The sequence below is a fragment of the Staurois parvus genome, unplaced genomic scaffold, assembly GCF_062004578.1.
Source record: "Staurois parvus isolate SC_StPar_1 unplaced genomic scaffold, SC_StPar_1.0 ptg001499l, whole genome shotgun sequence".
Lineage (NCBI taxonomy): Eukaryota > Metazoa > Chordata > Amphibia > Anura > Ranidae > Staurois > Staurois parvus.
The window spans coordinates 33,153-177,331 of NW_028319295.1; the positions used below are offsets into that span (position 1 = coordinate 33,153).

The following is a 144,179-nucleotide window of genomic DNA, read 5'->3' on the forward strand; positions in this document are numbered from 1 at the left end:
GGGTCTTCCAGCAGGACAATGACCCCAAACATACGTCAAAAAGCACTCAGAAATGGATGGCAAAGAAGCGCTGGAGAGTTCTGAAGTGGCCAGCAATGAGCCCAGATCTAAATCCCATTGAACACCTGTGGAGAGATCTTAAAATTGCTGTTGGGAAAAGGTGTCCTTCCAATAAGAGAGACCTGGAGCTGTTTGCAAAGGAAGAGTGGTCCAAAATTCCGGGTGAGAGGTGTCAGAAGCTTATTGATGGTTATAGGAAGCGACTGATTTCAGTTATGTTTTCCAAAGGGTGTGCAACCAAATATTAAGTTAAGGGTGCCAATACTTTTGTCCAGCCCATTTTTGGGGTTTTGTGTGACATTATGTCATATTTGCTTTTCTGCCTCTGTTTTATATTTGTTCCAATACATACAAAGGGAATAAACATGTGTATAGCAAAACATGTGTTAATGCAATACCTTTTTTGTGTGAAATACTTGATTTTCAGGAAAAATATCAAGGGTGCCAACAATTTCGGCCATGACTGTATATGACGAATCGTAATTCTTTAATGAAGGAATGCATCCAAAACAAAATGAACATTTCAGGCATGTACATGTCTAATTATGCATGCTACACATGTTAATCTAGGGGGGAGGGGAGTGTTAGATGGACTAGCAGCCTTAGATACACTAACAGATTGTAGATGAACTCCAGCTCACATTTTATAATCAGTTTCAACAATTTTATTTTTTTCTTTTGGGATAAAGTACAGAAGAGAAGATAGCGTGTTCAGTTCAGCTGAAAAACACAAGAACAAACAAACAAAAAATCAAACAAGAAAAACAACAGACTTTCTGGTAGGATCACCAGGTGAAGATAAAGGAAAGAGCCAAAAAAGGAAAACGAGTGCAGCCATCACATCTAAAAATTGGTAAGCTGTAATATAATAAAGGATTGCTTTTGGGTTTAATATCACTTTAATTGAAGAACACAGGGCATGTGTGGTGCATAGTATCCTTTTGGACCGCTTCCACTCCCACCCCCTTCAACTTGCTGGCAATTCCTGGCTGTCAAACCAACAACAAACCAAATGTCTAAATAAAGTATCTTATAGTTGTTGTCAGCTGTAGGCTACCTTCTGTAATGGACCTCTGACACAGCGTTAATAAACACTGTTCAGATGTTACTGTTCTATTTACTCTGTTCCATTCATCTTCAGATCAAATGGATGATTTTTGATCTGCATATGCTTGTCAGTTAAAGCAACATGACAAGTAAAAATATTTTTTAATGAAATTTAATTCTATCTAACCTCTGATAAATTTTTAGTTTACCTTTATCAGCACTCTTCAAAGCAGAGCTATATTCATGTCAGCTTCAGCAATGCAGTGTCCAAGAGCTCCCTCATTGGTCGCTGACATCTTTGGATGGTCTTCCTGAAGGTTTCAGTCTTCAGCCATTTTTATTGACCAAGCCGAGTTGATATTACTCCCAGGCATGCACTGGAGTTCATTCTAGGCAAATACTGCATGTTGCAGTATTCGCATGTGCACAGTGTACAGTGTAGGCAGGCAGGGGGAATACTTTAACACAGAAGAGACAGTTTGTCTTTTCTGTATTATAAAGTCTATCTATGCACAAATGTATTTATTTATTTATTTATTTTTTAGTAAAGTTCCACTTTAAATCCTTTTTCCATTTCACCCAAGCTTATTTTTTCCAGATGATTTTTGTTTTTTACTTTTTTTTTTATTTGATTACATCCATATTTCTGTGCTCAAAGCGGTACATTTTTTTGCATGGAAATATGTATTTTTTTTATTGTTGGCCTGTAATTTTTAGGAATAACTCACTGAAATCTGTCCGAACAAGAGTCTAGTAAACATCCCGGGTATGTTACAATTTGAAACACGAAATTATAAATTATAATTTAATAAATAGTCATATAAAATAATAATATAATAATAATAAATTTAGTTCAATTTATATAATATAGCGCCAAGTTTGCACATCACTGAGCAAAGTCGCAAAATCGTTTTCAGTGTCTGATGACGAATTTCGCCACGAATCATTATCACTCAATTCTGCAAGTGATTCTAATTTACTATCGCTGTTCTCTAGCTGGTCTAAAACTGCTTTTGACCTGAAGGGACGCTTTTTGGATGCCATGGACAGTCTTTGACAGGTTCTTTATTAAAAGAAGGAAAATAAAAGAATGTCCCCAGAAGTATATCTGACGGCAATCATGATGCCCGCCGCCGCCACCCGCAAAAATTTATAAAAACTCCCAACACTGGCTCCCAGCCATCTGACTGCTCCGCGGGCATTGTGATTGACGTCGGATCTACTTCGGGGGACATTCTTTTAATAAAGGACTTGTCAAAGATTGTCTCCTGTCTTTTCACACTACATTTTTTTGTGTGAATGAGTAGCATTACCATGTACCCCATACTCATTCACATGGGGGGGTGGATCTGGGGGCCTCTTGCTAAAGGGGGCTTCCAGATTCCGATAAGTCCCCCACTCGCAGACGTCCACAACCACAGCCCATGGTTGTGGGGAAGAGGCTCTTGTCCCCATCAACATGGAGACCAGGTGCTTTGGGGGGCAGCCATTTTGAGGGCATGTGGCCTGGTATGGTTAAGGAGGGGGGGTGCTCACTCGTCCCCTCCCCTTTCCTGACCTGCCAGGCTGCATGCTCAGATAAGGGTCTGGTATGGATTTTGGGGGGGACCCCACAACATTATTTTAAAATTTTGGCATGGGGGTTCCCCTCAAAATCCATACCAGACCCGAAGGGCTTGGTATGGATGGAGGGGGGACACCATGCCACTTTTTAAATTGCCGGTAATTCTTTCTTTTACATTCAGCTGTCAGTGGGGAACCCCATGACTTGATAAAATAACTTGTGGTATTTTAGTAGTGTTTAGTGAATTCAAACTTTTTTTTTTTAAATGCTGTGCAGTTTCCTACTGCATACTCAGATGCAGTAAGATACCACTTAGTGAATTGTGCCCATAATCACCAAAAGAAAGCCTTGTTTGTCCTAATATTTTCCAACATTTAGTATGAACTCAGAATATTATATTATACCATATTTGTGTATGGCTTCCTATAATCTAAGCATTGGAAGACATATGTAATAAAATATTAGGGTATATGTAACCCAAAAAGAAAAAATTATTATAAATCTGCCTACCAGTTGTAGTGGCTGCGTTAGTTTACTTTTTAGGCAAGGAGCATTTATCCCTCTGTTATGGAGATGAGAAGAAGGATTGGTGTTCTGTAGTCCACAGATAGAGCTGGAAACAACACTAGCTGATAACAGTCAGTAGAGGCAGGGAACACAAGAAGTTATCAGCTCACTGGATTGTTGGGGAATCAATAGGTGTTTTTGTACTTATCAAACAAATATAACACATTCATTTTAATGGTATTTTTAACAGGTCAAACGGAGAAATTAAAAGAGTTTATGTACACTTTAATATGTGTTTTGCACAAAATTGTGTTATGTGGATTGTCCAATGTTTGGTATAAGTTAACACTAATAAGGCATGCCATTCAAGCTGGATTTTAGTTTCATTTTTCACAATAAAATATAATATTGTATTCTGATATATAAATGCAGCTGACACATGTAATGCTAGCATTCAACACATACAATATATTCCTTCTTTCATTTCAAAGTTTCCTCTGCATTCACATGCAGACCCAACTGTCTAGAAAACTTGACAGGGGTGGGACAACCTATAACAGTGCCAGTAGTGCTTCGGCACTAACCCATAATCCATAAATATGGTAATTGTTGCAAGCACCCATGACAGTGTTAAAGGTTTGTCCCAAACCCTGCCACTTCTCTTTAGCTGGACAGCTTGGTTTAAATGTGGAAGAACATGAAAAAGACATGATAAATAAAAAAGGAATTCATACATTGAGTGCTATTTTTATATGGACCAACCACATACTTTTTTCAGTATAAAATACTGTATTTGTGGTCCTTTTCATTTCCCAGTAGAAGACAACTTATCATATTCTTCTCTAACATAGACAAAGCATCACAAACTAGAATTCACATTTTTATTTCCAAATATTCTGACCACACAATGACTTCATAGGAACACAATTTATACTCAAATGAACATCAGTGGGTTTGGTTTGGATTTTTTTAAATATCTTTATCTAACAGTAATTATTTAATACAGTAAATGCCATGCACAGTATGAACAGAATTCATGAGCCTGCTCCATCATAAAAGGGACTGTTTAGTAACAAAGTAGTGAAGAACTTGTAGACAAATTTCTAAGGCATTACCAGCACACCAGAGGGCTCTTCAAAAGAAATATTTTGAAATGAAATGACAGGTTGAGGCATGGTTTCACATAAAAATTATTTTTAAATAAAGACATCAGCATGATGTCACATTGAAATCATATTGAAAACCCCTTTAACATGCTGGCAACGCCTTAGAGATTTTAGTTCATGTACAACAACGCTATCGGTGAGACTTTATGGGGAGGATTTACTTAAACTGGAGCACACAGAATCTGGTGCAGCTGTGCATAGCAACCAATCAACTTCTAACTTCAGCTTGTTAAATTAAGGTTTGACAATAATACCTGGAAGCCGATTGGTTACTATGTAAAGCTGCATCAAATTCTGTATGCGCCAGTTTTAGTAAATCTTCCTCTTTGTCTTTAGTGTGCATTGTGCACTCTATAAGAATTCAGAAGATGCACACAAAAGGCATACACGCTTTACAACTGTCCTTCAGGTTCATCAAGAAAAATAGCTGTACTGTTGTTCTCAGTGCTCCTTGTTTCAATATTAGCACTGCTGATTAATTCTTCCTGATTATCAGTGGATTCACATGCACAGCAGCTGTCTTCCATTTTTGCTTTTTTATCAGTATTTTCAAAAGAAGACTGGAAGTCTATCAACAATACAATAAGACGATAAAGTTGTAAAATGACTACCAGGGAATTTTTGGCAGCAAAAAATACCAGCATTTGGTTAACCACACTGAAATAGGCCATAAGGATGATGCGGCATATGAGAAAAGGACCATCTTGAATCAGTAGACTAATTCCAATGTTCCAAAGATCTGCACTGTATCTACAGAACAGTAAACACAGGCCCCTCTTGGAGGTTGATCCTTGATGGCATCCAATATTTTGTACTATAAAGAAAAGATAAGTTGACCCAAATTAGAAAATATTAATAACAGAATAATGCTAGATGAACAGATGAACATCAATCAATATTACTCTACTACTAATATGATTCAACTATTTGCTACCAGCAAGCAGCATACGTTTCAGTTTGATAGGCTAGAGATCTCAAACAAAATCAAAAAGTGCATCAGAGTCAGTTGTTATACTCAGTACAAGTAGTATAGTTTACCTTAAAAACCTTAATGCCATATAAGTCAAGGTAAACAACTAAAAAACTGTTAGCACTTCTGCCTTCCAAGATTCAAATCTTACCTGGGACATCATCTGTATAGAGTTTGCATTTTCTTCCTTTCTTAGTCTAGGTTTCTTCTGGGTGTTCTGGTTTCCTCCCGAATTCAGAGATATGTTTGCAGGCTAAATTATTTTATACTAAATTGTCCTTTCAGCATATTTCTAAATTCTTTATTCAAGAAAGAGGACCAATCCAAGATGTAGACATGTAGAACATACCGTTACAGAGTAAGCCATATGTAACACAAATATATACATCCTTCCACTCAAGTTACCTTTTTTTTTCTTTTTAATTAATTGAAAGGTCCAGAAATTATCTTAAAAGAAAGAGTGAAGCTGAAGTGGGGAGAAAACAGGATAAGGGATGAGAGGGCAATAGACAAAGGGCTAGTAGAATTCCACAGAGAGGGAGTGGTTCTGGCTGGCGAGAGGGGGGGGGGGAGAGAACAGATGGGAAGAGGCTCGTCCAGACACCCCCGTGCCCTCTAATTGTCCAAGCAGCCAGCTCAATGTGTACTGGGAAATACTAGGGCTGTGGCAAGGTTAATGGGTTTGGTGTCTGTTAATGAACCAAGGTCTCCAAGTTTTCCATGATTTCTATTCTTGCTCCCTCAGAGTCATGGTGAGCTGCTCCAATTGTTGAATTTCTAAGATCCAAGCTTGCCATTGTGCAATGGTGGGGGGAGAGCTTTGCTTCTACGTTGTTGGGATGCAGGCCTTAGGAGGTGTTTGAGCAATGGGCCTTTATATTTCTCAATACAAAGAGAAGTAGCATGCAATAGGTAAGCTTCCCAGGTTCTTTCTAAAGGCACATTTGTAAGGGTCTTTATGATAAGTTCTACAGAATCCCAGAATTCCCTGAGCCTGGGGCATTCCCAAAAGATATGCAGGAGGGTTCCTTCTGCCTCTAAGCACCTCCAACAACAGTTGGACACGTATGGGTACTTCCAATGGAGTTATTAATTTGTAGCTATTTTCTCGATATTTACAAACTATAGAGGCTTTGTGCCTGACAAGAACTATGCTGTCCTTTTGAACTTGGGAGAATACAATTCCCCAGTCTTCTTTCCAGCACTTTAGGAACCGTAGTTTACTTCTGACCTTGCTATCAGGAAAGAATAAAAGAGTGATAGTATATTATGGGAATTTTGTCAAGGCACAGTTTTTTTTAACTGTGTGAAGGTGCGTACTGTTTTATGAGACTCAGGGAGGTCATTTAAGAAGCTGCTCAGCCAGCCATAGAAAATTAAATTCAGGAGTGAATGTTATTTCCAACTTGTGATCAAAGGGCGATTGCCTGATGAGAAATTAAAGAGGCAAAAAATTCCCTACTTCATAAGGACATTAAATTGTGGGTTGGAGCAGGCATGTCTAGAAGTTCCAGATCCTAAAATAGGGAGCATAGGGCTAGGCAAGGGTGCTAGAAATGTAGAGAGAAGCATTCCCTTGAGGGTTTAAAGGGTTGCAGTTACTAGTGGATTTTTGTAAGTTGTGTGGTTCGAGGTTTTGGAAAGTCATGGAAGAACCACTAATGGGGTATCAATTGGGGATTGTTTCAATTTAACCCACAGCTTATGGTCATTATGGGTACACCAGCTAAGGAGTCTAGTTAAGTGTTTTGCTTCATGATACTTTTCTGGGTCCAAAAAACCCATGTCCCCCCTCATGCTTTGGTAAACTGGAGCGCCTAATACATGTGGGCTTGCCTCCTCATACAAAGTGAAGGAACTTGAAATTTAAAAGTGCTTTGAAAAGGAAGAAATCTCCAATCTAGTGTCTGGAAGTTGTGGGCAACCAGCAGGGTGTGTGTCCAGGTCCACACAACCTTTATAATGATGGGCTGGTGAGAGCAGAGGCAGGTGGAGTTGGTGTTGCACTTGTTGCAGCCGGGAGGGAGGTGTGCTCCTGTCTAGAGACCAAGGCAAACCGCTCAGCACTTCACGTTGGAGAGGTTTCAGGTCAGTGGACTGAGAGAGTTGGGTCAGCTGAGAGAGTCTAGGAGACTGTGAGAGTCTGGGAGAGTAAATGCTGAGACAAATGGGAGAGAGTCTAGGGGACCAGAAGAAACCATTAGTCTTGGAGGAGTGAAGGGGCCTGGGGTGTCAGGAGAACCCCTACTTAGAGGCTAGGACTGGGCCTATGCAGCAAGATACTGCCACCAAAGCTGAGTGAGCCTTAAGAGCCAGGTGGCTTGGTATTTTTCTGTTGAGTTTGCTGAAGCTGAATCCTCATGCATTGTAAGTCGTGCATTGCAAAGTTTTTGTTTCTTTCTCTCTTAATAAAAGTCGGCTATGAGGCCCTTACATTTAGTTCCTATATATATATATATATATATATATATATACACTGTATATTGTCATTGCACTGACTGGGACACTCAGAATGTATACCAGATGACTGTAGGAAGCATTCAGTTCCCTCCCCCATTCGAACACTGTGACAGGGAGCTGCAGTTGTGGTTTACAGCTGTGATTGCTGTAATTGGTGGTCACAGCGATCACATGGTCCAGGACCAGTTTTATTGGCTCCGTACCCAGTCATGTCATCCACTGTGTCCAAGGGACACAGCAATCTCTGGACTTGCCAGTTTGTACTCTATGGGCCACACATGAGTCTGTGATGTGTAAGTTTGTACATCTATATCTACATGTACATGGGCCAGACAGAATACGGTTAGAGAAGCAACAATGCTGCAACATGGCTAACTTGTGCTGCCTGTAAGTTTCTATGTTAGTTATTATTTATATTGATCTTTGTGTCCCGGTAGGATCCTGGGTATACAGTACATGCAGTCTTGACTGCATAAAATGTCACCTAATCACAAATTGGATGTGGGGAATGCTCTTTCCTTTTGCAAATCAAAGCAGGTGGTACCCTGTTAGGCATAAGAAAAGTTCTTAGTTTAAAGTGGCCATAAGTCATATAAAAAATCCATTTCTAATGTCTAGGTTGGAGTTAGGATTTCAGACACCAGTGAATATTCCAGAACACAGCAAGTTCAAACTCAGCATGACTGCCATGAGCAGTGTCAATATGACTGTTTAGTTGGCCCCTAGGTGGTTCTATAAAGCCAGGACGTGACATTTTGTTTCCCCGTGCAACTCATAGCTCATATAAGAAGGAATAACTTTCATTTCCCCCAACTACGGTCTAATGAAAGATGAAATATATTCCCCTTTGACCATTGTAGAATGAGTGATAATTGCAGACAGTGTGATGTCGAGCAGTTGCAGGGTCTGAAAGGATTCTTTGATGCCCCTCTTCCCCCCATCCCCAGTGAGGTGACATTTGGATACATTTTTCTATAGCCACAAATCGTGTCCCTTATCAGGGAGATTGAGGGCATATCCTTGTCAAAAGACTTTATAGCAGCTAGGCCACTTTTGTCCACACACCATTAAACACAGGAGAGGCCTGCCAGTATTTCCATAATTGTTGGCTTGTATGGCAAAAGGGTCTGCAGACTCTTGTCCCATATGAAGGACACCTCATAATAGATGAAGAGCAGCTGGGATAGATACCATTCCCTGAAAGTTTATGAACTAGTTGAGCATCTGATGCAAGGTACAATTTAATCACTCACACAGCCCAGGGGTCTGCAGGTGATAAAGTGGGCCATGATGTGCTCTACCTGCATCTTCCTACAAATGCATTACACCAGGCAAGACATAAATTGTGTGCTGTGATCAGTAAGCATCTCTCTTGCAAAGCCAACTCATGTGAAACTGCTCACCAAATCCACAACCTTGTCTGCCTGAGCCTTAGGGAGAACCTAAGTCATAAGACTCTTAGGTGATGGCCTCTCTTTATAGTCTCCCTAATCTCAGTACACTCTCATTCTGCCACCCCCCTCAGGCAGTTTGTGTGCCTGACCTCTGAGTTCTTCCAAGCTGCCATCAAGGGAAATGACAGACTGAAGAGACTTCAGGCTCCTTATGGCAGGTTTAGAAGAGCAGGGGACTGACCGGGTTTCACAGGCTGTTCACCCCACTGACCTCCAGAGTTTCCCATGTCCCAAACAGTATCCTAAATTGACTCTAAGCAATATCCCTTTTCTCCAAAAAATAATCCATATATATCAACTGTTTAATAACCCTTTTCTATTTTCCATTAAATAGTTTCTTACTGTGTTTTTCTGCCTCCTTGTATAAGCTCCCAAACCTCTCCCATTTCCTCTAATTTCCATTCATTTGGAATTAGCAGTGCACATTAGTTGCTGTCAACTCCCATAGTCAATAGTTCCTAATGAATCTCAAGCATGAGCAAAAGTGGGTGGCTACATACAGTGGGACCATGAAGAATGAACTTGGCCATCTCTTACTAAGTAGGAAGTGGGATCTCAGTAGCAAAAACATTAATATGGAGAATTTGAGGAGGCCAAGAGAAGTATAAAGTACTTTTTTGAGTTTTGACTATACACGTAATTAGGTTCTTTTTCTACACCAGATTTTAATGTCACTTTATGTGAGTCCAGGACTTCAGTTGGAGATGTACAGGGAGATTGAACTTGGTTTATATTGAGCTACCAACTTCCCCAGACCAATACCCAATAACACAATAGTGGGGATAATGTCTTTTAGTACCACCTCTCATAGAGGAAATAGTATTTCCCCCTTTCTATATGCCTGTGAATTACATAACTGACAAAATCAGCTGTTTTTTTTAAAAAAGATGCATAAAATTTGCCACTGCTCCTTGCATAAATAAATCTATGCCAAAATGAGACGACTAAAGGATATGGTGACACTTTGCCAGCTCTGTAAATGCAGAAAAAGCTGCCCCTTTCACAATGCAGTGGGAATCATCTGTCATTTTGCTAGTCTTAGGGATCTGCATACTTATAAAACATGGAAAAGTAGAATAAAATGAAAGGAAGTTGAAAAACAAATTGGAAGCAGAACCAGGTAATATGACTTGTCAAAGTCACATGACTAGTGTTAGACAAGGTGGCAAATGGAGATGCAAGTGTCCAATTCTAACCAAGAGTAATTGTACCAAGCATAGCCCGTTGATGTCTGTAATAGCAATCAGCTTGCTACAAAAGGTTGTATTCTAAAAATTCACACATTGGGGTCATTAGGATCAATGCCCAAATGACTGTGTCAGTTCATTAGATAACTGCAGTGAGTAGGGAGGTCAAGTGGTATTTGACAAGCTTAATTCAAAAGAATCAACAGATACTCTGTAGCAGTGAGTAATTTCATTATGATCTAATTACAATTTTGCTTGCAAATAGTACTCACCAGCTAGATCAAGTGGGAACTGCAACATGCTCCATGTCCAAATACCAAGGATTGAGTAAACCAATATGATGTTTTCTCTGGAAATAAAACACACATAATTAAAATAATACACTTTTATTATGTCAGAGCATTGAAAATAATTACTGTAGGTATTAAAGACAAACATTAAACATTACGGTTGGTTTACTATAAGAAGATGTCCGCGTGTCAAAATGAAAGGTCACTTCATCAAAATACATGATAAATTTGCAAAGTAAATACTCACTGAGCTTAGTAAATAAGGTGAAGTTTTACTTATTTTAAACAATCTTGTATCAGCAAATATCCATTTTTTTTTTATTTTTCTGCATGTGATTGGGCATTCAAAGTCTACACTGGTTCATCCTATTTACTGACATTTACTTTGAATAGTAAATATGCACTAAGGCTGGTTCGCACATATGCGGCTTGGGAAATGCGTGCTAATCGCACAACTTTCCTGACCTGCAGGCAAACATGCTACTCTTTAGCAGAAGCATGAGGGTGCCATTTATTCTTAATGGCACCCCCAAGCATTGAAAAATGCAGCGCTTTTTGGGGTATATAAAATCACATGGTACAGCAGCATGTGGTTTCATTCGACTGTGGTTTTAAAAAAGGTTCAGGGACTTTTTTCCTCATGTTTAACACAGGTACAGCAGCCCACTCAAATGAATGGGCTGTAGTCCCCCACCAACTCGTCTGCACAGAGCCGCAAAGATGTGAACCTAGACTTAGTGAACACTCTGAGTTTTGCCTATAGTAAATCCGGGTTGATATCCAATATGTTCTGCAAAAGGTAGCTCTGTTTCATTTTACATCTATATCAGATGTTAAAGTAATAATGGGTGTCACTGAAAAATGGATAGGATTGTGTGATTTAAATAGGATTTGTGAAAGTTAGACAATGCTTGTTTTTTTTTTCAATCTAACATTTGGGAGGTATGTTGCAAATTACATATTAAAAAGGAGTTGCAGTTTATTCCATGCTTCAACAATACAAAAGTGACAAAATCACCACTTTGAAAAGGATAAATAAAAGTTGTATCAAAATACGGGATAAGTTACACAACAGGGAACTGCTTGTTATTGCTATGCATGTTAACCTGCTTTGTCTCACTCAGCCACTACACTCATGCCAGAATTACAGGCTCTTAAACCTTAAAGGTCACTTCACAATGATTTATTACAGGCCTGTGAGACACAGACCTGTTATTAGTAAAAACAAAGAAGGAAAGGCGTCCTAAACTCAAGCTCCCTTTCTGTCACTATGAAAAAATGTGATTAGATTAATTTAGAGCAGGCAGTCCTTGGAGCTATGCAAAATAAGACTTTTTTAATTCTCAAGAGATTGGTGATGGGATTAAGAATTCCATGCTTAAAGTAGAAAGCACCTTTAAAGCGTATCTATATGTTTTTGAATGTTAAGATACATACCTACAACTCTCTGTGATTGCAGTGCACATTATATTAAATGTTGGACAAAGATTATACATATAATATTTGTCTAGCATAAAAAGTTTAATAAAGGGTGCACACATGTCAAAGAATTCTCAGAGCATCATAGGTTTTCTAAAGACAACATGGCAGCATTGGTTGTCTCTCAAAAACCCCTTCTCTGAATAAATCTTTATATAAAGATGTTTGAAGGGAGGCAGAGAATGGGGGAAGTCATTTATCTGACTTAGTCTCATGTACATGAAAGTTTCACTTAAGCTACTGAGCTCTGCAAACCTCAATTTTTTCTTTTAAATTTTTTATTTATAGATTAGAATGAGATTACAGAGAAGTGTCATACAATACTAACAACATTTCTGAGAAGGCCACAGATTTTGAGCAGGCAAAGAGACTTGGAAAGCTTACAGATAGCTTTCAGTTATATGATTTGGTACAATGAAAGCACAGCCTCTATTACTATACAATACTGCACAAAGGGTAGCAATGAAAAGTTGTTGTGCTAATCTGGGACAATCTCGTCAAATCATAAAACTTTTACTCAAGTAGAAAAATAGAAGGAAGAACTGGGGGATACTACACAAAAAAGGGGTAGGGAAAAAGGGGGGTGAATAAATAATAAGGGGGAGGAGGGCACCAGGAATCTGGAGAATAAAGTGGAGGGAACCCTAACAAGGTTCATCCCAGGTACAACTTCTTCACTCCACTCTGGCCATCAACCTTTTTCCTTCCATTGAGAGTATAAACATATGCCAGTGCCACCAGGTTCCAGTCCTGCTAAAGCCAAATTTGGATTGAGGGTGGAGACCCTGTCTTTCAGCAGGTGGGGATGCAGGCCTTAGCAGAGTTAAGTAGTTGTACTAAAATAGATTTACAGTACATTTTTATAGACACTGAGTTATAATAGAGGGAAAAAAGCTGGGTAAAATGAAGTTCGTAAATTGTTGAGATATTCTTTGCACACTGTCCCAGAAAACTGTAGAGCTTGGGGAAGTTCCAGAAAATATTGAATAAGGTTCCTTAATCAGCTCTGCATCTCCAACAGTGATCTATGATAGAGAACATGCATTTATGAAGTAGCGATTGGCTCCTATACCACCTAGTAATTATTTTGTAGTTGCATTCTTGGATTTTGGTGCAGATCGATGAATTAAACATGAAAATATATACTTTCTGGAGTAGGTCCATAGAGAGGGTAATATTGAGATCACATTCCTATGCAGTAATGAAAGAAGAACATTAATTAGGGTTTGACATGGCCATGGAGAAGTAAATGCATGATTAAAAGTCCCTAAGTGTACCTTCCTCAGCACACATCATTTAAAATTCACTGAGACCACGGCTCAATTTGGCGGGGGGCAGTAGAGAAATCAAAACATGACACAATTGGAAAGCTGTCCAAAGGGAAAGGTAGAATCTGCCCATAGAGGACATAAAATGAAACAGCTTAGGCCATTCTGAATCTACCAGGAAATGAGAGGAGGTTAGTGTCGACTTCCCTAAAAGTTTGAAAAGAAAGGTTGGAAAGGCCAGGGGGAACTCAGGATTCCCCAGTATGAGAAGAAGAGAAGATGGATATAGAGCAAACCCAAATTTCATCATATCCTTCCTACAAACTAACAGGGTTGGGTCAATGAAAGGGTGAGACTTCAGGTCCATTGGAATGAATGGCTTCCACCACGATATGATTTTCAAAGGGACACTACATTGGGCCTGCTGCAGGAAAGCCCAGATCTTAATATGTGCCTATTCTAGTCTATCAAGTGTACATGGAGACAAATGGTGCAATATATTGGGTCGAATCGGGCATTGCAATTCCGCAATGGGATTTTAGGAATTTAAGTACTCACTGGTTTATACTGTACAAGAACGTCTATTGGTCCCCCAAAAAATTAGTGAAGGGTTTGGAGGTGGAATTAAAAAAATAAAAGGGGGGGATATAAATTAGTAAAAAAAATTAAGTAAATACAAACATTTTGGTAAAATTTTCATCTTCAAAAAAATGCAGAGGCCTGAAACAAGAGTGTAGTCCTGTGTGTCACTTGTTAAGTAAGGTTTGGACATTCCTTAAAAGGGGTAGAATTTTGTTTTTATGTGTCTAGGAGTCTGCATGGGATCATAATGCACAGTTATTTAGGTGCAGAAGGGGCTTATTTAAATTTAAAATGAAAATGTAGTCTAGATAGGGATGCAAGGGGAACCACTATATGCAATTCCTCTGATTTTTGAAAATTAATTTTCAAATTAAATAGTGCACCATCTTTGTGAAATTCTTGAAGAAGGCAGGGGAGGGAAAAGGGCTCCAGAGAAAGTACAAAAATTATCAGGGAGACAAGTGCCATCACAGATTTGTTTTAACAGAGGAGTCAACATGTACACTTTGTAAAAAACGAGTAACTCTGACGCACAGGAGTAAAGTAGTGTAAGGGTGAAAAGGATAAAAATTCTAAAATTTATAAAGTAAAAGATGATAATGGCAATATTGGCATATAAGTACTTAAAACAGGGTATGTAAATGCATAGGTGCACAATAAGTCCTTATAAGAGTCTCTCAGGCAATTTGCCTGGAAGCTTTTTAGCACAAAAAGACGGCAGCCATCCTCGGAGCAAGCCAGCTCTGTATGCAGGGACAGAAGAAAAGAGACAGGAGGCGCCCGTCTGAGTGTAGTAATAACACTGTATTTAATAGCAAAGGATTAAAAACACTCACAAAGGAAGTAATAAAACAAGCTCATCTGTGTATATGAGAGATGACCATTCCTCAAAATGTCCTGCAGGCACCACTGGTGGTTAGTGCAATAGCAGCTGGGCTGATGGAGATGGTAAGAGACACTGTAGTGGTCAATCCTACAGAGTAGTGGTGTTGTGCAGGAAGGAGCCTAGTAACCAGCACTGTACACTTCGGCATGTGACATCACAGGAAGAGGGTCAGTGGGGAGGAAGAGCACAGATGTGGGAAAGTCAGGCTATGCACTCTGAGCCTCTAGCTCCTTCTATTGGCCTCTAGAAGGAGCTAGAGGCTCCGAGTGCGTAGCCTGACCGCCGGAGTGTTCCATGCTGGTTTCTAGGCTCCTTCCTGCACAAACGCTGCTGGATCGGCTCTACAACACCACCACTCTGTAGGATTGACCACTACAGTGTCTCTTACCATCTCCATCAGCCCAGCTGCTCCTGCACTAACCACCAGTGGTGCCTGCAGGACGTTTTGAGGAATGGTCATCTCTCATATACACAGATGAGTTTGTTTTATTACTTCCTTTGTGAGTGTTTTTAATCCTTTGCTATTAAACATGTACACTTGATGGCTGCCTATGGAAATCCATATTATTAGATTATGTGTATTTCCCTTTTTCGAAAATATATTTTTACTTTAATCTTTAAACCTAATCTTAAAAAAAAAGAAAAATTATGTAAAACCTTGTGCTAAATGTAAAAGGTATTTAAGTACAAATAAACTTTTAGTGTAACTTGGTTAAGTACATAATTGTTGAATCAAAACAAAAGGTGTTGAAAGTCTTAGGCCTTGTCCACACCATGTGCAGAAATTTGCTTTTTTATGCACCTGTATCTGTAGGGGTACAACAAAAACAATTGGTTAATATGTGCCTTGTTTACACCACAACACTAGTATCATGTGCAATTGTTTTCTTTGTGTCCTTGCAGAGACCCACATTTGAGAACCACATGTCTCTGCCCATGGTGTGAACAAGCTCAAAATATTCTATGAAAACCATATCTGCTTGATTTTTTTATCACTTTATATGGTGTGAATGAGGCCTTGTGCATTTAAATGAACTGATTTGGTGGTCACAATATGTCTCATGGCACATACAAGGCACAAGAGTTGATTTACTAAAACTGGAGAGTGCAAAATCTGGTGCAGCTCTGCATAGAAAGCAAACAGCTTAACTGAACAAGCTGAAGTTAGAAGCTGATTGGCTACAAAGCACAGCTGTACCAGATTTTACACCCTCCATTTTTAGCAAATCAACCCCACAATGACTCCGGCAGTCATTGTTGGCATACTTTTGGACATTCCAAATTCTGAGGTCCAAGTTCTGAATTCCAGATTCCAAGTTCCAAATTCTGAGTCCTGAATTCCAAATTCTGAGTTTCAAATTTTAAAATTCCGAGTTCTGAATTCCAAGTCCTGAATTCCAAAATTCTGAGTTCCTAATTACAAGTTCTGAGTACCAAATTTCAGATTCCAAGTTCTGAGTTGCCAGTTCTAAATTGCAAGTTTCAAATTTCACATTCCAAGTTCCAAGTCCTGAATTCTGAATTTCAAATTCTAAGTACAAAATTTCAAATTCCAAGTTCTGAATTCCAAAATTCTAAGTTCCAAGTTCCATATTCTGAGTTCCAATGTCACTACCAGAGGATAAGATCACCTGGGACTGTAACCTCAAGATCTAGCGGGCCAGTGGAAACAACTAAACAGGTGTATCCGTGTAACGATCCTTGTAAGTGCAGGAGCAGTGTGACCACATACAAACAGTGGTGTGTCAGGATCGTAGGATCTAAGGAGCCACCCGGTCTTCACCAGAGCCACTGAAGGTGGGGATGTTGTACTGCATGGTAGCCCCCAGGTTGCAGCTCTCTTACACACCTGTGTGGGCACAGCGCAACCAAATAGCACACTAGAAGGATACGGGGTAAGCACAGGCTACTAGGAACCAAGGTAACCTATTGCAACAAGCAAGGAGGGATGCCAGGGAAGAGGACACAGGGAACAAGTGTAAAGCACAGGAGAGTGAGAGATGCTGAGCAATGGTGCAGAGAGAGAGACTCAGCAAGCTGGAAAGGGCTGCAGGGCAAACAACAACAGGAAGCAATGCTGAGAAGGACAGAGCGAAAACATTGAGAACAAAGACATGATCAAACAGCACATGATGAAGCAGCGGTGAATAGCACAGGAACCAGAGGGGTCCGGCTTCCAAATGAAGACACATTGCTCAAACACTAACACACGGATGAAAAAGCTTAATAATATCCCGGGCAGGAATCCGAACAACTCGGACAGGAGGCAAAACCCGGCATCAGATCGATGTGCACTAAAGCGTGACATCCAAGTTCTAAATTTGGAGTTCCGAATTCTAAGCGCGGAGTTCTAAATTCTAAACTCTGAATATCAAAATTCTGAGTTCCAAATTTCAAATTCTGAGTTCTAAATTTCAAATTCTGAGTTTCAAATTTCACATTCCACGTTCCAAGTTCTGAATTCCAGATTCTGAGTACCAAATTCCAAGTTTCAATTTCCAAATTCTGAAATTCAAGTTCTGAGTTTCATATTTCAGTTTTGGAATTCCAAATTCTTAGTAAACAGTAAATGGATTCAAACATGCTTGGGACAAATATAGATCAGACAAAAAAGACTCAATGGGCCACTTGGTCTTTTTTTCTGCCATCACTCTTCTATCTTTCTATGAGTTCTGTGAATTCTAAATTCTAAGTTCCAAAATCCAAATTACAAGTTCAAAATTAAAAATTCTGGCTCCAAGCAGCATTTCCCTATGTTTTAGGTTTGTAGTCTTTTCAATAAACTGGTCTTTAATCATTTTATCCTTTAAGGGTCCAAATCTGTAGGGTGCTCTCAGCTGATAGTGGAAAATAAATTCTCCCTCGCCCTTACAGCATCTGTAAAATCAACTCTGGCCACTAAGGCATTTTGGCTTGTATAAAATACGTTTCCAGGTATTGTATTGTTCTGAACCTAATAAGTTATGGTACTTGCATTGGGGTACTGCTGTATGAATGTTAGATTCCTAGTGGAAAATACTGACTACAACTCAAGAATGGGCAGTAGATTAAATGAGTGTTTTTTCCTGTTTTTGTGCATACGCATGTAAAAACTCTTCTATCAATTGTTGGGACGTGTCATACGCACCTATGCACTTGTTTGTGCATACGTATGTAAAATACTGTTCAGAAATGCTTTTTTACTAACCTAAAAGCAGTACATGTTTACGGGTCTGTATGTAGGCACATAAAAACAATGGGCTACATTTACATCAGTAAATTACAACAAAAAAAATGCTTGTATGCCTAAAAAGATTGTGCAAGAGGCTTTACGCAGCAATGCCCTCTGTCTATTAGGTGAGCCCCATACAGGCCAGATGATAGTAAGTAGAATGAAAATTGTTCAAACCAGGGATACCAGGGCACTGCAGGCTCTGCAGGATGCTGTAAAATATATACCGTATTTGCCAGGGTATAAGATGACTTTTTATACTTAAAAACATACCCCAAAAATCAGGGGTCGTCTTATATGTGGGGCATACAATGTGAACCTTTAGTTTGTTTGGGCCAAGCTGGCTCAAAACGAACGTCCCTAATCTGTCAGCCCGCTGGATGTGCGGTAATACTGTATGTATGGTAGCTTTGGCTACATACAGTATACTCCACTGAACCAATCACGGCGAGCGATGTATTCTATTATTGAATACAAAGCCTGCTCAGATTGGCAGAGATTGTGACATCATCAGCCCGCCTCCCTGACTCAGCCAATCCAAGCAGGCTTTGTATTCATTAATAGAATACATCGCTCCCCGTGATTGGCTCAGCACAGTATACTGTATGTATACTGTATGTAGCCAAAGCTACCGTACATACAGTATTACCACACATCCAGCGGGCTGACAAATTAGGGGGTGTATTTAAACAGAATGGCTGGTAGACAAGACCCCATCATGGCTCCAGCAAGAAGAAGGAAATATGAAGCCACTTTCAAACTGAAAGTTGTAAACTTTGCCAAGGAACATAATTGTGCTGCTGCAAGACAATATGGAGTAAAATAAAAGATGGTCCGACACTGGAAAGCAAATGTGTATGCATTAAAGAGTATGCCAAGGATTAAATGTGCATTAAGAAAAGGCACCCCACATTGGGAGAACTCGAAAATCATGTAGCAGACATGGTGCATGAACATCGTCAAAATGGTTATGTAGTGACACGAAACAACAAACATATGTCTGCAGTGGGCCAAATCTAACCCTGATCTAGTTTGGTGGCGTGCGGTGTGGTCTGCCAGAGAGCAGCACAGTGATGATGCACTGATCTCGGTGCATCACACTGTTTATTTTTTTTTTTTAACAAACTTTATTGAGATGTTATATAGACATCTCATAAAACTCAATTGCTGACCAAATGGTGGGAGGCAGTGGATTGCCTCGCAATGGACTGTGCTGAAAAAAGTACTGCATGCAGTACTTTTTCTAAGCGCACACTGCCCACACATCTTTGCAACACGGTGGTGTAAACCAGGCAGATAGGGAGACAAGGCATTTTGCATTATTAGACAGTAGGACTGCACTGGAATAGCAGCTCAACTCAGTTCTGCATCTGGTGTGAACCTAGCCTTATAATGGCTCAACAAATGCACAAAAAACACAGCACAAAATATTAATAATATTAAATAAAATATAATAATAATAAAATAAATTGTGTGAATATTCACTTCAGTTATTTATTAATGTGAAAAATAAATTATTGTTTACTTTTTTCATTTGTATATGATTGGTTGATCAAAGTGAAGAGAATTTTTTTCACATGATTCGATAATGGATGTGAATATTATTACAAATTATTGCGTGAAGATTCTCAACTTCTTTATTAAATATTGGTCATTAAAGTGGCATTTGTACACATCCCTACCACCATATCACATGTTTTATTTTTTATTTGTGTTACAAATAAGGTTTTTACTGGAAGTCATAATAAAGAAATAATCCAATGATAAATGGCTTAAGAGTTTTATTTGGGTAACGCTATTTGAGTGCTTTGCCAAATTCCAAACTGAACACGTTATCTCCATCTCCTGGCTTTTGTATTGATTCTTTCTCAAGAACAAAACACTTTTAGCACATAAACCCTGTAAGCAAATAATGAAAAACAACCTGTTTACCTAACATTAAAGAACAGACACCACTGAACCTAAAATGTAAAAGTCATTTTTCCTTAACATTTATTGGTATATTTTGTAAAATAAATAGGATGTCTCTAATCTCCCTATTTTAGTTAAATTTAATCAAGTGTAATATTGATGACTTGCTGGTAGACTGCATTTGGAATATGAAGTCTGCATTTGGATTATATTCTTTATTGTCTGGGGCAGTATTGTTATAAAATATAAACAGTAACAGCGCCTCTGTCTTTGTGAATTTAATGTATTTGACTTCTCCCAAGCTATCATCCCTTTATTTTCAAAAGATCAGAATGTAAGATGAAGACAAACAGCAAGAACAGGTTATTATTAAATGGACTTTTTCCACAGCAAGAAATAGGTAAACAATGTAATCTTATGAAATCTAGTGCCTGGCCAAATAAATAGTGTGGATTATTGTTAGTATTTTTAAAACTATTACTGGCTACCCTTTTAGTAGGGATGGCAGTCTTTTGAAGCTGCATATTTTAATGACATACAGTACATTACAGTATGTGCAAATTATTTTTTTTCTGTTTCTGCAACATTTGCTGTTGGTAATTCTGTGATATAAACACAATCAGAATCTAAACATTGCTTGCAAAAGTTCTGAATGCCTGAAGGCTTGCTCCACAATGACTGCAAACCTGGTTGATCCCAGGTAAATCAATCATTTAAATATAGATGAGCATTTTCATTTAATATTAATTGATGCAATATTCCCCATCATAAAAGTGGTCCTAAGTACAAAGCACAGGTACTCACTGACAGTTTGTTCACCTGTTTGCTAAATGTCTACAGTGATTTCCTGGCTTTTATAAGTAATTACTAGTGATAATCCAAACTGCTCTTTGTTTGGTTCAAGCAGGGTTCGGAGAACCTGAACCCTATTGAAATCACATTAAAAACCATGCAGGGCAAAGTGACAGTGTTTCTGCAAAGGGTTCCCCATCCCCCATATACCCACCTCATCTATGCTCATTTGTTGCTTCTTCCTCTGTCAAAGCTGGCTACACTACCCAACGGGGGGAGATAGTGATATGCTCCTCTGTGACAGAGCAAGGGCCTAGCTACCAATTGCTAGTACCAATCACTGTCACAATGCCAAGAAAGCTACACCATTGCTTCCACTGGTCACTGACATTGCTGATTTTAGCTGTGACTGAGATGGAGGAAGAGGATTTGAGGTAGGGCAGGTGGCGTGAACGTGAACTTTAAGATCGGACAATTTGGTTTGTTGCAAGTTGGCTGGTAAGTGAACTGGGAATTTTTCTTTGTTGTTGTTTGACATGAGTTGCCCTTCCATGTGCTCCTTGCTGCGATGGCCAGTTATAGGTTGGGGCAGTTGCCAATTGTTTATACTATTGGTAAATTGGTGAGGGGGCGTACTGGACACCTTTGCTGCCATTGTGCTATATGCTGCAGTGCCCCTCTTTGCCTTTAAGGAGGGGTGAGCTCCCTCCAGGCATGCCTGCCCTCAATCTATCAATTATTATACATGTTCTCCTAATATGGAGGCTCTCAAAATTTATAGACCTAGGACTGCAGATAATACTGGGATGCCATGATGTGGCCTCTGCAGCTTACACATGCATTTGCAAATGTGTGCAAATGAAACCCCTGTTTTTAATGTGAACTGTTAGACAGGACAAGTTGATTTGTTGCAGGCTGGTTGGTAAGTTGAGCTGGGAATTTTTCTTTGTTGTTGTTTGGCATGTGTTGTCATTCCGTGTGCTGCATGCTGCAAAGGCCATTTATAGGTTGAGGCAGTTTTCATTTATTTCTACAGGTCGGGTGAATATATGGGGGTTGAGAAATGTTCTTTACAAAGACACTGTGGTTGCTTTTCTAAAAGTAAATAGGCTGTTTACTTTTCATGTTAATTTACCCCACAGCTTAGTGAATAGGGTGACATTTCACTTTTCAAAGAATACCAAATCACATGGAAGGAAAAAAACATTTTCTTGCATGTGATTGGATGATAGAGGTCAGCAGAGTTTCAACTCGTTCAGAACTGGGGAAAATTCCATAATTTCTTTGCAAAGCGCAGCTTCTCTTGCAAAGTGAAATGCCTATTTGCCTTTAGTAAATCAAGCCAACTGCCCCCTAGTGGCGAGGTGACAGGGTCCCTTTAGAAGATACTAATTACCTGGCTATAACACTGACCATAGGCTTCTAAATCACTGACCCGGGACAAGTTTAGACAACAGGAAAGTCAGAGTAAAGCCAGAAGTTCTTATCTGCATGCTTGTTCTGTGTTATTGACAAAACATGATCTTCATTAAAGCCAGGCAACTGGAATTTTCAGAATGAGAAGTAAGCACTGAAAGCTTCCATGTTCCTCCGTGGAAAACTTTCATTTAGGCAGAAGCACAGTGACATGGTCCCAGAATTTAAGAGCCTAAAGACCCTAAGGTAAATCTGCCCAGATTTTAGTTTGCTTCTGACCAATAAAAAAAAAAACCATACAATGTACCTTACGACAACTACTTCCATTGTCTCGCTAGTGAATTCCAAAATATCTGCAGCAGTGCCCACAAACATCAGGAGAAGTTGAGAAAGCTGATCACGAGTTATTCCCACTCCGATTGGCAGGAACCATCTTCCAATAATCAAAAGCAGAAGAAACGTCTGGTGTAATCCTAGTGTCCAGGCTGATTGACAGATTGATGAAATTAATGTATTGGCCTGTAATAAAAAAGAAAACATACTTTGTTGTTTCTGCACAGATTAGGATTTGTAGAAACATCACGTTTAAAGCTGGCCTCCAGCTTTCAGTGAAATGTAATAGTTCAACAAATAAGTTGTATCAAATCGTCAAACAATAAGTATCATAAGAGCATGCTCATGCCCATGAAAGTCTAGGTCATGCTTCAAATATTACACAATTTTGAACCAAAAAATGTCCATGAAAATCTTTCAAGTGTGAAGTGAATTGTCAGGTAAGTGTTCTCATCACGTGTCCTCCACCATAACTTACACAGCTTCTTGCTGGATCCTCATGATCTCTAGTTTAGGCAAAGATCATACAGCACTTGTATAGTAAATCACTGGAAGGGCAGCCCAGGTGCTATTTACCAGGGGGCCATCAGTCCACACAGACAGACCGAGAACCACCAGTTCACTACAATTAAACTCAAATAAATCTTCAATGGGGGTACAGAGACAAGCAGTCAGTTGGCAGGTGTGATGATGTCACAGAAAAAGCACCACCCAATGCATTTTGTTACCAAAGAACCTAGTCAGGGAATTGGAACGATGTTCTTTGGTAGCGAAACACATTGGGTGGGGCTTAATCAGTGATCTCATCACACCCGCCAACTGACGGATGCATGGCGTTTCTTGCTTGTCTCTGTACCCACATTAAGGATTATTTGAGTCCCATTGTGCTGAGGTGGTGGTTCTCTGTGTGGACCGAGGAACCCCTGGTGAATATTACCTACCGAGGTGGGCTGCCCTTCCAGTGATCTACTATACAAGTGCTGTATGATCAATGCTTAAACTAGAGATCATGGGGATCCAGTAAGAGGCTATGCAACTTGTGGTGGAGGACACATTATGAGAACACTTACCTGAAGATTAACTTCACAGTTGGAGAATTTGCATGGATATTTTTGGTTTACAAATCATGTAATATTTAAAGCACAACCTGGACTTTCAGTGGCATGAGCATGCTCTTATGACACTTGTTGTTTGCTGATTTGATACAATTTTTTTTGTTGACATATTTTTAATCACCATTTATTGATTTTAAAGAATTACACCTACATGCATATACAGATATATATTTCTTTGGTAATCAGATAACATAGTGTGCAACATCCGATATTGTGGGATACATTAAGCACAGAAAATAATTCTTCTTCTATACAAATGTAATAGTTTGGTAAATCAAACTATTTAAACTTCACTAATAGCTGGGGGTCAGCTTTAATAAGATGTACAAGGAGAGGCTAACTGTTTGTCTGGATTCTATAAAATAGACAGTTCTGCTACTTATAATTTAAACACAGAATGAGGAAATACATTTCCTGATGGTAATTCAGGGATGAGAATACAAGGAACAGGCATAGAAACTCTGGCTGCAGTTATTAGTAGATTGTAAGCTCTAATGAGCAGGGCCCTCTGTTTCCTCTTGTACCAAATTGTATTGCAAACTGTAATGTCTACCTTCATTTTGTAAAGCGCTACGCAAAGTGTTGGCGCTATATAAATCCTGTATAATAATAATAAGTAGTGTATAGCACTCATAATATTGTAGTACCTCCTTTTTTTATTATGTCCTATATAGAAGGGCTGCCAGAGGGGTTTAAAGAATGTTACCCAACATTTCAGATTCCTGATTTGTGTCTGTTGCACCATGTGCTTGTCTTAAAAAGTATCCTGTTCTCTTTGTATTTCTTCCTTTTTTGTGAAATCCCCGGTGAACCTAACAGTTCCCCTGCTTTCCTATTTCAAACTGACCATGCTAGGCACAGAAGCACATCCATCCAAGTGGAAGAAAAGCCTGCCAGTCCTACAATGATCAGACGTGCTGAAAAGCCCCCTTAAACAGCCATATTTATACAAATGATTTCCCTTTCATTTCTATTATAAACTGAATGGGTTTTTTCACAAGGTAAGGATTCACATATACTTTAAATCCACCTACACATCATGCTGATGACTTCCTAACATATTCCTATGTACAATAAATTGTTTCAGTCCTTGACATGCCAGCTAGTGCCACCCAGCCTGGTCCTCATTGTTGTACAGTCTGTGTATTTTTGTTGGTAGAATAGTGCGCTGCATACTTGCAGCTGGTCTGTACAAGTAAGGCCTCATGTACACTGATTGTTAAAAATGCTGCTTTTAGTGGCTTTTAGTGGCATCTGGAATTTTTTTCTGTCTCTTAATGCTCCCGAACTCCCCATGTTAGCCTTGTTAGACAGGAGTGTTTAGAGGCAGAAATAAAACATCACTTGCTCGTTCTGGAGAGGATAATTTTAGCAGAAAGAAAACACTTGATGCATGACAACAGGTTAACGGTAGGTGCGTCAAGAGCTTGGCTGTTAATTCATTTCAATGGCCAGATTTAAATTATTATGAAATTAATTAATGCCCAAATCCATGGCACGCCTAAACATATCTAGACGCGTTTACATGCACCAAGCAGTTTTTCTGCCATAATGCTGCTGCAAGGTTCAAATGCATTTAGCAGCATGGGCAATTACACTCTGTGCATGAGACCTTAAGCTTAATTGCTAGCAGGGACGGGAGAGTTTGTTTAACTATTTTAGTTAATTTTAGTAACTACTTTTATGTTGGTTCTACATGTACTGATGCAGAGAGGGCATATTGTCTGCTTCAGCATCAGCATGCCTTATTTGGCTATAATTGATCTTGTTAGTGTAACTTTTAGGCTAGCCAATAACTGGGGTAGAAGAGGGGACTGCAAAAGACAGCTAGCCTAGGATGGTAGGAAATAATAAATGTGGCCTTGAAACATGGCTTCTTAAAGTTATTGTAAAGGCTGAAGGTTTTTTTACCTGCATGCATTCTGTGCATGAAGGTAATAAAACCTTCACTATGCAGCTCCCTCCCCAGCCACCCTAATACTTACCCAAGCTTGATCCCGAACCAATGATGTGCACAAGAGCAGCTGCTGTCCCAGCTCTCTGCCTCCTCATTGGCTCAGAGACATTGGCACCCACGGCTGTCAATTACAGCCAGTGAGGAGGGATCGAAGGGGTGGGGCAAAGCCCCGCTGGCTGTGTCTATAGACACAGCCAGTGGGGCTCAGAGGTGAGCCTGCCCAAGTACCCCCCTAGCAAGCAGCTTGCTAGGGGAGGTACATGAAGTGTGGAGTAGCCTGGAGTGCTGGCAGGGACCCAAGGAGAGGTGGATTGGGGCTGTTCTGTGCAAAACCATTGCACAGAGCAGGTTAGTATACCATATTTAAATAGAGCTTTTAGAATCACTTTAAAACTTCAAATAATTCAGTTTATTTGCTCTTCAAATGAACCCATCTTATCTAATTTAGAAGGTGGGAAATGATCAGGTTGAGATGATCAGGGAATATTTGTATTTCAACTGGGGTTCTAAAGAAAAAAAATAGTTTAATATACTGTACCTCCAGCCATCATCATCCAAAGCAACATTAAGAGTTTAGAGTGGAGACATTTTTTATTTCATCTGAACTCATTATGGTAAGGGATATTTCTATTTTATCTAAAGGCAGCCATACATACAATAATGACTGAACACTCACTGGCAAGCTTTGTAGATGTATAGATGTGTAGATGCGCTATATAAATACTGTATAATAGATGTGTTTTTCACCTCTCTGCTTTTATTACTCTGCATTCCATCTGAATGTTTTATTCACATTTGGCCATACTGTATGTAGAGAGTGTAGAGTCAACTCTGCTGCTACCACCGTTGAAGGAAACATGCACCATTTTACGCTCCTTTATTCCTACCAGTAGTGAAAAAGAAGCAGTCCCTATTTTCCACACAGCACAAGAATGACAGAATGACTTCCTTTGTGGAATCCCAAGACTAAGGAGAACTAAGATTTTCAAAGATGACTCCAGAAATGTTGAATTACCGCCAGCTCACGTTTCTACTAGGGAAAAATATGCAGGTCAGGTGGTAGCACAAAAAAATTCCAAAAACAGGTCTCATGAGGAAGGTGAAATGCCACATGGTGATTTAAGCAGCTGCAATTTGTATATGCTACTAACATTTCAATTTCATGGTATTCAAATAAAAAATGTTGCACTTCTATGTGATTTCTAATTCCTGGAACCTACAATGCTTGAGGTGATTGTAGCCATATTAGTGCATTTGCAACAGAAACAATTGAGTACTGTCCGTGATACTTTTTTTATTTGCACTAACATACAATTTTAAAGACAAGCTTTCAGGGAGTGTCCCCTTCTTCAAGGTCCAAGCAGTACTGCTTGGACCTTGAAGAAGGGGACACTCCTTGAAAGCTTGGCCTCAAAATTGTATGTTAGTGCAAATAAAAAAAGTATCACGGACAGTACTCAATTGTTTCTGGAACCTACAATGAAATACATACAGTTAGCCAATAGAAAAAAAAATGCCATTTGAGAAAGGAGTAATGATGACACTGTATCAAGTCAGACAGAATTTTCACAGCTGCAATCCAGGGACTGCCAGAGAGATATGAGAGGAAAGGAAGTAATAAATAGCATACAACATCCTTTCTGTGCAGGCACTGTTAGTAGTAACAACATAAGTCTTTATGTCATACAATATAAAATAGACCTACCTGGCTTAATATGTCATTGATGGCTGTTCCATTAGTATGCATCGATTTGTTACTGTTAACACATTCCTTAAAAAGCAAATGCAAAAGAATAATTGGTTTTCAATCAAATACAACATTGAAGGTTTTGGTTGACTAACTGGCTGTCCTTTTACAGGTATAACATTTTCAAAATAAAGGGTCACTATTGATAAAGCTCCAGGAAGATATTAAAAGTACCATTTAACCAGCATTTTATATATATATATATATATATAAATATACACACACACACTATATTGCCAAAAGTATTGTGACACCCCTCCAAATCATTGGATTCAGGTGTTCCAATCACCTCCATGGCCACCTAGGCATGTAGGCTGCAAACATTTGCGAAAGAATGGGACACTCTCAGGGGTTCAGTGAATTCCAGCATGGTACCGTGATAGGTTGCCAGCTGTGCAATAAATGAAATTTCCTTGCTACTAAATCTTCCACAGTCAACTGTTAGTGGTATTATAACAAAGTGGAAGCAACTGGGAACAGTAGCAACTCAGCTATGAAGTGGTAGGCCACGTAAAATGACAGAGTGGGGTCAGTGTATGCTGAAGCGCACAGTGCTAAGAAGTTGCCAATGGTCTGCAGAGTCAATAGCTAAAGACTTCCAAACTTTGTGTGGGTTTCCATGGCCAAGCAGCTGCATCCAAGCCTTACATCACCAAGTGGAATACAAATGTTGGCTGCGGTGGTGTAAAGCACGCTGCCACTGGGCTCTAGAGCAGTGGAGACGTGTTCTCTGGAGTGACAAATCATGCTTCTCTGTCTGGCAATCCAATGGACATGTCTGCGTTTTGCGGCTGCCTGGAGAACGGTACTTGCCTGACTGCATTGTGCCAAGTGTAAAATTTGGTGGAGGCAGAATTATGGTGTGCAGCTGCTTTTCAGGGGTTGGGCTTGGCCCCTTAGTTCCAGTGAGGGGAACTCTTAAGGTGTCAGCATATCAAGACATTTTGGACAATTTCATGCTCCCAACTTTGTGGGAACAGTTTGGGGATGGCTCTTTCCTGTTCCAACATGTCTGCGCACCAGTGCACAATGCAAGGTCCATAAAGACATGGAAGAGTGAGTTTGGGGTGGAAGAACTTGACTGGCCTGTACAGAATCCTGACCTCAACCCGATAGAACATCTTTGGGATGAATTAGAGGGGAGACTGTGAGCCAGACCTTCTAGTCTGACATCAATGCCTGGCCTCACAAATGTGCTTCTGGAAGAATGGTCAAACATTTCCATAGACACACTCCTAAAACTTGTGGACAGCCTTCCCAGAAGAAGCTGTTATAGCTGCAAAGGGCGGGTCAACTCAATATTGAACCCTATGGACTGGGATGCTATTAAAGTTCATGTGCGTGTAAAGGCAGGCGTCCCCATACATTTGGCAATATAGTGTATATATATATATATATATATACACACACACACATATATAAACATACCTAAATATAGTTTTATATAAGATAAGCTTAAATACCTGATATTAGCCCCCCAAATTTTCCTGGACTCACAAGGAACCTCATCAATCTAGGGGGGGTTTAGTGAGATGCAACCAATGAGCATGTGACCAAAAACCCTTGGTAGGAGTTGGACAGATGCAGTTCCACCACTGTGTGGATATATGCTGGTGGTTGCTGATGCTTATTCAGCCAATTTGTGTTATACTTCTGCTGATTGCAAGAAGTGGTAAACTGCTGACTTGAAAGTGGATACGTTATGCTGCTAGCACATAAAAGCCAATAACTCTAACTATTGAAACATCATGCATCTTTACAATACATACTGTATGTCACTAATTTGTATTGCTCTAAACCAGGCTCAGTGGCATCCAGGGGCAGACTGACAACTCATGGGGCCCCCGGGCAATAGGGGATCATGGGGCCCCTATGTCCTTGCCCACACTAAAAAAAGGCCTATAAAATGTACCAGGGGCATCTCATGGGGCCCCCTACTGACCCTGGGCCCTCAGGCAGTGCCCGAGTGCTCGAATGGTCAGTCTGCCCCTGGTGGCATCTCACCCTTTAAAGAAGTCAGCAATTAGGCGGGTTGTCACAACATCAGACTAGCCACATTTTTGTGTAATGCACTAGGTGTTTGCGCCCCCTGTATGTTCTTTTGCAGTATATGGTTGTATTCCCCATCAGAGGAGGGCTGCACTGCTAGAGCATTGTTCTAGAGGAAATATAGACTCCACACAGTATCCCGATCTGGGAACTGTCCTTTTGAACACTGAAGTCATTGTCTTGAGGTTTTTTTTGGCCTGGAAGTGCAGGATGGCCTGAAAGTGATGTAATACGCCATCCTGAAAGTGACACAATGACAGCGGCATTTGGAAGGGCCCTGTGAGACACCGTGAGCCAGCACACTGATGGGTGGCGTTGTTGCAGTTGCTGTTTGTTTACTTGCTTATGTGAGAATTTTAACCAAAGCTGAATACATTTTACGTTGTTTTATGGTATTTACACTATTGCAGCCTTTCTTCATATGTTTAACATTTTAGGGACCACCTTATGAGCCAGACTGGGGGCAAAAAAATGAATGGTGGCGAAGAGGCCATATTGATTCAAAGTGCTTTATGCCAATCATATTTTATGAGATGCATAGTGGTCCGATGAGTGAGACTAAGTACTGGGAGTGGTGAATCACGAATCAGGGGTGGAATAAAGTCTGATTTCTGTACCAGCTGGGTGTATATTGTGGGATATTGATTTCTTAAGCAAAATAAGAGCACTGCGTATTGTGGTGGACTGTTTTGGATTTTTTTTTGTACTTTATTATAATATTCTGTGATTTTTAGTTTTTATGTGCGTACTAATATATTTGAAGCACGTTTTATAGGGAACACTTAGCACCTCCTGAAGTTATATATATTTGTGTGGATTTTTGTACATATCTAAATAATTGTTAAGGAGGCTGCAGTGATCCATATGGGGTTATTGTAATTATGATTATATGTATTTTGTTGCTCATTTACTTTTTTGTTTGTAGATTCACTTTGAGTACCGGGTGGTTGAACACCCCCTCTGTGGTGTGGTAGTGATTGATTGTTTAGTAAAATTAGTTTACAATTATCATTATGAAAGAATGTTGCATAAGGTTCTTTAAAGATTTGGAAAGGAAGAACAAATACACATTTCATTTTTCACAACTTATTTTAGAATGAATGAATATTGCTTTCAAAGAGAAATAACATTTCGTCATTATTTGGTGATGTTACAAGTCTTTGCCTCCATTATTAAGAGCTTTCCAGATACACTTACTATGTACTACTATTTACTGCAGTGTTTCCTATAGTATATATAGTAAGGAGAGAAGCAGACAGCTAAATGGAATGTAGCAGTTAAAATATGTCAGCATGTCCTTTCCTGAATGGGGTAAGGGAATGCTGTGTCTGGAGCGCTCTGACATCACTTCAAGAGTCATAATAAGACCCTGTTTCCTCCTCATGTCAAAACTGAGTTTACTGTTCCTGTACTGGGTTGTAAATTGAGGAAAGCATTTTTTCCTCAGACTTTCAGAATGTGTTTTTGAGTGCCTCAGTAAGTCATTTTAACCACACATGAAGATGAATCATCAATGTAGAAAAGAGAAATGCTTAAAGCAGGGGTGGACTGACCATTTGGAAACTTGGCACTGCCTGAGGGCCCAGGGTCAATAGGGGGCCCCATGAGATGCCCCTGGTACCTTTTTCATAGGCTTTTTTGAGTTTGGGCAAGGACACAGGGGCCCCATGATCCCCTATTGCCCAGGGGGCCCATGAGTTGTCAGTCCGCTCCTGGCTTTAAAGTGTATCTGAACTCAAAAAGTTAATGCTTGCTATTGCATATTACTGTAAATTGTGTCAAAGCAGAACCCCTTCCTGTGCCCTTTTCCTGCCATTCTTCTTGCAAAAGAGCAGTGCACTCATTGTCCCTAGGCACCCCTGATCATTGAATCTCATGGCTGTACATCTGCAAAGTGAAATCATTGAAGGCACTATGGGGTTAATCCAATCATGTACAAAAAAATAAAAATAACAGCATCTTTGCTTGCTCATAATTGGATTATAGAATTCAGCAGAGCTGCACCTCATTCTCCTTGCTGGAGCAGACGATGTACCCGAGGACCCCCAGACAAGCATCTGTAACATATGTTCAGTCATTCCTGTCATCCTAGCCTGGCCAATGACTCAAGAACCTGGAATAAGATGGGGAGAAGATGGAAGCTCCAGCACTGGAGAGAGGTTGCAGGTATTGCAGCTCTGTAGGAGGATACTTTAATTGGTAAGTGTGCCATAATGTGCACACATGCTGCACACTTTTGCACTCTATAGCAAAAGTCCATAAGTGGCCAAAAGGTGAGGCCAAACACTTGGATTCTGATTTAGGTTTTGGATAGAGTAGGAAAGCTTCAGATTGTTACTGCTGTCTGTGGCCCTGCTGGGGTGAATTTTCTCATTTTCTGTCCTGATGTCCACACACAGACATTAAGAAGGATTTCCCCAACAGAGACACACACAGCAATAGATACCCAGAAGAGGTCCAAACCCTTCTCCAAACTGAATAGAAAGGGCTTTTATTGCCTCATCTGTCCTCATGAAATAAAGCTCTTAATTTCTTATCTTGGAACCCATACAGAAAGTGAAGGAATATCTTACCTGTGATAACTTAATTTCTGCTAATACAATGTGTTGAAATACAAGGAAAAGCTGATACTTTGTCTTTGCTTCCCACAGGCATGGGCCAACAACAGAAACCTTTCCTTTTCCAATCCCACTGCCGGAACTGCTTGCAAACCCATGGTTTTAATGCTCCTGATCAATAACAACACCCAAATTCCTAATTCCCAAACAATATTTTAGCAAATATACACTAACAAATTGCCCACAAGGGTAAGATAACTTATTATTTCTGGTCATAAAACTTACCTGGTGATCATGGTTTATTTCAAGAAGCCACAGGGATGGCACGATGCTTACCAAATAGCAGAATATAGGAGGTGAAAACCTGTGGAAATACAAAAGAGTTTTATTTAAGGAACATTTTTAGCATTTTGACATTTGGACTGAATCTAGCTGAGTAGCCAAGTAGCAGCTCTGCCTGCATGTAGGTCCCACCTTCCTACTGTAGCTAGCACTGGTGCCACTTCCCAAAAGGGGGGCCAATGCTGAATGAAGCTAAATGTTACATTGGGCTATTTGGTGTTTCAGACCACAGACCAAAGGGATTGAAATTAGTTTCATTATTAACTAAGATAAAAGAGAAAAATGGGATATACTGTATTAAAAAAAAGATACCTAGGTGGATACAAAATTGATCCATTGCTGCATCTGTCCCCCTGCCTGCTCTACGCTGCGAACTGAGCGATCAATCACTGCTGATCGCTCAGATCTCCCTTCTGCTCTGAGCAGAGAGCCATGGATGTCAGTCTCTGGCTCTGCTGCTCCAGTGGTTACTGGAGCACTGGGCTGGGGAGGAGGGTGGTAGGGCTGACTCTCAGTGGATCGCTGAGAGGCTTAGCCATGTGTCAGTCCAGGCTTCTGGGTCTATCCTGACCATATGATTTGGATCTTTTCAGAGCCTATACAGGCTCTGTGATGACAGCCAACAGTGGGCTTTAGCACGCTCTCGGCTAAAAACTGGTCACATAAGTGCAGAGCAAACTGCGCTCCTGTGATCCATAGGAGAACTATAGCCAAAAAAGCTTTATAAGAAAAGAACACAGAGGAGCGCCAGACTAAGTGCAGTATATTTACAGTTCTGTTTATTAAAAATAAGCAAATTGAGAACTCACTATTAGACAGATGTGATTTAGCATGTAAAATCATGTGGGAAGGCCCCCATGGTAATCCGGTGGATGGAATACCACCCCTTGTACGGAGTTACGTCTCCTTGGTGTCATGATTTCCAGTACCACTCCATCTTTGCGTTCCATGCTGGTTCCAGCGGCGTCTGGACACTCACCGCTGCTCCTGCCTGGATTGGTACAACTACTCCATCCATTGGATTACCATAGGGACAGAGAAGGATCTGGCGCTCAGTGCATAGATACTCCACACTTCAGTGAAGGGAGTGGGTAAGGGGAGGGGGGGAGAAGGAGGGGGGTTAGGGAAAATAGGTATGAAAATGAATGGTAAAAAAACATGATAAGTGCTGTAGGCACACAAGTGGTAAATACATAAAGTCCATAAAGAGTCTCTGTATAATGACGTGGTAAGTGGTTGATGGCTGCTGTCCTATAGAGTAAGACCAACTCTGTATGTAGAAATAGAGGAAAAAAAGCCAAAAGCTATGCGAAGATTATTTGTTGTCACATTTAATGGATAGGTATAAAAACACTCACAAGAACAAAAATATAATAAAGCTCATCTGCATAAAAGGTCATCTGTGTAGGACAACTCTCCTCCATCCTATAGGGTATCGCTGGGCAAGCCAGAATGACAGCTGGAGCCGTTGGTGCAGTGAAGGGACTCCCCTGGGTGTGTGGCTGGGCTGGAGCCGATCAACGACGTCGGCATCTAGGAAATGACCGCACGACCAGCAGGGACCGCACTAGAGGAAGTGACGTCACTGGAAGTAGGAGGGTCAGTTGGAAGCTCTCAAGAACACAGGACAGACTACACGCTCGGAGCCCCTAGCTCCTTCTTTGATAATGCCTGGTGGAAGGGCGAAATGCGTTGACGTAATTTCCGGTTGTGACGTCTTGCTCTTTATTTCTCGATTTGTGTGGAAGTTCCTTTGGAGTTTTTTCTGATCAGTGCAAACCCCTATTGTGGATGATATTTAATATCCACAAAGCATCTTTGACTCTTAATCCAAGAGAGTCCAATACATTTGGTGAGTGCGTTGCATGTTGTATGTCACGGATGGTGTGGACACATTGAAGTTTTTTTGCATGATACCATTTTGCTGATTTTGGAGCACGTTGGTTTAAATATCTCAATTTTTTTGGATTGGGACTTTATTTGCAACACATATTTATTTGGACATTTTTTATACATTTTTTGGATATTTTTTTTCACGTATTGTATTTATTTTGTGCGCTGGTTTTTCACTTTATATTATTTGTTTGATGTTTTGTCATCAATGAGCAGCAGCATTTAATACGGGTTTATATATTTTTTTTTCTTTTTTGGTGCAGGTTCTTTACTCACATTAGAACTGTAAATATACTGCACTTAGTCTAGCGCTCCTCTGTGTTCTTCTCTTATACAGTTTACAGAGCTTCAGCTTTACTCTGGAGGGTGCTACCACTGGTGCCCACATAGAATTCATACCATGGACATTTGATGGACTTTTATTACATTTTCTGTTTTGATTGTAGATCTGTATGATTTTTAACAATATTTGTTCCTTTAGCGTGCATCTCCCCTTTTTTTTCTTTAGCTAAAAAAGCTTTGGCTATACTTCTCCTGTAAGGTCTACTCAAAGTAGAACTTTGGCTTTCCATTAAAAAAACATGCTGCTGCATGTAAGGTGGATATTCACCCTGTAAGTGCCCATACCTCACTGCACTTACCCAGCCCTTTTCACTTCTTAAAGCAAAACAAGAAGGGTTTTTTTTTTCTATCAGTTTACCTTTTTCTTTTATTTTTTACTCTGTACCCGTTTCCCCAGTTACCATTCTTATCTGGGTGAGAATGGCATTTCCCTGCTCCCTCATCCTCCTGAGATATCATGTCATATATCCCAGAAGTCTGTAGGAGAAAAATACACAGAGCAGCCGGTGGATGGACCTGGCATGCACCATGGGGGCTACTTTAGACCAGTGCTTGGGGGTATAAAAAAAGAAAAGACCCAAACCTGCATTCAGAGAGAAGCATACTGGCGTAATAAACACATGTGTGTAATTTCAGCCTAATGGCTAGAACAAATGAATGTTTTAGCTAACTGAATGAAATTACGTGAATACCCCTTACGTACATACATACCTGCATCAATATAATCAAAATATACAGGCGGGCACTAATAAATATATACGAGCAGCTAGCACTTAAGGTATAGGCAAGAATCCCAACAAAAATATGACTATAGAAGTGCAGAGTGAAAAATTGTAGTGCTGCACTTCTATATTCATACCGGCATTAATGCATGTAAATACACACCAGATTGAACATTTCTTAAACTGCCAGCTCCTGGCAGACAGATAAAGTGTATATGGACATATTTTAATGTGTATGAGGCCCTCAAATACCTGTTGATTCTGCCAGTGTAGTCCACATATGCAGCTTCCTGTGATGCTCCTGAATTCATAGAACTCTTATATAGGCAGTGTCTGCTTGCACTACAATGGGATGAAGAAATATAGCAGGGATGTGGCTATTAGTATTCTCACTGCTGATTTGCAAGCCTGTAATTTGTCATCCAGCACCTGGCCACACCCAGTCCTGTTCACTTCTCCATGGAGTGACAGCATCACCCCTCTTGCCAAATCCCTCCCACTCTGTGCTGCAGTGTCTGGGAGGGGAATGTGTGAGACACAAATGATGGAGGTTTCAGCTCAATCAGAGAAAGAAAAGGAAGTTTGCTGTTTACTTTCTGAGGCTTGTGCATCACATAGTAACTGGATTTGATACTTGTTTATACAGTCATACATGATTCTTTAGTTTGCATGGATTACTTCATGTATGTCAGTTATGAAAATTACTCTATCACCCCTAGAATAAAATATTTTAGCTTTGATCTCTCAATTGTAAGCTAGAAGACATATAATTATCCAGCAAACTAACAATAAGCACCTTAAGTTGGGCTCTGGTCGAACAGAAAATAATATACTTGGAATACATATGTGAACTGGTTTATCTGACAATTACCTACCTGTAATTCAGCCTTAGCAATTTGTAATTTTGTGTTGATGCACATACATACCTCTGTCATGCTCCATAGGTAGGTAACACCTACCTGTTTACTAGATGCTACCTATGGCACCTTCTCATTTTCCTATTGCTCTTTTCTACAGATATTCTGCCTAAACACCTCCTTTCCAGTTAAACTGATAACTGCACAATGCAGTCAAATCACACTGGCTCAGTCAGAATAGTACACACCTTCCTAATGTGAAGTGAAAAAATGCTGCGCTACACAAAACAATGGTACAAGCCATTATAAAACCAAAAAACAAAGTGAATAAATAAATATATATTAAAAGAAAAAATAGTAGAAAATCTAAAAACTGATTTCAGGCAACTACTGTATATTGGCAGCATTTTAAAAAACATTTGTTTTAATAAATATGTAACAAAACTAAGTTTTATCTTAATAAGTCATGGATCACTGTCACATGTCTTGGAAATGTCTGATATAGTAGATGTAAATTTTAATATGCAAATGTCTAGTGATTTTTTTTTTTATTACGACTTTACTAATTAATCCAGTGGGGAAGCCTTCTTGTTGGTGGGACTTTTAAGGCACACATTAGACAAAAAAGTTTTCTAACAAATGGCAATTTAAAAGAGAACCATATTTTATTTATACAATCTTATAAAAGACATATAGTTACAAAGTATGGCGGTATCACCAGACATGATAATACAATAAATAGGCAAAGATGAGTCATGCAAGTATCTGCACTTGACGTGTTTCAAGACCAATCACAATCTCTTCTTCAGAAGTGCTCCGAAAACATGCCGCCTATAATAAACATATCAATATATATCTCAGATCTTATATGGATACAACAGACAATATAATTACATTCATAATTATACACTTGCATAGCCCCATTCAGGGGTGAAAAGTATAGAAACGACTGGCAATGAGTTAAAACCAATAATTAAGTGAATGTAGCCAATGCTTACACAATTCTCTCATGACAGAAGTGGAAAAAGAGAGAAACAAGGAGAAACAACCGCCGCTCCATTTGTCTCCTGGAGGGGCCCCGCCACAACCACTAAAAGGCGACCAAAAAAGATTGCCTGATCGTCAATATTGTTGCAGATAATACTGTATGAGTAAATATGAGATATGAATAATTTGTAATAATACATATATACCAAAGAATCGATAAATCAGAAGGACCGGAAAAAGGAGAGCACTTACTGGGGGTGTAAAGAGTGGCAAGAAGCACTTAACCTCCCTAGCAGTCTGATTATGTCCATATTTCTGTGCTCAAAGCAGTAAATTTTTTTGAAGGAAATATGTATTTTTTTTTTATTGTAGGCCTGTAATTTTTAGGAATAACTCACTGAAATCTGTCCGAACAAGAGTCTAGTAAACATCCCGGGTAGGATAAAACTTGAAACACGAAATTATAAATTATAATTTAATAAATAATCATAAAAAATAATAATATAATATGTAATGTAATTCAATAATATAATCAAACCAAAAACACTGAAATTTGAAATATAGCGCCAAGTTTGCACATCACTGAGCAAAGTCGCAAAATTGTTTTCAGTGTCTGATGACGAATTTCCCCACGAATCATTATCACTCAATTCTGCAAGTGGTTCTGATTTACTATCGCTGTTCTCTAGCTTGTCTAAAACCGATTTTGACCTAAAGGGATGCATTTTGGACATCATGGACGTTTCTCAGTTTCCAGGCAGAAAGAACAGAAAAAATGTAGGCATGGCACAGGACAAAGCACTCGGGACAAAATGTATGTGAAATGGTTTGGTACAGTAATGTTTTACTATGTGATTTTAGTGAATGTCACTTTTTGTCATTTTCAAATTTCCCGCTGTTCCGTTCCCCATACGTCCCGACGCTCGCAGTGGACGGAACCCAGATGACAGATGCCGGCATCCGCCGGATTACATTGCCGGGGACACTGCAGGAGGGACATCGTGGGAGCGCAGGACAAGGTAAGTGATAGAGGGATCGCGGAGCAGTGCGCATGGTATTCCCGAGTGTAGCTCGGGGTTACCGATTGTGGTACTGAAACTTTAAACCGAGCTACACTCGGGAATACCGCCAGGGAGGTTAAAGTGAATAAATGACTTGGCATCCAAATCCCATAGGGAAAAGATCTTTCTGGTATTATATGCCTATAACAAATACAGATGATAATATCTAAGAAAGGGGCATATAAAGCCACTGATGTGGTATACATATATATAAAACATACCAGGTCTGCTGAAGTAAGGTATCACCATGGCTGCAAAAGCGGTATAAGAGCTCTCACAATAGTGTCTTTATACCCCCAGAAAGGCTTGAAAATACTCCAATCAACATCTGAGAAACTAGAGTGAGTTGGGACAGGCCTATCGCCACTCAGAGTGGCTGAAGCAACCCCTCCCCGGCTACAAGGCACGTAGTGTCACCAGCTGATGATGACAAGATGACGTCATGTGTCGCACCAACGCACGGGAAAAAAATCCAGGGAGAGAAGCGGCCGAGGAAAATGTGAGCCAAGCCTCTCTCTGGTGGAACATCTGTGCCACCCCAGATACCGGTACTAAAGGCCACAAACCCCAAGAACGGGAGTCGGGGCTCTCGTGAGGCAGGACACAGCATCAGCTAGAAAAAAAAACAAGAAAGAGCAAAGAAACACAAAAAGGAAAAGAAAGAAAGATATTGGAGACAAAGAAGAAGGAAAAAAGAAAGAAAGGGGGAGGAAACTAACACTGTTCAACAAATTTTTATTTTTTGCCAGTTTTGGAAACAAAAGGATCCATTTCTTAATGAATTTCACATTCTGAGTTCAAATATAACAATGAAATTTGTCAATTGGCTCTAGTTTTTCTGTAAACGGAAAGTTTTCTACTATAGGCGTAATGACTACATAATGCACAATAATTATATAGATAGATGTCTTTCCACAAATATAAAGCAAGTGATATTGACTACATAACAAAGCCTAAATGGCATAATATATTGCATAGGATTACCAAGAAAAATTATAGCCATAAGCTAAGTTGAATCATTTTAATACTTAGGATTCTCACTAGTTTTGTCTTCAGTTTGTGTCGGTTTTGCTTCTCTTGGCTTTTCTCTTGTATTCGAGGAAAGGGCTATCTCTTACAACTGCACGTGACTACACGCTTCAGGTTCTTCCTCACTTGACTCAACCACGAAGGATTCTGGTGCTTTAGGAATTGGTAGCCCCTCTCCATGAGGAACTGGACGTATTGCCGATGGAATATTTGGATAGTGCACAGATAACTTTTTCTTCTTATTTAGCCCTTTTACAATTGGAGGCACCATACAAAAGTAACAATTACTAACATGATCTGTTGGCTCTCTCCAAATCATTGGCACAGCGAAAGGCATAGATGCCTTTTTTCCATTCAACCATTGCTCCAGTGCCGTCCCACAAGAATTGCAGCATATATGTGGTGCCCAGCTCTTGTCCTGGTCTCCTATCTTGCAGCCAAAATACAAGTTGTAGGCTTTCTTAATCATTCCTGTTATCCTCCTTTTTTGTGAGATAAAAGTTATTTCACCGCAGATATAGCAGAAATTATCTGCTTTATTCACACAAGTTCGAGGCATTACTGAGTAGCCTATATAAGCATAAAAGGAAATGTAAAGACGCTGTCGAACTACAATCAGCTACAGATACTGCAGCTTTTATGCAGTGAAGTGATGCAATTAAAGGCTAATATTGCATCATCTCAGTATACATGCAATTTTCTATTGGTCACCAGTATCAATTGTGCAATATGCAGCTGAAGTTGCATCATAATTTTGAATGGCTTACGTCATTAGATGGGTGAATATATCATGGAAACTAGAGCCAATCAACATTTTTTAGGGTCATTTTCGTTTTCAGCACCCCAAAATTATGTAAGATTAGCTAATTTTATGCCCAAAACTTTTTACCTGTTGAACAGTGTAATTAATACATATTGTGGTGCTACGTTAAGGACTCCTTTATGGTAGCCCTCTGAAGAGTGAGCCATGGTGACTTGTTTTCCAAGGACGTTTGATGGGAGGTAACGAGGCATAATGTAGTCTTTTCTCTGCCTATTTTAACCCCTAAAGCCCACACTACTACACCGCAATACATACAATTGCTACAAGGTCCCATTCTTTTGAATGGGTTGCGTTTGGTGGGTGGTATTGCCTGCCAAATGTGACAAGGGGGATAATGTATATATATATGTTTTTAGCACCTCCCAACCCAAGTGTAAACTAAGCCTAATGGCAGTAACTAAGTTGAAAACAATTTTTGCTGTATACTTACTAGTGAGTTATTATTTGTAAATAGATATTATTTGTAAATGCTAATTTGTAAGTGTGTTAACAATACCAGCCAATTATAACTGACCCTATTTGGTTGCTACCGGGTAAAATAAACTTGTGGACATACTGTGTAAAATATTTTTAGTTGGTGCTCATGTTAAATACCAAAAACATGGATGTGACTGCACGCATATTAGGGATTTAGTCTGAACCCATGTTTGGACTGAATTCTACTTTTTGGAGTTTTGACAAACAGCCAAACTAAAAGGATGTTCAGTCAAACTGAATCTTCAGCTGAAGAGGGAAGTGAAAACTTTGGCAACAGTATTACTACCATTGCTAAATGTGACAATTTCCCACTCAGGGTGATTGTTAGGTAGCTTTTGTCCTAACAACAAGTAAGTCATTCCTGGGACAGTCTTTTATCTGCTAGCCAGGAATTCCAACTGACAACTGAATGTAAACAAATGGACAAGAAAAACATATAGTTTTGGACCTCTTCATCAAATTCATACTAGACCCTTCAGGTCCATGAAAAAAAAAGACAAAATTGTGTGATGATCCCCAAATTTCAAGGGGGAACCCAAACAAAAAAAACAAGAAACATATGACATGGAATCCCTCCAAAATCCATACCAGACCCTTATCCAAGCATGCAGGAAAATGGAAGGGGTGAGTATGCTAAACCCTTCTTGAGCCATACCAGGCCATTTGCGCTCAACATAGGGAGGGTATTGTGCCAAGGGGGACCCCCTGGCATAGCACATTGCCCTCATGTTGATGGGGACAAGGGCCCTTTCCCCACAACCCTGGCCTGGTCATTGTAAGGGTCTGTGGGTGAAAGGGTTTTTCAGATTCTAGGAAACTCCTTTAAAAATAAGGGGGCCCCTAGAAAGAGATTCCCCTATATGTATGAATAAGCAATACAGCTTCCAATCCCTACAGTTTATAAAAAAGAGTGGGGGATACTTGGGGATGTCACTGACATGTGGGGACCCAGCAGATGTAATTGACCAAATATGGTCATGCTAATTATTTTTGGTCAATTACATCGAGTATACTGCACCTTTTTGTTTACATTTCACTGTCAGCTAGGGAGCTGTCCCTCACAGTGAGCAGTTATTGGGAGCGGATCATATCAGTGGTCAGTGCTTTTTTTCTTTTGGTGGGTTGGTTCCCACATTCATCATGACTGGCATGGATCTACATCACTGGATGACGTGATTGGAAATTGATTTACATTGTGAGTCAAAGTATGTGGTGCTTAATTTACTATTAACATTTATTTATTTATTTGCTTACTTTTAAAGTGGGGTTACAGATTCCTTTAATGCCCCCTATCCACAGAACCCCCCCCAATCAAAAGGCTAGGTTGTAGAGAGGAGGCCCTTGTCTTTATCAACGTGAGGACAAGGTTCTTTTCTAGAGGATACTCATTTGACATGTTACCCTCCCCATGTTGAGAGCACGTGGCTTGTTATGGTTCAGAAGGAAGGGGGTGCATGTTCACTCTTTCCTGGCCTGCCAGACTGCATGCTCAGATAAGGGTCAGGTATGGATTTTGCAGAGCTTCTACCCTTATATTTATAGCTTTTGCATGGGGTTCCCCCCTTCAATCCATACAGGGCCCTCATCAAGGAAAAGGGTCTGGTATGCATTTTTAGTGGAAACCCTGTCAATTTCTTTATTATGTGAGGGGTTTACAAACAGAACAAATCAACCTGAAGCTGCCATTTCACAGCTTTTTTAATTAACATTTTTTTCCTTTATAAATGTCACTTTTGCTAAAGAAGGTTGTATAAATCATACACATTTGCAACTTCACAAGCATCACATGTATGCCTCTTGATTCTCAACTCCAATTATAAATGGCACTGGTATCTAGGGCTTTTAAACATGCTGCCAGCTCTGCATTCTAGTTACGTTGACTGCCAGTGTTCAGGTGGAAGTGATATGGCCCACAACAACTAGAACATGCCCACCCCCCATGCATTTTATTAGCCAACAGCTTCTTGGTTGCTGCCATGGGTTTGCTTCCATCCTGGATAATGAACCCACCTAAAGCAGTGTTGGGCTAAAAGAAATATGGAAGGTTCATGAAGGGGTCAAACCAGAGCCAGAGACTGAAACACTGGTTACTAATTTAGGAGTCAAGGGCCCTTCTACCAGACACTGGGACAAGAATGCAGGTACCTAATGTTATGTAAGCCCCATATAAAAATCGTTTAAATGCTGATTGTAGCAATTGTTGCCCACAGAGATGGACGCGGTCCTCCATTTTGTTAAGAACCCTTCCATGTTGTCTCATCTCTCCCTCCCAAAACAGGCTTTCTCCTCCAATCACCCCCCTCCCTCGCTCTTGAGTGGCATGTGGTCTGGGTGATAACAGATGTCACAGGCAAACCAGGCACAGCAGGAGAGCTCCGAGCTATAAAACCCCAACGGAGCTGGGGCCTAGCTGTCTGGTAGCTGTGCAATCTGGGATATCGTAAAAGCGTAAACCAAGTCCTTCACGGGACTTCAAAGACATTCCAGAGAAGGTATAAAACAAGACACCACATTCAACATCCATTTTCCCCTATGATTTCATATATTGGAATATGAGAGACTTACATAAAAAACAGGCATATCTTAAGATTGGTCACGTTAATACAAATTGTTTGGTATATTACATTCCCTAGCTGAGATCAACAGGAAAGCAGAAAATAAAATCTCCTTAACCATCCCAGCAGGTATGTCATATTTCATATGTAGACATTCAGCAGACGATTCTGCATACTAATCCACCCGTGGGTGGAATGTTACATGTACCTAGGAAAAGTTATGTTCCAAAATATAAGCTATGAAAGTTTCTGGTTATAACTTAGGTCTCCACCTACACTTCCCTCCCTAAAAGAGATGATTGGGTTACTGCTCCAGGGAGACACCCTGTGGATTTGCTAGAAAAGCTAGGGCTGAATTGAGCTATGTGTGAGAGAAGAAGAGTCTCATGTTTTAACATCGAAACTGACAGTGAGAGACAAGAAATCCTTTTGGGCTCATAGAACTTGAAGCTGATTAAACCAAGGCTGACTGGCAAGTACTTTAACCCTTTAAATTCCTTTCTGTTATCTCTTTGCTGTGCTATTGTTCTCTGTATATTTATATATATATATTGGCTACATCTTCTTCTGTAAATATTTTGATTGCACCCGTTTAGTAATAAATCTTACTTTCTGAAAGGGTTGAACTGTTTCTAAAACTCTTTAATGCAAATTACAAATTCCTGCCACTGAAGAGCACTACTGTGTGTGTTTAACCCTCTGTATAACCTGCCTGCGGTGACAGTGGTATACAGACGATTATTTCCACCATCATAGTGTTATTGCTGATATTGCCGAGTTTCCTCTTTCTCTGTATAAAAAGGTGGCAGTGTGAAGGTTTAATTGTGTAATTAACCTGACCCAGTAACAATCGCTCTCAGGCTGCCGGTAAATCGACTGTGGTCCAGTGAGCTGGAAAATCTTTGTGCAGGGTGCAGCTGGGCATGGCATTGTTACGCACGTGACATCGCAGTTTTAGATTGGCTAGTCCTTTGGTCACGAGTTTGGTGAGAAGGGCTGGAGGTCTGATGCCACGATCGTCATACCGATAGGTTTGCTTTAAAGTACAGTTTCAAGCAGCTATGAAAAAACAGTTATATAGTATTTAAAGAAATAAAAACTATAATTTTCCACACAACTAGAAAAAATACCTGATTTTTTTTCTTGATATTAGCATTATTTAATCCTCTACACAGCAGGACCCAGGCTCTGCTGCATTACACAGTGTTGTTCCTGTATCTCTGGAAGCTTTCTAACAAGAGAGAGCAGAGTGATGACCTCATTAGTGTGCTTCTGCTCTTTCACTGTCCAGTCACAGACTGAGATGAGTTTTAAACCAGGCTATATTGCTTAACTCCAGGTGTATTCTGCAGAAACATTGTGGACCTCACTGTGCAGTGCTGCAATTGTCATATGACAAATCGTGTAAGAGTCGCACGTGTACAAGCACACCTAGCTCAGGTCCAAAATTTGGTCCCTGAGCTTCTTTTGAGCAAAAAATGCACATTCACATGAATGGGTTGCCGTAAATTGCCGAATGGGTTGCACATTAAATCACATGACAATTGTGCACATAAAATCATGAGTGGGAAGTTTCGTTCCTGCTATACGATATGTCAATAGGGCCTAACACAGTGCTTATCTCTTTACACTTTTTAGACCATATCAGATCCACCCATAGTAGACAACCCGAGTTCATCTTGTATTGGTTTGACTTTAGCAGCGTGAAATATGATTTGGTTCTATAGTTTACTGTATTTAAGATTTAGTGCTAAGAACTCTTTTTAAATAAAGCCATATGTTATAAAAGTTAATGCCCATCTCTGTGCAGACCAACAATACAAATAATACATTTTAGTCACTCTTAGTTGCCTTAGGCTGCTTATGAGTTCCTTTTGCACTTGCAATTCGCTTAAGGCACAAAGAGAACACCCCAGGATAATGATTCTTAGTTTAAAAAAATAACAGTTATTTTCAGCTTGGTCCAATGATGTTTAGAATGTATAGCCATATGCCTGAAGAAAAGACCCTTATCCTTGTGTTAAAGTATTGTGAGTTGAATTCAATGATGTGTATGAGAAAGAAAAGCAGTTCAGGCACAAACAAAATGTTCTCCATATTCAAAAGTCCTTACCAAACAGCAACATGGTAATTGCAATATTCCCAGGCAGCTGATCATAATTCTTCAATTAGTATAAATATAGCAAACTATGTTCAAAATAGCTTCTATTGGTCACTGCACCTTGAACATCATCTATACTTTAAAGGAAAACTTCAACTTTAATTAAGTTTTCCTTTAATATATCCTACCCCTCACTACCACTTACTTATCTTCCTCCCTGATCTTATCTTTTCCACAACATGGTCTCCGAACTGTACACTACAACCCCATTCATTCCTATGGACAGCCATTCTCATGGCAGCTGGAACCAGACCCTTGGGGGTTGATTTACTAAAGCTAAAGAGTGCAAAATCAGGCTCACTTTTGCATAGAAACTAATCAGCTTCTACCCTCAGCTTGTTCAATTAAGCTTTGGCAATAAAACCTGGAAGCTGATTGGTTTCTATGCAGACCTGAATCTGATTTTGCACTTTCCAGCTTAAGTAAATAAACCCCACGGAGTCTAGGGAAGGTGTTCCTTAAAAGGAATAGATAGCATTTTGCATGTTTTTACATTATGTAATGATTAGGCCTTAACCACTTCCCGTCCGGCCGCTGTTTATAAACGGCAGGACGGGACACCTACAGGAGCGGGTTGCCGTCTCTAAACGGCACCTTGTATGTGAGGCTCGTGCGCGGCTCCTAGAGCGCGCACCCGCGAGCCCGATGATCGCCGAGTCCGACGGACACGGTGGATTACGTGACATGGTATGGGACCAATGAAATCGGTCCCATACCATGTGATCAGCTGTGTCCAATAAGGACACAGCTTAAGTGTAAACAAAAGCCGCATGGTGCGGCTTCCGCCTCCTTCTCCTCTCACGGAGTTGTCTGTGAGAGGAGAAACAGTGAAGAAGAGGGTTGTAGCTAGCTGCCCTCCACCTCAGTGACACCTGATCGCCCCTAAAGTGGCCCTGATTGCCCCACGTGTCCCTGATTGCCCCCACAAGTGTCCCTGATTGCCCCCACAAGTGTCCCTGATTGCCCCAAGTGGCCCTGATTGCCCCAAGTGGCCCTGATCGCCCCAAGTGGTCCTGATCGCCCCAAGTGGCCCTGATCGCCCACAAGTGGTCCTGATCGCCAACAAGTGGCCCTGATCGCCCCCACATAGTGTCCCTGATTGCCCCCACAAGTGGCCCTGATTGCCCCAAGTGGCCCTGATTGCCCCAAGTGGCCCTGATTGCCCCAAGTGGCCCTGATCGCCCACAAGTGGTCCTGATCGCCCACAAGTGGCCCTGATTACCCACAAGTGGCCCTGATCGCCCAACAAGTGGCCCAGCAGTGTCCCTGATTGTCAGTGTCCCTGATCACCACATAGTGGCCCAGCAGTGTTCCTGATCGCCACAGTGTCCCTGATCGTCACAGTATCCCTGATCGCCGCAGTGGCCAAGCAGTGTCCCTGATCGTCACACAAGTGGCCCAGCAGTATCGCCGCAGTGGCCAAGCAGTGTCCCTGATTGCCACACAAGTGGCCCAGAAGTGTCCCTGATTGCCGCAGTGGCCCAGCAGTGTCCCTGATTGCCGCAGTGGCCCAGCAGTGTCCCTGATCACCGCAGTGTCCCTGATTGCCACACAAGTGGTCCAGCAGTGTCCCTGATCGCCACAGTGTCCCTGATTGCCGCACAAGTGGTCCAGCAGTGTCCCTGATTGCCGCAGTGTCCCTGATTGCCGCAGTGGCCCAGCAGTGTCCCTGATCGCCACAGAAGTGGCCCAGCAGTGTCCCTGATCGCCGCACAAGTAACCCAGCATTGTCCCCGATTGCCGCACAAGTGGTCCAGCAGTGTCCCTGATCACCACAGTGGCCCAGCAGTGTCCCTGATCACCGCAGTGTCCCTGATTGCCGCACAAGTGGTCCAGCAGTGTCCCTGATCGCCGCAGTGGCCCTGATTGCCGCAGTGGCCCAGCAGTGTCCCTGACCACCACACAAGTGGCCCAGCAGTGTCCCTGATCACCGCATTGGCCCAGCAGTGTTCCTGATCACCACACAAGTGGCCCAGCAGTGTCCCTGATCACCGCATTGGCCCAGCAGTGTTCCTGATCACCACACAATTGGCCCAGCAGTGTCCCTGATCCCCACATTGGCCCAGCAGTGTTCCTGATCACCACACAAGTGGCCCAGCAGTGTCCCTGATCGCCGGATAAGTGGTCCAGCAGTGCCCCTGATCACCGAAGTGTCCCTGATCACCGCAGTAGTCCAGCAGTGTTTCTGATTGCCACACAAGTGGCCCAGCAGTGTCCCTGATCGCCGCAGAAGTGGTCCAGCAGTGTCCCTGATCGCCGCAGTGTCCCAGCAGTGTCCCTGATCACCGCAGTGTCCCCGATTGCTGCACAAGTGGTCCAGCAATGTCCCTGATCACCGCAGTGTCCCTGATTGCCGCAGTGGCCCAGATCACCACACAAGTGGCCCAGCAGTGTCCCTGATCACCACACAAGTGGCCAGCAGTGTCCCTGATCGCCGGACAAGTGGTCCAGCAGTGCCCCTGATCACCGCAGTGTCCCTGATCACCGCAGTTGCCCAGCAGTGTTTCTGATCGCCACACAAGTGGCCCAGCAGTGTCCTGATCATCGCAGTGGCCCAGCAGTGTCCATGGTCACCGCACAAGTGGTCCAGCAGTGTCCCTGATCGCCACAGTGTCCCTGATTGCCACAGTGTCCCTGATCGCCACACAAGTGGCCCAGCAGTGTCCCTGATCACCGCAGTGGCCCAGCAGTGTCCCTGATCACCATACAGTGGCCCAATCAGTGTCCCTGATCACCTTACAGTGTGCCTGTTCATAAAGTGTCCCTGATCTCTGCCACACCAGTGGATCCTGTTCACTGCCATCGTCTGTGAGGAGAGAGATCCAGTACAGCTAACTGTGAGTAATTTTCAGCCTTTGCACAGAGTTTACACACACTCACAAAACATTGCCAGCCACCTCACTGTATCTCTGATTTTTGCCCAACAGTGACTAGTGTGAACCAACTGCAGCCAGATATCTGTCCCTCACTGCAACACCAGCCTGATCACTGCCATACCAGTGGGTCCTGATCAGTGTCAAAAATATGGCCAAAAGATCACATACAAGCGAGGAGGCATTTCAAATTCTGAGTATGACAGATGAGAGTGACGGAGAACTTAAAACATACCTTGGGGTGTTTGCTTTCCAAAATGGGGTCTTTTTATGGATAATTCCATTGTCCTGATGCTCCAGGACCTCCAAAACAGCAATAGGTAGTTAAGAAATTAGATGTGCAATCTTTGCCCTTAGAACGCTAACAGGTGCTTATTGGATGTGGAACCCCTCTATGTGGCCAGACTGTGAAAAAGTCTCACACATTTGGTATCACCATATTCAGGAAGAGTTAGAGAATGTGTTTTGGGGTGTAATTTTAAGTATGCCTATGCAGTGTATTAGAAATATCTCATAGATTGACAACTTTGTGTAGAAAAAAATACATTTTCATTTTCTTTTCGCATTTTCCAAAAACTTGTGGCAAAAAATGAAGTCTTCAGAAGACTCTGCATGCCTCTTAAAACATACCTTGGGGTGTTTGCTTTCCAAAATGGGGTCATTTTGTGGATAATTCCATTGCCCTGATGCTCCAGGACCTCCAAAACGGCAATAGGTAGTCAAGAAATTAGATGTGTAATTTTTGCCCTTAGAACGCTAACAGGTGCTTATTGGATGTGGAACCCCTCTATGTGGCCAGACTGTGAAAAAGTCTCACACATTTGGTATCGCCATATTCAGCAGGAGTTAAAGAATGCGTTTTGAGGTATCATTTTAAATATGCCTATGCTGTGTAATAGAAATATCTCATAGATTGACAACTTTGCGTAAAAAAAAATACATTTTCATTTTCTTTTCACATTTTCCAAAAAAATGTGGCAAAAAATGAAGTCTTCAGAGGACTCCCCATGCCTCTTAAAACATACCTTGAGGTGTTTTCTTTCGAAAATGGGGTCATTTTGTGGGTAATTCAATTGTACTGGTGCTCCAGGACCTCCAAAACTGTGATAGACAGTCAAGAAATTAGATGTGTAATTTTTGCCCCTAGAACGCCTAAGGGTGCTTATTGGATGTGGGGCCCTTCTATGTGGTTAGGCTGTGAAAAAGTTTTACACATGTGGTATCGCCATACTCAGGATGAGTAGCAGAATGTGTTTTGGGGTGTAATTGCAAGTATGCCTATGCCGTGTGAGAGAAAGAACTTGTTAAATGACAACTTTGTGGGAAAAAAAAAAAGAATTTTTTTTACTTTCATCATTTCCTTAAAAAATTGGCAAAAAATGACAACTTCAAAAAACTCCCCATGCCTCTCATTAAATACCTCAGACTGTCTACTTTCCAAAAAGGGGTAGTTTGGGGGGTATTTGTACTGTCCTGGCATTTTAGGGCCCCAAGAAATTATATAGGTAGTCCGTGCATCAGGATTGATACATTTTCAAATGTATCAAATATATATACCGTGGTCTGTGGACTCTATAACTTTCACAAAGACTAAATAATACACACTGATTTGGGTTATGTCTACCAACAAAATGTAGCACAATGGATTTTGGCCTAAATTTATGAAGAAAGTATATTTATTTGCAAAATTTAGTATCAAATACTAAGAAAAACATGTTTTTTTTCAAAATTTTCAGTCTTTTTTCATTTTTCTAGCAAAAAATAAAAACCCCAGTGATGATTAAATACCACCAAATTAAAGCTCTATTTGTTTGAAAAAAATGATAATAATTTCATTTAGATACAGTGTTGTATGCCTGAGTAATTGTCATTCACAATGTGAGAGCGCCGAAAGCTGAAAATTGGCCTGGACAGGAAAGGGGTAAAAGTGTCCGGACAGGAAGTGGTTAAGTAACCACAAAATATTATATATTTTTATATTTACCACTTAAAGCCAAGAAATGGCAAATGCAAGGCTAGTTTCAGGAAGGTGGCTTACTTCAGTGCTGTAATTATAACTGAATAGCAGCATATTGGGTTATCTACACAGACACACAATTGACTGAAACAGAAGAGGGACACATTCCCTGCATCCGTGCTAGTAGACAGGAAACATCTATATTTTCTATCTGCATTAACAAGCCACACATGCATGCCACAAATGCATAGCTAGTGCTGGGATCACTAATTAGAAAGCCAAGCATGCTCTATAGCAGGGGTGTCAAACTGGCGGCCCTCCAGCTGATGCGAAACTACAACTGTCAATCTTGCTTGTAACTGTCAATCTTGCAATGCCTCATGGAACTTGTAGTTTGGCAACAGCTGGAGGGCCACCAGTTTGACACCCGTGCTCTATAGACATAACAACTTGAAAGAACCCTATAATAAATGTTTGTTTGTAAAAAAATATATACAGTTGTGTTCAAAATAATAGCAGTGTGTTGAAAAAAGTGAATAAAGCTCAAAATCCTTCTAATAGCTTTTATTTCCATACACACAAATGCATCGGGAACACTACACATTCCAAATCAAAATATGAAGAAAAATATACCAAATGTGTGTTGTTCCTCTAACAAAATTGAAGAAAAGTGAATATTAGACTGTTCAGAAAAATAGCAGGGTTTGTATTTCCTCTTCAGCATAAGGCAGCATGACCTCTTCAAGTATTCTGATGTATTCAAACTGATCCATGATCCCTGGTATGCGATAAATAGGCCCAACACCATAGTATGAGAAACATCCCCATATCATGATGCTTGTGCAACCATGCTTTACTGTCTTCACAGTGTACTGTGGCTTGAATTCAGTGTTTGGGGGTCGTCTGACAAACTGTCTCCGACCACTAGACCCAAAAAGAACAATCTTAATTTCATCAGTCCACAAAATGTTGCGCCATTTCTCTTTAGGCCAGTCAATGTGCTCTTTGGCAAATTGTAACCTCTTTAGCAAACCTGTTTTTCAACAGTGGGACTTTGCGGGGGCTTCTTGCAGATAGCTTGGCTTCACATAGGCATCTTCTAATTGTAACAGTACTCACAGGGAACTTTAGACCTTCTTTGATCTTCCTGGAGCTGATTGTTGGCTGAGTCCTTGCCATTTTGGCTATTCTTCTTGTTTCATTTTTTGCTTTCTTCCACGTCTTTTAGGTTTTGGTTGCCATTTTAAAGCATTTGCGATCATTTTAGCTGAGCAGCCTATCATTTTCTGCACTTCTTCATATGTTTTCCCCTCTCCAATCAACTTTTTAATCAAGGTACGCTGTTCTTCTGAACAATGTCTGGAACAACCCATTTTCCTCAGAATTTCAGAGAGAAATGCACTGTAACCAGCATGTACAACATTTGCTGCCTTCCTTCCTTAAATAAGGGCAATAATTGCTACCTGTTTTTTAAAGAATGAATGACCTCACTAATAGAACTCCACACTGCTATTATTTTGAGCATGCCCCTTTCAATTAGTGATTCAATTACACAGAATCAGCAGCAAGCATGTCATGACTGTTGGATCTGTTGGATTTCTATTACTCTACTACACCTGCTAGTAAATTATTTACCATGTAGAAATATCATTTCTACAAAAAACAGTGATTGATCAGGTTAGTGATGTCTGACTGCTATTATTTTGAACACAACTGTAAATTTAAAAAAGAAAGAAAGAATTCATATAAAAAGATACTTGTCATCAAGATTGGATAATGATCCCCGTGTCTAGTGGCATCAAGAGTCTGCCAGAGACATCTGCAGCAGGTTGAATAGTATTTATGATCCACACTCTGGTGCTCACATCATGGATGTTCCTGGAAAGATCTGTCAAGAGAAATATATTTCTGGTCTCCCTCTGATGTCTGTAGCTACTAGCTATTTTCAGGGATAGGTTAGAAATACCTAGGTAAACGCAAACTTACTAGTACTCTATTGCTGTCTCTTCCAGTGGATAAGAGATTTGAAAAAGTAAAACCTGTTCATCAAATCACTGACAAATTAAGCATTTATCTTCCTTTCAAATCTATACATTTTGAAAGATAGCTGCCAACAGAAACTGACATCAAGACAAACTGAAAAGAAGGTCCAACAGGACTCAACACAATGAAAGAGTAACAAAATCTATATCTGGAAAATTGAAAACATGGAAGTTTAAAACTTGCCTTTGTAAAAGAAGCAGTTATTTCAAAACATTAAATTAGGTTAAAGAGATCATGTTAATGTACACCAAAAATTTTTTTATAAAAACTTTTGCCAGGACAGGATAATTATACCTATATTAAAACACATAATTTTAGTAGTTCTGTATGATAAAGAAATACATATTTTGCAAAAAATAGTAAGAACAAATACAAGTCAAATGTTTGTAATTTTATAAATCAGCCTTAATTATAAATTATAACATATTTTACCTGTTTAAAGTACATATTTTACAATAAAATACATACCTCTGATTTTAAAAAAGTCAGGAGGAGAGCTGTGTCACATGACCTGTCAAAGATATGTGAACAACTCTCCTCCAACCATGGAGTTCTCTCCACTGAATTAAGCAGAGAGGATTACTGTATGTAATACACTGGAGACTCCACACCATGGCATGCATTTTATCAATGGCTAAACACTGTACAACTAACGCTGCAGTGTACAGTGCAAAAAGATATATGCTCTCCATTATAAAAGGAGCCCTAAATCTGAGTTGCCAAAGGTTGGTAAAAGTATCAGTTAATAAAGTCCTTTGTTTCTTTTATGTAATGTCAAGAGCACGTTTGTTATATATGTTATATATATCTTTTATACAGCGCTATTAGTTTTTGTTTAAACGTGCAATAAACAAGCATATTCTCTACAATGCTCATATCCACAAATAAAAATTAAACATGATTCAGTGAAGTGGCCTTTGTGTTTCAATAACGTCTCTCTGTGCATATAAAGTGTCCAAGCGCTTTCAATTATTCACAGTATAATGCACAATGCCTTCAAACTTATTAAAGTGTCCGTGCTCAAGAAAGTGCTCCATTTCCAACAATCAGTGCCATAGTGTTCCCGAAATCCTCCACCATAAACACAGAACACTCACCAGATTTTTATGACTACCTATCACAGGTGAGTCATACAGCGCTTAGTATCATGGATAACCACCATCAGCCTTCTCCTTCTTGGGCCAGCTGCACTCTTTCCTTTTAAATGTCTGACACAACATGTAGGGAGAGATGGGGGGAGACTACCATAGTGTGAAATCTTTCAAACCTTTTATTTATTAAAAACCATTTCCACAATGCCCGCTCACATTGTTAGGTGCATACCCTTGCACCAGGATAAAAACGCATGTCATAAGCATAGGGATAACATGGATCTGGCTCTATGCTCTCTCACCACCACCTTCTCCTATAATAACCACTTCTGGGTTGTTGTGTGGCATGACGTCCCTTCCTGCTTGGGGCGTAGCAGATCTAGCAGTTAGAGGGTTGAGACAAACCATTTACCATTGACAGGGGTGCTGTCACCTTCATCCAAAAAAGGGAAAAACGATGTTTGCTGTAACTGCTTATAAAGTGCTAGCTGGAGTTTTGCTTTGATTTATTAGTGTATTTAAATCTGCTAGTACTTGTAACACTGCTCTCCCCACACATTAACAATGCTGCTGTGCAAAGGTGTCTCTGTGCTCCTTCGTCTAAAGTGGGGGCAATCTATTACAGGAAGTGTGTTACTGGCCAGATCACCAGGTGAAAACAGAAGGGAAAAAAGCCTGAAAAAGAAAACTAATGCAGATACAACATCTAATAATTGGTAAACTGCAATAAATTATATTTTTGGCTTTGACTTTAATACTGCTTTAACCAACTGGATGCCATATTTAACTTCCCCAGGGAATAAAAGATAAAACCCTAATTAGCCATAGAGATGCTTTCTTTTATCCAGTATTTTTTTTTTTTTGCAAACCTTTACTCATTCATCAATCATCCTCATTATCTACAGTTTATTTATAATAGAAGAAAACTAAAAGGCAAAATCCAAACACAAAAGTAAAAGAGACAAAACAACAAAAATTATTGACTGAGTGAAATATTGTATTCCTCCTATTTTCAATGCTGTTCTTAGTGGAGAGTTTCCAAAACTTTTAGGCACCGTGTGCATTACATCATGTAAATAGTAATCTTTCTCGAATTCAGCTGAGCCAAAATATTGTTCAAGTGCACGTTGAAACATTTTGGCTTGCGTATGCAATTTGGAGTACCTATGATGAAACTAAAGATGTTGGCTGAGTAGAATCTGTTCTTTCTTTAAGGTCTTTAATAAAAAAATACATAGATGGTTAAAAAAAAAATGTGTTTTTATGCCCTTCCCTTGTAGCCAAGCATGAGCTCTCATTCCAAGTTTTCTTGTATCCTGCTGTTTTGGGTCTCTGTGCCGCATGTGAAGTTTTATTAGGTCACCAGAGAAGCTCTGCTGAAATGTGAGTTGACGTAGGGGAGGTATGAATAAAGTTAGCCTTCTAACATTTTAAAAGCCAACTAGCTCAGTAAACTATTTTGCACCAAGTAGAAATTCTAATGTGTATGTGTGTGTTAACAAATATATATATATATATATATATATATTTTTTTTTTTTTGTGATATAAATATTGTGATGTAGATGTTTTTCAACTGGATGCAATTAGTGATAATCTCACACAGATGTTCCCAGTAGCTGTCCCACTGCCCCATTTTTTGAACATTGTATGATATAGTAACTGCAGGCTGTGGGAATTCTGCTGTGCTCTGAAATGCCATGCAGCTTTTACAAATGTTAAATACATTTCCTCTTATACAGTAAAACGTCAGGAAAAGATAAAGTGGCCTTAAATTACCATTTCCTTTTCCGTGAAGGGTAAAGTAAAGGGGATACTTCATTCCTACCTCTCCAGCAGCACATAATCACTTTTATTCACACTAGCACCACTCTGTTTAGCTACTCTGATCTGGGAAAGTGTCAGTGCTACTTACCTTTTGCGATCCAGCTGTCACCATCATATCCAATTAGAGCAAGGCAACTTTTCCTCTCTCTTAAACTGTTACCATTTCATCCAATCAGAGCCTGCTTTATTTAAAGTTGGCACAGCTTTTGGCTTGCTGTTCAAGCATTGGTTTGAAAGTTAGCTGACAAGTTCCCGCTATACTTTCCTGCTATCTGTATTTTCCATTGATGTTTATTAACTGACTGCATCTTCCTTTGATTCCTGTGTACCAGCTTCTGGCTTGTTTCTCATTATTTGTGTCTGCTGCCAATCCTGGCCTCTGGGTTGTTCCTGGCTATCCATGTCTGCTGCCTGCACTGACCTTTGATGTTGCTACTGACCAACCACCCTGAACTCTGGACTGTTCCTAGTGATCTCTGACTCTTGGTCCATGGTATGTAGAGCAGGATGAACCCAGGGGTTGCAACCTGGGGTTAGATTGCAGCAAAGCTGGTATTCATCAGGGGTTTTTTTGGTGAATGTAGAACAGAGAAAGAAAGGCACCTCTAAGACTTAAAAGACAGGTTTATTGCACACAATGTAGAGCAACTTATAAGAAGATGGGGTAAAGCAGGCACATCAAAATCTGTCAAGGGGGAGATTACCATGAGGAGAAAGGTACACGGCTACTGATAGTGACAGACCCTCTGTCGGCACTCCAGGCAAGCTGGCAAGATGGAAGGAGCCTGGGACCGAGGTCTGGACCACATGTGGAGCACAAGGTGTGTGCAATGACATCACTGGGCGTCTTAGTGTAACGTGTTTCCTGAGCATGTGGCCATGTGCTCTGAAGTTGTTATTACAGGTGCACTCCTTTGTCAAGCTTTGACAGCAGTCATGTACCTGTCTCCTCACTGTGGCGATCTCCCCCTTGACGGATTTTGATGTGCCTGTTTTATCCCACCTTCTTGTAAGTTGCTCTACATTGTGCACAATAAACCTGTCTTTTAAGACTACACTTAGAGGTCCCTTTCTCTGCTTTACATGCTCAATTCTGGAACAAGCTTCATATCCAGTGAGAGGCAGCCACAAGTGGATAAACTTGTTATCCTGTTTTATAAAAGACTTTATTAGCAGTGTTGCCTTCTACATTTATTGGTTTTGACCAATTTTATATGGGCAGTGTATAATTATTGTCTCCATGGTTACTAGTGTCCCATTCATTTCATTGTATTCTGATACAGTATGTATTCTATCTTATTTATTTAATATCAGTCTAGTGCAATCATATAGATTGGGATCAGGTGTGTGCCTATTCCCCTGGGTTTTTGGCAAATACAGGCTGGCTCTTAGATGGCTCTGGAAGGTTCCCAAGTCGTATGCTTATGCATGGGATTATAGTCCTATTTAAGATACTCCTGTTCCCATTCCCCGCTTCATTCCATAGTAATTCTAATCTTTTTTCCAGGATTCCCTTTTCTATTATGCTTCAGTGTAGTTCGCATTGCAGATCCAGCTTCCAGGTGTAACCTGTCCCATGGTGCCCTGCTCTACTGTGAACCACCTGTCAGCCTACACTTCTTGGGTTGGCCTACCAACTCTCATTTGGTATCCCTTAAAGTGAAGCTAGAGGGTTTACATCAGTTGGCATCCTGACAGATATAAAGCACTGTATAAGCTGCAATATGGCTTGATGGAGCATGCACAAGGCTATGAATTCTTTCATCACTCCCACACGGGCCACATGCTTTCATGTATTCATAGGAAGTCTTATAACAAAATATACAGTATCATGTTTTGTAAAAAATTACAGACATTTATTGTAAAGATATGTATGAAAATTATTCCCCCTAGAAGGCAGAAGGGAGCCAGCACAGTACAAGAAATAAAGAAGATGCTTTTGAGTTGATTTTACTTTTAATCCCTTTCTTATAAAGTGATAAATAGGTAAAGACTTTGTCCAATATTTAATTGTGCCATGGTGATTTGAAATTGTAACTAAAAATAGTAATTAGTTAATAGAATACAGAAACCTGGTACACAAACACCTACCTCCTGGAAACCTGAACCCCTTTGGGTACGTGAGACCCATTTTTAGGGACTTTCTTCTTGAAGCACCCATTCACTTTTCTAAAAGTGTACAAGTTGATAGTATTGTGGCAGAGGGACAAAATGGTTTGCTAAGAGGACACAAATCTATCTTCTTGGTGTGCTGAGGATTCTTTTTCAGGATGAGGGTCAACACTTTTCTTAAAAAAATGGAACATAGGAAAAATTAGTCTTGTAGACTGATTAATAAATGAAAATGTGTTATCTATTATTATGATCATTCCAGGTCAACTTGCCAGTGCATAGGGGTTTTTTTTGCTTCGTTTACTTAAACATCTTATTGGTGGACACATTGTATGTTGTATTGAATTGCTTCTCCTTCAGTCTGTACTGGTTTCCAATAGTAATAGAACATCTCCCACTGCAGCCAAAAACGTTACCTAATGTCAAAAGGTGCATTTATGGGCAGCATTACATCCTGGATCATCTTAGGGGTTAGCAGCACCTGGTTATTTACCATGGTTTGGCAGTAAATCTGCATGTGATTTTACCGAATTAGGTTAGGAGATGTGGACTACAAATTTAGACTTTAATTCATAACAGAACAAGAAATAAATCTATCATTCTTTATGTGTTGTATTACCTATTGTGAATCCAAGGTTTATTTGTACTTGTTATTCATGGACTAATATATATTTTTTGCCACAATCTATAACATCTGTTGGTAAAATATTCCAGCACGTGGGACAATATCTATCATTCGAGTGTAAAATTATTTGCAAAAGTAGTAGTCAAATGAATTACAGTAATTGTCTTACAGAGCAACGTGACAGACATAAAACAATCAACCTAAAATACCAACAGAAAATAACTAAAATCTAAGCAGTCTTATTGGTCTTGAATAACAACTCAGAATTGTTTTTTGAATATGTTAATATACCAATACTGTAACATACTGTATGTGCAAGCTTCTCTGCTGTGCTGAGATAAAGGATAATATAATCAGTAATAAGCAAATCACAGGTTGTTTTGTCAGGCAGGTTCCAGCAATTACTGTAATGAATACACTGCAGAGAGAGGCTGTTTGCTAGAAAATAATTCAACTTCAAAATCAATTTCTAAGTAGCAACTTGAAGCTTTGTCATCTAATTGAATTTTTTTTAAAAGAAATGCTATGCATCAATAACAAAATATGTTTTTTCAGTTCCATGAAATATATCCTCTGTGTTATTTTTCATAAAAGGATTTATTATTTTATTTAAGCATGCTTATAGAGTTTATGCTGTTCCAATTTTGATTGAATTACAGTTTAAGAAGTAACAGATTCTACAGTCTTTCTGTAAAGTACATTGTATGTTTTCTTGTTAATATCATGCATTTTTTCATGATTTCCAAAGTTGGATCTATGAACTCAATTTGCTGTAGAATATTTTCCTCCAAATGTTTGACAACAGGATTGCTTTGACTCTCTGTGCTGTGAGGAAGGGCTACTTCATGAATGAGGCAAGGCTCTTACATCAAAAAACATCTATAAAGGGCAGTAGGGAGTCTACACCATCACATATTAGAGAAATCATCAATCAGTGGGTAACCCAGACAAATGTCAAAATTAAACTCGATATGCTTCATTGGTTCATGCAAGGGTTGTTATAGAACAGCTCTACTTATTGATGGGCACTTTTGTAGGCATGCCAAACACAGTTTGAGGCTGGTTATACTAGATTTATACAAAACTCTTACTGCCAGCAACATGTTTTGTGGAAAAAAATGGTGAACAGGCTTTATATATATTCTAAATTTATCAAATAAAATATCCCCCCTCCAAAAAAAAATTGCTTATTTTCTATAAAGAAAAAGATGCTACTCCAGGCTGGTCTGCTACATTATCTCTAGAGATGAGCGAAGTATTCAAAAATTCGATTCGACTGATTCGGCGAATTCGTAGAAAAATTTCGATTCGAGTCGAATATATTCGCTGTGAATTTAACTTAAAATAGGGTGTTTCTAGGCTTCAGAGAGACTTAATATTAGTGCTGAACACTGTACCTTTAATTTAAATGCCCTTGGAGTCTGCTGGGGAAGAGAAATAATACTGTCAGGCAGTATGACATGCAGATGAGTGCCGTCGATCTTAGAATCACCGCACACTTCACTCATTTGGCCAGTCACGGGGCCAAAACCAGAGTGTGGAGCCACAGTGTGGCGGTGGAGGCAGCAGCAATGGGAGGCCATACAGCACCCTATGACAAAAATGGAAACCACCAGCAGTGTGAGGAGACCTGAAAGTGGCACATGGCAGAGTGTGGCGATAGAGACAGCAGCAATGGGAGGCCGTACAGGGACCCATGACACACTCTGGACCTGGCAGCAGCATGAGGAGGCGGTACAGGGGCCCATGGCAGATTACGGGCCTGGCAGCAGCATGAGGAGTCGGTACGGGGGCCCATGGCAGATTACAGGCCTGGCAGCAGCAATGGGAGGCCGTACAGGGACCCATGACACAATCTGGACGTGGCAGCAGCATGGGGAGGCGGTACAGGGGCCCATGACAGATTACGGGCCTGGCAGCAGCATTTGGAGTCGGTACGGGGGCCCATGACACACTCTGGACCTGGCAGCAGCATGAGGAGGCGGTACAGGGGCGCATGACAGATTACGAGCCTGGCAGCAGCAACTTGGACAGGAGGACGTTCAGTTTCTGCACCGTCTGGTGCGTGCTCGCAAACTGTTGTCTCTTGGAAACGGATTCCAAGAAAGACTGCTGACGGAATCCGTGAAGAGGAGTAGCAGGAGAAGGAGCATCTGAACGAGCGGAATATGCCAACAAGCGACAACAGGGGCCCATGGCAGATTAGGGGCCTGGCAGCAGCTATGGGAGGCCCGTAATCTGCCAGCACCCTATGACAAAAAATGGAACCCACCAGCAGTGTGAGGAGACCTGAAAGTGGCACATGGCAGAGTGTGGCGATGGAGACAGCAGCAATGGGAGGCCGTACAGGGACCCATGACAGACTCTGGACCTGGCAGCAGCATGAGGAGGCGGTATATAGGGGCCTATGGCAGATTAGGGGCCTGGCAGCAGCTATGGGAGGCCCGTAATCTGCCAGCACCCTATGTCAAAAAATTCTACACACCAGCAGTGTGTGAGACCTGAAAGTGGCACATGGCAGAGTGTGGCGATGGAGACAGCAGCAATGGGAGGCCGTACAGGGACCCATGAGAGACTCTGGACTTGGCAGCAGCATGAGGAGGCGGTATAGGGGCCCATGGCAGATTAGGGGCCTGGCAGCAGCTATGGGAGGCCCGTAATCTGCCAGCACCCTATGACAAAAAATGTAACACACCAGCAGTGTGAGGAGACCTGAAAGTGGCACATGTTTGGGGCATGATTCATGGCGGATTTAGTCAGTTGTGTCAGGAACTGGTGGTTTGAAATCCAGACTAATCCACGCCTGATTCATTTTCACAAACGTCAGTCTCTCCACACTTTGGGTGGACAGTCGTGTCCTCCGCGGAGTTGCAATACCTCCTGCCGCACTAAACACGCGCTCCGATGCCACGCTACTGGCCGGGCATGACAGCCTTTCAAGGGCAAATTCAGCTAGTTGGGGCCAAAGGTCAAGTTTCGTTGCCCAGTAGTCAAGGGGATTGTCTACCTCGGTTGGCAGGGTGCTGTCCAAGTAGGCCTAAGCCTGTTGTTTGAGGTCCTGCTCCAGGTCCACCTGATGCTGCTGCTGCTGCTGCTGCTGCTGCGGCTGGTTAGTAGTTTCCTCACTGCGCTGGTGAAGAAAGCTACTCATCATCGACTGCAGACTGAGGCAGCCGCTGCTGGTGGAGCTGCCACTGCTCCTACCACCCCACCCCTCCCCTGCTGCCATGGCAGCGGAACGCGAGCGCACAGGGCCCACAGTGTCTGAGGATGGACGTTGGCGCAGACAGGCAGAGACCAGCTGACTACATAGGTGGTTTTTATAGTACGTTATTTTGGCCTCCCTCTCAGCAGGTGTGAAAAAGGCCACCATTTTTGAACGGTAGCGAGGGTCCAACAAGGTGGACAGCCAAAAGTCATCCCTCTGTCTGATGGTTATTATTCGGCTGTCGCTACTCAAGCAAGCGAGCATGCTATGGGCCATTTGTGCCAAGGAATGCGAGGGACTCCCTGCCTCCATCTCCACAGCATACTGCCACGGTGCGTCTGGGTCCTCTGTCTCCTCCTCCTCTACCAGATGCTCCTGCTCCTCCACTCCTGTCCGCTGAGTGGAAAAACCACCCATTTCACTCAATAATTCCTGAGCACCAATGTCCTCCTCTACCTCCTCCTCTTCTTCCTGTCCTGCCCCCACAGGGGTCATGTGGCGTTGAGATCTGTGCGCCACGTCTACCGCACCCTGACCAGCCATTGTTAACAGCATTTGTTCCAGGACGTGCAACAGAGGAATGACGTCGTTCATCCCATAGTCCTGCCGACTCACGAATAGCGTGGCCTCCTCAAAGGGCCTGAGCAAGCGCAGGTGTCACGCATGAGCTGCCAATGGCTGACATCTAAGTTACACAGGGAGTACCTTTATCCGCTTTTAACATCAGGAAATCGGTGATGGCCTTTCGCTGTTCGTAAAGGCGGTCTAACATATGTAGGGTTGAATTCCACCTTGTTGCAACGTCACAGCATGAGGAGTCGGTACGGGGGCCCATGGCAGATTACGTGCCTGGCAGCAGCAATGGGAGGCCCGTAATCTGCCAGCACCCTATGTCAAAAAATTCAACACACCAGCAGTGTGAGGAGACCTGAAAGTGGCACATGGCAGAGTGTGGCTATGGAGACAGCAGCAATAGGAGGCCGTACAGGGACCCATGACACACTCTGGACTTGGCAGCAGCATGAGGAGGCGGTATAGGGGCCCATGGCAGATTAGGGGCCTGGCAGCAGCAATGGGAGGCCCGTAATCTGCCAGCACCCTATGTCAAAAAATTCTACACACCAGCAGTGTGTGAGGAGACCTGAAAGTGGCACATGGCAGAGTGTGGCGATGGAGACAGCAGCAATGGGAGGCCGTACAGGGACCCATGACAGACTCTGGACCTGGCAGCAGCATGAGGAGGCGGTATATAGGGGCCTATGGCAGATTAGGGGCCTGGCAGCAGCTATGGGAGGCCCGTAATCTGCCAGCACCCTATGTCAAAAAATTCTACACACCAGCAGTGTGTGAGGAGACCTGAAAGTGGCACATGGCAGAGTGTGGCGATGGAGACAGCAGCAATGGGAGGCCGTACAGGGACCCATGAGAGACTCTGGACCTGGCAGCAGCATGAGGAAGCGGTATATAGGGGCCTATGGCAGATTAGGGGCCTGGCAGCAGCTATGGGAGGCCCGTAATCTGCCAGCACCCTATGTCAAAAAATTCTACACACCAGCAGTGTGTGAGGAGACCTGAAAGTGGCACATGGCAGAGTGTGGCGATGGAGACAGCAGCAATGGGAGGCCGTACAGGGACCCATGACACACTCTGGACCTGGCAGCAGCATGAGGAGGCGGTATATAGGGGCCTATGGCAGATTAGGGGCCTGGCAGCAGCTATGGGAGGCCCGTAATCTGCCAGCACCCTATGTCAAAAAATTCTACACACCAGCAGTGTGTGAGGAGACCTGAAAGTGGCACATGGCAGAGTGTGGCGATGGAGACAGCAGCAATGGGAGGCCGTACAGGGACCCATGAGAGACTCTGGACCTGGCAGCAGCATGAGGAAGCGGTATATAGGGGCCTATGGCAGATTAGGGGCCTGGCAGCAGCTATGGGAGGCCCGTAATCTGCCAGCACCCTATGTCAAAAAATTCTACACACCAGCAGTGTGTGAGGAGACCTGAAAGTGGCACATGGCAGAGTGTGGCGATGGAGACAGCAGCAATGGGAGGCCGTACAGGGACCCATGACAGACTCTGGACCTGGCAGCAGCATGAGGAGGCGGTATATAGGGGCCCATGGCAGATTAGGGGCCTGGCAGCAGCTATGGGAGGCCCATAATCTGCCAGCACCCTATGTCAAAAAATTCTACACACCAGCAGTGTGTGAGGAGACCTGAAAGTGGCACATGGCAGAGTGTGGCGATGGAGACAGCAGCAATGGGAGGCCGTACAGGGACCCATGACAGACTCTGGACCTGGCAGCAGCATGAGGAGGCGGTATATAGGGGCCCATGGCAGATTAGGGGCCTGGCAGCAGCTATGGGAGGCCCATAATCTGCCAGCACCCTATGTCAAAAAATTCTACACACCAGCAGTGTGTGAGGAGACCTGAAAGTGGCACATGGCAGAGTGTGGCGATGGAGACAGCAGCAATGGGAGGCCGTACAGGGACCCATGAGAGACTCTGGACCTGGCAGCAGCATGAGGAAGCGGTATATAGGGGCCTATGGCAGATTAGGGGCCTGGCAGCAGCTATAGGAGGCCCATAATCTGCCAGCACCCTATGTCAAAAAATTCAACACACCAGCAGTGTGAGGAGACCTGAAAGTGGCACATGGCATGAGACACTGTGGACCTGGCAGCAGCATGAGGAGGCGGTATATAGGGGCCCATGGCAGATTAGGGGCCTGGCAGCAGCTATGGGAGGCCCATAATCTGCCAGCACCCTATGTCAAAAAATTCTACACACCAGCAGTGTGTGAGGAGACCTGAAAGTGGCACATGGCAGAGTGTGGCGATGGAGACAGCAGCAATGGGAGGCCGTACAGGGACCCATGAGAGACTCTGGACCTGGCAGCAGCATGAGGAAGCGGTATATAGGGGCCTATGGCAGATTAGGGGCCTGGCAGCAGCTATGGGAGGCCCGTAATCTGCCAGCACCCTATGTCAAAAAATTCTACACACCAGCAGTGTGTGAGGAGACCTGAAAGTGGCACATGGCAGAGTGTGGCGATGGAGACAGCAGCAATGGGAGGCCGTACAGGGACCCATGACAGACTCTGGACCTGGCAGCAGCATGAGGAGGCGGTATATAGGGGCCCATGGCAGATTAGGGGCCTGGCAGCAGCTATGGGAGGCCCATAATCTGCCAGCACCCTATGTCAAAAAATTCTACACACCAGCAGTGTGTGAGGAGACCTGAAAGTGGCACATGGCAGAGTGTGGCGATGGAGACAGCAGCAATGGGAGGCCGTACAGGGACCCATGACAGACTCTGGACCTGGCAGCAGCATGAGGAGGCGGTATATAGGGGCCTATGGCAGATTAGGGGCCTGGCAGCAGCTATGGGAGGCCCGTAATCTGCCAGCACCCTATGTCAAAAAATTCTACACACCAGCAGTGTGTGAGGAGACCTGAAAGTGGCACATGGCAGAGTGTGGCGATGGAGACAGCAGCAATGGGAGGCCGTACAGGGACCCATGACAGACTCTGGACCTGGCAGCAGCATGAGGAGGCGGTATATAGGGGCCCATGGCAGATTAGGGGCCTGGCAGCAGCTATGGGAGGCCCATAATCTGCCAGCACCCTATGTCAAAAAATTCTACACACCAGCAGTGTGTGAGGAGACCTGAAAGTGGCACATGGCAGAGTGTGGCGATGGAGACAGCAGCAATGGGAGGCCGTACAGGGACCCATGACAGACTCTGGACCTGGCAGCAGCATGAGGAGGCGGTATATAGGGGCCCATGGCAGATTAGGGGCCTGGCAGCAGCTATGGGAGGCCCATAATCTGCCAGCACCCTATGTCAAAAAATTCTACACACCAGCAGTGTGTGAGGAGACCTGAAAGTGGCACATGGCAGAGTGTGGCGATGGAGACAGCAGCAATGGGAGGCCGTACAGGGACCCATGACAGACTCTGGACCTGGCAGCAGCATGAGGAGGCGGTATATAGGGGCCCATGGCAGATTAGGGGCCTGGCAGCAGCTATGGGAGGCCCATAATCTGCCAGCACCCTATGTCAAAAAATTCTACACACCAGCAGTGTGTGAGGAGACCTGAAAGTGGCACATGGCAGAGTGTGGCGATGGAGACAGCAGCAATGGGAGGCCGTACAGGGACCCATGACAGACTCTGGACCTGGCAGCAGCATGAGGAGGCGGTATATAGGGGCCCATGGCAGATTAGGGGCCTGGCAGCAGCTATGGGAGGCCCATAATCTGCCAGCACCCTATGTCAAAAAATTCTACACACCAGCAGTGTGTGAGGAGACCTGAAAGTGGCACATGGCAGAGTGTGGCGATGGAGACAGCAGCAATGGGAGGCCGTACAGGGACCCATGACAGACTCTGGACCTGGCAGCAGCATGAGGAGGCGGTATATAGGGGCCCATGGCAGATTAGGGGCCTGGCAGCAGCTATGGGAGGCCCATAATCTGCCAGCACCCTATGTCAAAAAATTCTACACACCAGCAGTGTGTGAGGAGACCTGAAAGTGGCACATGGCAGAGTGTGGCGATGGAGACAGCAGCAATGGGAGGCCGTACAGGGACCCATGACAGACTCTGGACCTGGCAGCAGCATGAGGAGGCGGTATATAGGGGCCCATGGCAGATTAGGGGCCTGGCAGCAGCTATGGGAGGCCCATAATCTGCCAGCACCCTATGTCAAAAAATTCTACACACCAGCAGTGTGTGAGGAGACCTGAAAGTGGCACATGACAGAGTGTGGCGATGGAGACAGCAGCAATGGGAGGCCGTACAGGGACCCATGAGAGACTCTGGACCTGGCAGCAGCATGAGGAGGCGGTATATAGGGGCCTATGGCAGATTAGGGGCCTGGCAGCAGCAATGGGAGGCCCGTAATCTGGCAACACCCTATGTCAAAAAATTCTACACACCAGCAGTGTGTGAGGAGACCTGAAAGTGGCACATGGCAGAGTGTGGCGATGGAGACAGCAGCAATGGGAGGCCGTACAGGGACCCATGAGAGACTCTGGACCTGGCAGCAGCATGAGGAAGCGGTATATAGGGGCCTATGGCAGATTAGGGGCCTGGCAGCAGCTATAGGAGGCCCATAATCTGCCAGCACCCTATGTCAAAAAATTCAACACACCAGCAGTGTGTGAGGAGACCTCAAAGTGGCACATGTTTGAGGCATGATTCATGGCGGATTTAGTCAGTTGTGTCAGGAACTGGTGGTTTGAAATCCAGACTAATCCACGCCTGATTCATTTTCACAAACGTGAGTCTCTCGCGGAGTTACAATACCTCCTGCCGCACTAAACACGCGCTCCGATGCCACGCTACTGGCCGGGCATGACAGCCTTTCAAGGGCAAATTCAGCTAGTTGGGGCCAAAGGTCAAGTTTCGTTGCCCAGTAGTCAAGGGGATTGTCTACCTCGGTTGGCAGGGTGCTGTCCAAGTAGGCCCAAGCCTGTTGTTTGAGGTCCTGCTCCAGGTCCACCTGATGCTGCTGCTGCTGCTGCGGCTGGTTAGTAGTTTCCTCACTGCGCTGGTGAAGAAAGCTACTCATCATCGACTGCAGACTGAGGCAGCCGCTGCTGGTGGAGCTGCCACTGCTCCTACCACCCCACCCCTCCCCTGCTGCCATGGCAGCGGAACGCGAGCGCACAGGGCCCACAGTGTCTGAGGATGGACGTTGGCGCACAAAGGCAGAGACCAACTGACTACATAGGTGGTTTTTATAGTACGTTATTTTGGCCTCCCTCTCAGCAGGTGTGAAAAAGGCCACCATTTTGGAACGGTAGCGAGGGTCCAACAAGGTGGACAGCCAAAAGTCATCCCTCTGTCTGATGGTTATTATTCGGCTGTCGCTACGCAAGCAACCGAGCATGCTATGGGCCATTTGTGCCAAGGAATGCGAGGGACTCCCTGCCTCCATCTCCACAGCATACTGCCACGGTGCGTCTGGGTCCTCTGTCTCCTCCTCCTCTACCAGATGCTCCTGCTCCTCCACTCCTGTCCGCTGAGTGGAAAAACCACCCATTTCACTCAATAATTCCTGAGCACAAATGTCCTCCTCTACCTCCTCCTCTTCTTCCTGTCCTGCCCCCACAGGGGTCATGTGGCGTTGAGATCTGTGTGCCACGTCTACCGCACCCTGACCAGCCATTGTTAACAGCATTTGTTCAAGGACGTGCAACAGAGGAATGACGTCGTTCATCCCATAGTCCTGCCGACTCACGAATAGCGTGGCCTCCTCAAAGGGCCTGAGCAAGCGGCAGGTGTCACGCATGAGCTGCCAATGGCTGACATCGAAGTTACACAGGGGAGTACCTTTATCCGCTTGTAACATCAGGAAATCGGTGATGGCCTTTCGCTGTTCGTAAAGGCGGTCTAACATGTGTAGGGTTGAATTCCACCTTGTTGCAACGTCGCAGATCAGGCGATGCTGTGGAATTCCGTTCTGCCGCTGCAGCTCAAGGAGGGTGTGCTTTGCGGTGTAGGAATGGCTGAAATGCATGCAAAGTTTACGTGACATTTTAAGGATGTCTTGCAGTGGGATGGTGGATTTTAAGAACCGCTTGACAACCAGATTGAACACGTGAGCCATGCATGGCGCATGGCACAACCTTCCTTGACGCAGAGCAGACACCATGTTCTTTCCGTTGTCGGTCAACATGGTTCCGATTTTCAGTTTGCGCGGAGACAGCCATCTGTCGATTTCTCTGTTCATTACACTCAGAAGTTCCTCCCCTGTGTGACTACGTTCGCCAAGGCATACCAGGTGCAGAACAGCGTGACACCGTTGCGCCCTGCACATGTGATATGCCGGTCGGGTAATGGGACTTGGCACGGGGGTGGCGGCTGAGGACACGGCGGAAGAAGAGGTGGTAGAGGCGGACATCTTTGCCGGACCAAGGACGTGCAAACGTGGAGGCAAAAGCGGCGTGACCTGTCCAAGTTGCTGGTGCGGCTGTGACGGCACCACGTTCACCCAGTGGGCCGTAAATGACATGTACTGTCCCTGACCATAGTTACAGCTCCACACGTCGGCGCTGCCGTGCACTTTGGCAGAGACCGACATGCTCAAAGACTGGCCCACCATGTCTTCTACATGTGAATGCAGGGCTGGCACTGCCTTTTTGGCGAAGAAATGACGGCTTGGCACTCTCCACCGCGGCGCGGCACAAGCCATCATTTCTCTGAAAGGTGCTGAGTCCACCACTTGGAAAGGGAGGGACTGCAGCACCAGCAACTTGGACAGGAGGACGTTCAGCTTTTGCACCGTCGGGTGCGTGCTCGCAAACTGTTGTCTCTTGGAAACGGATTCCAAGAAAGACTGCTGACGGAATCCGTGAAGAGGAGTAGCAGGAGAAGGAGCATCTGAACGAGCGGAAGATGCCAACGAGCGACAACTCCCCTCAGCAGAGGTGTTGGAGCCTTGACTGGCTGATGGAGGGCGATTGACGTCGGGTGACGGAGCAAGTAATGGAGCGGGTGATGGAGCGGGGGCTGGGGCGGGCAGAACCGCCGTATCTTTATCACGGTTTTCCCAAGCCACCAAATGGCGACGCTGCATATGCTGCCGCAACGCTGTAGTCCCAACATGGGCCCCCTGGCCACGCTTGACTTTCTGGCCACATAGTCGACATACGGCTACGTTTACTTCCTCGGGCGGCTTGACGAAAAATTGCCACACCGCCGAGTAGGAAACTTTGCCCCCGATACTCCTCACTGGCTGACTGCTGCTTCCTCCGTGCACACCGGCACCACTACTGGCCGTGGTGGTAGGCTGCAGTGGAGCTGGTGCTCTACTCCGTGGACGTTTGGCTCCACTGACACTGCTGCGACCCTGCTGCTGTCTCCTGGGCAACCCACCGACTGTTTTGCTCGCTGCCAAGCTGCCACCCTCTTCTCCTGATGATGCGGAAGAAATTGCCTGATGACGACGAGGCTGCCAAGTGCGATCAACCTCCTCATCATCAAGTAGGGTCTCCGCCTCACTACTAGCCCCCTCGGCTGCGTCTGGGTCAGGAGACAGACCTGTCTCTAGACCGGCTACCGAGCCACTCTCCTCGCCACTACTTCTTCGCCTGGCTGCTGAAGAGGCGGATGTCTCCCCCCGTTCCTGACCGCCCTCTGTTAGCTCTTCCTCACTGTACAGTGGGGCTGAGCCCACAGCATGCGATACTTCGCTTGGTGAGGGAACACCAAAGGACAGGGGCAGGTAGAGGACACGTGATTTCAGTGGGCTTGGTCCCGGGCCATGCCAACTAACGGTTGTGTCTGACGTACCCACCGACCGTTGGCTGTAGGTGTCAGAGGTGACCTGGGAAGAGGAAGACGACCGAGCCAACCAATCGACGACGGCAGGGTTGTCGGTGGAGACACGACCGCTGGATGACACCGGGAGCACTGGCCTCTGGCTGCGAATAGTGCTGCCTCGACCCCTTCCTCTGCTGCCACGTCTGCTTGCTCCTAAAACATTGCCTCCTCTGCCACTCCTCTGCATGTTGTCTGACATACTCTTTAATTAAATGATTATGTGTCCCTGAGTAACAATTCTGTGTCCCTGAGTAACAATTCTGTGGCCCTAAGTAACAGTTCTGTGGCCCTCAGTAACAATTCTGTGTCCCTGATTAACGTTTCTGTGGCCCCAAGTAACAGTTCTGTGGCCCTCAGTAACAATTCTGTGTCTGTGCGAGTAACAATTCTGTGTCTGTGCGAGTAACAATTCTGTGGCCCTAAGTAAAGTTTCTGTGGCCCTAAGTAACAATTCTCTGGCACTCAGTAACAATTCTGTCTGTCCCTGAGTAACAATTCTCTGGCACTCAGTAACAATTCTGTCTGTCCCTGAGTAAAAATTCTGTGGCCCTAAATAAAGTTTCTGGGGCCCTGAGTAACAATTATCTGGCACTCAGTAACAATTCTGTCTGTCCCTGAGTAACAATTCTCTGGCACTCAGTAACAATTCTGTCTGTCCCTGAGTAAAAATTCTCTGGCCCTAAGTAAAGTTTCTGTGGCCCTGAGTAACAATTCTCTGGCACTCCGTAACAATTCTGTCTGTCCCTGAGTAACAATTCTCTGGCACTCAGTAACAATTCTGTCTGTCCCTGAGTAAAAATTCTGTGGCCCTAATTAAAGTTTCTGTGGCCCTAAGTAACAATTCTCTGGCACTCAGTAACAATTCTGTCTGTCCCTGAGTAACAATTCTCTGGCACTCGGTAACAATTCTGTCTGTCCCTGAGTAACAATTCTCTGGCACTCAGTAACAATTCTGTCTGTCCCTGAGTAAAAATTCTGTGGCCCTAATTAAAGTTTCTTTGGCCCTAAGTAACAATTCTCTGGCACTCAGTAACAATTCTGTCTGTCCCTGAGTAACAATTCTCTGGCACTCCGTAACAATTCTGTCTGTCCCTGAGTAACAATTCTCTGGCACTCAGTAACAATTCTGTCTGTCCCTGAGTAAAAATTCTGTGGCCCTAAGTAAAGTTTCTGTGGCCCTGAGTAACAATTCTCTGGCACTCCGTAACAATTCTGTCTGTCCCTGAGTATGAATTCCGTGGCCCTAACTAGCGTTTCTTTGTCCCTAAGTAAAGTTTCTGTGGCCCTCAGTAACAGTTCTGTGTCTGTGCGAGTAACAATTCTGTGTCTGTGCGAGTAACAATTCTGTGGCCCTAAGTAAAGTTTCTGTGGCCCTAAGTAACAATTCTCTGGCACTCCGTAACAATTCTGTCTGTCCCTGAGTAACAATTCTCTGGCACTCAGTAACAATTCTGTCTGTCCCTGAGTAAAAATTCTGTGGCCCTAAGTAAAGTTTCTGTGGCCCTGAGTAACAATTCTCTGGCACTCCGTAACAATTCTGTCTGTCCCTGAGTAACAATTCTCTGGCACTCAGTAACAATTCTGTCTGTCCCTGAGTAAAAATTCTGTGACCCTAAGTAAAGTTTCTGTGGCCCAGAGTAACAATTCTCTGGCACTCCGTAACAATTCTGTCTGTCCCTGAGTATGAATTCTGTGGCCCTAACTAGCGTTTCTTTGTCCCTAAGTAACAGTTCTGTGGCCCTGAGTAACAATTCTGTGTCTGTGCGAGTAACAATTCTGTGGCCCTAAGTAACAGTTCTGTGGCCCTCAGTAACAGTTCTGTGTCTGTGCGAGTAACAATTCTGTGTCTGTGCGAGTAACAATTCTGTGGCCCTAAGTAACAGTTCTGTGGCCTTCAGTAACAATTCTGTGTCTGTGCGAGTAACAATTCTGTGTCTGTGCGAGTAACAATTCTGTGGCCCTAAGTAAAGTTTCTGTGGCCCTAAGTAACAATTCTCTGGCACTCAGTAACAATTCTGTCTGTCCCTGAGTAACAATTCTCTGGCACTCAGTAACAATTCTGTCTGTCCCTGAGTAAAAATTCTGTGGCCCTAAGTAAAGTTTCTGGGGCCCTGAGTAACAATTCTCTGGCACTCAGTAACAATTCTGTCTGTCCCTGAGTAACAATTCTCTGGCACTCAGTAACAATTCTGTCTGTCCCTGAGTAAAAATTCTGTGGCCCTAAGTAAAGTTTCTGTGGCCCTAAGTAACAATTCTCTGGCACTCAGTAACAATTCTGTCTGTCCCTGAGTAACAATTCTCTGGCACTCAGTAACAATTCTGTCTGTCCCTGAGTAAAAATTCTGTGGCCCTAATTAAAGTTTCTGTGGCCCTAAGTAACAATTCTCTGGCACTCAGTAACAATTCTGTCTGTCCCTGAGTAACAATTCTCTGACACTCCGTAACAATTCTGTCTGTCCCTGAGTAACAATTCTCTGGCACTCAGTAACAATTCTGTCTGTCCCTGAGTAAAAATTCTGTGGCCCTAAGTAAAGTTTCTGTGGCCCTGAGTAACAATTCTCTGGCACTCCGTAACAATTCTGTCTGTCCCTGAGTAACAATTCTCTGGCACTCAGTAACAATTCTGTCTGTCCCTGAGTAAAAATTCTGTGGCCCTAAGTAAAGTTTCTGTGGCCCTGAGTAACAATTCTCTGGCACTCCGTAACAATTCTGTCTGTCCCTGAGTAACAATTCTCTGGCACTCAGTAACAATTCTGTCTGTCCCTGAGTAAAAATTCTGTGGCCCTAAGTAAAGTTTCTGTGGCCCAGAGTAACAATTCTCTGGCACTCCGTAACAATTCTGTCTGTCCCTGAGTATGAATTCTGTGGCCCTAACTAGCGTTTCTTTGTCCCTAAGTAACAGTTCTGTGGCCCTGAGTAACAATTCTGGGTCTGTGCGAGTAACAATTCTGTGGCCCTAAGTAACAGTTCTGTGGCCCTCAGTAACAGTTCTGTGTCTGTGCGAGTAACAATTCTGTGTCTGTGCGAGTAACAATTCTGTGGCCCTAAGTAATAGTTCTGTGGCCTTCAGTAACAATTCTGTGTCTGTGCGAGTAACAATTCTGTGTCTGTGCGAGTAACAATTCTGTGGCCCTAAGTAAAGTTTCTGTGGCCCTAAGTAACAATTCTCTGGCACTCAGTAACAATTCTGTCTGTCCCTGAGTAACAATTCTCTGGCACTCAGTAACAATTCTGTCTGTCCCTGAGTAAAAATTCTGTGGCCCTAAGTAAAGTTTCTGTGGCCCTAAGTAACAATTCTCTGGCACTCAGTAACAATTCTGTCTGTCCCTGAGTAACAATTCTCTGGCACTGAGTAACAATTCTGTCTGTCCCTGAGTAAAAATTCTGTGGCCCTAATTAAAGTTTCTGTGGCCCTAAGTAACAATTCTCTGGCACTCAGTAACAATTCTGTCTGTCCCTGAGTAACAATTCTCTGGCACTCAGTAACAATTCTGTCTGTCCCTGAGTAACAATTCTGTGGCCCTAATAACGTTTCTGTGGCCCTAAGTAACAATTCTCTGGCACTGAGTAACAATTCTGTCTGTCCCTGATTATGAATTCTGTGGCCCTAACTAGCGTTTCTTTGTCCCTAAATAACGATTCTGTGGCCCTCATTAACAAGTCTGTGTCCCTGAGTAATGGTTCTCTGTCCCTAAGTAACTTTTCTCTGTCCCCAATTATCGTTTCTGTGGCCCTAACTCTGTCCCTGTCCCTACTACAGAGCGGTCTGCCTCTGTTCAATAACTGCAGGCAAATAAAGAATTCCAAAATGGCCGCTATTTATAGCTCGACCATTACACAGTGCTGGCTGGCTGGCTGCTGATAGGCTGATGCGATCACATGTAGTTGAGGAATGCATTATGGGTCAGCGCGCCTTGTCTGCGCGCCTTCCCAGACATCCCCGCTCCGTCGCCGCACATGTCAGCCGCCATTTTCTGAAAAATTTCGATTCGCGCGTCCGAATTAGGCTATTTTTCGGATTCGGCACGAATCGAAATTTTTCCGATATTCGACTCGAATTCCACTTCGGATACTTCGATTCGCTCATCTCTAATTATCTCCCATGTTGTTTTCAAGTAGTGGGTGCAATCCCCAGCTCATCTGCTGAAGACCATGATATGAAAGAGGGATTGAATGGCTGTAATCCACACAAATATAGTTTATTGTAGAATAATATAAAAACACATATGTGTAAGCATATGGAGGCAACAAGGGTAAAGGGATACATAAAAAAGTCAACTGGCTTTGCACTGATCCAGCCCTTACTCATGACTGGAGGATGGAACTGATCCCTGTCCTCATATAGCGATCCAAAGTAACTTATGGAGCCAAAACACCACAAATACGTGTATACAACCCCACAAATTGATCTAATAATTATACAAATTGTTATATTACAAACAAAGAAAGAAAAAAACAAGTGGTGGTAAACACATAAAAAACAACATATATAAAAACCAAAACTTAAAGCAATATCACAAAACGATAATAACCACATGATGATATTACCATACAGAGAAAGTATGCAGAAAAAAATGTGGAAAGACTCATAGGTGAACCCAATAAATACAAGCGTATAAATATATAAATCTAATTATGATCATATTTAGCACAAAAAGACACCCCTGTAAATGATGCATTCCACCCAACAATATAATAAATATACATCAAAGATGGGAGTTGAACAAATGATGGCTCAAACAGGCAAATTATAAATCATACAGACAAATTACCCAAAGCAGATATAAATATATAAAACAAATAAATAAAACCTACTCAAAAAAGTGGACCATCACTCAAAAAATGAGTCAGATACTACTTGAAATTTAATCCGATGGATATATCATGTCTGTAAATGGAAGATCCAAAACATTGTATACATGTATATGTGGTGTTTTGGTTCCATTAGTTACTTTGTTTTAAATGTTTCTTGCTGTTTTTATGTGGAGGAAGTTGAGGATGAAATTGGTTAGCCGCAGCCAGCGTTGGCTTTTGGCTTGCTATATGGGGGCAGAGTCAGTGTGAAACGCGTTGACTTTTCATGCACCCCCTTAGCCTTGTTACCCCTATATGCCTACACATGTGTGTTTTTATATGATTCTTCAATAAACTGGATTTTGTTGGACTGCAGTCATTGGAAGTCTCCCACATATCCAAATTAGTTGTATGCAACTCATAGACTTGAGATGAGTGACAGTCAGTTTAGCTGATTACAGTTAGATTGCAAAGCGATCCTTTGCGTATGGGAAATACATGACTTCTTCAAGCACCCCTTGGCCAAACAATCTTCATGAACGAATTTGAATAGCTTCTGGTAGATTTCTGCAGGCAAATACTATTATTTTTTTTGAGTTAGGGTCTACACTAGGTATTTGCAGACTGTAAACAAGCACATGAAAGGTTTGGAGCCTTTAGGGCTTCTTTAAGAGACAACAATGAGCGCTACCAGCCACTGAAAATAATCACTCTCAAATGCTGATGTTTTTAAACTCTTTGCAAAATCCCAGTTTGATAGCACCTCTCTGAAAAGAGAAAGGATAGCATTTCAACATATTTGTGCCACTAGGCAAGATGCACAATCCATCACATCGGGTCCCAACATGATCAAAAATGGAAAGGTGTCTCTCTGCCTTACATTTTCAGGCAAACATCTGTCTATGGGTCAGGTTTGAGCTGCATGAAAACAATACTTTCTGTTAAATGCTGTCCAATGCTGAACATTATATGACAGTCAGATGTTCTGACCTTTTGTAACCAGTTTAGGTAACAGATAGCTCATAGCAATCTGTTTGTGTAAGATCCTCTCAGAAATAACTGAGGGAGGTGAGTAGTGGGGAGAAGATGGCACATACACAATTACTAGATCAAACACTAAACGTTCTATTTATAAATGCTGTAAAAAATAGTGTAAAAATTAAGTATAGTTCAAACAAAAATGAATGAAAATAAGTATATATGAATAGTGAAAGGAGAGATGGTGCAAACTATAAATGGTAGAATACCACACACAATTAGCATAGACATCCTCTAGGGCTTTCCCTCGAGAACGTCTATGCTGACAGAATGTGTCGGTGTGGAGCTTTGGTGCTGACACCATCACACACTGTCCTCAGTTGAGTAGCATGCTTTTTGTTTTATGCTGTTCATTAGTACTTTGTGAGTATAATTTTAATGAATAAAGAAGATTTTTTTCAAGTAATGTACTACAGTCTCTTTGCTCTTCCTTATGCTGTTTGGGGTTTAGAGGAGCCATTGCTTGTGTGTGCTGGTTGCTGCCCTGAGGTATTCATCTGAGGCTATTGTGGCTTTGACGTATGCTGGAGGGTCAATGAGCTGATGTTTCATCTCAAGGCTACCTTTGGGCTGTCAAGCATTGTCCACTGCACAAGCGCTATTGACTCTTATCTTTGGTGTGAAATTCTCTGGTAAGCATGTTGAGAGTATCTCTGGTGTTGGAGCACTGGATCTGCACTAAGAATTGCAGGCACATGTAGTTTCCCATTTATATGGATTGTCTGATTTATACATGGATTATTGTTGTACTGGTTGCATAACATTTTATGTCACTGTGTTATCACTTTAATTGTAATATTTTTTAGTGGTTATAATGAAATGGGACAACACATTTATATTTTTTTAATTTAGAATAGGATGCAGAGTTGCCAGAGCATCAAACAATTATGTTTACATATCTAACTGTCTTTCGGTTTCTTTAGGCATCTTTAGGCTATCCAAGCTTTTCTTAAAGTGTTACTAAACCCAGGACTCTGCATTCACCGTATCTGGTCTCCCACAGTACACAGAACATGGAAATACAATTATTTTAGTAAATATAAACTGCTAAATACAGCAGTTTTACAGAAAGCATTGGAAAAAACTGCCTCACCTGCCTCCAAGAGAATGGCATTTGAAGAAGCAATTACGAATCTGTATGAAATGCCATAAACGAAGTATGAAAGATCATATTTTGCCCAAAAAACATTTGGGATAAATTCTACAACTTAAAATACTGTGTATTCTTACTAAAAATGCAATATAATTTCCCTTTTAACTATAAAAATCACCAAACTGTGCTGTTTCTAAGGCCCTGTAAATTTTGACAGCTCTACTAAAATCGGTTGCTATGTAGTAAATATTTAAGCTATGTTGTCATTGTCATTTGTACATTGTAGGAATCATTCTTATAGGCATAAAAAAAAAAAACTCCAGCTGATTGCTTGTCCTAAATATGAGCTCCTGAGTTTTAAAACCAGCTCCAATTAGATTGACCATAGATGGCAAATAACAACAAATGGGAATCTGCCATTATATCCACAACCTGGACAATGGAAAATGCAGCACATAAACTTCAGATTTCAGCCATAACTCTTTTCATAGCCCTGGAACGTCATATTAAACTCTAGATAGTTAAGAAACTATGAATCATCACAAGAAATGTTTAAATCTGGAGTATTGATTATGATTATCAGGGTATTTATACTTGCTGTTCTTTATTACAACAATGTACTTTCCATATCAGCTAATTACTATTAATTTTGTACTAGCCTGGCTTCAACAAAGTAAAATGTAATTAATTTCTATTGGTTGTTGTAGTTTAATGATATGAGCACTTGTTCAAAAATTGATCAAGGAGCCAAACATTTAATGCAATACTAAGGTCAGAACATAAGCTCATGTGTAGCCAGGTGCTGGGCTACAGGAATATGGAGATTAAGACATTGCCCTTTATTCTTCTCTCCCTCTACTGAGATACTGATGTTATTACTGCACTATCCTCCTTTAGCCAGCAAAGAAGAGCTAAAGCCAAGTAAGCCCATATACGTATATGCAGAGTGTTGAAAATCCTAGGAATTGTAGTTTGAGACGGCACCCACATAATGGCTACACTATAATGGTTACACTACAGATCCCAATAGGCATTGTGCAGTAGAGAGAGTGGAGAGGTTATTTTTATTAATATTCCTGGGAAAGTTCTTCCTTTTGGCACCAAAGGAGTTAGAGAGAGCACTTCTTTCTAAATGTTTCTCTGCCAGCTAGTGATCTGAGCCTGAGACTGGGAGTGAGAACACTAGAGGGCAGTGCAGCACTGACCCCATCACTGCACCTGCCCTGCTGCTGCAGGCAGATTAGAGCTCCCACAGCCTTTCTGGGAGAGACTGAGGGGGCCCCCCTTCGACAGCAAAAGGTCACCTCAGCATCCCAGGGACTGGTGAGAGGGCTACTTGCCCATTGCTGATACTGCTAGCAGAAACAAAGCCACTCAGAGCAGGACACCAATCGTATTCAATCCATACTAAACTCTATACCGCACTTATTCCACACTTAGATTGCACCTATACCAACCCTATACCACATTATACTGAACCTTTACTGTATCTGAACCACGTCTACCTTGCATTTGTGACCAGACTATACCATACCTATAGTGTACCTATACTGCATGCAGGTTAACTGGAACTTCTGTTAAATGCACCAAGACTCTTAGAGGACCCCAATGATAGCTGGCAGAAGAACATCTCAAAGACTGCCCTTCCCATAATAATTATTCTGCAAGCCCAATTTGTTCCCCTGCCCACTCCACTAGCATCCCCACCATAAATGCACTCTGGCAGTATTGTTAATTGTGGAGATCCCTACACATTTATGCCCTTGAATTCTGTATTCACTAAGCCCTGTTGCTAGGCACTGCTGTGTCACAGAATTCACAGAGCCTGCCTTCTGAACTACAGAGGTGCTGAGAGGAGGAGTTTCAGGAGGTGGAGTACTCACTGATTGCAGGCGGCAAGGTATCATGGGATATGCGGCCCCTAGAAACGGAAAGTAAATAGCAGAGGGAAGCTGCAAAGCATGTAGGAAATACAGGAAGTTGTGTAAACCAGCAAACAGGCAGCACTCACAACATCAAAGGAGATAACTAAGGATAAAGGATAACTATTGTTTGTATTACTATTAAAATGTTTATGTTTTGAAATTAAAGTGTATGCTGTGGCCATAGATTTCTTTAAGTCCCCTTCACATACTTCCATGTCCTTGCAGTGTGTACCTAACTGCAAGATAACATGCAGTTTTTTGTGTGGCATTATGTTTTGAAGGGCCTGCCAGTGTGCCACAGCACATAGAAAACAGATATACCAAATACAAATGTCACATGCATTGTTGTGTTATGCAGAATAAAAGGCACTACAATGCAACACTGATTGCATTTTAAAGCATGTTGCTGCAATGCACAGATGTGAAGTCAGCCTTAAGGAGTATCATCTGTGCTGAAGATCTTCCTTTGTCTGATAAAATCATGATAAGGGGACTTCCATTGCTAATCCATCTTGAATGTTACCCTCGCCCACTATCTTTAATGCTTTCTAAATCACTTACCTGGACACAAAAAATGAAGGTCAGGAATGTTTGTCAAAATTAAACATCCTTATTTGCAAACTTGTTTTGGGTCAGTAATTTAAAGTGGCAAAGTAAAGGGGTTGGCATGACAGCCAGGCATTGAGCATTTTCAGAAGTGTAGGTTAACAATGGCAGCTTATAGGTTTATGTTTCTACTAAGCAAGGAGCACTGAGTGAAAGGTATGATGGTGAAAGTATGAGCACTAAAAAGTGTCCACTGTCCAACAAACTTCTTATTTTACCTTTAAAGTACAACCAAAAACTCCTGCATAACAGTTTGAACAAATACCAAATCTGGTTACTATGGATGCACAAACATAAAGTAAGCAAAAACATACTTTACCTTTCCTGACTGTGTCAAATTGTCCTTCATTTGTGTCACATGTTCCCCCTCCAAGACACTGCAGCTCATAGTGGGGGGTTCAACAACAGAGGCAGTTATGTTAATGCAGAAAGTAGTGGGCAGGACTAGGTATGGCCAGGTGCTGATCGACAAAATACAAGCATGTGAGTCAACAGATAGACACACCTCCTGCAACATTTTTAATCCCCCTGCAGTCCTTGTAGACAAAACCTATATGAGAGTGGCTACTCTGCTCTGAACTGAAGAGCAGTGCAGCATTGTTTTCACACCATCACATTATTTTGACTTGAACATCAGCTGTTCCTGTGTTCAGCAAACAAACAAACTGAAAGGGCATTTAGCGGGCTGTTCCCCCGCTGTGCCTTACAATGCATTGCACCCTGACAGTGCATTGTGATTGGCCAAAGCAATGCACCTGAGCACAGGTCAGGTGCAATGCTTTGGCCAATCACAGTGCATGATAACATCACAAGGGGGTGGGGGTGTTAAAGGGGTCTTCCAGATTCTGATAAGCCCCCCGCTCACAGACCCCCATCACCACCGGCCACGGTTGTGGGGAAGAGGCCTTTGTCCACATCAACATGAGGACAAGGTGCTTTGGGGGGAAGCCCCCCTGCCCCAAAGCACTCCCCATGTTGAGGGCATGTGGCCTGGTATGGTTCAGGAGAGGGGGTGCTTGCTCATCCCCCCTTCCCTGACCTGCTGGGCTGCATGCTTGGATAAGGGTGTGGTATGGATTTTTTTTTATTTGGCGTGGAGGTTCCCCTCAAAGTCCACACCACATCCGAAGGGCTTGATATGGATTGGGGGGGACCCCACGTGCTAAAAAAAAAATATAATTGCTGGGCAATGACAGCAATTCCTTTTACATTCAGCTGTCTGTGGGGAACAATAAACAATGTGTTTAGTAGCTGTGCTGTATCTTACCGCATGCTCAGATGTGGTAAGATACCGCTTAGAGAATTGCCCCCTCTGTTCGAAGTTCATGGTCGAAGTTTTGTTATGTTCAACCACAAACTGAACAGGGGGGTGTTCGGCCCATCACTATTCACTGGCAGGATCAACAAGTATTTGTGAGATTTTGCAGGGGGACTAAGAGAAAACTGTATGTGTCGATGCAATTATTATTAAGTGATACAGCACATACAGTGGGGATCAAAAGTTTGGGCACCCCAGCTAAAAATTTGTATTAATGTGCATAAAGAAGCCAAGGAAAGATGGAAAAATCTCCAAAAGGCATCAAATTACAGATTAGACATTCTTATAATATGTCAACAAAAGTTAGATTTTATTTCCATCATTTACACTTTCAAAATAACAGAAAACAAAAAAATGGCATCTGCAAAAGTTTGGGCACCCTGCAGAGTTAATATCTTGTACTGCCCCCTTTGGCAAGTATCACAGCTTGTAAACGCTTTTTGTAGCCAGCCAAGAGTCTTTCGATTCTTGTTTGAGGTATCTTTGCCCATTCTTCCTTACAAAAGTCTTCCAGTTCTTTGAGATTTCTGGGCTGTCTGTCACGCACTGCTCTTTTAAGGTCTATCCATAGATTTTCAATTATGTTGAGGTCAGGAGATTGTGAAGGCCATGGCAAAACCTTCAGTTTACGCCTCTTGATGTAATCCCCGTGGATTTCGAGGTGTTTTTAGGATCATTATCCATTTGTAGAAGCCATCCTCTCTTTAACTTCAGCTTTTTCACAGATGGCATCAAGTTACCATCCAAAATTTGCTGAAATTTCATTGAATCCATTTTTCCTTCTACTCGTGATGATGTTCCCTGTGCCACTGGCTGCAACACAACCCCAAAGCATGATTGATCCAACCCCATGCTTAACAGTTGGACAGAGGTTCTTTTCATTAAATTCTGTGCCCCTTCTTCTCCAAACGTACCTTTGCTCATTCCGGCCAAAAAGTTCAATTTTAACCTCATCGGTCCACAGAACTTGTTTCCAAAATGCATCAGGCTTGTCTATATGTTCATTTGCAAAGTTCAAATGATGATTTTTGTGGTGAGGACGTAGAAGAGGTTTTCTTCTGATGACTCTTCCATGAAGACCATATTTGTACAAGTATCTCTTTATAGTGGAATAGTGTACCACAACTCCAGTGTCTGCCAGATCTTTCTGGAGGGATCGTGCAGTCAAACATGGGTTTTGAATTGTTTTTCTCACAATCCTGCGAGCTGTTCTGTCTGATATTTTTCTTGGTCTTGCAAATCTTGCTTTAACTTCCACTGTTCCTGATGACTGCCATTTCCTAATTACATTTCGAAAAGAGGATATTGACATCTGAAAACGCTTTGCTATCTTCTTATAGCCTTCTTCAGCTTTGTGAGAGTCAACTATTTTCAGTTTCAGTTTTCTAGACAACTGCTTAGAAAAACCCATGGTGCTGATTGATGGGGCAAGGTCAGATGAGTCTGGGCATTTAAAACCTTTGAGATTGACATCACCTGGTCTTCCCAGACGATGATTGAGAACAATCCATGACACTGGCAGGTCTCAGCTTGGCAAAGGGAGCAGTGCATGCTATAAATTCTGCAGGGTGGCCAAACTTTTGCAGACGCCATTTTTTTGTTTTCTGTTATTTTGAAAGTGTAAATGATGGAAATAAAATCTAACTTTTGTTGACATATTATAAGAATGTCTAATCTGTAATTTGATGCCTTTTGGAGATTTTTCCATCTTTCCTTGGCTTCTTTATGCACATTAATACAAATTTTTAGCTGGGGTGCCCAAACTTTCGATCCCCACTGTATTTCTTTAAAGTGTGGCCATAGTTCCACTTTAATAAATAGGTTTGTTTTACCCCAGAAAATAAATTCAGCACCCATAAGGCAATGTTAATTTACCTACTCAACTCCAGCATAATATGCTGTTTCAGGGCATGATTTGCATTTTTCCAACAAAACTTAATTCTGAGTTGATTTAGTAATTCATACTTAATAGATATGTATATTCTAAAGATTACGCTGCATTTTTCTTTAAATGATTCACACATCTTCAACTTTTGATTTCTTGGAATTACTTTTGGTTTGGTAATCCCCTACAACCCCTGCAGAAGAGCTTCCACTAGTCCAGATGTGTTTGTACTTTTAGCACAATCTTAAAATTCTGCTTCTAATTATTTCCCACCAGCGTGGCCTTTAACTCATATCTGCCAAACCACATTACACAGAGGGTTACAATGATCCATATTCTTGGATGGTACAATATATTTTCTGACTCTGCTGTGAAATATTCATCTAGTTTCTCTGGAAGAAGTCTCACTGGTGGGAAAGCACAACTGCTGTATTACATTATACTGAAAATTCCTTTATTGTAGTCATTTGGAATAAATACTTACAGATGGCCGGCCTTACTAACCTTGTTTCTAACAGCCTTGAGTCCATTTTTCAGTAAGATACAGTATGTACAGTATCTCCCAGAAGTGAGTACACCTCTCACATTTTTGTAAATATTTTATATCTTTTCATGTGACAACACTGAAGAAATGACACTTTGCTACAATGTAAAGTAGTGAGTGTACAGCTTGTATAACAGTGTAAATTTGCTGTCTCCTCAAAATAACTCAACACACAGCCATTAATGTCTAAACCACTGGCAACAAAAGTGAGTGCACCCCTAAGTGAAAATGTGAAATGTGTGGCCACCATTATTATCCAGCACTGTCTTAACCCTCTTTGACATGGAGTTCACCAGAGCTTCACAGGTTGCCACTGGAGTCCTGTTCTACTCCTCCATGACGACATCATGGAGGTCCTCCACCTTCCGTTTGAGGATGCTCCACAGATGCTCAATAGGGTTTGGTCTGGAGACATGCTTGGCCAGTCCATCACCTTTACCCTCAGCTTTTGTAGCAAGACAGTGGTTGTCTTGGAGGTGTGTTTGGGGTCATTATCATGTTGGAATACTGCCCTGTGGCCCAGTCTCCAAAGGGAGGGGATCATGCTCTGCTTCAGTATGTCACAGTACATGTTGGCATTCAGGGTTCCCTCAATGAACTGTAGCTCCCCAGTGCTGGCAGCACTCATGCAACCCCAGAGAATGACACTCCTACCACCATGCTTGACTGTAGGCAAGACACACTTGTCTTTGTACTCCTCACATGGTTGCCCCCACACACGCTTGACACCATCTGAACCAAATCAGTTTATCTTAGTCTCATCAGACCACAGGACATGGTTCCAGTAATCCATGTCCTTATGCAGGCCATAGATGGGTCGAAAATCGGCCGATTTTTCGGCCGAAAATAAAATCGGCCGATTTTCGGATCGTTAGTGGGCGATTTGGTCGGCCGTTTTTCGGTATTTTGGCCGTTTTTTTTTTGGTAAAGTTGGAAAAAAATCGGCCGATTTTGCCGATCGGCCGATTTTCGCGGCAATTAGTGGGCAAATCGGCCGATTTTTTACCGATAAAAAATCTGCGCATGAGCAGTGACCTGCAAGAGGAAGACAAAAAGAAGAAAAAGAAGAAGAGGAAGACGATGAAGAAGAGGATGAAGAAGAAGAAGAGGAAGAAGAAGAGGATGATGAAGAAGAAGAGGATGAGGATGATGAAGAAGAAGAGGATGAGGATGAAGAAGAAGAAGAAGAAGAGGAGGATGAAGAAGAAGAAGAGGATGAGGATGATGAAGAAGAAGAGGATGAGGAAGAGGATGAGGATGAAGAAGAAGATGAAGAAGAGGATGAGGATGAAGAAGAAGAGGATGAGGATGATGATGATGAAGAAGAAGAGGATGAGGATGAAGAAGAGGGTGAGGATGAAGAAGAAGAAGAAGAAGAAGAAGAAGAGGAGGATGAGGATGAAGAAGAAGAAGAGGATGAGGATGATGATGATGAAGAAGAAGAGGATGAGGATGAGGATGAAGAAGAAGAATAGGATGAGGATGCAGAAGAAGAAGAGGATGAGGATGATGAAGAAGAAGAGGATGAGGATGAAGAAGAAGAAGAAGATGAGGATGATGAAGAAGAAGAGGATGAGGATGAAGAAGAGGATGAGGATGAAGAAGAAGAAGAAGAAGAAGAGGATGAGGATGAAGAAGAAGAAGAAGAAGAGGATGAGGATGAAGAAGAAGAAGAAGAAGAGGATGAGGATGAAGAAGAAGAAGAAGAAGAAGAAGAAGAAGAAGAAGAGGATGAGGATGAGGAAGAAGAAGAAGAAGAAGAAGAAGAAGAAGAAGTAGGATGAAAATAAGAAGAATTCCAGTCCAGCAAAAAGTGTCTCTGCAGAGAGCTCCGCTATTTCTGACAGTTCTCTGACAGTTCCTTGACATTTACAGCGGTTGAAACATTGTATCTATTTGTTTCCGAATAAAAACATCTGTATCCTAAATGGAAACAAATAGATACATTGTTGCAACTTCTATAAATGTCAAGGAACTGTCAGAGAACTGTCAAAGAAATAGCAGAGCTCTCTGCAGGGACACTTTTTGCCGGCTCTAGACGGGTAGAAAATCGGCCGATTTTTTTTTACCATTGATGGTAACGTCGGCCACTTGAACAACCGATTTTTCGTTTTTTAAAAGAAAAATCTGCAGTTTTTCTCCCCATCTATGGCCTGCATTAGTCTGCTTGTCTTCAGCAAACTGTTTGTGGGCTTTCTTGTGCATCATCATTCCTTCTGGGACGACAGACATGCAGACCAATTTGATGCAGTGTGCGGCGTATGGTCTGAGCACTGACAAGCTGACCCACCACCCCTTCAACCTCTGCAGCAATGCTGGCAGCACGAATACGTCTATTTCCCAAAGACAACCTCCGGATATGACGCTGAGCACGTGCACTCAACTTCTTTGGTCGTCCATGGCGAGGCCTGTTCTGAGTGGAACCTGTCCTGCTACACAGCTATATGGTCTTGGCCACCGTACTGCCGCTTAGTTTCAAGATCTTGGCAATCTTTTTATAGCCTAGGCCATCTTTATGTAGAGCAACAATTCTTTTTTTCAGATCCTCAGAGAGTTCTTTGCCATGAGCTGCCATGTTGAACTTCCAGTGATCAGTATGAGAGAGTGAGAGCGATAATACCAAATTTAACACACCTGCTCCCCATTCACACCTGAGATATTGTAACACTAACGAGTCACATGACATCGGGGAAAGAAAATGGCTAATTGGGCCTAATTTGGACATTTTCTCTTAGGGGTGTACTCACTTTTGTTGTCAGCGGTTTAGACATTAATGGCTGTGTGCTGAGTTATTTTGAGGGGACAGCACATTTACACTGTTATACAAGCTGTGCACTCACTACTTTACATTGTAGCAAAGTGTCATTTCTTCAGTGTTGTCACATGAAAAGATATAATAAATTATTTACAAAAATGTGAGGGGTGTACTCACTTCTGTGAGATACTGTATATATGCGCACAGACCTCAGATGAAGCTGCATCTGTGGCTTTCAGGGTGCTTCTTGTTTGTGGGGAGCCAGTGTATAGGCAGTAGTGTGTGAATAGCCCACTTACACGGAGTATATTGGGGTGACTGTCTGCTTGTATCCTTGGAGATACCAAAGGCATGCAGTTTGGTTACATTTTTGAAGAGGACTGGATCTAGGATGTTGCCGGGGTGAGCTGTTCACTGCAGATTCGCCCCCCCACCCACAGAATCAGTGGCATTAGCAGGGCGGACCCTGTAATGAGGCACTGAAGCACAGACCAACCACCATGGTGTACAATTCACAAAGAGAAAATGAAATGTGTTGACACTTTGCACCCCCAGATCAGACAGGCTAGATCCGTCCATGGCACACTCCTGACCCCTGCTCTCTGTGCCTTAGGCACTCTTGTCTCTTGCACCCTTTGGAATGTGCACTCCTTACCTTTGCAATATGTTCATTATACACTCCTGTAGTCTGTCTAATACACACTCCTGACTTCTGCACTCTGTGCATTATGTACACCTGACCCCAGCATTCTGTGTCTTTAAGCTGTAATAAAGTTTAAAAAAGGAAAAACCTTCTCCCTACAAGATAATGTCATTATGTGCTAGTATGCATTGCATACTAACACATTATGAAAGACTAATTCTGAATTTAAGCACCGCATTGTCTCCCCTGCAGGGCTTTCATCTGCACCTTGTCTTCCTTCTAGGTTTATGGGCTCTAGCCGTTTGAATGCCAAGCCATGATGATGTCACCCCTGCACATGCACATAGGAGTACGATCTCGGCACAGCACTCTGAAGGGACAGCGTGCTCTCCATGCAGATGGTGACATCACCAGCTGTAGAAGTAGTGAATATCTCCTAAACTGCGCATTTAGGAGATGTTCCTTGTACCTACAGGTAAGCTTTATTACAAGCTTACCTGTAGGTACAAGTGACCAAGTGGTGTTTATTACCACTGTAAGCACTCCTGACCCCTGCAATCTATACAATATGCGCTCAAGTTTTAAGCACATCCGCTGAATACACAATTTTTCCACATGCACAAATAACCACATCTCACTTTGGGTCCCCAATGCTGGAACTCCCCCCAACCCCAAGAAAAAAAATGATCTACAGCCCTGTTCTGCAAAGCACTGCAAAATACACTCACAGATAGGAGGAATGCACTGATACATGGCCTTGCCATTGTCACATGACAAGCTTTCTTTTTCTAATAGCATACCTTTCCTATTAAAAATTAATAGGACTTTGCTTGCATAAGTCCCAGACCAAGGGAAGCTCAAATCACTTTAATAAAGCAAATCACCATGTCAGAAAAGGTGTTATTAGATACGCAGAAGTATGGCGACCTTTAGGATGCTTCATTAATAGATACTGGTATAATCTATTCAGTACCATTAAATTCACTAAGCATTTACAAAATATTTAACATGCTTTAGCAATATTCGTAAAGCCCTTAAAGCTCCTTTCAGCTGCAATATGAGTGTGCTGAATACAGGTCTTAATACTAGTGTTGGCTGGAACATAACCAAGCATTCAGCAAGTTTCAGAGCTGTTTAAAAGTTGGGAGGAATAGCAGGAAGAAACAAGGTCTTATATGCACTTACTCACCCCCAGTGATTTGTAAATGGGGGCCCATATCTTTTTCCTGTGATACAAAGTGAAGTAAAAAAAAATTCATTAAAAAAATTAATATATCTCCAGTGGGGTCCTCTAATGTATCCCAATCAAGGTCACCCTTCCCATTTACAAATCCAGGTTACTCAGGGGTTTAAAGGTAAAGTGTATGCACAGTATATCCTATTCATCACATTATATAGAGTGCAGGAGTCTGGGTGACTTTAATGTTTCCAGTGCCCACATTGCCAATGATTTCCTTCATCCATCTATTAATTTGTTGGCAAACATTGCTGTTTAAAAACATTACATTTTTTTATCATTTGATATTGGAGAACAAGACTGATGATGACAGATTAGTTGGACATTTTTTAAGATGTATGTCATTGTATGAAGGGTTCTTTATACAATGCAATGATTGATCTTTGTAAGGAGCCATACATGGACTGAAATTCAGTTTGTTCAATGGGGACCAGCCACATTTCGATTCATGTATGGGCAGGCTAATTGTACCAATCTATGTTCTACCAATCAACTTCTGTACAACCAATCTGTCTAGTTTTCCCTGGAGTGGGGAAGGCTTCCCACTGTCAGAACACAATAGCACAGCAAGAGTGATTCAACCGTTCTCATTGAACATGTTGATGGGGGAATCGAGTCATTTTTTTTTCCTTCAACCTGCTGGTTGAACAAACAAATGTATGGCCAGCTTATGGAGGACATTTAGAGGTACAGAAAAAGGAGAGATCTTGGAGCACAGTAACTGGTACACAGTTTCTTTATTTTGTAGTGGGTGTTTTGTGTATAAACCATTTATCATAGCAAGGACATTTATTACTTATAGTAAACACATTATGAGAGCAACGCATAATGTTGTGTCTCCCCAGCTCTCATTTTGCTCCTCCTTGACTAGTTACATATTCACTGACTTAGAACAGGTATGCAGATCAGCAAAAGCAGGAAAAAAAAACAGAACTTAAAAGCCAAACAGTTAGCATTTTCAAAAAGAGGGGTCAAAAATGGCATCTTTCATTTTTCATGTACTTTATTGAATTCTTGAGTAAATGCATATATTCTTTAATTGCAAATAGTAGAGCTGTATAAATCTCTAAATATAATCTTCTGAGAATGTGTCATGTTTCTTCAGCTAGGATTGTCACATACAAATATCTATTACACCTGGCACTCCAGAATATTGTATAGCTTTGTCTTGGCCTGCTGTCCAATTGCTAGAAGGCAGGGGGATTATGCCTGAAGAGCAGAACGTTAAAGTAGAGTTCCAGCGAAAAAAAATAAAAAGCAGCTACAAAAACTTGTCCCATAGATGTGTGCAAATGCACTGTGTAATGACATGTGTGCAGTGCAAGCTGTCATCTAAAGATGACGCCCCCTAGCCAGTGTGCTGATCACTACTTGCCAGGAGACAGGAAGGGATCTCCATCCCTGATGGGTGTAAAATGGTGGACAATGATGTACCAGCATTACACCAAATGGATTACCTGCTCAGGGTCCTAGAAGTAGGTTGTGCAGGTCAGAGGGCTGGGGGTATCGCCACTGTCCACATCAGTTATCCACACATAGGTTCTGCCTCTGCCTCTTCCTTCACCTCCTCCCCCTTCTCTGGATCTTGTTTATTTTCATACCCAGCTCATCTTCCAGCTGGGTGTGTGACAGCAGGGAGCCTTGTGGAGTTACTGTGACAGCAAGGTGTGTCTGGGGACTTTACCAGCCCTCCCCCCATTGTAGCGCCATGCCTATGATGCTTTTTGCTGGTACCTGCCCTGGCAGGAGGGGAGGAGGAGGTGGAAGGGGAAGGAGAAGTTGACAGCTGAAATGTCATCGGTTGTTAAGGACAGGGCGGCCCCAGTCCTTAACAACTGATGAATGCTGGAATTCTTTCTTTTACATTTCAGCTGTCAGTTTTTGGCATCGGTGCATTTGTGTACCGATACTCGTACAAAAACACAGGTATCGGTGCAACCCTAGTTAAAATGCCAGGGCAGTACAAACATCCCCCCAAATGACCCTTTTTGTAAATTTCTAAAGAGGCATGTTGAGTCCATGGAAGATTTTATTTTTTTGCCAAAAAGTTTTGGAAAATGACAAAACTTTTTTTTTCACACAGAGTTGTCACTTAAATGATAAATTGCTCACACATGCCATTTGTATATGTGGAATAACACCCCAAAACACATTTTGCTACTCCTCCTGAGTATGGGGATACTACATGTGAGACTTTTTGGCAGCCTAGCCACACACAGACCCCCAAACTCCAATGACCACTTTCAACATTCAAAGGGCATATTCTTGTTACTTCCTTGGAGGCCCTAAAATACCAGGATAGTGCAAACACCCCCCTCCCCCCCAAATGACCCATTTTTGGAAAATAGTTACAGCAAGGAATTTGATAAGAGGCATATTGATTATTTTTCAGATATCATTTTTTGTCACAGGGATTTGAAAAAGAAAAAAAGAAAAGAAAAAACACATTTTTGTTTTCTTTCTTCATTTTCGAAAAACTTATGGCAACAAATGAGATCTACAAAATACTCACTATGACCCTTAGCAATTACCTTGGAGTGTCTATGTTCCAAAAAGGGGTCATTTGGGGGGTGATTTTACTATCCTGGAATTTTATGCCCAACATTATAGCTTATACCACGCATCACCCATTCTTCTAATAATGTCAGTTGTATGTAAAAAATTGTTTATTTAACCGCTTCCTGACCACCCTATAGCAGATATACTGCTACAGGATGGCAGGGGTGTGCAAAATCATGTATATATGTGATTTTGTATCTCCGGGTAGGGGGCTCACACGTGTGCCCTACCTGCGCCGCAATTTGCAGCCACGGCTGTCGATCACTGGGTCCTGGCTGGTGATTACCAAGCATCTCCAACGGGGAGGAGGACTGCTTTGTTTACTAACAGTTCTTCCCCCTGTCAGCTCGGGCACAATGCTCTGGATGGCTGTGCTGTCCACAGCCATCCAGAGCAGTGTGATTACAGTAAAGACCACATAGAGACCCCCTATGTAAAACACTCCCTGCACACAATTAACCCTTTGATCATCCCTCATGTTAACTCCTTCCTGCCCAGTGCCATTAGTACAGTGTCAGTGGTATTTTTTAGCACTGATCACTGTATTGGTGTCACTGGGGATGTCAATGACACCAAGTCAGTTCCCCCCAGTGTCAGAATGCCCACCGCAGTCCCGCTATAAGTTGCTGATCGCCGCAATTACTAGTAAAAAAAAAAATTCCAGTATCTATGCCGCCATTTGTAAACGCCATAACTTTCACGTAAACCAATTAATTTACACGTATTGGGATTTTTTTCAGCAAATACTTGTAGCAGAACACATTTTGGTGTAAATTAATAACAAAATTAGATTTTTTTTTTTACTGGACATGTTTAATAGCAAAAAGTAAAAAAATTTTTTTTTTCACAAAATTGTCGGTCTTTTTCTTTATAGCAGAAAAAAATAAAACCCGCACAGGTGATTAAATACCACCAAAAGAAAGCTCAATTCGTGGGGAAAAAAGGACATAAATTTAATTTGGGTGCAGCGTTGCATGACTGCACAATTTTCAATTAAAATAACGCAGCGCCATAACACAAAATATGGCCTGGTCAGGAAGGTGGGGTAAATCCTTTGGAGGGTAAGTGGTTAATTGTTTTTACGGATACCTACACTCTGCTAAGCAGCTTCTAAGGAGTTCTGCCAAGTATTCAAGGATGCTACCAGCCATAGAGCATGTCACTTACTCAGGACTCGCTTGTGCAAGGTATTCCTGGGCCAGCTAGTAGTTAGTTAGGGTTGATAAGGAACTGTTTATCCAATGACTGTTTTCATGCCATTTATTGAATCCAGTAAAGACTGTTAAACTTGTCTTTAAGACACAATTCACCATTAATTTCTGCTAGCGCCAGGGATAACCTGCATAATGAGTCCACAGTTCACAATTCAACAAATTGCAGTTGTGAAGGTTAGGTGACTGTATCCCAAGAAACCTTGTTGCTCTCTACACCAGCAGGACACTGGATGTTGAAAGCAAACAAAGGAGAGAGAGAGTGCACAGGCTCCTTGTTGCAGTAACCTTTAATAAATGAATAAAAACAAAGTAAAGCTGCACTCACAAGATAAAACTTACATAAGGCATGTCGTCCACTAAGTCTCCATGTCACTGCTGGATATACCCTCTTTTGATCATGGTCAGGATGAAAACTTGGCTGTCAGCTTCAGCTCAATAGGCATATTATCATTGCATGCACTCCTGGCTGACAGGTTGCTGAGCCCACAACGGGGCAGATGGCTGCTCGTGGCTATCCAACAAGCCGGCACATTGCATAGACCCATGTGTGTAAGAGGATCAACAGCGGGTTGGATGACAGTTGCAATTACAACGCGTCCTGGAGGGTGGAGACTCCTTTTTCAAGTCCCTTTTGTTTGTATTCATTATTTAAAGGTTACTGCACCAAGGAGCCTGTTCATTCTCTATCTTCTTTGTTTTACACTTATCCTTAAACCTGGTCAGAAGTTACTAAAGGGGTGCATAATGGGGATGGTCTATATAATGCACCTGGGCATGTTTAAGCACTGATGGATATGACGTACACAGCACTACTGTAAAACACAATCTGCATTTAATGAAGAACATGATCACTACTAAGGGCAACCAAATTGGCTTCAGAACAGCCTCAAACAACCAGTCGAGGTCTGATGCAGTGGTTGGTGGGATATCCTCTGGTAGCGAAGGGTGCCATTTGGGCTCCCTCACTGTTGGCCCATCTCCTATAACAACCGGGAACAGATCAGTGTTATGGAGACTTCTATCCTGACCAGCAGGTACAGCACAGGGAAGGTTAATGTAGGACAAATATGAGACCTATGTGTTTTCCTTATTCATAGGGTTTCGTTCCATTACTGGGAGCAAGGTAGCTGAGGAACGCTGGTTTGGCTAGTGGAGTGGCACAGCTTGGCCTGCCACACCAAATACAACAAGTGTTACATTGGAAGTAAAGCAATGGGACAACTCGTGCGATGGAGATTCAGCTTTATACTGCTTTAAGTGTCAGCTCATCTCTAAGTTAGGAGACTGCCTTAATGTTAGACTTTCACATGGCCACAGTTCCCACCTGGTCCCAGACATTGATGAGCACTCCTCTGGTAAAGGTACCCTGAGTGCACAGGCATGTTAGACCTTACCTACAAAATGGCATAGTGGGAGTAATCAATAAACCCCCACTCCCTTCAGGTTTGCGGAAACCCCAGAACAAGGGGTCACAAGAAAGTGAAAAAAACAGCATAGACTTCTCAGGGCACTACACTTCATCATGGACCCATACCCTTATGGTTGGTGATCTGGCACAGGCCACTACATATATACCAAAAGAGCTCTTATACAGTGAAGGAAATAAGTATTTGATCCCCTGCTGATTTTGAATGTTTGCCCACTCACAAAGAAATGATCAGTCTAAAAATCGAATGGTAGGTGTATTGAAACACTGAGAGACAGAATAGCAACAACAAATTCAAAAGAAATGCATGTCTAACAAATTATGCACTGATTTGCATGTTCATGAGAGAAATAAGTATTTGATCCCCTTCACAAAACATGACTTGGTGGCAAATCCTTTGTTGGCAATCACAGAGGCCACTCCAGGACCTTAATGTGCTTCTTCTTGAGCCACTCCTTTGTTGCCTTGACCATGTGTTTTGGGTCATTGTCATGCTGGAACACCCATCCACGACCCATTTTCAATGCCCTGGCTGAGGGAAGAAGGTTCTCACCCAAGATTTGACGGTACATTGCCCCATCCAACGTCCCTTTGATGCGGTGCAGTTGTCCTGGCCCCTTAGCAGAAAAACACTCTTAAGCAGAATGTTTCCACCACCATGTTTGACAGTTGGGATGGTGTTCTTGGGGTCATAGACAGCATTCCTCCTCCTCCAAACACGGCGAGATGAGTTGATGCCAAAGAGCTCGATTTTGGTCTCATCTGACCACAACACTCTCAACCAGTCCTCCTTGGCAAACTTCAGACGGGCCTGGACATGTGCTTTCTTCAGCAGAGGGACCTTGTGGGCACTGCAGGATTTCAATCCTTGAGGGCGTAGTGTGTTACCAATTGTATTCTTGGTGACTGTGGTCCCAGCTGCCTGTAGATCATTGACAAGATCCTCACGTGTAGTTCTGGGATGATTCCTCACTGTTCTCATGATCATTGACACTCCACGAGGTGAGATCTTGCATGGTGCACCAGACCTTGTTAGACTGACAGTTGTTTTGTGTTTCTTCCATTTGCGAATGATTGCACCAACTGTTGTCACCTTCTCACCAAGCTACTTGGCGATAATTTGGTAGCCCAGTCCAGCCTTGTGTAGGTCTACAATCTTGTCCCCGACATCCTTCGACAGCTCTTTGGTCTTTGCCATGGTGGAGAGTTTGGAATCTGATTGTTTGTTTGCTTCTGTGGACAGGTGTCTTTTATACAGGTAACAAAATGAGATTAGCAGCACTCCCTTTAAGGGACTGCTTCTAATTTAAGCTTGTTACTTGTATGAAAGCCACCTGATAGTCAGAAATCCTGCTGAATGATAGGGGATCAAATACTTATTTCCCTCATGAACATGCAAATCAGTGCATAATTTGTTTTGAATTTTTTGTTGCTATTCTGTCTCTAAGTGTTACAATACACCTACCATTCAATTTTTTAGACTGATCATTTCTTTGTGAGTGGACAAACATTAAAAATCAGCAGGGGATCAAATACTTATTTCCTTCACTGTATATGGAGTGTGGTGCCCTGGGAAGCACATGCTGTTTCTTCCTCTTTCTTGAGACTAATTTTTGGAGTTGTGTGACATTTGGATTGGGTCCCATTTCTCCCCATCATCTTGCAGTACCTGTTTCCTTGTGAGCATTCTGGCTTTGGTTGGGTTCCCCTGCGCATGGTTTGGCCATGTAATTTACATCATTTACACTAGTCTGCTAAAGTCTCTCCTAATGAAGCATGATCTGCAGAATGCGTTCACATCCTCCTAGAAGTCTACATTGGTGAAAGGAGCTCTGTCACAGTCCTTAAATGATGAAAATGCTGTAGCTCTAAGTGTATTTATGCTTGATTAACAACTATCTATATGAATATACTACTGTAATACTTTAGGCGGGGTAGCCTATTTTATTACGTTCAAAGATAGCACCTATTCAAGGTGTGGGTGTAAACCAAAAAATTATAACAAAAAAGGAGTAGTAGTTACCATGAACCAACTAACAAAGTAGGTAATAAACACCCAAGCAATGGAGCTTATCTGTAAAATCACATTTATATTATTCCCTTTGGGAAAAAGGTAATATCCATAGATGGTGACATGAAACAATCACCGAATACACATTAGAAACAAGCAATCCGGATTGCAACAATGAATATTTCTAGTGGTATTCACTTTGACTGGTTTGAGATATACAGCACCATGTTTGCAAAATTTGCCAAAATTCAGCCGTTTATCCAAGGCTTTGTATTGTACACATATATATCCTGCATATACAACGATAGCAGTAAGACAAAAAATTAGCCAAGTAGATAGCTACAGTAGATATGCATGATCATGATCATAGAATGCGTGAGAACTGCAAAAAAATGCAAGTGGAAAAAAGAGAGATGAGTATGCCCATTGATAGAATGCAAGAAGGAATTCCCATGGAATTATACAGTGGTTTTTTTTTTTGTTAAAGAAATATTTATTGGGTTTTATGCCAAGAAACAATTAAGCCATTTGCACGGTGTAACAAGCATGATAAAAAAGATTACATTAATGATTAGATAGACATTGCAGATGATGTACATAAGGCGTTGCTATGTTCTGTTTTCCAATGTGTGGTGGAGTGAGGAGACCGGGGTTCACATCAAAATCTATATGGCTTCACAATACATCGTACAAATGTAGAAAAGAACATAAAAGAGGGACAAAAACAAAGGTATATAGCAGAGGGCTAAAGAAAGGATGGGGAGAAAGGAAGGCGGGAGGGGGGGGGGGGGGGCGGAAAGAAAAGAAGGGAACCAGTAAAAAAGGAAATCTGATCTCTGAAGTGTAGGATTGAAGAGAAATAAGGAGAAACAGATAAGTGTAGCCGAAACCTCTAGTGGAGCCTCTAGGTAGCAAGTTGTTAAGCGGCCCCTTGTAGGGGAGGGGGGGGGGTGGATCCTGAAGTTATCAAGGGCCGCATGTGCATATGACAAATTAGATTAGTTGACCTTCGTCAAGCAGAGAGATTCCAAGACTGCCAATACCTTAATAAATACATTATCAGTACATTTTAGTCAGAATTGGAGACAGTGTTCTGGAGGGGGGTGTAGGTGGGGGCAGGACCTGCCATAGGATTTTCCAGAAGGCTTTTCTTGTTCAGAGAGAATGTTCTCGAAACGAAAAGAGTCCGATTTGTTTGGACAGGATGAGAAAAGATCAAGTTTTTATGTGTGGAGGAGGCGGATGAGTTCCTTTTTTATATCGGATACGGCGGTTGGTGGTGTAACCTCTATCCATTTTTTCAGGATGGCTTGTCTTGCCATCAGAAGGCAAGTAGATATCCAAGACTTGTTTTGTTGAAGAAGTAGATGTATAGTTGATTTAGGAAGTTTAACTCCTGTCACAAATTGGATGAAAGATAACACTTGATCCCAAAAGTTTGGAGATGTGATGGCAAGTCCAGAATCTGTGTTTAAGGTTTGGTAGGTTACAGAAACAGAGAGGACATTGAGGGATGTTTGATGCGGACTTGGAGAAAGAGCAAGTCATATAGGCCCGATGCATAATTTTCAATTGCTGTTCCCACCAGAACTCATTCGTAAGATAGGCACAGGTGGTGTTGAAACCTGCCAAAATTTGTTCCACAGACAGCGAGTCCTGGAAGTCCTTAACCCATGAGGTCACAGATGTAAACTCTAAAGGTTTGGTAAAACAAAGGTTAAGTGGGGAGTAGATGTCTGAAATTTTAAACCTGCCTCTGCTCAACAGAGTGTCAACCAATGTGGTTTGAAAGCGAGAAGGCTTGTCGGGGGCCAGTGATTTAACAAAATTTGTCACTTGCATTGCATATATAAAATGGTGTAAAGGCAAGTCCAGGCTCCTTAAAGTCGGTAGGATTGGTTTCAGTTTACTGGAAGAAGTGTCAAAGAGTTGTGAAACAAGTGTAAGATCTTGTGCGTGCCATCTAGCGTAGGATGCATGTTGTTGTGGATGAGGTAAAGAAGGATTACCATGGATAGCGAGGTAGCGGGAAACCCATGGGGACACTCCTAATTTGCGACTAATTTCTCTCCAGGCCACCAAAGTATCACGTAAAAGAGGATTGTTTTTTAGGGGAGTTGGAAGCTGATTTATATTGCAATGTAAAATAGCAGCTAAATTGTATGGGTGTACCATAGCAGATTTTAGCTGGTAGTTAGAATAAATAGACGATTTGGATAACCAGTTTAAAATGACACGTAAGAGACATGCAAGGTTATATATGCGAATGTTGGGAAGGCCCGACCCCCTTCGCTCCTCGGGAGATAGAGTTTTTGCAGAGCTATGCATGGGCGGCGACCCCAGAGAAATTTTGTGAGGGCTGTGTTTAATTTGGTTACATCTTCATGTAGTAGAGGAATGGTCTGAAGCGGATAAAGTAGTTTTGGGAAAGTCGCCATTTTAAAAAGATGAGATCTCCCTAAGAGCGTGAGGGGCAGACCCGCCCACATGTCCAATTCACCCAGGATTTTAGCAATTATTGGAGTAAAGTTAAGTGAGTAGAGGGAAGAGGGTTTTTTTCCAATTTTAATCCCCAGATAGGTGATATGGTGAGAGGCTAGTTTTAGTATATTAGAAGACGCCCAAGGTGGTGGTCTTGTGTGGTAGAGAGGCAACATTTTGCTTTTCGAGAAATTGATGCAAAGGCCAGAGCAATGTCTGAAAGTGGCAAAGATGTCACGAATAAGGGGTACGCCTAAGGTGGGGTTCGAGGTAAATATTAGAATATCATCTGCAAACAGTGCGATACGGAGGTTTTGCTGTCCTAGTTGAATGCCATGTAGTTGACGGTGAGAGACAAGGTAACGTGCCAGGGGTTCTAACGCAAGGTTAAAGAGGAGAGGCGAGAGCGGGCATCCTTGTCTGGTTCCTTTGTGCAAGGATATGGGTTGGGACATAAGTCCTGCAGCTATTACCTGAGCTGTCGGGTTAGAGTACATAGTGGTAATTTGGTAAACAAAGGTGCCTGAAAATCCAAAACGTTGCATAACCAGTTGGAGCCAGGTAAATTGTCAAAAGCCTTTTCGGCGTCAAGGGATATAATTGCTAAGTCTTGAACGGGATTAATTTGGGCATGGTGAAGAACCGCAAGAACCTTACGGATACTGGATGTGGCAGATCTCCCCTGGATAAAGCCGGCTTGGGAGGGATGGATAAGAGAGGGTAGGATATCTGCTAGCCTTTTGGCAATTATTTTAGATAAAATGTTTGCGTCAAGGTTTAGAAGGGAGATTGGGCGATAGGAACCTGGTTCCGTAGGGTCTTTGCCTTTTTTTGCTATCAGTTTAATGTATGCCTGGTAGCCTGAAGGGATATAGCTGCCCCCGTCTAGAATGTTCTGGAATACAGATGATAAGGTAGGTGTGAGTATGCTGGAAGACATTTTATAGAATTCCAATGTGTATCCATCAGGGCCTGGGGCTTTGCCATTAGCCAACATCTGGATCGCTTAGGTGATATCAGATGCAGTGATAGGAGCATTGAGGGCAGATAAGGCTTCCTGATCAATCTGGGGAAGATTCATTCTGTCCAAAAATGCATTGGCCTGGGGTGTGTCTATTGGGTCCCTGCCATACAGTTGGGAGTAAATTTTTTCTAAGATGGCGATAATTTAGTTTGGTGTAGATCGCTAGGAACCTTGATAGTCTTTCAAGGCTGTGAAATGGGTCGGGTTAAAAGTTTTTTTGCACATGCGGGCTAACAGTTTTTCAGGTTTATTACCGAATTTGTGAAATTGTAAATCAAGATACGATTGATTTTTGGTTTCTTGTGTTTTGGCCCACATATCAAATTGATGTTTGGCTTCCAGCCATAATTTTCTATTTTCAAAAGAGTTGGAGTCTGAAAGCTTTCTTTGTGCTATCCCCAATGACTCGCTCGCAGTGGTGAAGTTGTGTAGCACTTTTTTTTTATACATGGATGCGAAAACTATAATTTTGCCCCTTAACAGAGCCAGTCTCCCAGAACAGGTTCGAAGTGGATTGATGAGATGAGTTGGTTGCTACAAAATCTGCCCAGGTAGTATTAAGCACTTGATAAAGATCTTTATTGTTGGCTAAATATGAAGGAAAGCACCATATATGGGGTGATGCGTTTGAGTCTAGTTGTTCCAGGACAATGGATATAGGTGCATGATCAGAGACAGCTATATCATGTATGATTGGGTTGGTAGCAATCGGTAACAAAAGTGAGTTGCAGAGCAGCTAATCTATCCTTGAGAGGGAAAGGTGTGCGTGTGAGTAGAAGGTGAAGTCCCTACTGTCCGGATGGTTAAGACGCCATATGTCAATCGACCTGGAAGCTTCTGCCAAGTCAGATAGGACATAAGTAGAAGGATGAGATGTGAGGGAGTGTTGGGAAGCTTGTTTTAATCTGTCTTCCTGCCAGTCCATACAGGTATTGAAATCACCACCTACCAGCAGAGGTAAGTGGACATATTGCGACATCTGTGAGGAGACCGATTGAAAGAATTTTTTTGTGGTAGAATTGGGTGCATAAATATTGACTATAGAGAGGTCTTTGGAGCCTATTTTAAAATGAATAGAGGCAAGGTGTCCCTCGTCACCATGGGTCATAGAGACAACGTTAACTGGGAATCTTTTATGGATCAGTATGATCACACCTGCCTTTCCTTTAATAGAAGGCGAGCCCGAGACCTGCACAACCCACAATTTTTTCATACGGGGGAAATCTAAGTTAGAGAGGTGGGTTTCCTGTAACAGTGCAATGTCAGCCTTCAGTGGTTTCAGATGACGAAGAATTCGTTTATGTGGAGAGCGGAGGCCCTTGACATTCCATGATATGATGGAAATCATTGCATTAAAGCTGTAATGAAATAATGCAGGTGAAAACTATCCGTGATTAAAGTGAAGGCTGGATCCACCCTGACCAGCCGTTGACAGGAGGTTCTGAGATGACATGTGTGGTAATCAGTAGAGGGTTTCGGTGCTTCAGAGAGAAGTAGTGTAGTAATGATAATTAGTCTATGTAATAGTGTAACTAATGGGGTAAGGGGGAAGCAGATACAGCCCAACAGGGGTCGCATATCCAACAAGAAGGAAAACATACCAACCTAGGTAGCCTGGACTTCTCTGTATTCCGCATGGTTCTCCTCACCATGACCCATGCGACTGGGTAGTCGTAAGGTTTAAACCCACACCGGATGTAAGCAGATGAGGACTCACCAAGATCAGCAGAGAGAGGCCATGGAGAGGGGAACCCTGCGGAGTCAATGAAGAAAGAGAAAAAGAAAGAAAAGGTCATAATTGATGGGTTATTTAGGCACAAACAGCATAGTATCAAACCTTGCTTAAGTTTTAGTAAGCATATAGAAAAACGTTAAGCAATAATAATAAAAAAAATAAGAACAAGGCATTAGAAAGGCAAGGAGCCCAAAGTTGTTTAGCTCAAGGGCTGGACAAACTGCCAGACAAACTTAAGAAATATGAGGTGTTGCTGTGTCCATAGTTGAGATGCAGACAGCCGTCCTGTCTTGTTCATGGAGGGCGAAGTTGTAGTTTACTTGCAAGATGATTAATTATTTGCCTCTTTGGGGGATCTTTGCAGGGACTGCGTTGTTCCCTGGAACTTTTATCATGGATGTCTTTGGGGAGGTGCGGCGGATCAGTGATGTCTTCCAAGTAGGAATGGATATATTGAAGTGCTTCATCCAGTTGTGTGAAGGTTTTGGTCTCTCCAGAAGGTGTGGTCAGGCGCAAGGTAGCTGGATACGCCAAAGTAAATTTCAGACCCTTCTGTTGAAGGGATGCACAAATAGATTGAAAAGATTTTCTTTTGCGTGACACTTCTGGTAAATAGTCTGCGAAAATCAGTAATTTATGCCCATCAATTTGCAGTGAATGGGAGTTACGGAAAGAGGTCAGAATAGCCAATCTGTCAGCGTAGTTAAGGTACTTGGCTATAATGGATCTTGGTGTGCGTCTGTCATTAAAAAGTGATCCCAAACGATGAGCTCTTTCAACTGTGCATGGTGCTGTGAGGCCCAAGGCCGCAGGGATACGTTTAGAGCATAAATCCATTAAACTCGCTGAATTGACCAATTCGGGTAGGCCCACAATGCGGAGATTGCTCCTGCGGGAGCAATTTTCCAAATCATCCAATTTGTTTAGTATGGATTTTTGCAAGTGAGCATATTGTTGCGTATCTGCAGTAATGGAGTGGAGATCATTCTCCTAATCTGAGATTCTGTGTTCAGTGTCAGAGAGGCGTTTCGCTTGTTCGCCCACCTCCCTCCTAATTTGTTCAATGCCCACTGAAACTGCATGATCTACAGCCAAAGTTATGGTGGGGGACAAAAGTGATGCTACCGCTTGGGCAATTTTGGTGTATTGGTCTGTTGGGACCAGTGCTTCTTGAGCCCCTGTGGCTGTGTGAGATTGTGCTGCTGCCATACCTGTCTCCATGCCATCGGCCATCTTGGCTGCAGAGGAGGGAGAACTGCACATGTCGGGTCTCGGAGCGTGTGCAGAGCTGGGTAGCGCCAGCAAGAGGTACCGTTCCATGCAGCGATGGGCTCAGCTATCGAAGAGTAGTATGGGGGACCCAATGTGTGGGTCTTCGATGCGGGGAGCAGATGTTGTATGCAGACGGAACCAGAGCCACGAATCTCACGTCCTTCACATGCGGCGCCGGAACTGGAAGTAATTATACAGTGTTGAAAGATGCATACTGTCCCATGTTCCTTCATAGCTTGAATACTGTGTGGTTAAACCTCCATATATCGTGAAAATATGTAGATATCTTTATCCCCTCTGGGTATTCTTCCAGATACACATCATGGCAATTGCATTGTGGAGCTGAGAATAAATTGCAAAACTTCAGATTTTAACAATGCACCCCATTCACCACCGTTGTATTGGCTAATGACCTAGTCGTTTCCCAGGAAATAGAATCTTGAGACTTGATTGTCATGTTGTAGATATAGAGTGAATTATTCACACAGTTCCCGTTAGGGTAATGCTCAAACCTCATATCACGAGTATTCCTTGTGCAGAGTTCCCGCCCGATCATGAGGCATATCATGTGGCGCAATTACATGGCCGCTCTCACCAGTCCATGGTTTTGTCCACGTGGGACGTTGCTTCCAGGTGTGATGATGTCAGTACGTTACATTAACGTGTTTCATCCACCAATCAGTGCAGCCTTCTTCAGACTAGGGAGGATACAGTGAAGACTGCTTAAATACCCTGTACTTTAATTGGGAATAATGTACAGCTTCCCCTAGTGACCAAAAATCACCATGACACATTCAGAAAATTCCTTAAAATGTCAGTATATCAGTAAGAGTAAATGATCTACCTAAAGGAAAAAATTATATATATTGTAACATGGCAAATAATCAGAATTACTCAATTTCAATCCAAGAATACCTTGAAATTAAGTTCAATATTTCAACCTTTTGGAACCAAAGTTTCAAGAGTATATATCCAAAATTTTTCTTTCTGTAATAATAATTTATCAAAATCACCTCGTCTTGGGGAGATGTTTAGGAAAAAAATACCTTTTACCTTAAAACCATCAATTCGTCCATTGTGAACTTCTTTGAAATGTTGAGCTAATGGATTTTCTCTATCCAGTCTTCTGACGTCATCACACCCAGAAGCAACGTCCCATGTGGACAACACCATGGACTGGTGAGAGTGGCCATGTAATTGCGCCACACAATATGCCTCATGATCGGGCGGGAATTCTGCACAAGGAATACTCGTGATATGAGGTTTGAGCATTACTCTAACAGGAACTGTGTGAATAATTCACTCTATATCTACAACATGACAATCAAGTTTCAACGGGCTGAGATTCTATTTCCTGGGAAACGGCTAGGTCATTAGCCAGTACAACGGTGGTGAGTGGGGTGCATTGTTAAAACATCGCTACATGTTATTGCACACCTCATCTGAAATTTTGCAATTTATTTTCAGCTCCACAATGCAATTGCCATGATGTGTATCTGAAAGAATACCCAGAGGGGATAAAGATATCTACATATTTCCAGTGGCTGAATGGTTAGCACTTCAGCCTGGCAGTACTAGGGTCCACGGTTCGAATCCCAGCCACGGCACCACCTGCCTGGAGTTTGCATGTTCTCCCTGTGCCTGTGTGGGTTTCCTCAGGGTACTCCAGTTTCCTTCCACACTACAAAGACATGCTGGTAGGTTAATTGGCTCCTGTCTAAATTGGCCCTAGTATGTTTATGTGTTAGGAGCCGACTGGCGGTAGCCTCTAGTGACCCACAGGCTGGAATTCCTCAGGGTGGGGAGTCTAAGCCTCAGTCTGCTGATTCACCAGAGCCCCTGATGGTGGGGATAGACTTGAAGCAGCCTGAGACCAGGACGTGACCCCCAAGTACAACCAGCTGTGGTAGAGGCAGCTGCCAATGGCAGGTGACAGGTGAGAGCCAGATGTGAAGAGGTAGTAGTGTAGTCAGACAGGCCGGGTTGGATAACAGCGGAGGCAGATGGTACAGAGCGGCAGGCAAAAGGATAAACAGGTCACAGGCCAGGTTCAGCAGCAGGAGGTCAGACAAACAGGAGAAGGCAAAAGAATGGTCAGACAAGCCAGGGATCAGGGCAGGAGAAGGTCACGATAATCCAGGTCAGGCAGGTTCGGCAACAAGCAATCTCAGCACTAGGAACGGGAACAGGAATAAGACCATACGGCACTTGAGCATTGCAAGAGGCAGCTTTAAATAGAGCGCCCTGTGCTGTCATTGGTGACAAGCTCGCGTGCGCGGCCGCAACTGCCACCGTGGGCGCCCAGGTCCTAGCGCCCGCGTGTTAGTGTGTTTTGACAATCTGCGCATGCGCATACCTATGCGCCGCGGCAATCCTTGACAGTATGTATGAATGTGAGTTAGGGACCTTAGATTGTACGCCCCTTGAGGGTAAGGGACTGATGTGAATGTACAATATATATGTGTAAAGCGCTGCGTAAATGGACGGCGCTATATAAGTACCTGAAATAAATAAATAAATATTTTCACGATATATGGAGGTTTAACCACACAGTATTCAAGCTATGAAGGAACATGGGACAGTATGAATCTTTCAACCCTGTATAATTCCATGGGAATTCCTTCTTGCATTCTATCAATGGACATACTCATCTTTTTTCCACTTGCATTTTTTTGCAGTTTTCACGCATTCTATGATGATCATGCATATCTAGCTATATACTTGGCTAATTTTTTGTCTTACTGCTATCATTGTATATGCAGGATTTATATGTGTACAATACAAAGCCTTGTGATAAACGGCTGAATTTTGGCAAATTTTGCTGCTGCATATCTCAAACCAGCCAAAGTGAATACCACTAGAAATATTCAATGTTGCAATCCGGATTGCTTGTTTTTAATGTGTATACAGTGATTGTTTCATGTCACCATCTACAGATATTACCTTTTTGCCAAAGGGAATAATAAAAATGTGATTTTACATATAAGCTACATTGCTTGGGTGTTTATTACCTACTTTGGTACTTCGTTCATGGTAACTACTACTCCTTTTTTGTTGATTCACAACTATGCTTTTTGCTTTTGATTTGTTTTATAATGCTTTTTTCATTGTGCTTTGGGTTTTTACACACATGTTTTTGATGTGTGTTTGTTATTTGCCATTTTTACTGCGTTTTGCATTTTTTTCAGCTTTTTTTGTTAAAGTGAAAATGTTACTGTTGCTATGCAGAAAAACCACAAAACATTGCAAAAACCCATTAAAAATGCACTACACGTGTTTCAGCAGCTTCTCCATTGAACTATATTGCAGCAAAAATGCTGCTTTTTGCATTTAAAAAAGTCCCGGGCCCTTTCCAAAAACGCAGCAGCTCAAAAAAAAGCATAAATGTTAACATGTCCCATAGGAAACCATATTAAATGGCCTTTAGTGCATTTCTGCAAAAAACACATTGGTGAGAACCAGGGATTAAAGTACAGTTAGATGGGAGGTTGTAATGAGGAATCTGGTGTTATTTATGTTCTATCTGACACAAATATTGTGTCTTAAAGTGTTTTTAACATTGGACCTAATATGTGAGTTGTCCATTTCTGAAGCTTTTTTTGCACCTAAAAAATCCTGTATGTCTTTTTGTTGTATTTTTTTAATTGATTAGCTATTTTTGTTTGCTGAGGATAAGCTGTTTTTTTGTGTTTGCCTGCTTTTTAAAATAAAAGGACTTTTGCTTTTACCAGCATGCTTGGCTGATGATCTCAGGCTCCTCGAGATTACAATTGAAGGAAACCGAGGGAAAAATAGGTGCAATCCTATCACCTTCATACATACAAGCAATGATAATAAACCAGGGGTGCCCAACCTGTGGCCCGCTGGCCCTTTGATGTGGCCCTTAACCTCAAACCAGGGAAGTGCTCTTCTATTATATCCTGCGGGTTTGGGGTACTTTCTGAAAGTGCTTCACATCCACAAGATATAGTAGAAGTCTACGGCAAAGTGCAGCTAACCCGCAGGAAAGCCACAGGTGCACTGTGTAAACAGCAGTGCATTAGTGTGAAAGCAGCCTTATAGGAGGCTCAGGACAGTAAGGACTAGTTTACATTTAACGTTTGGGGGGTGGTAAAATCCCATAGTTGAGATATGTTTTTACCACAACAAACCCCCTCCCCCAAACACTAGTGTAATGTCAGGGGTTGTAATGGTGACCCTGATCAATGCTCCAGGGGGGCCGGGCAGCATCCCTGTCACATTCTGTTTTGTAGTTGACAGGAAGGGCAGCGGTGGTAGCAAAAGCAGGAACCAATCCCCTCCATTTTCCTCCTGCAACCTCTGAAAGCCATTTTCTCCTGCTCTCTCTCCCATTGGCATTAAGTGGCTACAGGAGGAATTACTCCGAAAGATAAACAAACGTAACCAGCGCTCCAGTCTTCATACAACCAAGAAGATACCAAAATGCCAACCAAAGAGGTGCAGCCCTTCTAAGATCGGGAAATCTGAGCACTAATGAGAAAGAACAGACAAGGGCTTACTCTCATCGTGCATTACCGTGGTAAAACACGTGTTTATAGAAAAAAGAAGATATATACTCACAAACCATCTGTGTCTAATGATGCGTATGAGCTGATGCGTTTCGGGAGCTAAAGGAAGGGGGTTTAGCTCCGAGGAAGGGGGTTTAGCTCCCGAAACGCGTCAGCTCATACGCATCATTAGACACAGATGTACTGTGACTGTGTTTGTGGACCACATATACTGCTTTTAATAATGCTGGTTTGTGAGTATATATCTTCTTTTTTCTATAAACACATGTTTTACCACGGTAATGCACGATGAGAGTGCGCCCTTGTCTGTTCTTTCTCACAGGAGGAAATTATTCAGTATTCTATTCAATATAAAAAAAATTTGAAATTCATTTAATTTCATTGTGGCCCTAGCTCTTCAAAAGGTTGAGCACCACTGTAGTAAACCATGGACTAGCACACCTAATAATTACTAGAAAATGTACTCTTAGTTTAATGTTTTGGGGTAATGGACCCCTTCATCAGACAATCTGTCCTGATGAAGGGATCCAATGTCTTGAAATTTTGAAATAATAGGCCTCTTTTCTCCCTTCTCTGTGCTGAATTGTTGGGGTAAACTATCTTATTACTCTGCACTGTATACTACTGCTTACTGTACATACAGTATATGTATTATGAATGCTTTGATCTTTCAGTTATTCCCTTGTTTCTTTATGATATTAATAGTACCTTTGCCAGTAATTATTTGGTCTGCCAGTCCATGGTTTACTATTATGTATTGTGATTGGCCGCTAGGCCCAAACACTGTCACAGAGAAAAAGGTCACATATTCCCTTATGCATGGAAGCTTTGGCTAACGTTGATGGCAGCAGTGGAGGACGGAACGGTGGGGCACAGGGAAGGTTAAAAATGCAGGGTGAAGGGTTGTCTTTAAAAAAAGAAAACACAGCCCCTGAGTGTAGACTGTAAAAAGTATTTAATGGTGAACATGTAGATGGTAATAAGTAGGCTCATAAAGGGTTAACAAAACACAACGCCTCGTAGTTGTAATCTGGAACAGTGAACAGGAATGCACAGGATCTGAGGACTGGCGTGCTCCTTGTTCCCTTGCTAGCTCCTGACCCCATACTCAGTTTGTTCCCCTGCCAGCTCCTGACCCCATATTCAGCCTAGAGATTATGCTTATTCCATGCACCAGTCACCCCCTTTTATTTTGAAGGGTTGTCTTTGCAAAAGGAACTGTGTTGGGCAAGACAACAGTATTTCTTTAAGTGCCCAAAGCAACTAAAACTTGCTTTTCAGTGCAAGTTCCCCTTTCAAGAAGAGAGGGAGATATCCTCCCACCACTACTTGAAAATGTTGCATGATAGTTGTAAAAGAAAAAATTCTAAAATATACTTACCTCCTACTGGCTGCAACTAGCTGAGTGTTACATCACGGACCATCCAGCATAATCCTGGGAACAATGAGTTTCTGGAATATTGTACAGTGCCACAATGTCTTACTGTAATATTTGGGATGCTCAAGTTTCTCGGACCATGTAGGAAAGATTGTGACATCATCCTCTGCACTGTGGAAGCTAGGTAGACATTTAGTATATTTTCTAACTTGTCTCCACTACTGGGTTTCTTTATTCAAGCAGCATTTTATAATGGGAGTGGGAGACCTAATGTAATAAGTGAACCTAGCTTTTAAGTGAATGGTCCTCTTTTAGGCAGCATCTGGAAAACATTCTGTAATACAGGCCAGTAAATGAATAGAACTATTTGTTACTAATGCAAACAGTATGAGTATTTCAGAGCTACATCTACTTTCTATAAAAGCAGATACTGTATATTGCCCATAGCAACCAATTAGACTGCAACTTTCCAAGTACATGGAGGACAATTAAAACCCTAAATCCGTAATTTTTAAACTTTGGATAGATCAGGGTAAACTTAAACATTTTCTGTCAGATTTTTACTTTTGTTGATAACCCCATTTAGGTGTTTTCCCTTGCTTCCTGTACCTGTACTTATTTTAGAAACTTACCATTACTTTGTGCCCTATTTTGGACATAGACAGCAACAAACTCCTGAATGAGCATCTAACCTTTCCCCACTCTACCTAAAATAAAATATTTTTGACTGAGCTGGGATTTCAATTTAACACCTAATTGGTTCTCTTAGACAGCACCCTTTTTTTCTCCTTCTCCAGTTTCATGAATAAATCAAAAGTATGCACTATATTACTGACCTTAAATGGGATTCTAAAATAACTGAGCTCAGAGAATGGCACAAATGAGGCCTTTTCTCTCTCGTTAAGGTAGGCAATTAAATCATAAGATGTTTACCCATAGTCAAGACTTTCAATTTTAAAAGCATTAAACTAGAATTTGACTTTTATTATTACAGCATTATTATTATTATTATTACAGCATGTGTTAATTATTTTTTTTCTTCAGAATGAAGCCAATCAACAATGTCCTTATAATGATATTAAAAGCTATTTAAAAATAATAATAACAACAACCATATTATACTTACCTGCTCTATGCAGTGGTTTTGCACAGAGCAACCCCGATCCTCCTCTTTTCGGGTCCCCTGCTGGCACTCCTGACCCCCCCCCTCATGCCACGTGCTCCCAGAGCAAGCAGCTTGCTATGGGGGCACCCAAAAAACAAAGGTATACCGCTCAGGCAAACAATCCAGATCAATCCACAACAGGTGCAGGCTCTGGCTCGCCACCACACACGATGCAATAGGAAGAAGGGTCAGTCACACACTGGAAGATAGATGAATATAGTGTATATATATTGATCCATAGGACACACAAAACACCCCCCCTCTCACCTCATTGACTCACTGGCTGTAAATGGACAGCAGCGGGAGCCAATGGCTCGTGCTGCTGTTTCAGCCACTGAGGAGGGAGAGTCCCTGGAGAGCTGAGGCTCTCGTGCACATCTCTGGATCACGATGGGACTCAGGTCAGTATTAGAGGGCTGACTGCTGCATGAAGAAGGTTTTTTACCTTCATGCATAGAATGCATGAAGGTAGAAAACCTTGAACCTTTATAAACACTTTAACTACTTGTCTACCAAGGTACATTTATAAATGTACTAGTATCGAGTGGTGAAAACAAATTTAGAACTGCTACTGCAGCTGTGAACTAGGTATCGGCTTTAAGAGCTGGTGAAGGGCTTTACGAGAAAATTGATTGGGACTCCCAATGTCTCCATAAAAGGGATCTGTCACCTGCCCATGATATCACATATGATAGCAATAAAGTTAGACAACAATTTACAATGTGAAAAAATTATATAAAAGAAATAATAAGAAAAAAAACATTCCCCTCTCCCCCACACACATCCCTTAAAAAAGCACAGCGTAGGGTGAGCACACATTTGAGGTATTGTTGCGATCGTCGGAGTGAGAATAATAATTCTAGAGCTGTAATTTACAGGTAACTATACACTGATATCCTGTAAAGGCTTTAAAGTGTAATCTATGAAGCATTTTGGATACCCAAGTTTTTTGCAATTTCACTGGCCAGCACAATTTTAAAACTTGACATGTTTGGTATCTATTTAGCTCAATGCAACAACATCTGTTATATATTATCTAAAAATGGGTATAATATTGTGTAGTTTGTCTCGGGGGGGCAGAGGGCTAGAAAGCACTTAGAAATAAGGGACAAAGTGTCTACATGTGTCTCATAGGGGTCAGAAATGTAAAATAAAGCTTTTTTTAAGAGCCCATTAAAGCCTATATGTTGTTGTAATTCACAATAAATGGATTGCCTTAACTCAGTGTAGATTTATGTGTCACATAAAAGGCATTAAGGCATGTGCATTAAACATACCACAATGGACCAGATAAGTGTAAATGGGATGTAAAGGACTTGTACTAAGAGAATATGGTATCACCAAACTTGCCTAGAATGCTTGCTCTGATCTAATGCTAACCCAATGGCTTGAATACTGTCTGAAGAATTGAACCAGGTGTCCAGTTTAGGAGGTTTGACTTCACTCTGATTTTCTAGTACCTCAAAAAGCATTAAATATCAATCTGTGAGGCTAGAATATGGACATTACCATTGAAAAATTGTTTTTAAAGGTGCAGGTTTTAGGTTTTCAACATAATCCTGACTTTACTACCTGATGGGCCACTAACTTGAAGCAAGCAAGCAGCCAGTGACATCTAAACAATCTGAACCGCTGTATTACATTCTTTATCAGGTCCATGATGATAGGATCAGGATCACAGCTCTGAAGCCTACACTTTTAAGAACAGTCACTAATAGCAGCTCTCATATACTGTATCTAACCTCACAGGTTGCAGCAGTGGTCCCAGATAAGGAAACCTGGTGCTTCTTGTAGATATTATAAGACCTTCGGAAAATCCCTTTGTCATCCAGACTGCATATCCTCTCTGCCAGTGATAGTTGTCAACTGTGCTCTTCATCATTCACAGTATAAACAGTGAACTTGGTGCGATTTTATTGCTTGCGTGACTGTTATACCAGTGCTGTGAGAACTTCAATCCCTATGTCAGAATCATTTATACTTTACAACAAAATGAATCCATACACCAGTGTAAGTGTTCTTCAGAAAATATTATTGATAACCACAGGCTATGCAATATCAGCAAGCCATGTGATTTAGTCAAATTTTTGTGAAAATTGCATTTTATACACCATGACATGTGAAGCATACCAGAGAGTTTGTTACATTATGTATGGCCGTTGTGAAAAAAGGATAACATTATTTTCGATGTGCACAGAAAAAGTGGGATGGTTACACTGGGTAACGTGGCTCAACTATGCGTTTACAGCTGGGTACACACCGAGTTTTTTTCATTCATTCAACCAGCAGGCTGAAGGAAAAAAAAAAAATCACATATTCCTGCATCCACACAAGCGATGTGGATGCAGGAATATCCCCCAATGTACTCTTGTATACTGACAGCTGGGTCTCCTTCCCCTTTGTTACAATACACTGATCATCGCTGCAGCCATTGGCTGCAGACCGCTGATCGAATGCTGGTTTTCCAGCAGGGCCATTCGACAAAAGCTGGTCTAACAATCTGCTTCTGGTGAACAAAGAAAGCTACACACAGATCCAAATTCAGCTGTTTCCTTGCTGAATCAGACAAATTTCAATCCTCCTGTACCCAGCTTTAAGCTGGTCATAGACGATTCGACTGGTACAGCAGGGACTGGTTTTGAACCATGTGTGGGCAGGACTAGTGTACCCAAGTTGATCGATCAATCAACTTAGGTACAACCAGCCTGTTGGATTTTACATGCACTTATATAATAGCCCCTAGCAGTAATCATTGTGTTCTCTTGGGAGGGACAGCTCCTCACACCCCCTTGCCAGGAGAACATAATGGCTCCACGGGAGGGATTCCCCCATCAACACTGACTGGGTGCAAAATCAGGCTCACTTCTGCATAGAAACCAATCAGCTTCTAACCTCAGTTTTATCAATTAAGCTTTGGCAATAACACCTGGAACTGTAATTATCAGAACACAACACTAATGATGATAGTGGTACGGTACTACAATCTGTAGGATTGCTTTAATAAAACTGGTGCACTCTGGCGCAGCTGTGCATGGTAGCCAATCACCTTCTAACTTCAGCTTGTTCAATTAAGCTTTGGCAATAAACCCTGGATGCTGACTGGTATCTATGCAGAAATTAGCCTGATTTTGCACTCTTCAGCTTTAGTAAATTAGCCCCATTGCGTTTTTGAGCAATTTTCGTTCCTGCAACCTGGCATTTCTTGCATCTATGGCCATTTTTAGGCAGAATTTTACACCCTTGGGTGTCTTACCCAGTGCAATAAAAACAGGCAATGTAATAGACTGGAGTATCACTTCTGACAGTCACACTTTGCAAGGATTAATTAACCAAGGTTAACGACGCGTGTTTCCAAGTATCAGAAATACCCATTACCAAAAGTGAAGATTTCCCAATATGTTGGCGTTCCTCTGTGTGCCTCACCATTAAGAAGCTTTTCCAGGCAAGAGTAACCAATCAGCTAAGTGATATTTCAATCTACAGAGTGTCCCTAAAGTCTGTACACATAGGAAATATCACTATATGTATATATATATATATATATATAATCACACTATATAAGCTTACCAAACCTTAATCCCTTTGACTTATTTTTTGGAGGGTATGGTAAAGGAGAAGATTCACAGATATGAATCACCTGAAGGATTGCCTCATGAACAAATGTGCTCAAAATTGACAGAAATGTGGAGTTACTGCATCAGGTTTATGTGAATCTTGCAAAGTGCATGGAACCTTGCATCACAAATGGTGGAAATCACATTGAAGATGTTATTGATTAATAACCCAATTAAATAAAATGTTGTTGAAATATGCATTGAAATTTATTGAAAATATGCATTTTTCCTATGTGTCCAGATTTTAGGGACACCTTGCAGTACACCATACAGTTGTAAAGTCTGAAAGATCTCTCAGTTTACCCCAACATGAGTTTAGTATAATCCACTGCAGCCAAATTCATAGAACTTCTTACATGTGAAGTGAAGGGTTAGCTTCCTAAAGTCTGTGCTTTCTGATTTTCTCTCCTGTCTATGATGTACATTCAGCTAGATTTACGCTTTCAAGACAGGCTTGAATTTGGTTTATGAGTGTGAAAAACTTCCTAATAATGACATTTAGATATATCAACTTTTTTTGTGTGTGATAGATAGAAAAGATCCTGCAGTACAGGTGTATAGGGAGAGAACTCTCAAATTAAAAACTAGACAAAGTAAAAAGCTTGTTGACCACTGGAGCCATAAGCTAGTAGTCTATGCTCGCTGTATGCATTTTAAACTGAATGAACATTCAAAGTCCAGCTTCAGCTTGCTTTATTTTAATCATTTGCCTACAGGGCACTTTCACCGTCTTCCCGCCCAGGCCAATTTTCAGCTTTCAGCACTGTTGCGCTTTGAATGTCAATTGCAAGGTCATGCAATACTGTACCCAAACCAAATTTTTATAATTTGGTTTGAGACAGATAGAGATTTCTTTTGGTGGTATTTAATCACCACTGGGTTTTTTTTAATTGCTTGCTAAACAAACAAAAAAAGACAATTTTGAAAAACAAAAAAGTTTTTCCTTAGTTTGTTATAAAATTTTGTAAATAAGTATTTTTTCTCCTTTACTGATGTGTGCTGATGAGGCTGCACTGATAGGTGGCACTGATGGGTACTGACAGGCATCATTGATGGGCACTGAATGGCAGCACTGATGGGCACTGATATGTGGTACTGATAGGTGGCATTGAGAGGTGGCACTGATAGGCGGCCCTGATAGGTTGCACTGATGGATACTGATAGACTGCACTGATCAGGAGGCACTGATGGGCATTGACAGTCATCACTGATGGGCACTGAAAGGCAGCTCTGATGGGCACTGATATGTGGCCTTGATGGGCACTGATATGTGGCATTGATGTGCACTGAAAGGCAGCACTGATGGGGCTGTACTATTCATCAGGGCACTGATGATCAGTGCTGTGATTATCAGTGTAGATTCCCCCTCTGAGGAATGTTGCTTACCGACTCTCCGGTATAACCGGCATTTCCTGTGTACATGTGATCAGCTGTGATTGGACACAGCTGATCACATGGTAAAGCATATGTCATCGGCTCTTTACCGCGATCAGTGATCTGCTGTATCCTGGGGACACAGTGCACCATCGAGCGCCACACTGCGCACCTCTGGAGGCTTGCATGCGCAGTTAAAGTGGGAGGACATCATATGACGTCCTCCCAGAACAACAGAGCTCCCATCCGTCAGTTAAAGCAGAGAAAGTTTAGAGCTTCTGTCATGTTTTTATTGCTGTGGAGATTTGCTGTCACTTCCTGTTCTGCAATTGGGACTCAAACAGCAAAAACATTTTTAGTAGAATGACTAGAATGTCTGACAATTATAATTGCTGTCTGTGCTTTCCTGTCCTAATAAAAACTACTGTGCTCGTTTTTACAGGTATCACAGGGGCAGAAGTAAGGGACAATCTCTCCAATAGAATCATAGACAGGAACAAAATAAAAAACTGTCAGAAAATGTAATTCTTCCTCGCTCCTCATTAGTTTCTTGGTTTTTGCACAGGAAAAGGAAAAGAACTTTCAACATGTGTGCTGCATCCATTCATTAGCCAACCCAGAGGAAGAACCACAGCAAATCCCTACGGTATGTAATTCCTGCTTTGATAGATGGATCTCTTAGTGCCATTTATTCTTGAGCAGAGATTTGCATTTGTCTTTGAATAGTAGCTGATATCTGCCCATCTATAAGCAAGCCACACACAGGGGGTTATTTACCACAAATGAAGAGTGTAAGCTCTGCAGAGAAACCAATCAGCTTCCAGGTTTTATTACCAAAGCTTAACTGAACAAGCTGAAGTTAGAAGGTGATTGGCTACCATGCACAGCAGTTCCAGAGTGCACCAGTTTTAGTAAATGAACCCCACAGATTTGTAGTAAGGTACCACTAACATAATTAGTGTTGTGTTTAGATAATTATATGGAGGTCATATGTGTATATTTTAAAAACTTTTTACGCCTTTTCTTTTTTTCTCCTGCTTTACATGCACTTCAAGATGTCCAGTGAAAGTGACTGTAACAGTGGTTGAAACAAGCTATAAAATCATATTACACAGGTGATTCTTTTACCCTTGCACCCCTTTAGTGACTGAGTTTGCCCTGGCTCTATCACTGTCAACACCATGGTGGCTTAGTGGTTAGCCTTGCTGTGCTAGGGTCCTTGGTTTAATTCCCAACCAGGACTCTATCTTTATGGATTTAACATGTGCTTGCTTGGGTTTCCTTCCAACTTCAAAGCCATGCTGGCAGGTTCATTGTCTCCTGTCTAAATTGACCCTAGCATGTGCATATGGGGTAGGGACCCTTAGTGGTGGGCTCCTTGAGGGTAGGGTAGGGTAGGGTAGGGTAGGGTAGGGTAGGGTAGGGTAGGGTAGGGTAGGGTAGGGTAGGGTAGGGTAGGGTAGGATTGCCACCTCATCCCTTTAAAACCGAACACATATTAATTACACAGGTTCTGTGGCTGATTAAGGTGGTAATTAAACTCACTTAGTGCCTTACCTGCATTAAATTAACCTCAGAACCTGTGTAATTAATATGTGTTCGGTTTTAAAGCAATGAGGTGGCAACCCTAGGGTAGGGACTGATGTGAATGTACAGCATTTAAGTCAAAACATATTTCACCAGCACACCATGGATCTTCAAAATAGTGCTGAAAAATATAATAAAGTAATCACATCACAGCAGTAAACTGCAATGAACGTTTTGGAGCCACACAGGACCCCTTCATCACATGCCTGATGAAGGGGTCCTGCATGGCCTCTAAACATTGCAATTTACTGTTATGGTGTGATTGCTTTCATACATTGTTGGATGCTATTATGAAGATCCATGGTGTGCTGGTGACATATATTTAGACTTGTGTTGATACCAGTTTCTAGCCACGTGCTTCAAGCAAGCTCCAGAAATGTGTGCGATGGGAATATTTTATTTGTAATATATGTAATGCACTGGTTAAATCATTTTTTGTGCTATAGCATTACCAACATAAATAAAAAAATTTACTGCATGTAAATGTACTGAAATTATAATATAAATATGAAAATATAAATAAAGGTATGTTTATTTTTTTTAATTAGAATGTTTTTTTAAAGTAATGTACTGAATACTATCATTCAAATACAGACCACATACAGTTTGCAAGGTACAATATTTTTGCAATAGTCACCCTTAGGCAGGGGCGGACTGGCCATTTGGAAATTCGGGCACTGCCCGAGGGCCCGGGGTCAGTAGGGGGCCCCATGAAATGCCCCTGGTACCTTTTTCATAGGTTTTTTTGAGTTTGGGCAAGGACACAGGGGCCCCATGATCCCCTATTGCCCGGGGGCCCCATGAGTTGTCAGTCCGCCCCTGCCCTTAAGTCACAATAGATAGTAGAGAGATATCAGTGACTCATAAGATGCTATGAAAAGCCACTGTTGCATACAAGAAAGGATACTGACTCACTATGATACAGGCATTCATTACACCGCAGAACAGCCTACAGTAGAGTGCATTGCTAGGTAATTTATTGGAGATCCATAAGGATGTGATGACAAAATACAACCAGGTACTATTAGGATGCAATCAATGCCTGATAGGCAGGAAGTTCAGCAAGAAATGCATTAGCTCTTATCTTGAATAAAGTCATGCATGTGTAGAAGCTTACCATTTAAGCCCTCTTCCTTTCTTAAGTTTCAATGTCAGCACAGTCTCAATGCACAGTAAAATGTTCAACAGAGCCAGCAGCCAGTACATAGGGTTACGTTTAATTTCAGTGACTCTCCAAACTCCAACTAATGAGTGAAGAAAGAAGAGAAGTCTAGTCAATACTGCACTGAGGCATACAAAACATTCCATGCTGGTGCGTCTTGCTCCTTTGTAATTCCCTGGAAATCTCAGCGCTGATGACTTTCTTCTAATTCAGTGAAGTTTTCGTAGTGGACAGGAAAGTTACTCCGGGGAAATGCGATGTGTAGTTCTGTGCAGATGTGCCGATGCTGGTTCCTCTTCAACAAAGAAGCTTATAGCTGCATATTAAATCGCCCCTCCTCCAGACTTCCTGAACTTCAGCTTCTAGGGACTTTATCCTGAGCTGAGTGGTTTCTCAGAGCAACTCACAAAGAGAAATAATGGAATTCATGCCATCATTACGGTTTTGTGGCATTGAAAGGCTTGTAATATTTTTATTGCTTCAAGACAAAAGCAAATGAAGTTTGTTTTTTGACACTGGTTGAATTGAATTCACTTTAATAAACCTTTTATAAGTTCCCTTCATGGGATCAATATTGTGCTAATTAATATTTTTTTTTAATACCAGCTATATGTACATATTAAAGTGACCATAAACTCTATCTTTGTTCTCTAAAAACAATCCATGCACATCCACTACTTAATGGCCCTGTAATCCATTTCATCAAAATCATTTCTCGCTGTGTTTTCCTGCTGCCTTGTAATGTTCTCCTTGAGCTCCCGAACCTCTTCTTCCCCTCTTCTCTATTTGTTTGGAACAAGCAGTACATGTTATTAAGGCTCCATATACATGGGACGTTTGGAAAACACTTCTGCACGATGGAAACTTACTGCTGGAAAACATTTAGCTGCGTTTGCGTTTAGAAGCATTTTTTAAACCTCAGGAGACCTGCCAAAATGCCCAGAATGTACTGAAAAACAGTAACAAAATTAACTATTTCAGACATTTTGAGAGAAATAGAGAGAGCAGTATGTGTTGAGACTACCTGTCTTTTCTGGTTGTATTCACTATGGATCCCATCATGAGCATAATGCGGTGCGTTCTACCATTTGTTCCTTCGCGCAAAACCTGGAACTGACTGCGCTGTTGTACTTGGTCCATTTGAATATATGGAAAACACTTTGCATGCATTTCTGATGATGAAAAAAGGCTCTGGACAGCATTTGGCTATGGAACAGTTAAAAAACGCTTCTAAATGCAAAAACGCAAATGCTTATAACGCGGTTAGCCGCGTTTACAAGCATTTGGCATTTGAAATGCTGATAACATCTACTCCTGAACGCAAGTTTGGTGCGTTCAAAAAAAGACTGTAAACTCAACTGCCTGTAAAAGACTGTAAACGATGATGTGTATATGGACACATAGGAAAACGTTAGGGAGAGTTCAGGGGCTGCTGAATAAAATGCTGAACAGTTCCTGAACGTGAGTTTATCAGCTGCAGTGTACATGGAGCCTTGAGCAGGCCATAGACGGGTCGAAAATCGTCTGATTTTTCGACCAAAAAAATAATCGGATGATTTTTGACCCATCTGTGGGTTAATTGGTCGCCCGTTTTTCGGGGTTTTGTCACATTTTTTTTTAATCGGTAAAGTTGGAAAATTTGCGGCCGATTTTCCCAGCAATGATGGGCAAATCGGCCAATCGCTTTACCGATAAAAAATCTGTGCATGAGCCGTGACCTGCAAGAAGAAGAAAAAGAAGAAGAATTCCAGTCCGCTATTATATTTGTTACGGTTGCAACAATGTATCTATTTGTATTCGAATAAAAACATCTGTATCCGAAATGGATACAAATGGATACATTGTTGCAACCACAAGACTTTTTCATGTAAAATATAATAGCGGAGCTCTCTGCAAGGGACAGAAGTAAAAATGCCGGCCGTAGACGGGACGATTTTTTTACCGTTGGTGGTAACGTTGGCCGATTGAACGACCGATTTTTCATTTTTTTTTTTTTAAAAACGGCCGATTTGTGACCCGTCTATGGCCTGCATTACTCATAGTCCTTAGTCCATCTCCATACAAAGCATGAGAGGGTGGTTATGTTTCTACATACTTTGGGACCATGCAGAACAAGCATAGCCACCCTCTTACAGGAAGATGGATAACAGTAGATAAAAAAGCCAGAATTTGGAGATTTGTAGGAGGCTGAGAACTATACATTAATTTTGAGTTAAAGTGATTGTAAAGCTATTTTGTTTCATTAAAATATGTTATACTTACCTGCTCTGTGCAATAGTAATGCACAGAGCAGCCCAAACCCTCCTCTTTTGGGGTTCCCTGCTGGCTCCTCCTCTTCTCCAAGTGCCCCCAGAGCAAGACATTTTAATGCATAGACTACATTAAAGTGTAAGAGTTAGAGATGAGCGAATTATTCAAAAATTCGGTTCGGCTGATTAGCCGAATTCGCGGAAAAAATTTGGTTCGATCCGAATATATTCGCTGCGAATTTAACTTATAAAAAGGGTGTTTCTAGGCTTCAGAGAGCCTTTATATTAGTGCAGAACACGGTACCTTTAATTTAAATGCCCTTGGAGCCTGCTGGGGAAGAGAAATATTACTGTCAGTCAGTATGACATGCAGATGAGTGCCGTCGATCTTAGAATCACCGCACACTTCACTCATTTGGGCAGTCACGGGGCCAAAACCAGAGTGTGGAGCCACAGTGTGGCGGTGGAGGCAGCAGCAATGGGAGGCCATACAGCACCCTATGACAAAATGGAACCCACCAGCAGTGTGAGGAGACCTGAAAGTGGCACATGGCAGAGTGTGGCGATGGAGACAGCAGCAATGGGAGGCCGTACAGGGACCCATGACACACTCTGGACCTGGCAGCAGCATGAGGAGGCGGTACAGGGGCCCATGACAGATTACGGGCCTGGCAGCAGCATGAGGAGTCGGTACGGGGGCCCATAGCAGATTACGGGCCTGGCAGCAGCATGAGGAGGCGGTACAGGGGCCCATGGCAGAGTGGCGGAGCGTAAGCAGCTAAAATTGAAGGCCATACAGAGGCCTATGTTAAAAAGTCCCCCCAGCAGCAGCGTGGGGAGACGACTATCAAGAGTCCAATGGCAGAGTGGCGGAGCAGAAGCAGCTTCAATTGAAGGCCATACACAGGCCTCGGTTAAAAAGCGGAAGCCGTCAGCAGCGTGAGCAGACGACAGAGGCACATGGCGCAGGGTGGCGGTGGATGCAGCAGTATTCGGAAGCCAAACACAGGCCTCAGTTAAAAAGCGGAAGCCGTCAGCAGCGTGAGCAGACGACAGAGGCACATGGCGCAGGGTGGCGGTGGAGGCAGCAGCAATGGAAGGCCATACAGCACCCTATCACAAAATGGAACCCACCAACAGTGTAAGGAGACCTGAAAGTGGCACATGGCGCAGGGTGGCGGTGGAGGCAGCAGTATTCGGAAGCCAAACACAGGCCTCGGTTAAAAAGCGGAAGCCGTCAGCAGCGTGAGCAGACGACAGAGACACATGGCGCAGGGTGGCGGTGGATGCAGCAGTATTCGGAAGCCAAACACAGGCCTCGGTTAAAAAGCGGAAGCCGTCAGCAGCGTGAGCAGACGACAGAGGCACATGGCGCAGGGTGGCGGTGGAGGCAGCAGTATTCGGAAGCCATACACAGGCCTAGGTTAAAAAGCGGAAGCCGTCAGCAGCGTGAGCAGACGACAGAGACACATGGCGCAGGGTGGCGGTGGAGGCAGCAGTATTCGGAAGCCATACACAGGCCTAGGTTAAAAAGCGGAAGCCGTCAGCAGCGTGAGCAGACGACAGAGACACATGGCGCAGGGTGGCGGTGGAGGCAGCAGTATTCGGAAGCCATACACAGGCCTAGGTTAAAAAGCGGAAGCCGTCAGCAGCGTGAGCAGACGACAGAGACACATGGCGCAGGTTGGCGGTGGATGCAGCAGTATTCGGAAGCCAAACACAGGCCTCGGTTAAAAAGCGGAAGCCGTCAGCAGCGTGAGCAGACGACAGAGGCACATGGCGCAGGGTGGCGGTGGATGCAGCAGTATTCGGAAGCCATACACAGGCCTAGGTTAAAAAGCGGAAGCCGTCAGCAGCGTGAGCAGACGACAGAGACACATGGCGCAGGGTGGCGGTGGATGCAGCAGTATTCGGAAGCCAAACACAGGCCTCGGTTAAAAAGCGGAAGCCGTCAGCAGCGTGAGCAGACGACAGAGGCACATGGCGCAGGGTGGCGGTGGAGGCAGCAGTATTCGGAAGCCATACACAGGCCTAGGTTAAAAAGCGGAAGCCGTCAGCAGCGTGAGCAGACGACAGAGACACATGGCGCAGGGTGGCGGAGGATGCAGCAGTATTCGGAAGCCAAACACAGGCCTCGGTTAAAAAGCGGAAGCCGTCAGCAGCGTGAGCAGACGACAGAGGCACATGGCGCAGGGTGGCGGTGGAGGCAGCAGCAATGGAAGGCCATACAGCACCCTATCACAAAATGGAACCCACCAACAGTGTAAGGAGACCTGAAAGTGGCACATGGCGCAGGGTGGCAGTGGAGGCAGCAGTATTCGGAAGCCATACACAGGCCTAGGTTTAAAACTGGAACCCAGCAGCGTGAGCAGACGACAAAGACACACATGGCAGAGGATGGATCTGGCAGCAGTATGAGAAGGCGGTACAGGGGCCCGTGGCACAGTGTGGTGATGGGGGCTACAGCAACTGGATGCCAGAAAGTGGCCGATAGGGCTATATACTGCATGGAATTATAAAGTTGTAAAGACAGCGGCCTATAAGGCTATACACACTATAACAATCATGACTTGATTGACCATTGGCCTATAAGGCTATACACAGCATGAATATCATGACTTATTCTGAGAGTGCTTTGGAAGGCTATATACAAAAAGTAATTCATGAGCTGTCCGGACAGCGGACAATAAGTACATATATACAAATCAATTCATCAGCTGTCCAGCCAGCGGCCTCAAAGGCGACACATATAGAAAGCAATTCATGAGCTGTTCAGACAGCGGCCTCTAAGGCGACAGATATACAAAGCAATTCCCGAGGTGTTCAGGGAGCGGCCTGAACGGCTAGGTTATTAGGTCAGTTGTGTCAGGAACTGGTGGTTTGAAATCCAGACTAATCCACGCCTGATTCATTTTTACAAACGTGAGTCTCTCCACACTTTGGGTGGACAGTCGTGTCCTCCGCGGAGTTACAATACCTCCTGCCGCACTAAACACGCGCTCCGATGCCACGCTACTGGCCGGGCATGACAGTCTTTCAAGGGCAAATTCAGCTAGTTGGGGCCAAAGGTCAAGTTTCGTTGCCCAGTAGTCAAGGGGATTGTCTACCTCGGTTGGCAGGGTGCTGTCCAAGTAGGCCCAAGCCTGTTGTTTGAGGTCCTGCTCCAGGTCCACCTGATGCTGCTGCTGCTGCGGCTGGTTAGTAGTTTCCTCACTGCGCTGGTGAAGAAAGCTACGCATCATCGACTGCAGACTAAGGCAGCCGCTGCTGGTGGAGCTGCCACTGCTCCTACCACCCCACCCCTCCCCTGCTGCCATGGCAGCGGAACGCGAGCGCACAGGGCCCACAGTGTCTGAGGATGGACGTTGGCGCAGAAAGGCAGAGACCAACTGACTACATAGGTGGTTTTTATAGTACTTTATTTTGGCCTCCCTCTCAGCAGGTGTGAAAAAGGCCACCATTTTTGAACGGTAGCGAGGGTCCAACAAGGTGGACAGCCAAAAGTCATCCCTCTGTCTGATGGTTATTATTCGGCTGTCGCTACGCAAGCAACCAAGCATGCTATGGGCCATTTGTGCCAAGGAATGCGAGGGACTCCCTGCCTCCATCTCCACAGCATACTGCCACGGTGCGTCTGGGTCCTCTGTCTCCTCCTCCTCCTCCTCTACCAGATGCTCCTGCTCCTCCACCCCTGTCCGCTGAGTGGAAAAACCACCCATTTCACTCAATAATTCCTGAGCACCAATGTCCTCCTCTACCTCCTCCTCTTCTTCCTGTCCTGCCCCCACAGGGGTCATGTGGCGTTGAGATCTGTGCGCCACGTCTACCGCACCCTGACCAGCCATTGTTAACAGCATTTGTTCCAGGACGTGCAACAGAGGAATGACGTCGTTCATCCCATAGTCCTGCCGACTCACGAATAGCGTGGCCTCCTCAAAGGGCCTGAGCAAGCGGCAGGTGTCACGCATGAGCTGCCAATGGCTGACATCGAAGTTACACAGGGGAGTACCTTTATCCGCTTGTAACATCAGGAAATCGGTGATGGCCTTTCGCTGTTCGTAAAGGCGGTCTAACATATGTAGGGTTGAATTTCACCTTGTTGCAACGTCGCAGATCAGGCGATGCTGTGGAATTCCGTTCTGCCGCTGCAGCTCAAGGAGGGTGTGCTTTGCGGTGTAGGAATGGCTGAAATGCATGCAAAGTTTACGTGACATTTTAAGGATGTCTTGCAGTGGGATGGTGGATTTTAGGAACCGCTTGACAACCAGATTGAACACGTGAGCCATGCATGGCGCATGGCACAACCTTCCTTGACGCAGAGCAGACACCATGTTCTTTCCGTTGTCGGTCAACATGGTTCCGATTTTCAGTTTGCGCGGAGACAGCCATCTGTCGATTTCTCTGTTCATTACACTCAGAAGTTCCTCCCCTGTGTGACTACGTTCGCCAAGGCATACCAGGTGCAGCACAGCGTGACACCGTTGCGCCCTGCACATGTGATATGCCGGTCGGGTAATGGGACTTGGCACGGGGGTGGCGGCTGAGGACACGGCGGAAGAAGAGGTGGTAGAGGCGGACATCTTTGCTGGACCAAGGACGTGCAAACGTGGAGGCAAAAGCGGCGTGACCTATCCAAGTTGCTGGTGCGGCTGTGCCGGCACCATGTTCACCCAGTGGGCCGTAAATGACATGTACTGTCCCTGACCGTAGTTACAGCTCCACACGTCGGCGCTGCCGTGCACTTTGGCAGAGACCGACATGCTCAAAGACTGGCCCACCATCTCTTCTACATGTGAATGCAGGGCTGGCACTGCCTTTTTGGCAAAGAAATGCCGGCTTGGCACTCTCTACCGCGGCTCGGCACAAGCCATCATTTCTCGGAAAGGTGCTGAGTCCACCACTTGGAAAGGGAGGGACTGCAGCACCAGCAACTTGGACAGGAGGACGTTCAGCTTCTGCACCGTCGGGTGCGTGCTCGCAAACTGTTGTCTCTTGGAAACGGATTCCAAGAAAGACTGCTGACGGAATCCGTGAAGAGGAGTAGCAGGAGAAGGAGCATCTGAACGAGCGGAAGATGCCAACGAGCGACAACTCCCCTCAGCAGAGGTGTTGGAGCCTTGACTGGCTGATAGAGGGCGATTGACGTCGGGTGACGGAGCAAGTAACGGAGCGGGTGATGGAGCGGGGGCTGGGGCGGGCAGAACCGCCGTATCTTTATCACGGTTTTCCCAGGCCACCGAATGGCGACGCTGCATATGCTGACGCAACGCTGTAGTCCCAACATTGGCCCCCTGGCCACGCTTGACTTTCTGGCCACATAGTCGACATACGGCTACGTTTACTTCCTCGGGCGTCTTGACGAAAAATTGCCACACCGCCGAGTAGGAAACTTTGCCCCCGCTACTCCTCACTGGCTGACTGCTACTTCCTCCGTGCACACCGGCACCACTACTGGCCGTGGTGGTAGGCTGCAGTGGAGCTGGTGCTCTACTCCGTGGCCGTTTGGCTCCACTGACACTGCGACCCTGCTGCCTCCTGGGCAACCCACCGACTGTTTTGCTCACTGGCAAGCTGGCACCCTCTTCTCCTGATGATGCGGAAGCAATAGCCTGATGACGACGAGGCTGCCAAGTGCGATCAGCCTCATCATCATCAATTAGGGTCTCCGCGTCACTACTAGCCCCCTCGGCTGCGTGTGGGTCAGGAGACAGACCTGTCTCTAGACCGGCTACCGAGCCACTCTCCTCGCCAGTACTTCTTCGCCTGGCTGCTGAAGAGGCGGATGTCTCCCCCCGTTCCTGACCGCCCTCTGTTAGCTCTTCCTCACTGTACAGTGGGGCTGAGCCCACAGCATGCGATACTTCGCTTGGTGAGGGAACACCAAAGGACAGGGGCAGGTCGAGGACACGTGATTTCAGTGGGCTTGCTCCCGGGCCATGCCAACTAACGGTTGTGTCTGACGTACCCACCGACCGTTGGCTGTAGGTGTCAGAGGTGACCTGGGAAGAGGAAGACGACCGAGTCAACCAATCGATGACGGCAGGGTTGTCGGTGGAGACACGACCGCTGGATGACACCGGGAGCACTGGCCTCTGGCTGCGACTAGTGCTGCCTCGACCCCTTCCTCTGCTGCCACGTCTGCTCGCTCCTGAAACATTGCCTCCTCTGCCACTCCTCTGCGTGTTGTCTGACATACTCTTTAATTCAATAAGCACCCCAAAAATAAAACCGGATTTAACTCTTTGAACGTACAATAGTGGTTGTGAAGCAGAAAGTCAGTTTATTGTACACAATCGGTCAATTGCAGCTTGCCGTTGGCTGGAAACTGTACGTTTCTGTCACTGGAATGCACTAATCACCCAAAAAATATTACCGCCAGCCGGCGTGTAAATGGATCTAACTCTTTGAACATACAATAGTGGTTGTGAAGCAGAAAGTCAGTTTATTGTACACAATCGGTCAATTGCAGCTTGCCGTTGGCTGGAAACTGTACGTTTATGTCACTGGAATGCACTAATCACCCAAAAAATATTACCGCCAGCCGGCGTGTAAATGGATCTAACTCTTTGAACGTACAATCGTGGTTGTGAAGCAGAAAGTCAGTTTATTTAGCACAATCGGTCAATTGCAGCTTGCCGTTGGCTGGAAACTGTACATTTATGTCACTGGAATGCACTAATCACCCAAAAAATATTACCGCCACCCGGCGTGTATATGGATTTAACTCTTTGAACGTACAATAGTGGTTGTGAAGCAGAAAGTCAGTTTATTTAGCACAATCGGTCAATTGCAGCTTGCCGTTGGCTGGAAACTGTACGTTTATGTCACTGGAATGCACTAATCACCCAAAAAATATTACCGCCAGCCGGCGTGTAAATGGATCTAACTCTTTGAACGTACAATAGTGGTTATGAAGCATAAAGTCAGTTTATTGTACACAATCAGTCAATTGCAGCTTGCCGTTGGCTGGAAACGGTACGTTTCTGTCACTGGAATGCACTAATCACCCAAAAAATATTACCGCCAGCCGGCGTATAAATGGATTTAACTCTTTGAACGTACAATAGTGGTTGTGAAGCAGAAAGTCAGTTTATTTAGCACAATCGGTCAATTGCAGCTTGCCGTTGGCTGGAAACTGTACGTTTATGTCACTGGAATGCACTAATCACCCAAAAAATATTACCGCCAGCCGGCGTGTAAATGGATCTAACTCTTTGAACGTACAATAGTGGTTGTGAAGCAGAAAGTCAGTTTATTTAGCACAATCGGTCAATTGCAGCTTGCCGTTGGCTGGAAACTGTACGTTTATGTCACTGGAATGCACTAATCACCCAAAAAATATTACCGCCACCCGGCGTGTAAATGGATCTAACTCTTTGAACGTACAATAGTGGCTGTGAAGCAAAAAGTCAGTTTATTTAGCACAATCGGTCAATTGCAGCTTGCCGTTGGCTGGAAACTGAACGTTTCTGTCACTGGAATGCACTAATCACCCAAAAAATATTACCGCCACCCGGCGTGTAAATGGATCTAACTCTTTGAACGTACAATAGTGGTTGTGAAGCATAAAGTCAGTTTATTTAGCACAATCGGTCAATTGCAGCTTGCCGTTGGCTGGAAACTGTACGTTTATGTCACTGGAATGCACTAATCACCCAAAAAATATTACCGCCACCCGGCGTGTATATGGATTTAACTCTTTGAACGTACAATAGTGGTTGTGAAGCATAAAGTCAGTTTATTTAGCACAATCGGTCAATTGCAGCTTGCCGTTGGCTGGAAACTGTACGTTTATGTCACTGGAATGCACTAATCACCCAAAAAATATTACCGCCACCCGGCGTGTATATGGATTTAACTCTTTGAACGTACAATAGTGGTTGTGAAACAGAAAGTCAGTTTATTTAGCACAATCGGTCAATTGCAGCTTGCCGTTGGCTGGAAACTGTACGTTTATGTCACTGGAATGCACTAATCACCCAAAAAATATTACCGCCACCCGGCGTGTATATGGATTTAACTCTTTGAACGTACAATAGTGGTTGTGAAGCATAAAGTCAGTTTATTTAGCACAATCGGTCAATTGCAGCTTGCCGTTGGCTGGAAACTGTACGTTTATGTCACTGGAATGCACTAATCACCCAAAAAATATTACCGCCACCCGGCGTGTAAATGGATCTAACTCTTTGAACGTACAATAGTGGTTGTGAAGCAGAAAGTCAGTTTATTGTACACAATCGGTCAATTGCAGCTTGCCGTTGGCTGGAAACTGTACGTTTCTGTCACTGGAATGCACTAATCACCCAAAAAATATTACCGCCAGCCGGCGTGTAAATGGATCTAACTCTTTGAACGTACAATAGTGGTTGTGAAGCAGAAAGTCAGTTTATTGTACACAATCGGCAAACTGCAGCACCAACTGTGCACGACAGCCACTAAAAAAGAAAATGGTGTATGTCACTTTAAATTTTCGATTCTTTGATAGCTGTGGCCCTAAGTAACGATTCTGTGTCCCTGAGTAACGATTCTGTGTCCCCGAGTAACAATTCTGTGTCCCCGAGTAACAATTCTGTGTCCCCGAGTAACAATTCTGTGTCCCCGAGTAACAATTATGTGGCCCTAAAGTCTCTGTGGCCCTAACTCTGTCCCTCAATACACAGAGGTCTGTCTCTCTTGAATGACCGGAGGCTAATGGAGAATTCTAAGATGGCCGCGATTTATAGCTCCACCATTACACAGTGCTGGCTGGCTGGCTGCTGATTGGCTAATGCGATCACATGTCATGATTCATGACTCATGAATGCATTATGGGTCAGCGCGCCTTGTCTGCGCGCCTACCCAGAGATCCCCGCCCCATCTTCTCTGTCCATTTTCTCCTGTCGCCACACATGTCGCCGCCATTTTTGGGAAAATTCGATTCGTGCATCCGAAGTTTGCTAATCTTCGGATTCGTCGCGAATAGAATTTTTCCAAATCTTCGGAACGAATTCCACTTCGTCATGTTCGATTCGCTCATCTCTAGTAAAAGTAAAAGTTATTTTTTACCTTAATGCATTCTCTGCCTTTTAATAGTAGCTCCATCCTAATTATTTACCTGAACCTGATTTTGATACAGCATTGCGAACATCTGAAGGAGCTCTTATCTCCTTTCCCTGCTCTCAGAGCCTTGGCTGAGAGCACCAGGAGTCATTTTTCCTGCTGTTGTCAGTCAAAACCTGTGAGCAGAGAGTGGTCAGAGGGGCTGAGCTGGGCTGTTTGTCTGTATAGATGCAAATAGCCTGACTTGGGATCAAGTAAGCCCATAGGAAGCTACTTTTTCATGTAATATTGACATATTTCACTAAGCATCCCTCAGAAAAGAAGCATGTACTCTTAATTTATTTATTTCAGGTACTTATATAGTGCCATCAATTTACACAGAGCTTTACACATATATATTGTAAATTCACATCAGTCCCTAACCCTCAAGGGGCATACAGTCTAAGGTCCCTAACTCACATTCATACATACACATACTAGGGCCAATTTAGAAAGGATCCAAATAACCTACCAGCATGTCTTCAGGGTGTGGGAGTAAACAGTGAGAACATGCAAACTCCAGGCAGGTGGTTGGGATTTGAACCAACAACGCTAGCACTGCCAGGTGGAAGTGCTAGCCATTTATCCATTGTGCTGCCCTAATTAACATATTGTAATGAATCTGCACTGTGATAACACATGTGGCAGCTGACAAACAAAGTTTGATATACCCAAACCTAAAGACTTACAATATAGTGAAATGATATAGAGCCAGTGAATATAACAAAAATATACAAAAAAAAATAAGTAAACAGTGTTCATTGTGCCAAACATGAAATCTCTCTTACATCAAAGTCCATATATATGCAGATAAAAAGATCTTCCACCATCCAGCAGATCCTTGTAGTGTTACAAAAACACAAGAAGACATAAGTTGTAACAGGTACAGCAGACACAGCATGTTTCTCAGGCACAAATCTCCACCAGGTGTATGCAGGTCCACTCTGGCATCACTCCTTCTAGGCAACAGCAGAGTTCCAAGGAGTCTCAGTGCTGATGCCATGCTGCTGCATGATCCCAGGTTATCAGCGGCTCTCTCATGGGAGTTGCCTAAGAGGAGTGATACCGGACTGGAAGTACATACTGTATCTTAAAAAAGTATTTATACCCCTAAAAAGTTTCTACATTTTGTTACATTACAACCAAAAAAGTAAATGTATTTTATTGGGATTTTATGTGATAGACCAACACAAAGTGGCACATAATTGTGAAGTGGAAGGAAAATGATAAATGGTTTTCAAAATTTTTTTACAAACAAATATCTGAAAAGTGGGATGTCCATTTGTATTCAGATCCTCTGAGTCAATACTTTTTAGAACCACCTTTCACTAGATTACAGCTGCAAGTCTTTTTGGGGATGTCTCTAACAGCTTTGCACATCTAGAGAGTGAAGTTTTTGCCCATTCTTCTTTGCAAAATAGCTCAAGCTCTGTCAGATTGTATAGAGAGTCTTGCCACAGATTCTCAATTGGAATTAGGTCTGGACTTTGACTGGACCATTATAACACATGAATATGCTTTGATCTAAACCATTCCATTGTAACTCTGGCTCTATGTTTAGGGTAGTTGCCCTGCTGGAAGGAGAACCTCACTTTCACCCCCTTCCTGCCCAGGCTAATTTTCAGCTTTCAGTGCTGTCGCAGTTTGAATGACAATTGCATGGTCATGCAACACTGTACCCAAACAACATTTTTATACTTTTTCAGAAAAAGATAGAGCTTTCCTTTGGTGGTATTTATTTACCACTGGGTTTTTTATTTTTTGCTAAACAAATGAAAAAAAAAATCTTGAAAAAAAATTTTTTTTCTTAGTTTCTGTTTTAAGATTTTGCAAAAAATGTTTATCTTTCACTGATGTGCACTGATGAGACTGCACTGATGGACACTGATAGGCAGCACTGATGGGCACTGATGAGGAGGCACAGATGAGGCTGCACTGATATGCAGCACTAATGGGCACTCATAGGCAACACTGATGAACACAGAAAGGTGGCACTGAAGGGCACTTATAGGCAGCACTGAAGCTCACTGATAGGTATCACTGACTGGGGGCACTGATGGACACTGTTGGGGCTGCACTGATAATCAGGACATTGATTAGGTGCCCTGATTATCAGTGTAAATGTTCCCTTTTACAGTTGCCAGTTACCAGCTCTCCTCCCCTCACACTGTGACAACGTGAGGAAAGTGCTGCTGGTAACCGGCAACTGTGTTTATATCCTGGTCAGCTGTGATTGGACACAGCTGATCATGTGTTAAAGGGCAGCTGTGATTGGCCCTTTAGCGAGATCTGTGATCAGGTGTGTCTGATGGACACAGCGATCACAGAGCGCGCTGGGTGCACACCACAGCGGGCGTGTGGGGGGTGTGGTTCTGGAAGGACGTCACGCTACAGCTGCTATTCGGCTATAGCGGGGTCAGCAAGTGGTTAATGTTTTGAAAATCTGGCAATCTGAACATTCCCATAAGAGGTTCAGAGTGCCTGGACAGGGTTCTCCACTGAATAGTAGGCAGATTAGGTCTATATTTCTTTGACTGGTGTGGATAATGACATGGGAGGCTGAGAAATGTAAAAAATTTGTAAATCTGTGAGATGGGGAAACAGCTCTCATTGTTTGAACACTGTTTGTGCAAGTAAATTAATGTTTTGACTGACATTCTGTGGTTTAGCCACAAGATGTCACTGTTTTTCTAACACAGCCTCAGACTGCATAGATATTTGTATATTCATGAAGAGGTGGGGTTTTTTGCACACAGAGTTGGAGAGAACAGGAAGGAGAGGGAGAAGCCATGTTTTGGAGCATGGTGAATAAGGGGCCCTGTGAGCTGAGAATCTGATGACATCCAGGTGTGAAAGCGTCCCTCCGTAACCAGAGCTGCAGCTAAGTGAAGCTGATGAGATTGCTGCCAGGAAGCTGATGAGATTGCTGCCATAAATGCTGATGAGATTGCTGCCAGGAAGGCTGATGAAGTCAGAGGAACTAAGCAACATATACAGCGAGACCGCATGATTGTTTGAGAGACATTTGTTCTGTTCAGAGTCACCAGCGGATGCAAAGCAGACCCAGGTCGGTAAGATCGTGCACGCACCTCATTTCAGTGTTGGCGCCTTGAGACTGAGTCCAGGTCTATAGTTAGTTAGTTAGGGTCTCTGTTTGTGTCAGGCCACAAGTGTTGTTACTGATATTGGAAGGACTCCACAACTTAAAGTGACATTTCACATTGGAGAGCTGATAAAATCCTACAAACTCAAGCCAGACTGGTGTTTTGTTTAGAAAGAAAACTCAGGCCCGTGCTACAGGACCAGTTATGGGATGGGGAATACTGTAGATTTGTGTAAGATTGTAAGCTGTTGTGCTGCACCGCAGGCTAGCCCATACCGTACACCCATACACTGATTCCTGCTCTTTTAGGGTAACAGGTAAGGTGTGGCAGCTTAGTTGTGCCCGCCAGTAGGTAAATTACTACACTTTCTACCTTCATCCATCAGAAGGCACCGTGCTGTGCAGCACAAGGGTCTCAGCCTTTGGGCTGGGTGTATGTAAATTTATTGTATGTTTCCAGCATTTGTGGTTGTGTTTATTTGCCACATCTAAGTAAAATTCTGTTGTGGCAAAAGCTGGTGTTGGGGTTGCTTTCCTCGTTCGTGACTTCACTGTATCCTGGGGAGCCCACCCCGGTACATGGCTTACAAATCCATTCTTAGGTGAGATCAATAAATAAGTAAAAAAAAAAACCACCTACACAGTATTCTGATACTAAAGGGTGAGAAATAAACGTAAATTGATGCCAGCATCTAATAAACCAATGTTTCCCAAAATGTGTCAGTTAGAGCCATTGAGCATTTAAGTACCATATGTACAAGTAAATCATGTGTATCACCCACTTATAGTACACATTCTTGTCCATAATCTCAACCATGACTTCACACTCACCCTACTTACCTACTACTGGGCAACCCCTGCTCTTTATCCTGAATATTTGTGTCATCCGCAACTTGAATTAGAAGATTGTCTTAGGCATCAGACACTTAAAGTGTGTCTATGGTCACAGTGTAATTCATATATTCATTTCCACATTGTATTTCAATTATTTCTAGCCTACTATTATTCTGAAGGATGTTGACATTTGTAAACCTACTTTGTGAGGATCCCTTCACATTTACTTCCCTGAATTCAGTGACATATAATCACTATGCACTGTGAGTAGGCACTGATGTGTCACACATTTCACAGAGCCTGTTCTCTGAATTACAAATGTGCTGAGAGTAGGAGTTTCAGGAGATGGAGTTGGAATCACTGTTTGCAGAATAAATGGAAAAATCAGCACAAGGGATATAACTTACATTCAGCAGGTTGTGTCCTTTGTGTTGATTTCTCTTTTGTTAGTAGTAATCCTCTTCCAGACTGCACCCGCCCCACACACACACACACACACACACACCGACCACTGTAATCTTCTGCTGGAGCAGGGGTTAATACAAGTAAGGGGGCTGTCACAGACTCTCATCAAGAGAGCCTGAGTATGCCCGCCCTTGCTCCCTAACTGCTCCATTTATAGAAGCTCTACTACAGCTTATATGAATGAAAATGAATCTATGAATGGAGGAGGTGAAGCTATTAATCATCCACCTGTCCTGTATTCTTAGATCATGTTTCATTCATAGAAGCTGTAGTAAAGGTTTTATTAATGGAAGGCTGGGAGGAAAGGGTGGGCATAGCAAGGCTGTCTTGATGAAAGCCTGTGACAGCCTCTTAGTTGTATTAACCCCCACTGTAACAAAAGGTATCGGCAGCAGGGAAGGGTGAGGGGAATGAAGAAGGAAGATTACTACTAACAGATGAGGAATCAGCACAAGGGACACAGCCTGCTGATTGTAAGTTATGACCCTTGTCCTGATTTTTATGGTTTTGATTTTGATTGAACTTGCATTTACATACTGGCTGCATTTACATACTGGCTTACTTAAAGTGTTACAAACCCACAACAGTAAAATCAGTCTGTATATGCAGTAAAGCATGCTTGTTATACTCACTGAGGAACCTAAGGGGTTAATCCTCTGCATTGTGTAAAAAGGCCGCTTGACCCTGACTTCTCTGCCCTTCCTCTTCTTCAAATGTCCACATCTTATCTCCTGAGAAGACAGACTGACCCCGTAGCCATTCTGCACATGCTCAGTTTAGTGTGCATTGCTAGAGAGGTTTTTTTTTTCTTGGGAGAGTGCATGCGATCAGCACAGGGCCAGTCAGCACTGTCCAGACAGAGGTCAGGGGCTTTGCATCCTCCTAGAGCAGAAAACAAACTCCTTCTACAAGCTTTAGCTAGTGCTGGGCTGAACACTGATAGAAGCCACAAGACTGCTTTAACTTCTGATGAGAAAAGGTATTTAGCAGTTTACATTTACTAAAATAATTGCATTTCCATGTTCTGTGTACTGTGGAGACCAGATATAGTGAATGCACGCCCTGGGTTAGTAACACTTTAAATCGCCTCTCCCTTTTTAAGTGTTTTCCCCTTCCCCTCTTTTCCCCCTTCCCCTCTTTTCCCCCTTATGTTTTCCATCTTGCTTTTACATGATGTACACTGCCACATTATTCTGTTCTGATCCTTACAATGTGTGAGGTTCATGCTTGTATCGTACTTATTTTATTATGGCAGGAGTACGCTAACTAGTCACTGCTTGTGTTCTGATTATTGTATTTGCTTTATTCACTTTACAAATAAAAATGTATTGACATTTTAAAAAAAAGTTCTACTATAATCGTAACATGCTATTTAATTTCAAAAGTGTTTTTTTCAATTTTTAAATCTGTAGCACTCATTAAAATAACATTTCATTTGATCCTGCCATTACAGGTCCTTGTACAGGCAATTCCTGTTATGGGGTGACATGGTTCTGTCCCTGTCTTTCTCAATAGTCTTCCCGCAATGCCACCCTTTTACAAGTTCCTTCATTGGAGCCTGTAAGCAGCTACTGCAATGCTTAATGCACAGGCATGTCCTGCTGTTGTCATCATCAGGAAGCCTCCCCTCAACAATGGCATGCGTCCACAACGCCAAACACATATAGACAGAAAGCAGGTGCAAAGGTGCTGGAGCAGATCAGCAGAGAACAAGAAAAAAAGAAAGAAAAGTGAATATGATGCGATAATATCTTGAAAATGAACACTTCCAACATGGCACAACTTTTCCAGCACAACTGAAACATTAAGTGTTATTATAACTCTCAAGTGTCTATATAGTGAATAATTCACAACACAGTGAATAATAAACTACACATTGATGCAAATAAAATTTCCCAGGAGAGCAAAGGAAAATGCTTCTCATGTTTTTAAGTATGGGTTAAATGCACTTATTGATCCGAGTGCCAAGAACATAGCATTGTAATTCTTAAGTATTTGCGGATCACTTTTAGAGGTGCTGCAAAAACATAGTATAAATCATTAAAAGAACAATAAATTTAGTTGGCACTAAAGAAAACTCCAGCCAACAGATTGCTTAATAATTAGCTCACTTGACAGTAAAAATTATTTATAGCTATCCATTCAATATTATTTTATCTATCTATCTATCTATCTATCTATCTATCTATCTATCTATCTATCTATCTATTTATCTATCTATCTTTTTTTCTCAGAGAATAGGTACTGAAACTCTCTTTCCAAATCACCCTTTGTCTCTGCCCCTGCCAAGCTCCAAGCACTGTTCCTTGGTTCCACCCCTTCCCATTTCCCAGTACCGCCCTTTTAAAGATTACAGAACCAAGTATCATTTTGTGGTGCTAAGTCATTTGTATGGAATTTGTTAATAACAAGAAAAGCAGTACAATAGATCCCCTGCAACCAGCGGCAATAGGTCTCCACTGCAACAATGGACCACCTACAACAAAATACCCCTCCAGCAACAATAGACCTCTGGCAGCAACAACAAATCTCCCCACAGTCAGCATCAATAGACCCTTCAGCAGTCAACAACAATAGCCCCCTTCCTCTACAGTAGACAGCAATTGACCCCCAAGCAACATAAGACCTACCCCTAACAACAATAGATCCCCCACCAACAACAGTAGTCCTCCCCAGCAACAATGGACCTTCTACAACAAAATACCCTTTCAGCAACAATAGACCTCTGGCAGCAACAACACATCTCCCCACAGTCAGCATCAATAGACTCTTCAGCAGTCAGCAATATTAGACCCCTCCCTCTACAGTAGACAGCAATTGCCTCCAAGCAACATAAGACCTACTCCTAGCAACAACAGATCCCCCCACCAACAACAGTAGTCCTCCCCAGCAACAATGGACCACCTACAACAAAATATCCCTTCAGCAACAATAGACTACTGGCAGCAACAACACATCTCCCCACAGTCAGCATCAATAGACCCTTCAGCAGTTAGCAATATTAGACCCTTCCCTCTAAGGTAGACAACAATTGACCCCCAAGCAACATAAGACCTACCTCTAGCAACAATAGATCCCCCACCAACAGTAGTCCCCAGCAACAATAGACCCCCCCAAAATTAGATCCCTTAAAATAACAATAGATACTCCAGCAACCAGCATCAATAGACCATCCAGCACACCCCGCCACCCCATGCCATTACATAAATTTAGTGCAATAGCTGCCGGAAATGCGTTCTCCCATGTTCCCACTGAAAAAAAGCCCTGTATCTATCTATCCCCCTGTCTGTTTTTCCATAATGATAGGCACAAGCCATGTTTTAAAGTAATAGTAAAGGTGAAAAAAAATAACAAACATGTCATACTTACCTAAAAACAGTGTTAACAATCTGCACAGTTAATAATAAAAGTTCAAAAATGCATGAAAAATACAAAATATATGCATTAAAAATTCACCACACTTCAACAAAATGTATAATGTTCTCCATGATGCAATGCAGTCCCATAAAATAATGTGACAATCCTGTGAGGTCCAGTCGGAATACAAAAAAAAATTAAGCTATTAAAAAACAGACACTCACCTGTCCCACGATCCTACAGAGTCCTTACACCGGCCGAGTTGACTGACTGTCCTGTCTCCTCGGCGCTGGCGACCTGTCAATTGTGTCCCAGAAGACTACGGGGAGGAAGGGGGGGGAGGACAACTTCTGATTCCGATCGCCTAGGCCAGGGGTCTCCAAACTATGGCCCTCCCGGTGCTGAGTCCCATGAGGCCTTGCAAGACTCTGACAGCCACAGACAAAACTCTCAGAGGCAGAGGCACTTGTAGTACTTCAACAGCTAGAGGGCCATAATAATAAATAAAATAACAGTGCAGCGCTATCAATCGTGATACAGTTATTCAATAATAGAAATTGATATGGTATATCTCAAAACCAGCGTCAATGATAGGTCAGCAAGTGAAAAGATGTAAAAGTTTATATAATACATCTACTGTGCGGCACCAGAAAAAACTTCCTCTGCTGTAATATGTGTGGCTGGTAAAAATAGCAGAAATGCGCACTCACCAACCGCGCATTGGGAATGGGCATATGAATAATCATCAAATGAGGTGGATGACACCGGATGGATAGCAGGACCCCCTCTAGGAAATGGATCACCCAGCTTGGGTGAAGTGATATGCAGCAGGGCTCAGAGGTCTCCTTAATGCCGGATGAACAGCCTGGATGGATGGATTTATCCTCTGGATACAGGTGCTGCTGTGGATCTGAGACCCTCAATATAGAGGGTTAAAACAAAGAGGGAGTGCCCATAGTGTAGTAGGTAACGCTTTATTCCAGAAAAAATTGGTAGAATGGGTACAAGTACAGGTGTATGTCAAGTATAAATAGACATGGATAGTGTAATGACACCAAGAGGCCGCCGGACCTCCTCGTGATCACAGCGGCGTATGACATCACATGTGCTGTCGGCTCCTCCTGACCCTACTGACCCCCCCCCCCGCTCCCCAAAGGTGCCAATCCTTAACAGGGAGAGGGGGACAAAGCCTTAAAGTGGAACTTCCCCTTTTGGGTAGAGCTCCACTTTAATTCAAAACAATATAACAGTTCTTCAATATCCAATAAAGCTGTATTTCCTCCACCACCGTGATGTGATTTATCTCTTCCTTCCTCTTTCTCAAGCTCTGTGACACATGTAAATACCCAGTGATAATGTGCACTTGCCTTGTGCAATGAACCTCAATACACATCAAGGTCATAACACACTTGTTGCCCCACCTTAGGCATACGTGGCATCAGCTATTCCTCTCGCTCCTTCCGTACTCAGCATTCATCACCCCGAAACATCACATGCAAAAACAGAATGGAACCACAATAGTGCTCTCTGAATAGTAACAATTTAAGTGTTATGCTCCTTTTAGATTAATTTTTAAAGGTTGCATTGTCATGTTTTTACTGGTTGCACGTCTTATCTTATCTATGCTAATATTCTCAAAAGGGAATGTCCTCCTGAGGGTATAAAGTATGTGTCTGGGTTTTAATAAACAGGTATTCCTTTGGTTTTACCTCAACATTTTGTCTATGCATGAGGCTTGGGGTAAAGGACTGGTATTAGCTATCGGTCTGCTGGTAGGGTTTGGAGGGCAGGAGCACTGTTTGGTGGAAGCACCCAGTCAGGGTGCCAGGCAGTCCATCACATACCAATACAAAAAAAAAAAATTACTGTACAGTGAAACGGCCCAACTTCTCTAATGAGATTTTAAAGATGATGTGGGAAAAACACCAATCCTTTAAATTACATGTTTGTGAGATGCCTTTAAGCTGTGTATAGTAATACAGCAACATTGTATTATGGCATTACATATTTTACATGTGTATTTGATTTTATCACTGTTATAGTTTTGCTTGACTTAACCACTGCGAGGGGACATATTTGCACTGCAGATGCGGGAGGACATTTCTAAACCTCATGAACAGTAGTAAACAAGATGTCACCTCCTGACATCTTTGTTTACTACTTGTGAAATCTGTGAATGATCACCTCCTGAGGTCACATAGTAAAAGGCGATTCACAACAGCCTTGTACCATGTGACAAGCTGTGACTAATCAATACATAATATACATAAGTAAAATACATAAATAATAATATAAAAAAAATAAAATAAAAATGTAAAACATTTTTTTTAAATATATATATTTTTTTAAACTAATTTGGGTTATTTTATTTTTTTTTTACCAAAAAGATATTTCAACACATTTTGGCCAAGATTTGTGAAGATTACCGTATTTTTCGCACCATAAGACGCACTTTTTTCCCCCCAAAAAAGGGGGGAAAATGTCAGTGCGTCTTATGGAGCGAATATGGAGCGGCCGGTCCGGTATTTTCACTGCCGCCGTGTCAGAATACCGGGCCGGCCGCTCAGCTCTACAGCGGGACCTTATAGAGATGACTGCTGACCTTTGGGGAGGGGGGGGGCGGGTACCTGAATTCCGTTGAGTTGTTCTTTCATCTTACCCGTTCCTCTATCCAGCGGCGTGGTCTTCCCGGCTTGTGTAGTGTGGGCATGACAGCCGGGTGCCAAGTGCGCATGCGCAGGAAGCGGTGCTTTTTGTGAATGGTAAGGCAGCACCTGGGACACATGACAGATCCCAGAAGCCGCCGGACCAATCACAAAGCGCAAGTGCTTCTCGTTCATGCGCACTGGGCACCCGGCTGTCATGCCGAGCGCCATTACAGAAGCCGGGAAGACAGCGCGCGGCTGGATAGAGGAACAGGTAAGATGAAAGAACAACTCCGCGGAAGTGGGAGCGGGTATCTGTCAAATTCAGGTACCCGCTCCCCCCCCTCCCCAAAGGTCAGCAGTCATCCCCTGTACTATCCACAGTCTCTGGTCATCCCTGTGCTGTCCGCAGTCTCTGGTCACCCCTGTGCTGTCCGCAGTCTCTGGTCATCCCTGTGCTGTCCGCAGTCTCTGGTCATCCCTGTACTGTGTCCGCAGTCTCTGGTCATCCCTGTACTGTGTCCGCAGTCTCTGGTCATCCCTGTACTGTGTCCGCAGTCTCTGGTCATCCCTGTACTGTGTCCGCAGTCTCTGGTCATCTCCTGTACTGTGTCCGCAGTCTCTGGTCATCTCCTGTACTGTGTCAGCAGTCTCTGGTCATCTCCTGTACTGTGTCCGCAGTCTCTGGTCATCTCCTGTACTGTGGCCGCAGTCTCTGGTCATCCCCTGAACTGTGTCCGCAGTCTCTGGTCATCTCCTCTACTATGTCCGCAGTCTCTGGTCATCTCCTGTACTGTGGCCGCAGTCTCTGGTCATCCCCTGAACTGTGTCCGCAGTCTCTGGTCATCTCCTGTACTATGTCCGCAGTCTCTGGTCATCTCCTGTACTGTGGCCGCAGTCTCTGGTCATCCCCTGAACTGTGTCCGCAGTCTCTGGTCATCTCCTGTACTATGTCCGCAGTCTCTGGTCATCTCCTGTACTGTGTCTGCAGTCCATTAGTTCAGAATTTTTTTTCCTGTTTTCTGCCTCTAAAACCTAGGTGCGTCTTATGGTCAGGTGCGTCTTATGGAGCGAAAAATACGGTATTTGTGTGCAAAATTGTATAAGAAAAACACTTTTTTTTCAAAATGTTTGGTCTTTTTCATTTATTTAGCAAAAAAAAAATCCCAGTGGTGAATATATACCACCAAAATAAAGTTTTATCTGTCTCAAAAAAAATGCTAAACATTTCATATGGGTACAGTGTTGAATGACCCTGCAATTGTCATTCAAAGCGTGATAGCACGGAAAGCTGAGAATTGGCCTGGACACGAAGAGCGTGAAAGTGTCTGGACTCGAAGTGGTTAAATACAGTATTCTGGTCTGCAGGCTCAATCAGGCATTACAAAAGTATAGCCATTTTGGTACCATTTTGCAAGAGGAAACACATGACTACGATGATAGGTGGAAACGATGGCACGTTATTCATTGATATTGTTTGTCTTTCTTTTGTAGAACTATTCAATAAAAACCATTGAAATATAAAATTTGACAGCTAGCAAGGGGGGAAAAGATCCCCCTCTAGCTGTCAAGGAGGGGGGGAGTGGGGGCCAATCTAATTGTAACATGTTATACCCTGAATATGGATGTAACATGTTATGAAAGGTGAACCTATCCTTTAAAGAGTATGAAAACCCAACATTTCATATTCCTGACATGTACCACTGTACTGCTTCCTTTGTGTGAATCCCATTGTGTTCCTACCAGTCCCTCTACTTTCCTATTAAAAACTGAGTACACTAAACAGGAGAACACACTGTGGTCAGTGCTCTAGCTATGTTGGGAACTCACAATAAACAAAAAAAGATTAGAGGGTAATTTCAAAAAACACTGATTGCCTCTTCACTTTTAAAGTGTTGCTATCAAAACTGTAAAACTATACAAAAACAAAAATATTGCATGAATGAGTATAGCCCATCCCATGAAACAAGTGATTAATAAGACAGCAAACAAGACTTGTATCAGACTTTGGAGAATTAAATATTTATTTATTCAATTAGAGCATATCATTTGCACTATAACCACATAGAGTACCACACAGTGCTCAGTAACCACAACTAAAATGTAAACATGCAAAATACAGTTAAAACCAATGTCAATGTGGACGTCTGGACGTCAAGTATAGTATATGTATATGATTTTGTGGAAGCTTGACCCTTTGGGTGTGATGAACTGACATTGATAATTATAGTTTACAGCTCCACAAATTATGTATGCATACACATATACAGCCTAGGGCCCATACACTTGTCCAAGTGTGTACATGGATGGTAGTAATGCATGGAATAATTCCTTTAATGAGGATAGCTATAGGGATGAGATAAGTCCATAAATCAAAAATGGGATATGATGCCTGAAGATGAGGGGTATTAAGTTGTCAATTTGATAACGAATTCCTGGAACGAATACTGTACATGATCCAAGTCCATGAATAAAGCTATGAAAAAATGTACTGTTCAGGTCAATGGAGGAGATCCTAACTGATAGAAGCAGTAAGAGGGGATGTATAGTCTCTAATGTACTGCTAAAGACAGTTGGCTTGAGGATTGCAAAATATCAGTTATGGCGATATGGATATCCACACACATCTAATCGATGTCGGTATGTGTGTCACCAGTAGAAACAAGCCACCTCGTCATCAGTTTGTAACCGACCTTGGTGCATCTGGACCTTCATGCTGTCTGACTCCTGGTTTTGACCCAGATTGCTCTAAAGTACTCTGCTTCTCCTTTCTTACTGTGTATGACTCTGACCTGCTACCTGACTACTCTTCTGCCAGCTCCACCTGATTCCTGCGTAGGACTTTTGGCTACTGTTCCTAACCATGCTCCAGTATTCTCCATGACTTGCCTCTCCGTGTCTGACCTCGGATTCCATTTTGATTACACTTCCTCAGCCTGGCCCTGCCAGTCTGACCACGCTTCTACCTTGGGTGACATCTTACTTGTGGCCACTGCCTTGGTCCTGCTGTATCTCCAAGGGCAACAGATGTCCTGCCATCAATCCTGACAGACCAGCTGACTGCTATCTGGTGGACTCTGCTGCAAGCAACCTATAGCAGAGCTACTTAAATGCATCCATGCTTCTTTGTGCCTTGCACTCCCTGTTCTCAACTGCAGTGGTGTTCAGAGCTCAGCTGCAAGGGAAGCTCTCCTGTCAAATTGGCCTCAGACAAGGTACGTGACACCTAGATGTTTGGGACAACCTACCTGTACACAAATTAACCATGGAAAATGTTTGCTGTTTCATAGGTAGGGGGAGGACCCAACATATATTATCTTGGTTTAGTTTTTTCTCTGTTTGTGCATTTTTTCTTTTTTGCATTCTTTATTTGTAGGATTTGTTTTGACATTACATAGCAAAAAGAGAGAATGCAGACCAAAAGAAAATACAGAAGGCACATTGTATAGTGATCAGCATTAGAGTTACAATTTTAAGTCCACAACACAGAAATATATAGGTTCACATTTTGATAGAAATGTGAACGAAAGTAGTTTTGAATTGTAAATATACAATTAAAGATGTGATAGCTAGGAGCATAGAAAGTTGGGGGGCACATTCAAAATGAGCAGAATTCTACTTCTTGTTGGATATTTGGGAAATGGTACTAAACGGGTGCCCCCATGCTGACAATGATATTGCCTTTCAATGATATTTGCCTTTGTGCTACACAAGGAAAAAGAACAGCTGCTTCACACCTCCACTAGAGCGAAGGGCTATACACGATTTGCGCAATAATCAGGCCATCACCATCAAACCAGTGGATAAAGGGGGAGCAGTTGTTGTGATGGATACAAACAAATACATACAAGAAGGCCAGAGGCAGCTGGAAAATTTGCCATCTACTATAAGAAACTGGATTATGATCCGACCCAGGACTTTACAAAGCAATTAAAAGGTCTCATTAAAAAACTTCCAGCCCACCTACATTCAGAACTTATAAATGCGATTCCGGATCATCCAAAAATCGTGGACTTCTACATGCTGCCCAAAATCCAAAAGCCAGGAAATCCAGGCAGACCCATCATAACAGGTATGAATACACTCACCGAACAAATCTCAGGCTTTGTAGAAAATTTTTTAAAACCGTTAGTCAAGAATACTGCTAGTTTCCTGCAAGACACAACTGACTTTCTGAACAAGATCAACAACATACAGAAATTACCATCTAATACACTTCTAGTGACTATGGATGTAGTATCCCTGTATAGTAATATCCCTCACAAGGATGGATTAGCTGCATGTCACAGATCCTTATCATCCTCACCAAACTACAAATACACTGCTGAGGATGTTACACAGCTCATTGAATTCATACTTACACACAACTACTTTACTTTCAATAAAGACATCTATCTTCAATGTATGGGTACTGCAATTGGAAGTAAAATGGCACCCCAACATGCCAATTTATTTATGGCTGACCTGGAGGAAATATTCCTAAACAGCATGGAACAAAAACCATACAGATACTATCGCTATATTGATGATATTTTCATCATATGGACAGAAGGTGAAGAATACCTAAAACAATGTTACTCATTGATCAACACTTTTCATCCATCAAACTAAAAATGGAATACTCAAACACACAGGTCAACTTCCTAGACACCACAGTATACATCAGGGGTGATACGCTTCACACCTCAATATACAGGAAACCTACTGACAGATGCAACTACCTCCAAGGTTCTAGCTTCCACCCCCAACACACAAAACGTGCCATCATACACAGTCAGGCTATTAGATACCACCGAATATGTTCTGACCCAAGAGATAGAGATAAACATCGAGACACTAGCAGACTCCTTCCATAAGAAAGGTTACAAGGACAAAACTATCAACACCAGCATAAACACAGCCTTGAGAACACGAAGAGAAAATCTACTTCAGTACAAGGAGAAAAAAACAAACAACCGTGTACCTCTAGTAACCACATACAACCCAGCACTAGAAGGGATAAGAAAAATAATCAAAGACTTACAACCCATCATAACAGAGAATATTCCAGCAACCGCCAATACTAGCTTTCAGACAAGCAAACCCTGCAATAAGAAACGCTGCAAACTGTGCAACCAAATCAATCCATCAAAAAGTGTCAGACACTCAAAAGGGATCTTCAGTATCTCTGGATAATACAGCTGCACCTCTAGTAATGCTGTGTACCTTATCCAGTGCAGAAAATGTAGCAAAGGCTCTTATGTTGGCGAAACAGGACAGAAGTTGCAAACAAGGATGAATTTGCACAGACATAACATCAAGGAAAATAAAGAAGATGACTTTTGCACACCTGTGGGACACCATTTCGCACAACCAGACCACACTTTGGGAGACCTCAATATTTTTGTTCTTAAAGGAAATTTCAAATCCATTCAGGAAAGAAAAACTTTTGAACTAAGAATGATAATTCTGTTTGACACAAGAGATAACGGCTTGACTTTGGACATGGGATTCCTCAATCATTATCCAACAGTTTTATGACTATCAGCTCAAGCATGACTGCCTCTGCTAGTGTTGTCTCTCCCCCCCCCCCCCCCCAAACTTTGCTTTTGCTGTGTCTTATCTCTGTTTTTTTTTTCCCATCCCCTACATCTCTTCTAACATTCTACTAAATCTTTGTTTCAATACTGCTTAGACCTGAAGAAGGAGACATTCCCCGAAAGCTTGTCCTCAAAATTGTATATTAGTGCAAATAAAAAAAGTATCACAGACAGTACTCAATTGTTCCTGTCGCAAATGCACTAATAAGGCTACAATCACCTCAAGCCTTTCGAGAGAAACACAAAAAAGACCCACACGTAAAAGAGGCTGGTTGTCAGTCTTAGGTGTACCAATTATGTGATTGTAATTAGAAGTAAGAAGTCAGATAAGAAAACAGCAGGTTGTAGGAGGGGTGAGAGGTAACAGGATTTGGTAAGGTTTTATGGGAAAGAAAGCAGGCGGGGAAACATTCCTCTATTGTGGGCTTAACAAATGCATATTCTTAGCTCCCAAGTGCATAACCTTACATTTATCAACTCTAAACCTCATTTGCCACATAGTTGCCCAATTAAACAGTGCATTGAGGTCGGCTTGTAAATTGGAGACATCCTGTAAGGACATTATTCCACTGCAAAGCTTGATGTCATCTGCAAAGACTGAAATTAGATTTTTAATCCCAGACCCTGTATGGTTTATAAATATAATAAAAAGTAAGGGTTCCAACACTGAACCTTGGAGTACACCACTGACAACCCTAGACCATTCAGAGTATGAATCATTAACCACTACTCTCTGAATACGATCTTTTAACCAGATTTCTATCCTTTTACATACAGATTTTTCCAAGCCCGTAGACTTTATCTTACACATTAGCCATATATGGGGATCTTTCTCTCTCTCAATATATATACAGTCATGGCCGAAATTGTTGGCACCCTTGATATTTTTCCTGAAAATCAAGTATTTCACACAAAAAAGGTATTGCATTAACACATGTTTTGCTATACACATGTTTATTCCCTTTGTATGTATTGGAACAAATATAAAACAGAGGCAGAAAAGCAAATATGACATAATGTCACACAAAACCCCAAAAATGGGCTGGACAAAAGTATTGGCACCCTTAACTTAATATTTGGTTGCACACCCTTTGGAAAACATAACTGAAATCAGTCGCTTCCTATAACCATCAATAAGCTTCTGACACCTCTCACCCGGAATTTTGGACCACTCT

General features: G+C 42.6%; 1 protein-coding gene across 1 annotated transcript; it reads right to left on the bottom strand.

The window, feature by feature from the left end:
* Positions 1 to 528: 528 nt before the first annotated feature.
* On the bottom strand, positions 529 to 115,990 carry LOC149435489 (transmembrane protein 26-like). The gene is made up of 6 exons (XM_089662608.1): positions 115,650 to 115,990; positions 32,295 to 32,373; positions 27,361 to 27,426; positions 22,558 to 22,769; positions 10,688 to 10,764; positions 529 to 5,158 (listed from the first exon to the last, which is right to left on the bottom strand). The coding sequence occupies exons 1-6, from the start codon at positions 115,838 to 115,840 to the stop codon at positions 4,737 to 4,739; spliced, it is 1,047 nt and encodes a 348-aa protein (XP_089518734.1). The 5' UTR covers positions 115,841 to 115,990; the 3' UTR covers positions 529 to 4,736.
* Between the last annotated feature and the right edge of the window lie 28,189 nt (positions 115,991 to 144,179).

What these genes read in the sequence shown, in the direction of transcription:
- LOC149435489 (XM_089662608.1), bottom strand. Translation starts at nt 115,840, where the DNA reads ATGGAATGTTTTGTATGCCTCAGTGCAGTATTGACTAGACTTCTCTTC. An exon ending in AAAGGAAGAGGGCTTAAATG is followed by an intron (nt 32,374 to 115,649) that starts GTAAGCTTCTAC and finishes GTATTTCCACAG; the next exon opens with GTTTTCACCTCCTATATTCT. An exon ending in TCAATGACATATTAAGCCAG is followed by an intron (nt 22,770 to 27,360) that starts GTAGGTCTATTT and finishes TTTTTATTACAG; the next exon opens with GCCAATACATTAATTTCATC.